Source organism: Mustelus asterias, chromosome 12, assembly GCF_964213995.1.
Source record: "Mustelus asterias chromosome 12, sMusAst1.hap1.1, whole genome shotgun sequence".
Taxonomy (NCBI): domain Eukaryota; kingdom Metazoa; phylum Chordata; class Chondrichthyes; order Carcharhiniformes; family Triakidae; genus Mustelus; species Mustelus asterias.
This window is the reverse complement of record NC_135812.1, coordinates 75,516,717-75,620,360: the sequence shown is the minus strand read 5'-3', so window position 1 is coordinate 75,620,360 and position 103,644 is coordinate 75,516,717. Positions and strand designations below refer to the sequence as shown.

At 41.7% G+C, this 103,644-nt stretch overlaps 3 protein-coding genes across 6 annotated transcripts in view; 2 read left to right on the top strand and 1 right to left on the bottom strand.

Annotated features, from left to right (window-relative positions):
- Positions 1–32,626, top strand: part of LOC144502041 (myosin-10) — a 167,488-nt gene extending 134,862 nt beyond the window's left edge. Inside the window, exons 27-43 of the mRNA XM_078226052.1 lie at positions 1,414–1,442; positions 5,542–5,754; positions 7,073–7,217; positions 7,682–7,888; positions 8,927–9,031; positions 9,713–9,865; positions 11,449–11,697; positions 12,150–12,362; positions 15,935–16,147; positions 17,477–17,638; positions 18,625–18,753; positions 20,726–20,814; positions 23,825–23,948; positions 26,049–26,257; positions 28,034–28,142; positions 28,681–28,853; positions 30,721–32,626. Coding sequence (XP_078082178.1) covers positions 1,414–1,442; positions 5,542–5,754; positions 7,073–7,217; positions 7,682–7,888; positions 8,927–9,031; positions 9,713–9,865; positions 11,449–11,697; positions 12,150–12,362; positions 15,935–16,147; positions 17,477–17,638; positions 18,625–18,753; positions 20,726–20,814; positions 23,825–23,948; positions 26,049–26,257; positions 28,034–28,142; positions 28,681–28,853; positions 30,721–30,868 — 2,670 coding nt within the window. The 3' untranslated portion in view covers positions 30,869–32,626. The remainder of the gene's footprint in view (positions 1–1,413; positions 1,443–5,541; positions 5,755–7,072; positions 7,218–7,681; positions 7,889–8,926; positions 9,032–9,712; positions 9,866–11,448; positions 11,698–12,149; positions 12,363–15,934; positions 16,148–17,476; positions 17,639–18,624; positions 18,754–20,725; positions 20,815–23,824; positions 23,949–26,048; positions 26,258–28,033; positions 28,143–28,680; positions 28,854–30,720) is intronic.
- Positions 32,627–44,612: 11,986 nt separating this feature from the next.
- On the top strand, positions 44,613–45,602 carry LOC144502039 (armadillo repeat-containing protein 12-like). Its single transcript, XM_078226051.1, has one exon. It carries the CDS (start codon positions 44,613–44,615, stop codon positions 45,600–45,602), a length of 990 nt encoding a protein of 329 aa, XP_078082177.1.
- Positions 45,603–56,035: 10,433 nt separating this feature from the next.
- LOC144501581 (nuclear distribution protein nudE-like 1) lies at positions 56,036–102,361 on the bottom strand. Of its 4 annotated transcripts, none has more exons than XM_078225444.1 (10): positions 102,163–102,361; positions 87,066–87,163; positions 76,708–76,861; positions 72,489–72,637; positions 71,237–71,373; positions 69,679–69,849; positions 66,677–66,768; positions 62,697–62,848; positions 59,069–59,103; positions 56,036–57,008 (listed from the first exon to the last, which is right to left on the bottom strand). In XM_078225444.1, exons 2-10 carry the CDS (start codon positions 87,149–87,151, stop codon positions 57,004–57,006), a joined length of 981 nt encoding a protein of 326 aa, XP_078081570.1. In that variant the 5' UTR covers positions 87,152–87,163; positions 102,163–102,361; the 3' UTR covers positions 56,036–57,003. The 4 variants fall into 4 exon arrangements, with proteins under 4 accessions (XP_078081570.1, XP_078081571.1, XP_078081568.1 ...); XM_078225445.1 differs by having other exon boundaries at positions 102,167–102,311; XM_078225442.1 differs by lacking the exon at positions 59,069–59,103 and having other exon boundaries at positions 102,163–102,358.
- Positions 102,362–103,644: the final 1,283 nt, after the last annotated feature.

Here is a 103,644-nt window from a genome sequence, read left to right as displayed (position 1 = left end):
TTTCTGTTTTTGTTTGGAAGTGTGTGTTAGCCATGGGAGAAATAGTGTAGATTTACCAGAATGAAACCTAGACCCCCAAGCATTAAATAAAGTGCAAAGATACACAAACTGGCTTCATATTTCCTGGAATTTAGAAGGCTGAGGGATAACCTTTTAAGATATTAAATGAAACTGATCGAGTAGATTTTTAAAAAACGTTTTTTTGCTGGTTGGAAAATCTCAGAAGGGGACATAGCTTAAAAGTTTGGTCTTTCAAGAGTGAAGTTCAGAAACACTTCTAACCACAAAGTGGTAGATGTTTGGAACTCTTTCACAAACAGTAGGTAAAACGATCTAAACTGTTATCTTAAGATTGGTGTGGGATTTTTGTTAACCAGATATGTTACAGGATATGGTCACAAGTTCTGTATGGGTACAGTGTGAAGAGGCTCAATGGCCTTCTCTAGTTTTCACGGTCCTATCTAAGCATCATTGGGTTTCTTTTCTTTTTTCCATTGCAGTGTTTTTAATATTTATTTTAAACTGCAAATGAGGATATAATCCATAGATTGAAAATGTCCTGTGAACTCTGCTTCAAATGACTGACTTCGAATGATAGCCTGGCTTGGATTTGAACTCAGCCAATTTGTGTGTCTTTGTGTGGACCATTCGTGATTGGAGGACTTGATGTTTTTGAGGGCATGAAGGAAAAAGGGAAGGTCCAGCGGACAACAGAAACTGCCACAAATGTTTACCATTTGGCCAATTTATTTTCCCGAACCTGTGAAGTTTGTTTATAGCATCTTGGAGTCATAAGAGTTTTACAGCACAAAAAGAGGCCCTTTGGCCCATTGTGTCCACTGGCTATCTATCCTAATCCATTTTTCAACATTTGGTTCGTAGCCTTGTATGCTATGGCATTTCAAGTGCTCATTTAAATACTACAATGTTGAGGGTTCCCACCTCTAACTTTCAGGCAGTGAGTTCCAGATTCCCACCACCCTCTAGGTGAAAATGTTTTCCCTGAAATCCCTGTCCTTTACCCTAAATCTATACCTGCCTAGTTATTGACCCCTCCCCATCTACCATATCTACGTCACTCGTAATTTAATATACCTCAATCAAGTCCCCCTCCAGCCTTCTCTGCTCTAAGGAAAACAACCCCAGCCTAACCAGCCTCCCTTCGTAGCTGAAATGCTCCAGTCCAGGCAACATCCTGGTGGATCTGTTCTCAACCCTTTCTAAATCAATCGCAGCTTTCCTACAGTGTGGTGACCAGAACTGCGCACACTACTCTAGCTGTGGCCTAATGAGTGTTTTATACAGGTCCGTCGTAACCTCCCTGCTCTTTTTTTTTCCTATGCCACGGCTAATAAAGGCAAGTATCCCATATGCATTTTTAACCACCTTATATCTATCATCTTGATCATTCAGCTGAAAGAGGGGCAACATCCTAGAAGGAGGTAACAATCAAAGAATTCAAAGGGTCTTTTTAAATCATGTTTTCCCATTCCAATAGTGCAGCAAAATTACTTTCCATTTCTAGTAAGGTGCACTGGCTACAGACCATTATCCAGGCAATGCATGGATTTAGTTGATGTGCAGCCGTGCTCGGTAGTTTTAGTAATTGGAAACCGTGCTCCAATGCGCACATCTCTCATCTCAATGGGGGCAATAAGTTCTCTTGTCAAGAGAGGACATGTATATTCTTTTATTTTAAAAAAAAAAGGCTGTGAAGCCAAATGGAAGCAGTGCCAGTCCAGTGGTTACTTGAGGAAAAGAAGTGATGAGCACAAAATTTATATATTGTGCCAAAAAAAATAAATTTGAGAAGCTTGGATGTAGTTCCATTTTCTTGAAAATGTTTACAGCTGATCTATATATAAATATTCAACCTGGCTATGATAGTTGAGCGGGTGAAAAGGTATTGTTGTGGCAAGGTGTGTGTTAGTTTATATCAATTTCAGGGAGTCCATGAAAAGGAAACTGCAGAAAGTAATGTTTTGCTAAGATTTTTTTCCAATCTGGCTTTCTTGCTAAATACATAGAGGTAGAGATAGATACATCTGCCAGTGTTTCATATCTTTTGCCGTTGATATGCTGCGCATGTTTTTAAATAGTTGAATGTAAATCTATAATTTTGTATAAGATTGTACAACGTTGAATATATAACTTCAAAGTTGATGGGTTTGTGTGGAGCAGTATTGCACAAGTTCTCTAAGCAATAGTTGTACTTGTCGCTTTAGAGAATTACAATTCTATTCATTTCAGCATTTTAGAGCAGCAGCAGTATTGCTCAATGTCTGTTCGTATTATGTTAGCATTTATGTTGTTCACTCAACCATTTTCATATTAAACATAGAACAGTACAGCACAGAACAGGCCCTTCGGCCCACGATGTTGTGCCGAGCTTTATCCGAAACCAAGATCAAGCTATTCCACTCCCTATCATCCTGGTGTGCTCCATGTGCCTATCCAATAACCGCTTAAATGTTCCTAAAGTGTCTGACTCCACTATCACTGCAGGCAGTCCATTCCACACCCCAACCACTCTCTGCGTAAAGAACCTACCTCTGATAGCCTTCCTATATTTCCCACCACGAACCCTATAGTTATGCCCCCTTGTAATAGCTCCATCCACCCGAGGAAATAGTCTTTGAACGTTCACTCTATCTATCCCCTTCATCATTTTATAAACCTCTATTAAGTCTCCCCTCAGCCTCCTCCGCTCCAGAGAGAACAGCCCTAGCTCCCTCAACCTTTCCTCATAAGACCTACCCTCCAAACCAGGCAGCATCCTGGTAAATCTCCTCTGCACTCTTTCCAGCGCTTCCACATCCTCCTCATAGTGAGGTGACCAGAACTGCACACAATATTCCAAATGTGGTCTCACCAAGGTCCTGTACAGTTGCAGCATAACCCCCTGTTAATAAAAGCTAACACACTATAGGCCTTCTTCACAGCTCTATCCACTTGAGTGGCAACCTTTAGAGATCTGTGGATATGGACCCCAAGATCTCTCTGTTCCTCCACAGTCTTCAGAACCCTACCTTTGACCGTGTAATCCACATTTAAATTAGTCCTACCAAAATGAATCGACTCACATTTATCAGGGTTAAACTCCATTTGCCATTTTTCAGCCTAGCTTTGCATCCTATCTGTCTCTTTGCAGCCTACAACAGCCCTCCACCTCATCCACTACTCCACCAATCTTGGTGTCATCAGCAAATTTACTGATCCAACCTTCAGCCCCCTCCTCGAAGTCATTTATAAAAATCACGAAGAGCAGAGGACCAAGCACTGATCCCTGTGGCACTCCGCTAGCAACCTGCCTCCAATCTGAAAATTTTCCATCCACTACCACCCTCTGTCTTCGATCAGACAGCCAGTTACCTATCCAATCGGCCAACTTTCCCTCTATCCCACACCTCCTCACTTTCATCATAAGCCGACCATGGGGGACCTTATCAAACGCCTTACTAAAATCCATGTATATGACATCAACTGCCCTACCTTCATTAACACACTTAGTTACCTCCTCAAAAAATTCAATCAAATTTGTGAGGTACAACTTGCCCTTCATGAATCCATGCTGACTATCCCGGATTAATCCGCATCTTTCTAAATGGTCGTAAATCCCATCCCTAAGGACCTTTTCCATCAATTTACCAACCATCGAAGTAAGACTAACCGGTCTATAATTACCAGGGTCATTTCTATTCCCTTTCTTAAACCGAGGAACAACATTCACCACTCTCCAGTCCTCTGGCACCATCCCAGTGGACAGTGAGGACCCAAAGATCAAAGCCAAAGGCTCTGCAATCTCATCCCTCGCCTCCCAAAGAATCCTAGGATATATTTCATCAGGCCCAGGGGACTTATCGACCTTCAGTTTATTCAAAACTGCCAGTTACATCCTCCCTCTGAACATCTATTTCCTCCAGCCTATTCGCCTGTAACACCACCTTCTCTTCCTCAAAAACATGGCCCTCTCCTTGGTGAACACTGAAGAAAAGTATTCATTCATCACCTCGCCTATCTCTACTGACTCCATACACAAGTTCCCACTACTGTCCTTGACCGGCCCTAACCTCACCCTGGTCATTCTTTTATTCCTCTCAAGAGTAAAAAGCCTTGGGGGTTTTCCTTGTTCCGACCTGCCAAGGACTTCTCATGTCCCCTCCTAGCTCTCCTAAGCCCCTTTTTCAGCTCGTTCCTTGCTAACTTGTAACCCTCAATCGAGCCACCTGAACCTTGTTTCCTCATCCCCACATAAGCTTCCCTCTTCCTTTTCACAAGACATTCCACCTCTTTCGTGAACCATGGTTCCCTCACTCGGCCATTTCCTCCCTGCCTGACGGGGACATACCTATCAAGGACATCCAGTATTTGTTCCTTGAAAAAGTTCCACTTTTCATTAGTTCCTTTCTCTGACAGTTTCTGTTCCCAACTTATGCCCCCTAATTCTTGCCTAATCGCATCATAATTACCTCCCCCCCCCCCCAATTGTAAACCTTGCCCTGCCGTACGGCCCTATCCCTCTCCATTGCAATAACAAAAGACACCGAATTGTGGTCACTATCTCCAAAGTGCTCTCTCACAACCAAATCTAGCACTTGGCCCAGTTCATTTCCCAGTACCAAATCCAATGTGGCCTCACCTCTTGTCGGCCTATCCACATATTCTGTCAGGAAACCCTCCTGCACACACTGCCCAAAAACTGCCCCATCCGAACTATTTGACCTACAAAGGTTCCAATCAATATTTGGGAAAGTTAAAGTCCCCCATGACAAAACTACCCTGTGACCCCCACACACACCCATAATCTGCTTAGCAATTTCTTCCTCCACATCTCTATTACTATTTGGGGGCCTATAGTTAACTCCTAACAATGTGAGCGCTCCTTTACTATTTCTAACCTCAGCCATATTACCTCAGTGTGCAGATCCCCCTCGAAGTGCCTTTCCGCAGCCGTTAAACTATCCTTGATTAACAATGCTGCTACTCCACCTCTTTTACCAGCTTCCCTACACTTACTGAAACATCTATACCCCGGAACGTCCAACAACCATTCCTGTCCTTGTTCTACCCACGTCTCCGTAATGGCCACAACATCGTAGTCCCAAGTACCAATCCACGCCCCAAGTTCATCTACCTTGTTCCGGATGCTCCTTGCATTGAAGTAGACACACTTCAACCCACCTTCCTGTCTACCGGTACCCACCCTTAACCCTGATACCTTCCCCAATACCTCACCACCCTCAACACTGACTTCTGGACTACAACTCCTTTTCCCACTCCCCTGACAAATTAGTTTAAACCAATTCATGAATTTTGCCAGAATCAATTTTGTGCTATGAATCATTGCCTTTAAGCTGTGTGAGATCGTCCACTGCATGACTATCAAACTTTCAATACACTCTCTTCAATTCTGGAATTGGTGGCTCTCAAAATGATAGTGCTTGACTTGAAATATTTACACGCTAATATTTACTTGTTAGTGATATTTACATGGCTAATCTCAAATCTGTGCTGTATTCTTGAATCTGTTTGTTTACTTAGAGGGGATGAAGAAGGTGTTCAGAAGAATAATGCTCTAAAACTAATACGTGAGCTGCAGGTCCAGATTTCGGAGTTGCAGGAAGATCTGGAATCGGAGAAGGGTGCCCGCAACAAAGCTGACAAGCAGAAGAGAGATCTGAGTGAAGAACTGGAGGCTTTGAAAACTGAGCTGGAGGATACTTTGGACACCACAGCAGCTCAACAGGAACTGAGGTGAAGACTGCTATTTAACTGGGGAAAAGTAGCTAACTTGAAACTTGCTTGGGGTTGTACAAAATTTGATTTTGTCAAGTTTTGTAGCATTGCTTATTTTTGCTATCTGACTTGTTCCAGTCTCATCGGTTCAAAGATGTGTGGGTTAGGTTGATTGGCCATGCTAAATTGACCCTCGGGTCAGGGGGATTAGCAGGGTAAATGTGTGGGGTTACAAGAATACGGCCTCGGTGGGATTGTGTTTTTTTGCAGACTCGATGGGCCAAATGGTCTCCTTCTGCACTGTAGGGATTCTATGATCAGCTATTTAAAACTAAACAGTAAGCTTTGATCTGACTGTTTTACAGATGGCCCTGATCAGGTTGCATCTTTAAAACAATAGTTCACACTTGCATTCCATTCGTGTAAGATATAAAGAATTCAATTGAATTTAGCAAAATATAACTTGTGAAGTACATAAGAAAAGATTTCCACTTGGAAGGCACCATCAGCGGTTCAATGATTTACACATTACAAAAAAAAATGAAATTTAAACAAAAATATCTAACACCAGTGTCAGTATGGTGCAATAATGGGAAAGTTACAGAAGTAATAGGTAAGTACGTCAATTCTAATAACTGTTACTTGTATTTTACGTGAATCATAGAATCCCTACATTGCAGAAGGTCATTTGGCCCATTGAATCTGTACCAACTTTCTGACAGTATCTTACCCAGGCCCCCTCCCTGTGCTATCCCCATAACCCCATACGTTTACCATGGCTAATCCATCTAATCTGCATATCTTTGGACTGTGGGAGGAAACTGGGGCAATTCAAGGAAACCCACATGAACACAGGTAGAATGTACAAACTCCACAGTCACTCAAGGTCAAGATCGTACCTTGTTGACTAAATTGGAGTAGATTGTTAGCAGAGTACTACATAAACACTGTTATGCCCTAACATTTTGTAGCTTGTGATGTGGTCAAGCAAGTTTCTCTTTGCACCCTATCCTTTCTTCCTCTTGAATATGAAGGCTTGCACTGGAATATAATTTTGTGGATACTGGCAGTTTCCTAGAATCTCATGCAAGTGGCTAATTGCCCTATTTTAACTCTGGACAAATGGAAAATGGCATATGTGATGACATGGGGATTATCACTGCTAATCTTGATAACATACACCTTCAAAGCTGGAACCATCACTTCTGTGCTCAGTTTAACGTTAGATTTTCAACTAGGTTAACATATGTGCTTTGAAATTGATAACTTTGAGTAAAACGACTCAACATTTTTGGAATAATTGAATCACTGAAGTGCACTCTCGGGTTAATTACAGGAACAAACGTGAGCAGGAGGTAGCTGAGCTGAAGAAGGCTATTGAAGAGGAGACCAAGGCTCATGAGGTTCAAATCCAGGACATCCGCCAGCGACATGGCACTGCCCTTGAGGAAGTCTCCGAGCAACTTGAACAAGCCAAGAGAGTCAGTAGCAGGAGACATTTTCTTTTTTTAAAAAAAAGTTTGCTTTTTGGATTTGAATCTCAGTATACCACAGCACTGAAAAAAGCCATTTGGCCCAATTAGACAAAGATGATCTTTGCACAATCTCTGCATTTGATTTGGATTTAAATTTGCAGAAGCGGGAAGATGGAGAAAATAGCAATGGTTAAATTTGCAATGTTTCCACATCAGCTACTGTTTGTGTCAGAGCGAAAGTGCCAATAAAAGCAACATTAAGCTGAGGAAAAGTATGTCATAAAATGGTTTTGGGAGGTGTCCATTATTATTTTTGTATAAACCTTTTGTTCTTTCCTGCAGCGAGTTGCATTATTTTAATCCTAGCTGTTAATCGTTCCTGTAGCACTTAAAAACCTGGATGCATGTTTGTACTAGTAGTCCAGTGTGACCTTTTTATATCAACTCTTCTGTTTCCATTTTATAAACAGCACAAAGCCAACTTGGAGAAGAGCAAACAGTGTTTGGAAAATGATAACAAAGAGCTGGCCAGTGAGGTGAAGAGCTTGCAGCATACAAAGGCTGAGTCTGAACATAAAAGGAAGAAGCTTGAATCCCATCTACAGGAATTTCAGGTCAAGTTTGCAGAAAGTGAGAAGGCCAAATCTGAACTTGCTGATAAAACTCACAAGCTTCAGGTAAGAGAAAATGTAATTTTATTCATAAAAGTAGTGTTTTTAAAAAAAGGTTTGTCCTAGTTCGACCACAGTAAAGGGTAGAACTTTTTCTTAGCTTCGGAATGTGTGGGGTTCATGTCATTATCTCAAACATATGTAGTTTTGTTAACGTTCCCTAGAAGCACTTGTGAATGGGTTTGCTTGTCAATGTTAATTTTGACTATCTTTGGTACACGAATAGCAATGTTTTGGAAGGTGGGTGGTGTAGTGACATTGTCACTGAACTGACTAGTAATCCAGAGACTTGGTGTAATGACCTGGGTTCAAATCCCACCTTGGCAGATGGTGAAATTTCAATTTAATAAAAACCTGGAATTAAAAATCTAATGATTACCATGAAATCATTGTCAATTGTTGTTTTTTTAAAAAAAATCTTGTTCACTAATGTCCTTACCTGCTCTGGCCTACATGTGACTCCAGATAAACAGTTCTGTGGATGACTCTTAAATGCCCTCTGAAATGACCTAGCAAGTCACTTAGTTCAAGGGCTAATAGGAACAGGCAATAAAAGCTGGCCTAGCCAGTGACACCCATGTATCATGAATCTGATTTTTCAGTTAGCTATTCTGCATCAGATTGAGAACTTTTTGTTATTGGTGCTGTGGCATTTAACTTCACTCTTAAAACACCAACCTACCCAAAAATGATGGGCATATTTGACCGATAGAAGGTAATTTAACAAAGGAAAGCAGCCTAAGACTGGATAGCTTGGCTATTTGAGGAATGAAGCTGTGTTTGTATTTTTATTTGGTGAGAATGAATCCAGTCATTTACTGATTTTTGGTTAACCTCGGATAATCTTGATTACTTATAGAAGATACTAAAATCGCAATGCTGTTAGAAGTTTTCTAAAATTTCATCTGTTTTACTGATTATGGAGGGGGAGCTCATTGAAATATAGAATTAAGTTTGGGATCGTAGTTACTTGTTAAAAAAAATCTGAAATTTATTTTATTTTGTGAAGAGGTGTAGTGTGAATTTAACCCTCTCCATTCTTAGAACGAATTGGACAATATCTCTGGGCTTTTAGAAGAAGCAGAGAAGAAAGCAATTAAACTAACCAAAGATACTGCTAGTTTGGAATCTGCACTCCAAGATACGCAGGTATGTGAACTATCACCATTGAATGTAAAGTCTTTTAGGAAAGCTCAATGTTGCTACTCTACATTCAATTGATACACTTTGGGAGGGGACTAAATGGATCAATTAATATTGGGGATTGATGTGCGAGGGAAGGGGTGCTTGAACTAAATGTTAAAATGGTCCCCTTTTCCTTTGCAAAAGAGTGGGTGAGTTTTGCCTGATCAAAAACATGGCAGCCCAATTCTAAATGTCATATCCTGTATAAAATAAAACATTGAATCTTATTGGTGCCTGATTGTGTCTTGGCCAATTTCGGTTGAGATAAAATTGCACATTTGCCCACTGTTGGAATATACTTCATTTGTTTTCCTATTAAAATTGGTTCTTGCAGCCTGGGGGAGGGCTGCATGATAACCTAGAAAATGATACAAAGTGGGGTTGGGGGGGGGGGGAAGGTGATTGGGACTTTGAAGAGATGAGGAGGGAGATGCTATGAAATAGTATTGGAATTTCACTGATGTTTTGACGTGTTGATTGAACTAGCTCACTCAAGGCCACTTAACAATTTGAAGGGTTTGTTTGCAGCAATTGACTTGCAACATTTCACCTTCAATGTGTTTTATTAGTCACTAAATAGAGATCATTCCTTAGTTTAGCGATGTGAGGGCCCAAGTATACTTAAATATGTACATCTGTTGATAGGAGCTGCTTCAGGAGGAGACACGGCAGAAATTGAATCTCAGCAGTCGCATTCGACAGCTGGAAGAAGAGAAGAACAATCTCCAAGAGCAACAGGAGGAAGAGGAAGAAGCAAAGAAGAATCTTGAGAAACAGCTTGCTACACTCCATATGCAGGTCTGTTGTTGGTCAATGCAGAACTTGCGTGGTTGTAGTTATTGGGCCTGAATATTACTTTCTATATCGATGACCAAATGTGTTCCTGACAAGTACTAGGAGTAGGCCATTCAGCCCCATGAGTCTGCTCCACCATTCAATAAGATCATGGCTGATCTGATTAAAAAATATATATATATACATTTGTAGGAACATGGGCATTGCTGGCTGGCCAGCATTCATTGCCCATTCCTAGTTGCCCTTGAGACTGTACTTTCCTGTCTGTCCCCCATAAACCCTGGACTCCCTTGACTTTTGTAGCCAATTACAATGCAAGTTCAAAACATATTCAAAATGCTTTCGTACTGAATTAGAGTAAATTGCCATAAAAAGCATGGTCTTTAAATGGTATTGGCCAACTTTCTCTTGCCATTTCACTGACTGCTCTACATAGTAACAGACTGGTGTCCACTAAACAAATTCATCCAAAATAGATTTTTTACCTATGCTTCACATTAGGAAAATAGGTTCACCAAAAAGTAGCAAAAATGTAATGTGTTATGACGACAGATGTTTATTACAAACCAAATGCTGGAGGGAAATGGGAATTATGAGCCATATTTTTTTTGTATACTGAAAAGAGAAGAAAAGTACTTATCTCAACAATAAGTCTAGTAACACTTTTGGGATTTTAAGAATTAAAAGTACAAGGTTTATTAACAAGAGGAGAAGACTACTTAAGCACAGTTTAAAATTAGTCTGACCAAACATACTCCCCAAAAGACTCCCTATTTGATCAGATCCAGTAATACCCAAGGTCAAAACTGCTGTCGCTTTAATAAAATATACTACATGATCTCTCAAGCTCACTTCACTCTGCTGGGGAAACCCAAGAACTTCAAAACAAGATTACTTTAAGCAGCCCAAGACTTTACAGGCTTAACTGGATGGCTGATTCAAACGTCATCTCGGGTTCCATTGTTCTCGCACCTAAATTGCCCATTAGTGTCAGGGGGATTAGCAGGGTAAATGCATGAGGTTATGGGGAATAGGGCCATGGGTGGGATTGTGGTCAGTGCAGATTTGATGGGCCAAATGGCCGCCTCCTGCACAGTAGGGATTCTACTCTACCTCTTTGAAACTCAAATCCTTCCAAACATCAATTTTGTTTCTTGTTCCTATTTTTCTGCTTTTGGGCCAATAAAATGTCACATCCTGTTCTGTTCACCCATGGAACTCTTAAGACGCAAAACGCCTCTTGTCACCCCTGACTTCCCATTTCCCATTTGATATTTAAACTCTCAACTTGCCTAAAAATGCAACTGTTGGATCCAACCTATTTACTTACAGCTGTATCCGTTCGTGACTTAACTCTTCCAGACAAATGGTCTCCATTAACATTTTTCCCAACTTAATTAAATCCATTACACACACGTGCACGTGTCACAATATTCCCCCAAAATATCTCACCTGTTTAAGTATTTCATTTTTAGAATTTTATTCATACCCTGGTGTACGTTTTTTAAGTCCATGGCATGAGAATTTTGTGTTGAATTCTGAAATAAAAGTGAAGCATAAAACGTGATCTGACTTTTGTAACTCAGTTGGTTGATGCAAAGAAGAAAGTGGATGAGGATGTGGGGACCATCGACGGCCTGGAAGAGACTAAAAGAAAACTTCAGAAGGATGTGGAGGCCCTCAATCAGCGCCTTGAGGAGAAGGGAGTGGCTTACGATAAAATGGAGAAAACCAAGAACCGTCTTCAGCAAGAGCTGGATGACCTCCTGGTGGATCTGGACCATCAGCGGCAAATAGTTTCCAACCTCGAGAAAAAACAGAAGAAATTTGATCAGGTATGTGCCTCTTTTTTTTATTTTTGCTTTGCTTACTCAAGCGCATTGCTGACAAATGGGTGCTAACTGCAAAATTATTGCAGATATCCAATGGCTCAAAAATCCTGCATAATGCTTTAAGATTTGTTTGTGTTGAATGGACTTTTCCATTGGTACTGGAGGGGGGACTAGGTCATTTAGTGGCTTTCCGTACTTTAAACACTTCTCAAAGAACCACTTTTAATCAATTGGAATATTCTGATGCTCTTTTGATTGTCAAATTAAAATATTACTCATGGGATTCTGAATTGGGTTTTAACGGGCTTTCATATATTGAAGTGAATATGTTGTAGATGGATATCTTCAATTTGGGAATTTGTGCGGTGGTTACAACACAGGAGACGGCCACTGGGCCCGTCGTCTCTCTGCCAGCTTGTTCTCCACTAGAAAGTAACTTTGCTCTGTTTTGTTAGATGCTGGCTGAGGAAAAGAACATTTCTGCTCGATATGCCGAGGAAAGGGACCGGGCCGAGGCTGAAGCCAGGGAGAAGGAGACAAAGACTCTGTCGTTAACCCGAGCTCTGGATGAAGCTCTTGAAGGTAAAGAAGAGCTGGAAAGACTAAACAAGCAACTCCGTGCTGAGATGGAGGACCTAATGAGCTCCAAGGATGATGTGGGCAAGAACGTAAGTTGATTTTTAAAATACTTTATTCAATAATGTGTGATCCTGGGCTTACCTTTTACATGATGTGGAGATGCCGGCGTTGGACTGGGGTAAACACAGTAAGAAGTTTAACAACACCAGGTTAAAGTCCAACAGGTTTATTTGGTAGCAAAAGCCACACAAGCTTTCGGAGCTCTAAGCCCCTTCAGGTGAGTGGGAATTCTGTTCACAAACAGAGCTTATAAAGACACAGACTCAATTTACATGAATAATGGTTGGAATGCGAATACTTAAAACTAATCAAGTCTTTAAGAAACGAAACAATGTGAGTGGAGAGAGCATCAAGACAGGCTAAACCTTCTTTTACCTTTTACACCCTTTGCAATTCTCCAGCCCTCTGGCACCACCCCCGAATTGAGCGAAGACTGAAAAATTCTGGCCAGTCCTCCAAAGCTTCCACACACCCCCGTCATCCAGCCACGGTACAGTCAGGCTATCCAATTCTTATCCTCATCAATATTAAGCCCATCTAGTGTCTGAATTACCTTATTTTTCCACCACCTTCCTTCATGAAAACAGATGCAAAGTATGAATTTAATACCCCAGCCATGTCCCCTGCCTCCATATACAAATCCTCTTTGTTTCTAATGGGCCCTACTCCTCCTTTTACCATGGCACAGTGGTTAGCACTGCTGCTTCACAGCACCAGGGACCCGGGTTCAATTCCGGCCTCAGGTCACTGTCTGTGTGGAGTTTGCACATTCTCCATGTGTCCGCATGGGTTTCCTCCGGGTGCTCTGGTTTCCTCCCACAGTCCAAAGATGTGCGGGTTATGTGGATTGGCCAGGCTAAATTGTCCCTTAATCATCAGGGTAAATACATGGGGTTACGGGAAGAGGGTCTGGGTGGGATTGTTGTCTGTGCAGCCTCAGTGGGTTTATTGGCCTCCTTCTGCACTGTAGGGATTCTATGAACCTTTTACTGTCTTCTATAGACTTTGGAATTCCCTTTCATGTTTGCTGCCAGTCTCGTTTCATACTTCCTCTTTGCTTCTCATCTGCTTTCTCCCCTCCCCTCTGAACCTTCTATATCCAGCCTGGTTCTCAGTTCTATTTTCTACCTGACATCCGTCACAAGCACATTTTGTTCTTCATAATTTCTATTTCTTTGTCATCCAGGGAGCTCTGTATTTGTTTCCCCTCACTTTTTCGCTTTTGAAGAAATGTACCTTGGCTGAACTACCCCTTCTTTAAAGGTAGCTGATTGTTCAGCTACCGTTTTTCTTGCCAGCCATCAATTTATTCAGTCCAGATCTACTCTCACCCCTTTTTGAAGTTGGTTTTCCCAGTTAATTATTCTTGCTGCGGACTGTTCATTGTCCATTTCCATAGTTGGCCTAAACCTTGTGATACAATGATCACCGCCCGCTAACGGTCTCCTGTTGATACTGAATCTGCTTGGCCCACCTCATTTCCAAGAACCAAGTCTAGCAATGCCTCCTTCCTCATTGGACTGGGAACATACTGCTGTAGGAATGTATGAACACTCGAGGAACTCTTGCCCCTCTCTGCCCTTTACAGAACTACTGCCCTAGTCTATATTGCGGTAATTGAAGTCCTCCATTATAGCTAGTTCATAATTGTTGCATCTCTCTAACTTCCTTGCAAAATTGCCCCTTTGCATCCTTCCCACTATTGGTTGCCTATAGACTACACTGAGCAATGTAATCGCACATTTTTTCTCCTTGGCTGTAGCTAAGTAGGTTCTGTCTTTAGCCTCTCTGGGACATCCTCTTTCGTGTGGAGATGCCGGCGTTGGACTGGGGTAAACACAGTAAGAAGTTTAACAACACCAGGTTAAAGTCCAACAGGTTTATTTGGTAGCAAAAGCCACACCTTTTGCTTTTGCTACCAAATAAACCTGTTGGACTTTAACCTGGTGTTGTTAAACTTCTTACTGTAACATCCTCTCTCTCCAGCACTGTCGTGCTCTCCTTTATCAATACTGTCACCCCTCCCCCTTTTTTCCTTTCCTCACTTCCCTGAACATCTATAGCCAGGAATATTTAATTCTCAGTCCTGCCCTCCTTTGAGCCAGGTCTCTGTTATAGCCACAGCATTGTAATTCCGCATGACTATGGGGATTAATCTGGTGAATCTCCTTTGCACTCCTATGATCAAAACTGTGCACCATACTCCAGGTGAAGTATCATCAAGGCTCTATGTAACTGCAGCAAGACATCCTTACCCCGGACTGAAATTCCATTTGCTTACCTAATTGCTTGCTGCACCTGCATGCCAGCTTTCAATGACTCGTGAACAAGGACACCCACACTTCCCCAACCCCTCACCATTTAAAAAATATTCTGCCTTTGTTTTTTTCTACTAAAGTGAATAACTCCACACTTATTCATATTGTATTTTATCTGCCATGTTCTAGCCCATTCACTTAGTCAAGACCCCCTCACTGTCCAAGGCCCCTTGCATCCTCCTCAATTTGCATTCCTACCCAGTTTGGTGTCATCAGCAAATTTGCAAATATTACAATTGGTCCCCACATCCAAATCATTTATGTAGATTGTGAACAGCTGTGGAATTAGCACTGATCCTTGCGGTGCCCCACTAGGAACAGCCTGCCATCCTGGGAATGATCTATTTTTTTTCTACTCTGCTTTCTGCCTGGTAACGAGTTGTTAATCCATACTGATGTATTATTCCTTTCCCCTCCCCACCCCAAAATCCCTTGTGCTCTAATTTTAATTACTAACCTAGTATTTCTCTCTCTCTCGCCTGATTCCCATAATCCTGCCAAGTTGTTTAAACTCTCCCTGACAGCACCAGCATATCCTCCCAATAGGAACTCAACCCTGGTTCTGTTTTGGTGCAACCCATCCTTTCTGTACGTATCCCATCTCTCCCAGAACCCAAGATTCTGAAGTCCTCCCTTCTGCGTCATCTGCTTTATTTTCTTTATGTTGTACTCGTTGCTCTTTAATCCGGTGATTATTTTAGCAGCCCTCCTTGCTAATTCCTTACCTGGCTTCCTAATTCCTAACAGCAGGGGCCACATCCTCTTTCCTCCCATGTCGCTTGTTCCAAAGTGGTCCACGACTGCTGGATGTTTATGCCCCTCAGCACTCTACTATCACTCAGTGACAAAAACATATAGGTGTTTGCTGTGATATGCCAGAGAACTGACCTGGAGATCTAACTTTTGATGGGCAAGACTTGCCTCCGTTTTGGTAAAAGGGACTCTGAGCTATCCAGTTATTGCAGCATCAGCCTGGGACACTGCCTCTTGTGGCAGTGAAGTAGATTAGCATCTCATCCATCAATGAGGAAGAATTTCTTCAGCCAGGGAGTGGTGAATCTGTGGAACTCTTTGCTGCAGAAAGCTGTGGAGGCCATGTAATTGAGTGTCTTTAAGACAGGGATAGATAGGTTCTTGATAAGGGGATCAGGGGTTATGGGGATGAGAAAAATATCAGCCGTGATTGAATGGCAGGCTGACTTGACGGGCCGAGTGACCTAATTCTGCTCCTGTGTCTTGTGGTATTAATAGAAGTATCTGATTGCTGTTGTCTCTAATGGTAGGTGCACGAACTGGAGAAGTCCAAACGAGCCCTGGAGCAGCAAGTGGAGGAGATGCGGACTCAGCTGGAAGAACTGGAGGATGAGCTGCAGGCCACTGAAGATGCCAAACTTCGTTTGGAAGTCAACATGCAGGCCATGAAGGCCCAGTTTGAGCGAGACCTACAGGCCAGAGATGAGCAGAATGAAGAAAAGAAGAGAATGTTGGTTAAACAGGTAAATCGCTACACACTTCCACCTTCACCTTCCAAAACCTGGAAGGACCAGGGTAGTAGTGGGAACACTCCATGGGTTGTCCTCCAAGTCACCCACCATCCTGACTCTGAAATACATTACCATTCCTTCACTGTCGCTGGGTCAAAATCCTGGAACTCATTCCCTAACAGCACTGTGGGTGTACCTACACCTCGGACTGTAGCCGTTCAAGAAAGCAGCTCCCCATGTTCTCAAGGGCAGTTAAGGATGTGCAATAGATGTTGGTCTAGTCAGTGACTCCCACATTCCATAATTGAATTTTGAAAAAACTCCAACTTCTAGCTTGACACTTCTAATATTATTACAAGGTTAATTGGGTAGCAGCTGTCCATATCCACTTGTGTCCAAAATACAAGGCAAGAGGTGTAGACCATCTGCAGCCTTTCAGGTGAATTCCTGTCACAAATTCAACGAGAGTTAACGAGAACGGTTGCAAACTTGCTTGTGGATCATACACCAGGTGCCAGGCTTGCCCTCCTGTTTCCTGAACTGGCCTGGGTCCACAAAGCTACTGTGCAAAGGCAAAATCCTTGTTGGTCCCAGGATGGTGCAGATTGGTAAATGTGGGACCTGCCTTTGAACCTGGGCCTCCACTGGCCCATGGATAGAGTCAACTTACTTTATGCAAGGGGCACCTAAGGATGCCCCTGATTTCTTTCTGCAGCACTGGGGGCATGGGGAAGCAGTGAAGAAGCCAGCGTGTCCTTTCCATTAACTTTGCACACTCTCAACTCACCCAAGGCCTCTGCTTTCCACGTTGATCCTCAAAATATTGGAAGGTGAGCAGCAGAAGCTATGGGTGGGCAATTTTTAGATGCAGTGTTGGGATCTGCTGTCCTTCCTCTACCCCACCTCCCAATAGATTTTTCCTGACTATCTTTGCAGCTCTTAATCAAGTCAATTAGAGCTTTATAATCAAACTGATTTGAGATTCAGACTTGGGAATTCAGCCCAATTACTTCACGTGAACTCAAAAGTTTTCGGCGCAATTGATATAGGGCAAGGTTCTCCGGCCTCCCAGCCACATGATTCCCGCTAAAGGTGGGATTCTCTGGTCCCTCTGCTGTCGATGGGGATTCCCATTGATGTCACCCCCATGCTGGTGGGAAACCCGTGGGCAGGGGTACGCTGTCGGTGGGACTGGAGAATCCCGCCAGCGTGAACGGCCGGAGAATTCCAGCCATAATGTCTCTCCTGACCTTGATGTCCCAAAACACTCGACCACCAGGGAGTACTTTTGAAGTGTGGTCACTGTTGTAATATAGGGAACTCGGTTTGTTCACCCCATAGGTTCGTGAACTCGAGGCTGAACTCGAAGATGAACGAAAGCAGCGAGCACAAGCAGTTGCTGCAAGGAAGAAACTAGAGATGGACCTGAAAGATTTGGAGGCCCAGATTGAAGCAGCTAACAAGAGTCGGGATGAGGCAATTAAGCAGCTCCGCAGACTTCAGGTAACTCGTTGGTTTTAAAAGATTTTTACTTTTATTTAATTTGCCTCTACGAACAAATATCTTTGCTTCTAACAAAGGTAACCATTTCGTTACTATATTAATAAATGCAGCATTTATTACTTTTCAAAGCAGTCACCATTGTGTAGCTGGAAGCAACGACCAATTGAGCATTGTAAGAGCCTGCATAAGAAAATTAGTCATAGTTTTACAGCACGAAATGAGGCCCTTTGGCCCATTGTATCTGCACTGGCCATCAAGCACCTATCTATTCCAATCCCACTTTCCAACACTTGATCTGTAGCCCTTGTGAGCTATGGTCCTTCGAGTGCTCATCTAATGCTGCTTGAATGTTGAGGGTTCCTGCCTCTGCCTCTGGTGAAAAAGCTTTCCCTCAAATCCTCTCTCCTGCCCCTGACCTTAAATCTATGCCCCCTGGTTATTGGCCCATTTACTAAGGGGAAAAGTTCCTTCTTATCTACCCTCTCTATGTTCCTCATAGTGAACAGGTAAGCTTATTTGTTTGTGGTGCTGAAGAGGAATGTTACACAGGACACCGGGGAAACCTCTTGCCCCCCTCCAAGGCTTTCTTAATGTCCACTGCAAGTAAACAAAAAATATTTTAGTGCTTCATCTGAAAGGTGGCATCTTAATGTAGCAGCCCCTCAAAACTGCACAGAAATATCAGCCCAGATTACATGCCCCAAATCCATAATGACTCCTTCTGCACTTGCACTACCTTGTAGCTGAGTAGAATGGAGCTTTTGTCATTCATTGTGCTTTTGTGACTCTCAAAGCCCAGGTGGATTTGGTAGAATCATTATTTTCTATCTAAACAAAACCAGAGAAGTATTTATGGGGAAGATACAAGGCATGTTTTGAAGGATAGCTCTGAGAAATGTTGGTCATTGATAGCTATTCTTTTCAGCTATAATGGCTGTTCACAATATACACTCTGGGGATAAACTCTTTGCTTTAAACCTTTTCAGGCACAGATGAAAGATTACCAACGTGAGCTGGAGGAGGCTCGAGTTTCCAGAGATGAAATCTTCACTCAGTCAAAGGAAAATGAGAAGAAACTGAAAAGTCTGGAGGCAGAAATTCTCCAGCTTCACGAGGTTTGTTCTGTTGGAGGTAGCCTGCTGGGACTGGGGAGTTATCCAAGCAGATGGTGTTTCTGGAAGTATTAATGCAGATGTAAATCTCTAATGTTCACAATTCCAATTTAATAATGAGCATTATATTGTGCATAGAAATTAGCTATACAAAGAGATGAGCTGAGGTCCTGATAACTTGGCTTACAAACCAACTTTTAATTCACCCGAATCAGAAATCTTTGGGCCTGACTTTCAAACAGGCCAGTTGTTTGGGCAGCTTCCCCCTCAGTCTGAAAGACGTGCTGGTTAGGTGCATTGACCATGCTAAATTTTCCCTCAGTGTATCCGAACGGACGCAGGAGTGTGCGAACTAGGGGATTTTCACAGTAACTTCATTGCAGTGTTAACGTAAGCCTACTTGTGACACTAATAGATAAACTTTAAATAATTTGCTGCTAAATGAGCAATGTATCCAAGCTTACCGAAAAATCAAAGATTGGCAGAGTGAGCATTGTAGATGGGACCATAACAGTACAAAGATGTTGAGTAAATGAAACTCTAGTAGATGGATTTCAAGGCAGGTAAGTGTGAGGTCATCTATTTTGGACTTGTAGTCAAGAATTAATGGATGGAAAATCTGAGAATAATAGAAGGTCCAGGGATTTGGAGTTCGGTGTACATGTAACAGTCAAGTACAAAAAATAATCAGGCTAATGCAATGTCAGTCTTTATAACTAGAGGCTAAAATATAATGATGTTTTGCCACACTTATGTAAAGTGCTGTGTAGGCTCTGATGCTGAACCTTGAAGAGGTTCCCTGACAACTCAACATATTGGCAGAATCTGAGGTTACATTACAGGAAGAGGTTACATTAAAACCCGGCTTGTATTCATCCCACATCTAGAATATATAGTTTAAAGAGTGAGTTGTTTGAGGTTTTTAGGACTTTGAGGTATTAATAAGGTAGGTAGAGAGGTATTTGTGCTATAGGCATAACCTTAAAATCAGAGCCAGGCCATTCAGGGGAGATGTTATGAAGCACTTTGACACATTAAGGATCCTATGGGAACTCTCTTCCACAAAGCAATAAATACTAGCTCAATTCATTTTAAATCTGGGATGGATAAAATCTGCTTGGTAAGCTATTTAGGAATATAGAGCCAGGGTGGGTGGATTTTGTATCGAGATCATTAATCTTATTGAATGGTGGAATAGCCTCAAGAGGTTGAATGGTTGTCTCCTATTCCTATGTTCCTATATTTATTAAACTAATGTTAAGAAAGAGAAAACTTTGAGCGCTGCTTTTCACATGTAGTGCATCTTATGGATTGACCACAACATTGTATTGCTCTCAGCAAGAAGAATCGTTGGCTGTGCTTTTCGGAACATAGGACAAAGGAGTAGAAGGTTGTTGGGCCCTTCGAGCTTGCTCTGCTTTTTGATGAGATCATGACTGATCTGGTTGTGGTTTCAATGTCACTTACTGCCTGCCCCCTCCCCAATAACCCCCAACTGTCTTGCCTATCAAAAATCTATCCAACTGTGACTTGAATAAATTCAGTGGCCTAGCCTCCACTGCTTCCTGAGGAAGAGAATTCAACAGACTCGCAACCCTTTAGAGAGGAGAAAAATTCTCCTCTTCACCATCTTGGAATTCTTTTATTTTTAAACGGTGTCCCCTGGTTTGAATCTTCCCCACAAGAGGCAACACCCTCCCAATAAGGTCTTCTGTGTTTCAATAAGGTCACTGCTCACTCTTAACTCCGGTGGGTAAAGGCTTAACCTGTTCAACCTTTTGCTGAGAATGTAAACCCCTCATCCCAGGAATAAGTTTGTGAACCTTTTCTGAACAGCTTTAACCGGGTTGCAGCATGATCATGCGAGTGAACTTGGGAGGGAGGAAGGAATAGCTGTTGTATTTTTTTCATTCTGTTTAGTGACTGGTTTGCACAAACAGGCTCTGCGATGTACTGACCCTATTTAATTTTGAAGGAACTAGCTGCCTCGGAGCGAGCACGTCGGCATGCGGAGCAGGAGCGTGACGAGCTGGCAGATGAAATCGCAAACAGCACATCTGGAAAGTAAGGAAGCATGGCGCAGGCTCATAGCTCCACTACCTAATACTGAGATGTTTATTTAAAGCCCTTATCAAATTAAACCCCAAGTTCAAATCTAAATGAAATTTGTGTTTTGCCAAAAGCAATACAGACTGGATTTGATTCCATCTTGGGAGTTTATAATTGGCTGAAATTAATACCCAGATGTAAGATGTTTATAAGGAACTAAGTTCGAAGTTTTGTAATTTTCGTAAGGATTTTTATGTTTTAATGCCCAAAATCTAGTTTCCAGTTTATTTTTCTTTTTAAAATTCGCTTGATTTGATTTTTGCTTAACCAGTTGAATGACATGGTGGCACAGTGGTTAGCACTGCTACCTCACAGCACCAGGGACCTGCGTTCAATTCCGTCACTGTCGCTTGGGTCACCGTCTGTGTGGAGTTTGCACATTCTCCCCGTGTCAGCGTGGGTTTCCCTAGGCGCTCTGGTTTCCTCCCACGGTCCAAAGATGTGCGGGTTAGATTGATTGGCCAATTGGCTAAATTGCCCCTTAGTGTCAGGGGGACTAGCTAGGGTAAAAGCATGGGGTTATGGGGATGGGGCCTGGGTGGGTTTGCGGTTGATGCAGACTCAATGGGCTGAATGGCCTCCTCCTGCACTGTAGGATTCTGTGATTCTATCTGAAATGGTTTGACCTTTCCTGTGTGGACTGCCCTCTCTATGGCTAACAGTACCTTCCAATTGGCTTTCAGTTTCTGCCTCCAAGATCAATCTTTCCCCTCCAGATTTTCCCCCCTCCTCCTATGCTTTTCCCCACAGGTACCAGTACTGCTCCTTCCCCAATTTCTTTGTCCTCGCTAGTGTGGGTAATGTCTGCGAGTCCCAAGCAGCCTATTTGACTTGGCATTGCTGCAAAGTTTGATTTGCTCCTTGATCCGTGTTTATACACAAACACTTTCCAATCAAGGTCATGAAACTTTTAATCAGCAGTAAAAGTCCTGCACACCGAATCTACTGTATAAATCTCACGCAAATATAACTCTTGGGAGAGGGGGGAAAACATTCTGCACACAACATTGGCATGTGTCCTAGTTTAATAGTGCTGGCAAGACATTGTGCTTGGAAATGACATGGGCAGCGGTGCAGAGAGTTTCCTATCCTCTAGCTGTATAAGCTTCACACCCTGCATTACTGTCATTTCCTCCTTTTGGAGATGTTGCAAGCTATAATAGGGCAGCACAGTGGTTAGCACTGCTGCCTCACAGCGCCAGGGACCCAGGTTCAATTCCCGGCTTTGGGTCACTATCTGTGTGGAGCCTACACATTCTCCCCGTGTCTGCATGGGTTTCCTCCGGGTGCTCCGGTTTCCTCCCACCGTCTGAAGATGTGCGGGTTGGCCATCCTAAATTGCCCATTTAGTGTCAGGGAGACTAGCTAGGGTAGACACATGAGGTAATGGGGCTAGGCCTAGTGGGATTGTGGTCAGTGCAAACTCGATGGGCTGAATGGCTTCCTTCTGCAGTGTAGAGTTCTATAATAACAGCACCAGCAACCAATTATATACTCCGACACCTTTTATATAAACCAGTAAAACCAGCCAGGCAGGTGCCTACTGGAAGTGGAATGACTTGCTACATGGGGCGGTTCGTTTGAAGATTGGCAGCAGAGAAAGTGGGTGAAAGGAGTTTTCCATCTATTCTGAAGTTTACTCTTCTGTGCGTTTCTCAATCAGACTTCACAATGGCTAATGCAGGGCTCCCACAAGAGGGAGTGCTTATTTATGAAACATTCCTGTCAGGGTTTAGCTGCAGCATGTACACCAGTTACATTTCACTCCTGTGATTTGGTGGTGAGGTTTTTATCTGTACTAAAAGCGGTAGACAAATACAAGTTGTTAGGTTGCGCTTTGTGGAGGGTTGCCCCATCTAATTATTTGATTTGGTAAACTCTGTTTGAAATTGAAATAAATAAAATCAAGTACCTTGCTTTGAGTTTTCATTCATGTTCCATATATCACTCGTCTAGTGGGGAACTGGAGCAGTGATGTCCAAATATTGCTGTAAATGCATTGGGCAGGTGAAGGATCAATGTACTATGGATAACTAACTTTGCCGCAGAAGGCTGTGGAGGCCAGGTCACTGAGTGTCTTTAAGACCGAGGTAGATAGGTTCTTGATTGATAAGGGGATCAGGGATTATGGGGAAAAGGCAGGAGCATGGAGATGAGAAAAATATCAGCCATGATTGAATGGCAGAGCAGACTCGATGGGTCGAGTGGCCTAATTCTGCACCTATGTCTTGTGAGTGACCTGGGTAAGCCATTAAATAGCCGATTGGCATCAAATCCAAATAAACTGGCTCCTGCTGCTGTGGTTTTGATTTCAGTAGAATATCACAGAATCCCTACAGTGCAGAAGGAGGCCATTCGGCCCATCGAGTCTGCACCAACCACAATCCCACCTAGGTGCTATCTCCATAATCCCAGTTACTTACCCTGCTAACTCCCTGACACCAAGGGGCAATTTAACCTAACCCCCACATCTTTGGAGTGTGGGAGGAAACCAGTGCACCCATAGGAAACCTACGCAGACACGAGGAGTACATGCAAACTCCACAAGGCTGGAATTAAACCTGGGTCCTTGACGCTGTGAGACAGCAGTGCTAATCACTTTGCCACCGTGTACCAACTATTTTTAAGTATGGTGTTTGGAACCTATGCTAATACATTGTGGTATAAATAAATAGCTCATCTTACAAACAAATATCCCCTCTAATTTGTTTTCTCTTGTGCATGGCCTGTCATTCCAATGCTCAGTCCCTATTATTTCATGCACGCGTGATATCTTAAAAGGACAACTTGAAAGTGGCTTGTAATGTACCACCTTGGTTACAGCAGAGCCCCACACAGGTTAGAAGGAACATTAAGTCGAGACTAAAATTTGAGGTCTGTAAGCAATCGGATCTATTTAGTTTCAGTAAAGGTTTGGAGCTTGTAGTTAATCTGAATTCCTCCTTTAACACCCTGATTTCCCCAGATCTGCTTTATTGGATGAGAAACGGCGTCTAGAAGCTCGTATCGCCCAATTGGAGGAAGAACTTGAAGAAGAACAGAGCAACATGGAGCTTCTCAACGACAGATTCCGAAAAACCAACATGCAGGTTTGACGTCTCTCTGTTTTAACTTGCTCTCACTGCTCATCTTCCCATTGGACATGAGAGTAATGCGATTTCTCTCCTAGCTTTGTGTATGTTGACACTTGGCATTTTATTGTTCATTATTTCTTGTGGTGAGTCTGTAGAATATTTAAGAAACTTGCATGTAATGTCAGTTATAAATCAGCAATTACTTAAAGTGGCAAATGAAGTAGCTGTAATTTCTCAGACTAGTCTTTTCTAACATTGAACCCTGAAGATGTTTTTTCTCGCATCTTGCTGCTGCTGTGGTCCTGGATACGATTACCTGCAGTGCAGCCATCAATGAACACAACTCTTCAGTAGCTGCGTTTATATCCAGTTTAGTGGGATTCTGTGGCTGCTGACTTCTGCCGCTTGGAACAGGTTTAAACGCCTAACTTCAATATTGTTCACTTTTTTTTATACCAGCCTGGGGGCGCGTCGAATTTTCTTTTTCAAATCTCCGCTAAAGCAATAATCTTGTGTCAGAATTTGCAAGGTCAGACATGCAGATGCAGCCCTGACTTTTTGTTAATGCCTTGCAGGAGTCTAGCTGATATAATCTCACACATCACCCCCCCCCCCCCCCCCAAAGATCTTCAATGTACTAATCAATTGCACAATTCCCTATTCAGGGCCCCATCCCAACCATCAAACTTTCACGCACTCTATGGGTGGGATTCTTATTCCATATACTAAAAGGAACGCCATAGTTAAAAGCTTGGAAACTAGAATCTCAGCCGTCAAGACCAAACTCCCAGTGGATTTGATGTCGTAGTGTAAAGTTGAATAGATGGCATGCTGGAGTCTGTCTAGTTTTTCTTGAGGTCAAGATAAGTCTTTCCAAAATTTTTCCTCAGTTAATCAATCGGGAAGATGGTGTTTTTTTTTGTGATCGAGTGGAGTGTTGGGTCCAAGCATTAGGTTCATTGGGTTACGTTTGTTTGCCTTCACTCATTCCAAGTTATTCACTGATTTCAGCTTTGCAGAGAGCCCGGAGCTGGGCTAATGCTTCACTTTGGTGCTTATAGTTGCACACCAAAAAACTGAAATTAGAAATGAAAGGATAAGTTGTATATAGACACTTGGTTTTCAGAATGTTGCTGAACATGATGACGTTTCTGAAATCCTTTACAGCAGTTGGCATTCTGAAGTGTTTCATTTGGATTGTGATATCCATGTCGTCGATCATTAATCATAGATGTTAAACAGATGTAATACTGCTTTGTTTCATAAGCTGCTTTTTAAAACTTGCTTGCTTGAAAATTTCAGAACAACATGTAAAATGTCAGTAAAAAATGTGTAGTCCTCCTCCAAGGATTGCCTCAATACAAGGCACTTTGTCAGTTCAGCAGTCTAATATTAAACCTGATGTTGCAAAATTACAAACTTGTATGAAAAAGGAGAAGAATTAGGCCATTAAGTCCCTCGAGCCTGCAGTGCCATTTAATATGGTCATGGCTGATCGGTTTGTGTTTCAACTTCTTTATTTTCGTCTACCCCTGATAAGAGAGTCTCGTTAGGCAAGGGAATCAATCTACCACCACCTCAAAAATATTCAGTGCCTCCACTTCCACTGCCTTCTGAGGCAGAGAGAATTCCAAAGTGTCTCAACCCTCAGAAAAAAAATATTTCCACATCCCGGTCCTAAAGGGGCAACAACTGATGTTAAAACAGTACCCCCTTAGTTCTAGACTCGCCCACCAAAGGAAAGACCCTTTCCACATCCAACTTGTGAAGACCACTCACTCTTTTATATACTTAAATCAAGCCTCTCCTTACTCTTCTAAACTCCAGTGGAAGCAAGTCCAGCCCCTCCCACCCATCCTCATAAAACGACTCATTTCAGGTATCAATCCAATAAATACCGTGCACTATAATTCTTTAGCTTCATTAGCTTCAATGCCTGGCATCATATTTTTTTTAATACATACTAGAGTTAATAAATCAACATTAGCCAAGGAAGTAGTATCTAATTATACTGGAGGTCATTAGTTAAAGCCAAAATATTAGAGGAGCATTTGGCAGAGTGCTAGATTTCTGATTCCTAACCTATTTATTCCGCTTCAACTTTCTTCTTGCCAGGTGGAAACTTTGAACTCCGAGCTTGCTAGCGAGCGCAGTGCAGGACAGAAGAGTGAAAACGCACGGCAGCAGCTCGAACGACAGAATAAGGAGCTCAAAGCCAAGCTCCAGGAGCTGGAGGGTTCAGTCAAGTCCAAATTCAAGTCAACAATTTCTGCACTGGAGGCCAAGATAGCGCAGCTGGAGGAACAACTTGAACAGGAAGCAAAGTAAAACCATTTGTGTATTAAATGTATATGAAGCAATTTATGCTTGGTCCCTGCCAGTTTCATTTTAATTATCGTTTTAGTAACGTAAGGAACTTGGCCCACCCAGCTCCAGAAAATTGTTTTGAATCTTGTAACAGAAATCAAGTTGCAAAGATCCATCCAGGGGCTTTTCCCCCCAAAGGCCTGTGTTTATTTTATAAGATGCCCTCTAATTGCTTCAGTCACTTTTATATTCTGATCTATTCTCTGGTTGCCTTGTTAAAGGCGCCTCAATTCATTTTTGAAAAGGGAAAATTGTCTCCTTTATCCGTGGGGAAAATAACTTTAATTTTGTCTTTTCAGTAATAAATGCTAGTTGGAGGAGACATCAGGACTTCCCTAATGTTAGCAGCGCTCATTAGTTAAAGCAGTGCGACAGGCATCGCAAAAAAACCTTCAATCGATAACTTGTGTATAGGATTATAATGCAGAATGATCTCGCACCTTTTCGATCTCGCACCTTTTCAATCTTACTGCTTAATTTCGATGCATCTTTTCAATCCTAACTGCTAACAAAATGTGACAAGTGAATATTGTCTTTTTTGAATGCAGCTTCATGTGCAATTAGTCAGTGCCAGAGTTGCCACTTTGATTTTAATCCCTTGGTTTCAGTATTAAGAAAATAATATCACGTCAGTGCATTTTTCCATGCATCGTAATTTTGGAGAGTGTTTATATGCAACTGTAAAATACAATGTGACAGATGGATGATTTGTCAGTCAATCCTATTCCTGCTTCTTGCACTGTATTTCACATTTCTGTTCATTTTAGTGCAGTAAATATGTTGATATTCAGAAAATTGAAAGTATTTTGGAAGTTTATTTTTCTGGGCCACATTTATACTATTTAGTATAATGTCTATTCAAATTGTGGTATTGCCATTGTTAAAAGTATTAGCGTTTGACATTTGCTTTCAAATTATTAATTAGTAATCTTTCAAATTAAATTGAAGTGTTATCTTGAAAGGATTTTTTAAAACTTTACAATTGTAAATCCATCCCCTTGACCAGGCCCGATTTGCTGATAATAATTATCCTCCTGCCCCCTAGTGGAGATATGACTATGCAGCAAAAAGTTAAATATTTACTTCATCCCTAATCTTTGTTCTGACCAAATGGTATAAGCAGTGTGCTCTGGTATGAAGCTGCAATATGTGCCACTGAACATGTTGTACAAATTTGCTAGTATTGTTGAATATCTTTAATTGTATTTGAGTTATCCATTTCATGTTAGCACCAGATCTGACTAAAATCATAGAATCCCTACAGTGCAGGAGGAGGGCATTTGGCCCATCGAACCTGCACCCAGAACAATCCTACTCAGCCCCTATCCCCACAATGCCCATGTATTTACCCTGCTGATCCCCCTGATGCTAAATGGCAATTTGGCATGACCAATCAACCTAACCCGCACATCTCTTGTACTGTGGGAGGAAACTGGAGTGCCCGGAGGAAACCCACACAAACACTGGGAGAATGTGCAAATTCCACACAGACAGTGACACAAGGTTGGAATTGAACCTGGGTACCTGGTGCTGTGAGGCAGCAGTGCTAACCGCTGCCACTGTGCTCCATATGATGTGGCATGTCTGATAATGTAAATAGGTACCAGCACTTAAATCAGACACTGCTTATTGCACATATTTGCGCAAATAGAGTAGTTCTTTGGATAAATGTCTAGATCTCAGTTCATCTTCTCGCTTTCATTGCTAATCGAGTGATTACTTTGTTCTTACAGGGAACGAGCAGCTGCCAACAAGCTGGTGCGTCGCACAGAGAAGAAACTAAAGGAGGTCTACATGCAGGTTGAAGATGAACGCAGGCATGCAGATCAGTACAAAGAACAGGTAGCTTCTCATTACACCCATCAACAATTTAAAATGACCCTCATTTAGCCCTGTGAGAAAGTGGACAAAGCAGCCCAGCCCAATCTGATGCTGTGACATTGGGGGCAGGGGTGGGGGCAAACCTGGGGAGAAAAGTCTTGGGGTAGCCTGCAGTGGTCTCCATTAATGGCTGTATGACAGCAGGGTACAGGCAAACAGCACACAACTCCCAATAATAATATCCAAACTCTGTTACCAAAAATATGATTTGTAAACAGTGTCTTGCAGACAGACACCCCTAGGAGAGCTTTTGGCTGGAGGAGTGGTAAGCTTGCAAACTCTGTTTTGGGTCTGTTACTGTCCATTAATGTTGGGTTCAGCTTAAGAGTGCCACTATCAAGTTCACATCCTTTTGCTTTTCACACATGGAACCATGAAGAGTAATTGGACTGCGCAAGCTTAAGGAGGATTGTTAAACGACCTCTGCAACAGAACAGTGTCACGGCAATGTTTATTTTAAAGAAAAAAGACATTAGTTGATACCAAATAATTTCCCCAGGTCGAGAAGTCGAACTCGCGCATGAAACAACTCAAACGACAGTTGGAGGAGGCGGAGGAGGAGGCAACCAGAGCTAATGCAGCCCGTCGGAAGCTACAGCGGGAATTGGATGATACCACCGAGACTGCAGAGGCCATGAATCGTGAGGTCAACACTTTGAAGAGCAGGCTGAGGTAGTGTGGGTTTTATTCAGAGTTTGATATTCGGAAAGAAAACATTGCTAGTGTTTTAAAAAGGACTTTAGTTTCATAGTAAGTTAGGGTCACGCTGCTTTAACCACATTGTTCATGTTGAGCTTGGGGCCTGTGGTTTTGGGCCATATCGGGCAGTTAATATATTGTTGACTTGCTAAATATCTTTTTTAGCTTGTATACCAGTCCTGGATCCTCAAATTGTCATTGTTTATATAAATGCAAGCTAGATTTCAACTTTGATTTGAACTTTATTTCAAATCAATCTGGAGTGATTCACTTGGTAAGTAGGGCGAGGTACTGTCAACACTACTACCATAGTATCACTGCCTGACAGGGGATAAGTCTACATGCAGTGTAAGGTCCATTCATTCCTTTGAATAGGTGAGGACAGCATTAGTAGAGTTTAAATGAATTTCTTTTATTGAATAGAACTTAAAGAAAATTAAATCATTACAGAAACGAAGAGAAAAACTCAAGACTGGCGGCATGGTAGCACAGTGGTTAGCACTGCTGCTTCACAGCTCCATGGACCTGGGTTTGATTCCCAGCTTGGGTCACTGTCTGTGTGGAGTTTGCACATTCTCTCCTCGTGTCTGCATGGGTTTTCTCCGGGTGCTCCGGTTTCCTCCCACGGTCCAAAGATGTGCGGGTTAGGTTGATTGGTCATGCTAAAAATTGCCCCTTAGAGTCCTGAGATGTGTAGGTTTGAGGGATTAGTGGGTAAATATGCAGGGACATGGGGGTAGGGTCTGGGTGGGATTGTGGTAGGTGCAGACTCAGTGGGCCAAATGGCCTCCTTCTGCACTGTAGGGTTTCTATGATTCTAAACCAGTCCCCGTACGGTACCGGACAGGATCTCAAACAGCCAGCTGAACACACAGTTCCAAACTATGTTTTAACTGTTATCTCATTATTGTGAATGTTTTCCGCAAGCTGTCTCTGTCTAGAGAAACACTGGTCTTGCAGCTATGTTATCAAAGCTCGTCTTGCTTGCTATGTACTTTTCAGGAATGCGGTCAATTTTTAGCTAACCCAGCATGCCTTCTGAGTTCTAAAATGTAGTCGTGTTAATTTTTTAAGCTTAGTTAGATACAGCAGCAGAAATATCTTAAGTCTTTGCATACATGAAGCAAACTGAGCCAAGTATAGGATCCCTCATGCAGCATAATTTTATGTATTTGGTTTCCTTTCTGCCATCCTTCTCCAACATTTGATGCCTTGGGTCAAATTGACACATTGCACTATTTTATTGTGGTATTTGTGGTCAAGGTGTAAAATAATCAACGGACCAAAAAAAATAGAAGTTTCCTTAACTTGAACCTATTGTGGGCAAATGAAGCACTTCCATTTCCCACAGCAGCCGTTCTGTTATATTAGGATGAGGTTGTCGATTCGGTGTTAGATATTTTAGCAATCTTGTGCTGCGAATCCGTGGCCACTGGAATTGGCCAAACTCTCTTCAGAAGATACTTATTGCAATCAGTGGGAAGAAGTCTCTACCCTGTTAGTGGAGAATGGTGTCTTGCCCAGCTTCCACTGATAAATCTGTTGAATCCCTGTACCAACTCCGCCCTCTGCTGTGTTTTAACACAGAACAAACCTATTATTTAACTTGCTTAGAAAGCCAAATTTCTCAGCCAGGTTTTATTTCATTTTTGCTGGACTCTGATATTGCACATAATGGCTGAATATAGAACTTTGATGATGTCTACCATTGTCAGTCTCTTGGTACCAGTACATTTAGCTGGTTTGCGATTTAGTCCAGCAGAAAAAGGATGCTGTCGTGGTGCACTGTTGACTTGCGATATTTAGCACCGTATTTACAACTTCTGTTGCGTTCCTCTAGGAGGGGTGGTAGCGGCCTGACCTTTACAACTAGTCGAACAGGAAGGCGAGCGCTGCAACTGGAGGGCACTGCACTTGAACTCTCAGATGATGACGTTGACAATAAAGGGGGTGACCTCAATGAAACGCAGACAAGCCAGGGGGACTAGAGCCATTTCACAGTCAGCACAGCTCTTCTGATTTCAGATAGCCTCTGGGCAAAAGAAGTGCTTTCGGAACTGCTGACTTTGGATTCTCTTGTCTTTTTTTATTTTTTAAACTGGCAAGTTATAAATCGTATAAGCCGTTGTCCTCTTGTGTCTTAATTTTCTGTTGTCTCAACCTACTGCACCTTGCATATTGTATTCACAAAATTGCTTTCCCTAAATTGTCTTTGATAATCAAATACTAATTTGAGCACATATTGACTGTTGAGACAGCATCTGAATTTGGTTTTCTTTGGGAACCGGATTTGAATTCCAGACGACATTAAGATGGGATTGGAAGGAGTCTAGTGTATTACTATGCATGCTACATGTACAAATCAACATGTATTTCCATATATAATTCTGAGGGAAGTTAATCAACTTATTAGTCTGCAGCTGATTGCTGCATGAAGACCAAACTGTGACCATTGCTGGAACTGTGTAAGCAAGTTTTTAATCATGTGGAAGGAAACTGAAGTGAGTCTGTTAAAATTGCAAAATCTGGTTAGCTTGAGTATGTTAATGCAAGGACTGACCCAGACTGTTAGTGCCAACATATTTTGAGTAATCTGATTACAGATCATGTATAGGGTAGTAAATAACACAAATTTAGCTGCACTTAAGTACCCTTGAGATACAATCTGTCACAAGATGCAATTTCAAGTCACTTGCGTGCAAGATGATTTATAATATACATTCACTCGTGTCACCCATTAAACTTGTTAGGAACTTCAAACCATTTTTTTCTTCAGATTGCTAGAGGGGATTTAAAGGTAGGAATGGCCATTGGTGTTCAGATAATTTGCACAAATCATTTTTGAAGTAAGTACAACTTTTTAATTGTTCAATAGTTATACTGGAAATGAAATTGTTGTAGCAAGTGTGTTATGGTGTTTGAAGCATTTCTGTGTCTCTTGTTTTTCTCTTGGCTCCTTTCATTGCCATACACAGTGGAAATCAGTATTTCAGACACTTGGGTGATATTAAATCCCTTTAGTAATTTTCTATCCTTTATATGTGGATGAAGACTGACTTCTATAGGACAGACCCAGCTGTAGAATGATCAATGTTGTCCTTTTTTTAAAAAAAAAATTGTATTACTGCACACTAATGAACAGTATTCTGCAATGTTCTGGTTAACCCCCCCCCCCCTCCATACGAGGTGACACACTTGGTCTTTGGAAATCCATAAAATAAATCTTTGCAACAGTCTGCACGAGCTACCAGATGCTGTGTGATTCAAAATTGGGCAAATAAATTCACACCGATCTTTGTTCTAACCAGAGTTACATCTGGAATCGTACAAACAGATTTCAGAAAGTGCCTTAGACGTGGCGTATAATTTGATTACAAGAGCAAGTGTCACAGTTGAAACCGATATAGTACATTATGCTGAATATGTAACCATTGAAATGGTTTTATATTTTACATGCTTCATGCCTTTGTGCAACCCTTGTGATCAGAATATTGTCCAGGGGTTTAACTCCGTGTTATTGAATATGTACCCTTGAGCCTTCTGTACCAAGCAGGAATTTCTCAATTTCTTCTGGTTTAAAGCTTTAACATCCATTTGAAGTATTTTTACTGTACTGGCTGTTGACCACCAGGCCCTATTGTTCTCATACCTTTGTATACCTGTGTTTCTAGACAGTTACACCGTTCAATAAAAAAAATCCTTTGGAAACAATTTTTTTAATAAAACCAATAAACTTATTAAATGCACATGTTGTTCTGTGTTCTACTTTTAGATCTGATTCATTTTTAATTTTACATTCTTTAATCATGCATTTAAATATTTTAATGAATTGAGAATTCTCTCTGCTCCAAAATGTTTGCAATAGTTGGCAGCCTGTAGAAAAGATGGCTTCGATTCTTGTGCAGGATAGAAATGGAAAAGGGGGAAAAATAGTTTCCATATGTAAAATCATAAGATATAGGAGCAGAATTAGGCCATTTGGCCCATCGAATCTGTTCTGCCATTCAATCATGGCTGATAAATTTCTAAATCCTATTCTGCTTTTTCCCTGTAACCTTCGATCCCTTTCCCAGTTAAGAACCTATCAATTTCTGTCATAAATACACTTAATGGCCTGGCCTCCTCCATGTTCTGTGGCAATGAATTTCATAGATTCACACCCTCTGGCTAAAGAAATTCCTCCTCATCTTGGTTCTAAAGGGTTGTCCCTTTTTACTCTGAGGCTATGTCCTCGCATCCTAGTCTCTCTTACTAATGGCAATATCTTCGCCATGTCCAATCTACACAGGCAATTCAGTATTTGAAGTTTCAATGAGATCCTGATTTCCCCCCCGCCCTTCTGAGGTATAAAGCGAGAGTCTTCAAATGCACCAACTACGTCAAGCTTTTCATTCCCGGGATCATTCACATGCACCTCTTGGACCCACTTAGATAAAGGGGCCCAAAATTGCTCGCCAATATTCCAAGTGCATACCTGCTTTTGTATTCTCGTCCTCTAAATCAATGCTAACATTGCAATTGCCTTCCTAACTACCAACTCAACCTGCAAGTTAACCATGAAAATCCTGAACTAGGAGTCCCAAGTCCATTTTGCGCCTCCGATTTCTGAATCCTCTCCCCATTTTAAAAAGTAGTCCAGACCTATTGCATGCATGCACAATCCTGGCTTGGTGTGAAGTTACCTGATCTTAACAAGAATGGTGGGGGTGGGGAAAATATTCATGTTCTGTGTTCCCATGCCCTGCACCGTTCTCTACTGCTATATGTAGGAGTGTGGGTGTTGGCAAAGCCTGACTCTTGTCATGCCCCCCACCCCTCCCTGAGTTTATGTATGAATAGCCTGCCACCGTGCAAGCTGGTGCATGAAGAATGGTTGCTTGTGAGATTAAATGGCAGCTGCCTTTGTTGTTGCAATAGTATCCTTGCCTGTGGCTGCCTTCAGGAAATAAATTAGTATAATCTCAACAAAATATTTCAGGGAGCCTCTCTACACATTGGTTTGGAAGGGAAACTAGCTGGAGGTTGAAGGTTCTGTGCTGCATACAAATACAAGGCAATTCTCCCTTGAGGAAAGAGTTCTCAAGCTGTGTGAAATAGAAATTTACTAAAATGTTGAGTTTTGCAGGCGGAGACCATTCAGCCTATTGAGTCTGATTCAGCATCTTTCTTAAGCCCACACTAAGGGGCAATTTGCCTATCCACCTACCCTGCAAATCTTTGGCGTGTGGGAGGAAACCCACACAGACACTGGGAGAACGTGCAAACTCCACATAGTCACCCAAGGTTGTAATTGAACCCTGGCCCTGAGGCAGCAGTGCTAACCACTGTGCAGCTTAGGTATTTATATTCTCTGGACCTCCAGTTATGCAGTTAATCTCTCAGTTGGTCACATTCTGCAACCCAAATATTCTCTACAATTCTAGGTTTTATTTGCAAGGGTTTATGGTTTGAATATTGTGGAGTCAAGCATGAGAAAAGATTATTCCCAAAATTGTTTAGTCTACTAGATAATTCTGAATCTAGATAATAGGATCAATCTCAAGTCATGAATATGGACTTTAAACATGAGCCCAAGGTTAGTGAGACACTGCTACTCGATATACATTTGTACAGGCAGTCAGTCCTTGGACTTGCAACACTATTGGTTCCTGAAAAATGCGTCTCAAGCCACAACCGATTTTCCGATGATAGCCATGTTATAAATCGGGATTTATTCCTGAAGCAAGGCCTGTTCCTTCCTTCCACCAAAATAACTCAGGATTTTGTACTCATCAATTATAAAGGCAATATAGCAAATTATAAAATAGGGATTTATATGTTTGCAAACGCAAAGATTGAAGTTTGAGTACTGTCTCTACTTTCTAAGAGTGTTCGAATATTCCTCCCACCTCAAAATGTAAAGCTTGAGCTTGCCTATTGCTTTAGCCATGCAGGCATTTACTTGTCAGCTATGTGAGTATTTTCACCATCAGAGCAATGAGGAATGCGAGGAGTAGGGGAGCATGGGAATAGGAGTAGATCATTCAGCCTGTCGCCACTGCTCTGCAATGCACTTACATCATGGCTCGTTGTCTACCCCTCATTTTCCTGCTCTGTCTCCATAACCTGTATTCATCGGAGTTCTCAGGGGCTCGACGAGGAAAAATGCTGAGAGGTTATTTCGCCTTGTGGGAGAGTCTAGGACCAGAGGACATAATCTCCAAGTAAGGGGTCACCTATTTAAGACAAATGAGGAGGAATTTCTTCTCGGAGGGTAGTGAATCTGTGGAATTCTTTACTGTAAGAAGTCTAACAACACCAGGTTAAAGTCCAACAGGTTTATTAGGTAGCAAAAGCCACTAGCTTTTGGAACAGGCTGTTCCTACTGCACAGAGCTGTAGAAGCTAAATAAGTGTTCAAGCCTGAGATGGACATTAATCAGTAAGGGCATCAAGGGTTATAAAGTGGGAGAGTGGAGTTGAGGATTATGACATCAGGCATGATTTTGTTGATTGGCAGAGCAGACTCGATGACTGAATGGTGTGCAGAACTGTTTGCAGTTCTGGTCGCCGCACTGTAGATGAAATGTGATTGCACTGGAGAAGGTGCAGAGAAGATTCACCAGGATATTGCCTGGGATGGAGCATTTGAGCTATGAAGAGAGGCAGGATAGTCTAGGGTTGTTTTTCTTTAGAGCAGGGAAGGCTGAGGGGGATCTGATTGAGGTATATAAAATTGAGGGGTATGGACAGGCTGGATAGGAAGGTGCTATTCCCCTTTGCTGAAGGGTCAATAGCGAGGGGGCACAGTCTAAAGTTGATGGGCAGGAGGTTTAGCAGGATTTGAGTATTCTTTTTCCACCCAGGGGTTGGTGGGAGCCTGGAATGCACTGCCTGGGAGGGTAGCAGAGGCAGGAAGCTTCACAACCTTTAAAAAGTTTGTGGATGATCACTCGAAATGTAATAACATTCAAGACAATGGGCCGAGTGCTGGAAAGTGTGATTAGTGTAGTTTTGTTGGTGCAGACTCGATGGGCTGAAGGGCCTCTTGTGTACTGCATGACTTTGTGCCTATTTCTGCTTCTATGTCTAATGGTCTTATCCCTTGATGTAAATAGTCGCAACAGCTGTAGACTTGGCACTGATCCTTGTGCTACCCCACTAGTGACAGCCTGCTATTCTGAGAATGACCCATGTTCCTTAATGTTTACTATCTATTCATCAATTCCCAATCCATACAAGTATGCTTCCCCTCTGCCCTCCCCAATTCCATGCACACTCCTTTCAACTAATCTATGTGGGATCTTATAGAAGGCCTTCTGCAAATCCAAATACACCACATCCACTGGTTCACCATTATCAATGCTACAAATAGAAACCTCAAAAAATACTCCAAATTTATTAAACATAATTTCCTTTTCATAAATCCATGTTGACTCTGCCCAATTTTACTAGTCAATAGTTCCTGACGTTTTCCCTGATACTGACATCAAACTAACAGGTCTGTAGTTTTTTATTCTCCACCTCCCTCCCTCCTCAAATAGTTTGATTACATTTGCTACTTTCCAGTCCTCCGGAACCTTCCCAGAATCTAAAGAAAGACTCCCATCAATGCATTCGCTATCAATCTAGCCGCCTCCTTCAACACTCTTGGATGAAGCTCATCTGGTCCAGGGGATTTATCAACCTTCAATCTAGTTAACTTTTAAAGTACTACCTCTTTACCAGTACTAATATCTTTTAGTTCCTCAGTGTTACAAAATATAGGTAGTTTTAAGGAAGTTATATTTGCATTGCGAGTGTTAGAATGAGCTATAGCTTTAAGTTTAATTTATATTTTATATTTGTGTATTAAAAAAAGGGAAATGACTCCTCAGATACTGAAACAGTTCACGTCCAAATACAGCAAGATCTGAACAGTGTCCAGGCTGTTTGTAAATAACATTCAGGCCACACAAGTGCCAGGCAATGACCATCTCCCACAAGAGAGAATCTAACCATCCCCCCTTAATATTCAATAGCATTGCCATTGCTGATTCCCCCACTATCAACATCCTAGGGGTTACCATTGACCAGAAGCTGAACTGGACTCGCCCATATAGGAAAGTGGATTAGGGAGGTTGAAAGATAGTAGAAAGCAACTGGGTTGTTGCTTAGCAACAGAGCATCCACCGGGAAATAAAAAGCAGTTTTAGTTCAGTTAGAAACAGGAGGAACTGGACTGTAGAAAGCAGATTTCTCAAAGGAACAGAAGGGTCACTTAAACCAGGGTGTGGGACAAGATGAAAGACCCAGGAAGACACTTAAGGAACAAGAACAGGAATCTGAATAAGAGAGAATCTCTTATTCAGATTAAGAGAGAATCTCTTATTCAGTGAAGTTATAGTAAGGAACTGAGGAAAAGGCTTCAAATTAATGAGAGAAAGCAATGGGGAGCAGAATCAAGGCAAATTGGGCTTGCACGAGGCCAGCCAATCAGAGCAGACAGCAAAGGCTGGTAACTCCTTAGTTACTACAGGCCTGTGAAGCAGTGGTGTTCTATGGGTACGGCTGAGGATCTGAGAGAGCGCCCAGAAGGCGAAACTTAAATGCATGTGGCGATCCAAGGGAGAGGAACATCAGAAGAAGAGATTAAAAACCCTGGAGCTGGATCCTTGTTGAAGACGTCTGAGAGAAAGTGTTGTTTGGGGGAAGATTCCAAAGTGAGTTCTTCGAGAGTTGAGATAGAGATTAGTGAGATCAGTTAGCTTACAGTTTGCCAAACCTCTGGAATGGGGGTTGGGAGCAGGAGAGAGCTGATGAGGGATCCACAGTCTGTTTCAGGTGGCATTTGTCATGTGGTTTTGGAGTGGGGTGTGTCTGACCATAGATCACCTCTTGGTTTACATGAACTGTGTATTTGCTGTGAGCATTAGAGTGTAAGATAGATTTTGTACTTTGTTATCCTTATAGATCTGTATATGTCTGCATAGATATAGTTGGGATGAAAGAGTATTATAATATAGTTAATCTTTTTAAATAAATTGTTCCTTTTTGTTAAAGGCTCATCAGCTGACTCTTGTGACTCTGTTCACTTGCCACTCTCCACATTTCTAAACAAAATGTAAAAGTTAGGTTCCATCCTGGGATCTGACCTGCCCAGTTGGAACATCAGCTGGAATCACAATACTCAGTTTCACAAGTCCATTGGTCGCCTTGTATTACTGGGACTTTACAGATGAATTCATCTGCTTAACCAAATGGCTTAAATGAACGAAAAATGGGAGAAGGATAAATGGCGAAGTTTACAACAGTAAACAGGAAGAAGGCTGTGGAGGCCAGGTCATTGAGTGCAATTAAGACAGAGATAGATCGGTTCTTGATTGGTAAAGGAATCAAGGGTTACGGGGAAAAGGCGGGAGAATGGGGTTGAGAAACTTAGCAGCCATGATTCAATGGCGGAGCAGATTCAACAGGCCAAATGGCCTAATTCTCCTAATTAGGGGATTAGCAGTGTAGGTGCGTGGGGTTGCAGGAGTGGGGCCTGGGTGGGATTGTGGCCGGCGCAGGCTCAATGGGCAGAATGGCCTCCTTCTGCACTGTCGGGATTCTCTGATTCTATTCTAAGTCAAAGAATATCTTATGGTCTAAGTCACTCAAAACCTAAAAAGTAGAGAAAGGAAGGATATATAAGTCGCTTAGGCAATGGAATGAAATCTGAGTAAGTAGGAAATAAATCTGTAAGTTGTAAGTAGTTTCTGATTTGGGTGCAATCTGCAATGTGGCTCCAAGTCGTTAAGTTTGTTCAAGGCTGAGGTAGATAGATTTTTAATCAGTAAGGGACTCGAGAGTTATGTGGTTCAGGCAGGAAAGTGGAGTTGAGGATTATCATATCCGATCAGTTGTGATCTCATTGAATGACAGAGCAGACTCGATGGGCCAAATGGCCTACTTCTGCTCCTATGTCTTATTGTCTTACAAATCTTGCTTCAAGCAGCACGACTTTTCAGAGTTGATTTAATGGATTGAAACTCAACGGTATTATTGCAAACATAAAATCTTCCATGAGCCAGTGCAATCTGACAAAGTGCTTAGATAGCAATTGTTTGTTTACCCACATACATTAAGAATAGCCCTTTTTTCATTTGCCTGGTAACCTGGTGTTGTTTTATTAATATCGCTGAAATTGGGTTTATCACAAACAATAAACATTCTTAATAAGAATGTCTAATCCACCATTTGTGAGTAACCTCATTTTGAATCACCACAAAGGATTTAAACCCAATGCAAAAATTTGCAACCTTTATTAATATAGTCAGTTTCTTAAATTGAATATTTTTTGAATGTTTAAAAACTATTAACTCTGCTTCTAGTGCCTTTGTGCCTCAAGCACTTTGCATTTGTTAGTTTTTAATTGAATTTGATATTTGATCTGTTCCTTTCTCCAAATTATGAACTCGCTGTTCCTCTCATGATTTTGTCGTCTGCTTGGAGTTGCTTACTGCATCCATGTCTTTTATGCTTGGCCCCTCAAGCACTAGCCCCTGCAGTAGAAACAGAAAATTGCTGGAAAAACCCAGCAGGTCAGGTAGAACCCGTGGAGAGAGAAACAGAGTTAATTGGTTCGAGTCCGCATGACTCTTCTTCAGAGCTCTGAAGTAACTCTGATTTTTGTTGGGGCTCCATCATTAGAATCAGATTACAAATCAAGAATACTATGATCAGAATTGATAAGCTCCAATAATTCTTTGTAGATATTTATTTGCTAAAGTTAAATGCGTGCAATCTCCAAGTTTGCATGTGTGTGTGCGCGCGCGCATGTGTGGAGCTCATTAGTGGTTACCACATATGTGGCCACACCAAAAAGACTAATTGTACATGGTTCATTGTTCAGTTCAATCTAATGCCTGAAGCTACTGTGCTTTGTTCATTGCGGCCGGCTCTGGGGAAATGGAGCCTGTACAGGATGGATGGTAACTCATCTTCAACAGTCTGGTAGCCTTTTCAATGTGAACCTTTGTAGCCCAAAGACTTAAGCTGCATGGCCTCTTGGGCTCCATTGCATAGGTATCATGAGTCACCTCTTCATCCTTACCCCCAGCAGCCATTCATGTATTCTTGTTGGTACCATAAAGAGGTGTGGCACTTGCAAGTGCTGGAGGATAAGGGGTGTCACGATAGCTTCCAGGAAAAGTGTGAACACACGATGTGCTTGTTGTCGCCGCAAACTAGTTGAATATTTAGGGAATGAAATTCCTTCCTATTGAGCTCTGAAATAAAGCTAGGACCAAGTTCCTTGTGGAACATTTTTGTAGAAACGAGGAGATAATATCAATGAGGAATACCAAGGTGCACAGGATACTGGGAGTGATAGATAGGACTAGAATAGGGAATAGTAAGGGAATAGGTGGGGTCAAAGTAAAGGAAAAACTAATAAAATCTGAATCAGTGTTACTGTTCCTGTCTGTGAATGCACAGAGTGTGTTTATTAAGATTGGGGTCGTACCAGGTGCAGATTGCCATGTGGAATACGATGTTGTGACTACAACAGAGACCTGGCTCAAAGAAGGGCAGGACTGGATATTAAATATTCATGGATACAAAGAAAGGGAAAAAAAAGGGGCGTGGTGGTGGTATTGATAAAGGGAAGCACTGCAGTGCTGGAGAAACGGGATGTCCCAGAGGAGTCAAGGACAGAATCAATCTGGCTGGAGTTCAGGAACAAAAGGTGTGACTATGTTGCTCGGTGTGGTCTGTGGTCTGCCAACCAGTGGGAAGGATGTTGAGGAACAAAACTGCAGGGAAAATAGAGAGAGATGCAAACTCGCGACCCACGGAGAAAAAACATTCTTATCATCTCTGTCTTAAATGGGGGATCCCCCATATCTTTAAATTATGTTGCTGAATTCTGATCTCCCCCTCACAAGGGGAAACCTCTTTTCAGCATTCCCCCTATCAAGTCCCCCCACCCCGGATTTTATATGTTTCAATAAGATCACCTCTCATCATTCTTTTAAACTCCAAGGAATATAGGCCCAACCTGTCAATCCATTCCTTTAGGATAACCTCTGCATCCCAGGTATCCGTTGAGTGAACCTTCTCCACTGTCTCTAGTGCTCTTATATCTGTTAGGTAAGGAGACACAAACTGTGCAGAGTACATTAAATGTGGCCTCACTGATGCTTTATGCAACTGCAGCAAAAGTTGGTGAGACACCAGGACTGGATGGGATTCATCCAAGGATACCGAGGGAAGTGAGAGTGGAAATTGTGCATTGCACTGGCCATAATTTTCCAGTCTTCTATAGACTCCGGGGGTGGTGCCAGAGGACTGGAGATTTGTAAATGTTACACCCTTGTTTTGAAAAGGGTCTAAAAATAAGCTCAGCAACTCCAAGCCAGTCAGTTTAGTTTCAGTGGTAAGGAGACTTCTAGAAACAATAATTCCAGATAAAATAATAGTCACCTGGCAAAATGTGGGTTAGTAAGGGAATCCAGCATGCATTTCTTATGGGAAAATAGTGTTTAATTAAATGGCTGGAGTTTTTTGATGAGGTAGCGGAGAGGGTTGATGAGGGCAGTGCTATTAATGTGGTGTACATGGACATTTGATACAGTGCCACACAACACTTGTGAGCAAAGTTATAGCTCATGGAATAAAAGGGAAAGTAGCAACATGGAAACAAAATGGTCTGAGTAACAGGGAGTAATGGTCAATGGATATTTTTCAGTCTCAGGGAGGCTTTGTGGTGGAGTTTCCATGGGTTGTGACCCTTATGCTTCTTGATATATCTTAATACCCTAGTCCTTGGTGTACAAGGCACAATTTTAAAGTTTGCAGATGATACAAAACTTGGAAACATTGTAAACTGGCAGGAGGATGGTGTAGAACTTCAAAAGGACATGGACGAATTGGCAGAGCGGGAGGGCAGGTGGCAGATAAAGTTCAACGCAGAGAAATGTGAAGTGATTCAGGAAGGACATGGAGATATAATATGAAATAGAGGGTACAAAGGGGGTTCAGGAGCAGAGCGACCTGGGTGTATATGTGAAGAAGTCATTGAAGTTGGAAGGACGGAATGTGGTTAATAAAGCATCCAGTATCCTCGGCTTTATTCATAGGAAAAGAGAGTACAAGACCAAGGAGATTATGTTGATTTTGTATAAAACACTAGTTCAGCCTCAATTGGAGTATTGCATCCAGTCCTGGCTGCCACAATTTAGGGGGGATGTAAAGACATTGGAGAGGCAGAGAAGATTCATGAGAATGGTTCTACAGATGAGGAACTTCAGTTATGAAGATGGATTGGAGAAGTTGGGACTGTTCTCCTTGGATAAAAGGCCAAGAGGAGATAGAGAGAAATTGTTCCCACCCATGGAAGGATCGAGAATGAGATGACACAGATTGGTAAAAAAAGCAAAAATGATATGAGAACATTATTTTTCATGCAGCAAGTGGTTAGGGTCTGGAATGCACTGCCTGAGAGTGTGATGGAGGCAGATTCAATTGAAGGATTCAAAGGAGAATTAGACTGTTACCTGAATAAGAAGAATTTCACTAAGTGAATAGTTCATTTAGAGAGTCAGTGCAGACAGGATGGGCTGAATGGCCTCCTTCAGCACAGTAACACATCTGTTATTCTGTGATTCCAGTTCCCACGCCTGAAATGGCCTTTGTGATTGGTTTCTAACCACGCCATTTTTCAATCCTCAAAGAGATATTGCATCATAAATTGAACTGACCCTCTGATAGCACGAACAGTCTCTGTATAAAGCTAGCCTGATATAAATAGAAAAAAGGATTGTGACCATGCATTTCATGTAGAAGGATTTTCCTTTCTCTATCGTTTGACACTCAAAAGTCTGTCTTACACCAACACCCATCACGTCTCTAACATTTTTTTAAGCTCATGATGTAAGTTGACCAAAACCCATTTCAGTTTTCGAGTTGCTTTCTCTCCCCCACTCCCACCCCCTTCTCTAATCCAATCTGTTTGCTGAGTGGCCAGGAATGGCCTCTTGCAAGTTATTATGTATTAACCCACAGCAGGTCGCCCCTAAGCTCCCTGACCTACATTGGATCCCAGTTAATCCCAGTCTTGATTTTAAAATTCTCATCCTTCTTTTCAAATCCCTCCATGTTTGTCCTTCCCTAACTTTATCTCCCCATCTCCACCCCCCCGCCCCCCATCTCTCTCTCTCTCTCTCTCTCCATCCTGCACACACACCCTCCACCCTCTCTCCCCATCTCCCTCCCTCGCGCCCCCATCTCACCCCTGCCTACCATGAGATCTCTGCATTCTTCTAATTCTGGCCTCTTCTGTATCGTAAGATGTTTAACAACACCAGGTTAAAGTCCAACAGGTTTTATTTGGCAGCAAAAGCCACACAAGCTTTCGGAGCCCCAAGCCCCTTCTTCAAGTTTGTGTGGCTTTTGCTACCAAATAAACCTGTTGGACTTTAACCTGGTGTTGTTAAACTTCTTACTGTGTTTACCCCAGTCCAACGCCGGCATCTCCACATCTCTTCTGCATCAGCAGTTTTCATAGTGCCAACGTGGCCACACTATCAGTTGGCTGCACCCCCAAACTCCAGAATTCCTCCCTATCTCCACCTCGCTTACCTCTTTTAAGAGAGTGCTGAAGACCTACCTCTTTTGACTAAGCTTTGATCATCTGACCTAATATCTCCTTACCTGTCTTGGTGTCATCCTTTGTCTTTCTTTGTCCTGGGAAGAGCTTTGGGACATTTCATTGTGTGAAAGCTGCTTATAAATTTAAGATACTTTTTTTATTTGTCACAAGTAGGTTTACATTAACACTGCAATTAAGTTACTGTGAAAATCCCCTAGTCGCCACACTCCGGCGCCTGTTCGGGTACACTGAGGGAGAATTTAACGTGGCCAATGCACCTAACCAGCACATCTTTCGGACTGTGGGAGGAAAACGGGGCATCTGGAGGAAACCCATGCAGACACGGGGAAAGCATGCAGACTCGGCACAGACAGTGACCCAAGCTGGGAATTGAACCCTGGCACTGTGAGGCAGCAGTGTTAACCACTGTGCTGCCATATCTGTTGTTGTTTACATAGTTAACCACAAATATGTGTGATAAAACAAGACAAGCTGCCAGGCAGGGTAATAGAGACGGCTGGAGAACAAGGTGATGAGAGAACTGAGTTTCATTTAAAGGCTTTTCTTGAATTTTCATAGAACCATAGAATCTACAGTGCAGAAGGAGGCCATTCAGCCCATCGAGCCTGCACCGACAACAATCCCACCCAGGTCCTGTCCTATCCCTGCAACCCTATATATTTACCTCCTAATCCCCCTGACACAAAGGGGCAATTTAGCACGACCAATCAACCTAACCCACACATATTTGTACTGTGGGAGGAAACTAGAGCACCCGGAGGAAATCCACGCAGACATGGGGAGAATGTGCAAACTCCATACAGACGGTCACCCGAGGCTGGAATTGAACCCAGGCCCCTGGCGCTGTGAGGCAGCAGTGCTAACCGCTGTGCCACCGTGCCTGCCTCAAATTTTACTTTGCTCAGGGTTTTAACTTGTTGTTAAAAGAATGTCCAATGTTTGTATGCTGCAGTTATACACTGTGACATCAGCAAACATGCATCCATTCAAACTCGATGTGCTGTGGATACCAGAATCTCCAGTTATGAAGTCATTCTTATCAGTTAATGGTTTAGTTTAGTTTGTTTAGTTTCAAATGTACTGAGCTTAGGAAATCGGTTACGAGTTAGAAGCAACTGACAAATGGAAGCCAACTTGGGAATCTATCAGAAGAACATGTTGGGGCCTTTGCCTGGAGTGGGAGCTGCTTATTTATTGTACAAACCAATCGACAGAAGCACTGATCCTGATAAGCAGGATCAAAGGAGGTCTGGCAGTGAATATGGCTTATGTGTTGAAGCAGTCCCTGGAAACTCTCTCACCCTTCCGGCTGATGCATCGAGGTTCAGCATCACCAACAGCTGCGATGACATGGACACACAACACTTGCATCGGCTTTTGGCTATTCTTAAGCAAAACCCCAGTTCCGCTCTGAAAGCCCTCATTGGAACGAGAATCTGTAGATTGGCTGCAGTTTCCGGTAATCACGCATTAATTTGGTTAGAAGGTGGGATCAGCATCATTATAGAATCATTGAGCGACCCTCAAACTGAGATAAAAGTAGATGCTTTGAATGCGCTTAACTTCCTTTCTAACAATGTCACAAATCGAGAAATAATCCAGGAGGATGTTCATCAGGTCTGTGAACTGGTCAGCACAGCCACTACAGATTCAGAATTACAGTTAGCTGCTTTAAGGCTGCTCAGTAACTTGCTACATTACCGCGAGAACCAACTGGAGATGAGAAGGTCTATCCCCAAATTTGTTGAACTGTTGCAAAAAGGGTCAACCCAAACCAAGGCCCAAGTGTTAAAAATTCTCATCAATTTATCCACAAACCTAGAGCTCACCTTTGATATTCTGAACACTCGAGTTGTACCTTGCTTCCTTTCATTGTTTAATATGTGCACACCGCCAGATATTCTAAAGGCTCAACTAACGTTGGTGGCTAATTTAAATGAAAGCAGAAGAAGTCCTCATTATGAATCTGCCCACCATGAATATAATGAAGAGTCCCTTTCTGCAGTGTTATTTGGGGGGTCACAATTTTCAAATAAACTCTTTTCACTCATGACACACCCAGACAAGGGGGTGTTCTTCCTGACTACACAGATCTTAACGATCTTACGGTGAACTGCTTGCAAGCAAGAGTTAAATAAATAACTGTTAATAAAATTAATTGAAACTTCACGATTTCAAGAGCTGTTTAAGTTGCAGTAACTGGTTCAAAGATTTGTGCATAGGGATGAAGTACTTTAATTTTATGGACATTATTCCTTACAATGTTAATTCTTAGTGAAAGAATGTGAAAACGTAAGCAGAAGCACATATTGTGAGCTTGTGTAAGGATGTAACGCCCCTCATAATGTGACTGATAGAATCTTGACTATTTATTGTGCATCTGGAGGATGTCACAACAAGCGGACTGTTTAAGCGATGACTCCAGATAGTTTAAAGTAGATAATTCCACAAATAAAGAATGATTGCTCCATGATGGTTTTTATTATTCGAGCTACTCAACACTTCAAACGACATCATGAATTGTAAAACATGAGAGAATGTCGTTCACTATTGTAGAGAACTTCGCTTTGTAAATAATAGCACAGCCGATGCACTATTTAAACAAATATTTGGGTTGGAAGAGAATTTCTGTGACAGCATTTTCCAATTTTATAATGTGCCTTACAGCACATAAATCCCATGCACAAACTTTTGTTGTTCTTTCCAATCTCGGCATTCCCTCGTGTAAAGCACATACCAGTGGCTGCATTAAAAAAACGTTAAAACACTTCATCACAATTAGAAACAGTGGGATTGGAATTTAGGGGGAAAGACTACGATGCATGAACCATGCTAACATCATAGAATCCTGCAGTGCAGAAGGAGGCCATTCGGCCCATTGAGTCTGCACCGACCACAATCCTGCCCAGGCCCTATCCCCATAACCCCATGCATTCACCCCAGCTAGTCCCCCTGATACTAAGGGGCAATTTATCATGGCCAATCCACCTAACCCGCATATCTCTGGACGGTGAGAGGAAACTGGAGGAAACCCACGCAGGCACGGGGAGAACGTGCAAACTCCGCACAGACGGTGACCCGAGCTGGGAATTGAACCGGGGTCCCTGGCGCTGTGAGGCAGCAGTGCTGACCACTGTGCTACCGTACTGCTCCTAAAATTCGGCCGTCGTATTCACAATCCTTCAGCTGATTCTTTCACTAATAGCGGAATGCAGCAAAATCAGTTTTAGAAGCTGATTCATCGACACCTAAAAATGTTGTTTCTTTCTCTTCTCGTTAAAGAGGCTGATAGACCAGCTGTGTGGTTCCAGCACTTTCTATTTTATTGAGCTTTTATAATCTAACGCAGCCCTCTGTCTGACTGTACAGACTAACAGAATGAGTGCCTTCTAAGGACAGTGAGCCTCCTGATAAACAAAGCATGTTTTTTCCTTTGAACCAAGGTTATAAATTTACTTTGTCCAAAATTTGACAAAAATCTTTGTTTCAGAAAGTGCTGATTCTAGTCCTCTGGAAGACTGAAAAGAAGCTGAATTAAAGCAGGGGATCCAGGAGGGCCCAGCTGCTTCTTGTTACTTTGTTCATTTCCTGTTCTTCAGTTCGGGAAGGTAACTGTGCACATATATCGCCTTTCTATTTTTATATCCAAGGAAAAGCAATTGGAGATGCTGTCTACTGGTATTGACCTTGTGATGTCCTTTTGTTTTCAGCACACAGTATTGCCCTGCGAGCTCCGCCTTCCATGTACTCTGGAACTCAAGTTGCAATGTTAGTACATAACAATGCTGGTGAGCATGTTAAACACGTCCAACCAAACCAGCTAGGCCACAGAATCATAGAATCCCTACAGTGCAGAAGAGGCCATTTGGCCCATCAGTGGTTAGCACTGCTGCTTCACAACGCCAGGGACCCGGGTTCGATTCTTGGGTCACTATCTATGTGGAGTTTGCACATTCTCCCCGTGTCTGCTTGGGTTTCTTCCGGGTGCTCCGGTTTCCTTCCACAGTCCAAGAATGTGCGTGTTAGGTGGATTGGCTATGCTAAATTGCCCCTTCATGTCAGAGGGATTAGCAGGGTAAATACATGGAGTTACGGGGATAGGGCTTGGGTGGAATTGTCGTCGGTGCAGGCTCGATGGGCCGAACAGCCTCCTTCTGCACTGTAGGCTTTCCGTGATTCTGCACCGACTCTCTGACAGATGATCTTACCTAGGCCCTCTCCCCCGGCCTATCCCCGTAACCCCAAACACATTAACCATTGATAATCCATTCAACCTACACAGCTTGAGACACTGAGGTACAATTTAGCACTCACCTAACCAGCATACCTTTCGGACTGTGGGAGGAAACCGGAGCACCCGGAGGAAACCCTCGCAGACACGGGGAGAATGTGCAAACTCCACACAGACAGTGACCCAAGCCGGGAATCGAACCTGGGTCCCTGGTGCTGTGAGCATTGCTATCATGACAATGGTCCTTCTTGTGATGCCCAATGTTTGATCGCACACTCACCATTCAGAAATGTGTTTTAAAAAATCCAAAAATGGTTCATAATCTTTTTCCAAACAGGTACAGATTCATCTTTGCAATATCAACGTTCAGCGTGGGCAGAGATTTTTCTTAGAATCTTAGAATCCCTACAATGCAGAAGGAGACCATTCAGCCCATCGAGTCTACACCGACCACGATCCCACCCAGAACCTATTCCCGTAACCCCACATATTTACCCTGCTAATCCCCCTGACACTAGGGTCAATTTAGCATGGTCAATCAACCTAACCCGCACATCTTTGGACTGTGGGAGGAAACCGGAGCGCCCGGAGGAAACCCATGCAGACACAGGGAGATCGTGCAAACATGTTTTACTTGCCAACGTTCTCCTCGTGTTTGCGTGGGTTTCCTCCGGGTGCTCCAGTTTCCTCCCACAGTCCAAAGATATGCGGGTTAGGCTGATTGGTCTAACAGCATTATGTTGGTGGGTCCATATTAGTGCAAATTTAATTGTATAATTTCTTAAGAATGTCAATTATGTTCAACAACTACCTCCAGATGATAGCTGTGGTTTTCCAAATGTTAAGCCAGATGAAGCTCATCCAAGGCTGGCTATGAGAAAAGCATCGGACAGCACAGAGACAATCAGGGGATTGGAAAGTGGTGATGAAGTAGGTGTTAGTGTATGTGTGCTAGTTGGCACAACTTGGATGCATGAAGTCACTTTGGACAACTTGTAGATGAGAAGAGGAAGAGCCCAAGGTGCCATTCCTGGAGGTCTCGCTAGGTGACAATGGGTGAGTGAAGTTGCTCTGGCCACCCATGGGAAGGTATGAGTAACCAGGGAAAGATTAGTTTCACAATTCTGCTGCTGTACCTATCCCATGGGACAAAGCTTAAACCAATAGTGATATTCAGGAGAAAATCCCTTCCAAAACAGCAATTCCCAAAAGGAGTAATCAGCCCACATTCCCAATAAAGGATAGTGGATGTAGGTGGTTTGAGGAAAGTTTGGAGCTTCCAGAACAAACATTATATGAAGAACAACACCTTCTCATTTGGGACATGCTCACATCACACCTTGGCAATGATATTGTAAGAGATAGATCATAAAACGGAGATACTTCAGGGGCGATTCCCAGGGGCCTAACGAGCTTTGTCCAAGCACTGGATGTCTCTCTGAAGAAGCCCTTCAAGGATAGCAGGAAAAGAAAATTGGAATGACTGGATGATTGGAGGAGAGATGCAATCCTGCGTGAATAGGTTGTAAAATCCTAGGGGCAGCATGGTGGCACAGTGGTTAGTGCTGCTGCCTCACAACGCCAGGGACCCGGGTTCGATTCCCAGCTTAGCTCACTGTCTGTGCGGAGTTTACACGTTCTCCCCATGTCTGTGTTGGATTCCTTCGGGTGCTCCAGTTTCCTCGCACAGTCCAAAGATGTGCGGGTTAGGTGGATTGGCCATGCTAAATTGCCTCTTAGTGTCAGTGAGACTAGCTAGGGTTATTCATGGGGTTAAGGGGATTGAGCCTGAGCGGGATTGCGGTCGGTGCAGACTCGATGGGCCAAATGGCCTCCTTCTGCACTGTAGGGATTCTCTGATTCTATGAAATCAGAAGAGATTGCCGGCAAATCATTCCAGAAATGTGGAATATCCCATGCACTTGATAGCACTGAAGATGATTGTTTGTGGAAGGATTTGGCCACTGATGATGTGGTTGCTGATGAAGGTGACGTTGCTGATCCATACGATGACACCCGTTCGAGAAGCAGGTTGGGACACAGTTTGGTTTTGAAGACCAGGCTCTGCTGTTAGTAACAGTCTGTTCCATGGTGTGAAATAAGCTGCCTGAAATTGTATACATCTGAGGCTGGATTCTGTTTTTGATGAATTTGCGGACACTAAATTCATCAAATTTATGTCCATCATCATGTAAGTTATTTTATAACTAAAAATTCAATAATAAAAATCCGTTGACTCCTTTTGGGGATATGGTTGGCTGGAACAGTCTCCAACCTGGTAACTGATAGCGAGGTAATGGGAGAGGGTGAATTTCAACCCCTCAAAAATATTTCTTGTGTAAAAGTCACCGTCTTATGTTTTGGCTAAAACGCTTAGTCTCAGAAACTCAATATTTACACAAGTATATATGGCATTGCCACCTGGACCCTAGATTCACAAACCAACAGTAAATTTATCCTAACAAGTGATCTAAAAATCACACAAATTGTAACAGTAAAATTACTGCACACGCATATAAGACAACATGGTACATCTTTGGGTAAGGAATAAAAATCTTGGTTACGAAACTTATTCAAGGAAGGACATAATTGCCCTAGAGGACGTGAAAGAAAGGCTCAGTAGACTGGTTTCTGGGATGAGGAGAGACGGGTCTTATGAGGAGAGATTGAGTAGACTAGGCCTAAGTACCCTTGAGTCCAGGAAAATGAGAGGTGATCTCATTGAGATGTATGCATTTCTTAATGGGATTGGCTGGGTAGATGGTGAGAAAATGCTTTCCCTGGCTCGGGAAGAGGTCAGCTAGTTAGGCCCAAGGTGAAGAGAAATTTCTTCACTTAAAGAATTGTGAATCTTTTGAATTGTCGGCTCCCAAGGATCGTTAATCACATTCAAGGTGAAGGTTGGTAGGTTTTTGGGTATTCAAGGAAAGGGGAGTGGGAGAGTGGCAGCAGGTGGAGGTGAGGTAGGGAATTAGCCATGATCTTGTTGAACAGTGGACTATGCTCAAAGGGCCGAATGGCCTTCTCCTACTCCAATTTCTTGCATTCCAACATGGTAAATACATATGACTTAAAACATTTTGTGAATCAATAATTTGTATTTAGTGCATCTTCAAACATGGATGAAATAGTGTCTTTTAGCTGACCAGCAGAAAGTGCATTTTAAAATAAAGTGCTCGGTTTGATACAAGATTTGTGGTGTTTTGGAATATCTTTCTCTCAGGGTGGCACGGCGGCACAGTGATTAGTGCTGCTGCCTCATGTCCGTATGGAGTTTGCACGTTTTCCCCGTGTCAGCGCGGGTTTCCTCCGGGTGCTCCGGTTTCCTCCCACAGCCCAAAGATGAGCAGGTTAGGTGCATTGGACGTGGCAAATTGACCTTTTGTGTCAGGGAGATTAGCAGGGTAAATACGTGGGGTTATGGGGATAGGGCCTGCGTGGGATTGTTGTCAGTGCAGACTTGATGGGCCAAATGGCCTCCTTCTCCACTGTAGGGATTCTATGATTTACTATAGTAATGAATCCCCAACAGTATTGCTCAGAGTTAGTGGCAATATCATGAATTATAGGCTGAGAGATTACAACATCAATTTGGAGCAAAGCAAATGCTTTGATTCCCAAGTAGTAACAGCACCATCCTCTGGATGAAATAGGAATGATGTGCAGATGCCGGTGTTGGACTGGGGTAAACACCGTAAGAAGTCTCACAACATCAGGTTAAAGTCCAACAGGTTTATTTGGTAGCACAAGCCACCAAATAAACCTGTGCTACCAAATAAACCTGTTGGACTTTAACCTGGTATTGTGAGACTTCTTACTGAAATAGGAATAGCAGGGATTTACCATTACTGTATTACTCATTTCAGTGAACTGGCCACATTGTGACAAACCAAAAATAAAGAATGTTTTTACAATGATAGGAATAGATGTCCCTCACATTGTCTAGAGCAAGTTGGGGGAGAAGCTGGACAGGAAGTGGATTTGAAAGAAAAACACCAGGGTTTATGCAGAAAGGAAAAGGAACAGTATTACAACAATCTTAATAGATACATAAATTTATATAGCACTGAGAAATATACAAAAGATCCAAAAGGGTTAAATTGTGTTTGAGTTGGGAGACAAAGTGTGGTGGGGATGAAGCAATGGGGCAACAATAGCAGCATGGTGCACAGCGCTGGGGACCCAGGCTCGATTTCGGCCTTGGGTGACTGTGTGGAGTTTGTACATTCTCCCCGTGTCTGCGTGGGTTTCCTCTGGGTACTCCGGTTTCCTCCCACAGTCTGAATAATGTGCAGGTTAGGTGGATTGGCTATGCTAAATTGCCCCTTAGTTTCCCAAGATGTGTAGAGAAACTGTGTAGGGATTTCTCAAGATGTTCAGGGATTAACCAAGGTAAATGCATGGGGTGCCGGGGATAGGGTGGGGTGATGGGCCTGGGTAAGATACCCTGTCCAAAGATGTGTAGGTTAGGTGGATTAGCATGGTAAATGTGTGGAGTTATGGGGACAGCACAGAGGGGAGAGCCTGGGTGGGATGCTCTTTAGGAGAGTCAGTGCAGACTGGATGGGCAGGCTAGCCTCTTTCCGCACAGTAGGGATTCTATGAATTTATGAAATGAGGAATAAAGAATAAAGAGCTGAAAAGGGAGAGAGGAATCAGTTGGGACAGCAGATGGAAAAGACAAACTAACTAAGAGCAGCTATAGCGTAAACATATAGACAAAATAAAAACAAAAGGTTAAAATAACAGAAGAATAAAGAGAGATGGATTAAGAGCTAGTAATCTCAAGTTTGGCACTGTTTCATAGCTGTACGTATAACATGTTTTATATCCATCCAATATAGATAATAATTGAAACTTCTGCTCTATTTTAAATGGAAGTAATTTGTTTTTAGACAGTATTTAAATATGAGGCAAACTTTCACTCTCACCTAGTGAAATCACAAAGTCATTAACAATCCCAATAATCGACTGTTCTTCAACAATGGTATTTCCATGTCATATTTTTGACATGTCAGTGTCACCACTGGGTTCATATACAGATATCACATCTCCAAAGATCTGCAGTGTACTTTTAACTGTCCAATATCTAGGTAAATGATAGTGAGACCAAGAGATCGCACCAGAGACCTCATACTTCTGTTATATCACCTACTGGAATAGATCAGATATTTCTGAGTTATTCTTCTCTGTGGAAATCTGACAATGTAAATGCCACCAACAACTTGCACCTCAATAGTGCCCTTAATATGGAAATCAAAATGTCTCACATCACTTCAGAGACATAAGAAAAAAGTGGATGTCAAGTGAAAGGAGATAATATTGGGAGCACTAACCAAAGCTTGGTTGAACAGGTGGATTGAAAGGAGATTAAAGGAGAGCAGATTGAGTATGGCTGGGAGAGGTTACACAGATGGAAAGGATTGAGGCCATGAACATATTAAAACACTGGGATGAGAAGGTTCAATCTGTTACATTGGAATACTGGGAATGGGCCTAGGTCAGGGCGGATGGATGACTGGAAAAGGACACATGTGGCCCCATAGGGCAGTTTATCACTTTAAAGACACTATAAATGCAAGTAATGTTGTCAAGCAGTGAGAAATCTGGTCATTTAACCTTTATGCTTTCTATTATGCTATCAATTCAGTCTGTGTGGTAACCCAATCTGCCTGCAATCAGAGCTTGCGATTTCTCCCTTTAGGAACTTTGTGCCATTCCCTTTCATATTGTTGGTAGCAGCAAGTTAAATATTCATGAGACAAACATTCATTTTTCAGTGCAGTCCATGATTAGAGTGTTAGTCAGTAGTGTGGCAGATTTAATGTTGACAATTCATCATTAAAATTCTCATTAAAAATGCCAAAATCCTCATTCAGCGATTAATTATCCTAAACCCAACATGGGAAGTAAGTCATTGAAGAAATGAACAAGATTTCTCCATTTGCTTTTTGATATTTTTTCTTCATACAAACTGGCAAACATCATGTGATCAGTGCCATATTAACACAAGCTCAGTAAGCTCAGGTCACCCTATTATAGAAAGGATATGATTAAACTAGAAAGAGTGCAGAAAAGATTTACTAGGATGCTACCGGGACTTGATGGTTTGAGCTATAAGGAGGGGCTGGATAGACTGGGACTTTTTCCCTGGAGCGTAGGAGACTTAGGGGTGATCTTAGAGGTCTACAAAATAATGAGGGGCACAGATCCACTAAATAGTCAACATCTTTTCCCAAAGGTAGAGCAGTCTAAAACTAGAGGTTTAAGGTGAGATACACAAAAGGGTCCAGAGGGGCAATTTTTCACACAGAGGATGGTGAGTGTCTGGAACAAGCTGATGTGGAGATGCCGGCGTTGGACTGGGGTGAACACAGTAAGAGTTTTAACAACACCAGATTAAAGTCCAACAGGTTTATTTGGTAGCAAATGCCATTAGTTTTCGGAGCGCTGCTCCTTCGTCAGATGGAGTGGAAATCTGCTCACAAACAAGGCATACAGAGACACAAAATCAATTTACAGAATACTGATTAGAATGCGAATCTTTACGGCTAATCAAGTCTTAAAGATACAGACAATGTGAGTGGAGAGAGCATTAAGCACAGGTTAAAGAAATGTGTATCGTCTCCAGACGGGACAGCCAGTGAGATTCTGCAAGTCCAGACAAGTTGTGGGGGTTACCAATAGTGTGACATGAACCCAAGATCATGGTTGAGGCCGTCCTCATGTGTGCGGAACTTGGCTATCAGTTTCTGCTCAGCAATTCTGCGCTGTCGTGTGTCGTGAAGGCCGCCTTGGAGAACACTTACCCGAAGATCAGAGGCTGAATGCCCGTGACCGCTGAAGTGGTCCCCCACAGAAAGAGAACAGTCTTGCCTGGTGATTGTTGAGCGGTGTTCATTCATCCATTGCCATAGCGTCTGCATGGTTTCCCCAATGTACCATGCCTCGGGACATCCTTTCCTGCAGTGCATCAGGTAGATAACGTTGGCCGAGTTGCAAGAGTAGGTACCGTGTACCTGGTGGATGGTGTTCTCACGTGAGATGATGGCATCCGTGTCGATGATCCAGCACGTCTTGCAGAGGTTGCTGTGGCAGGGTTGTGTGGTGTCGTGGTCACTGTTCTCCTGAAGGCTGGGTAGTTTGCTGCGGACAGTTTGAGGTTGTGCGGTTGTTTGAAGGCAAGAAGTGGGGGTGTGGGGATGGCCTTGGCGAGATGTTCGTCTTCATCAATGACATGTTGAATGCTCCGGAGGAGATGCCGTAGCTTCTCCGCTCTGGGGAAGTACTGGACGACGAAGGGTACTCTGTCCACCATGTCCCGTGTTTGTCTTCTGAGGAGGTCGGTGTGGTTTTTCGCTGTGGCATGTCGGAACTGTCGACTTGCAGAATCTCACTGGCTGTCCTGTCTGGAGACAATACACATCTCTTTAACCTGTGCTTAATGCTCTCTCCACTCACATTTTCTGTATCTTTAAGACTTGATTAGCTGTAAAGATTCGCATTCTAATCAGTATTCTGTAACTTGAGTTTGTGTCTCTGTATGCCTTGTTTGTGAGCAGATATCCACTCCATCTGACGAAGGGCAGCGGCTCCGAAAGCTAATGGCATTTGCTACCAAATAAACCTGTTGGACTTTAACCTGGCATTGTTAAAACTCTTACTGGAAAAAGCTGCCAGAGGGGGTAGTAGAGGCAGGTACAATTTTGTCTTTTAAAAAGCATCGAGACAGTTACATAGGTAAGATTGGTATAGAGGGATATGAGCCAACTGCAGGCAATTGGGACTTGCTTAGTGGTTAAGAAAAAGGAGGGCATGGCTGGTTGGGCCGAAGGGCTTGCATCCATGCTGTGAACCTCTATGACTATAAGATGTACTTATTAAAATATAATGAAAGATTATACGCTGATACACTTTCCACAAAGGCTTATCCAAGACTTAGGGCGGCATGGTGGCACAGTGGTTAGCACTGCTGCCTCACAGTGCCAAGGACCCAGGTTCAATTCCGGCCTCGGGTCACTGTCGGTGTGGAGTTTGCACATTCTCCCGGTGTCTGCATGGGTTTCCTCTGGGTGCTCCGGTTTCCTCCCACACTCCAAAGATATGCAGGTTAGGTGGATTGGCCATGATAAATTGCCTCTTAGTGTCAGAGGATTTAGCAGGGTAAATGCATGGGGTTACGGGCATAGAGCCTGGGTGGGATTGTCGTCGGTGCAGACTCAATGGGCCAAATGGCCTCCTTCTGTACTGTAAGGATTCTAAGAGTTACTCCAGCCCACATCTGATCTTGCTACAATGGACTCTGCACACAGACTGTTTAAAGAACAATTTTATTTCTGGAAGATTAGACAGCAAGTTCTACATAATGATATCATATGATTTGTTACAACTGTGTATGGTAAACTTCCTCATTTATTAAACATGCCATATAGAATCTGAATAAATAATGCTACAAAGCCCAAGCTATGTACAAATATCTTGGGCAAAGTTATGTTTACAAACTTATATACAGTAACAAGAAACAAACAGCCAACGCAATGATCTGAATTATGCAACAAAATGTAAAAGTGATTGAACTGATGCATAGAAACAAAAATTGTTGTAAATAGTCCAAAAATTAAAGTGTGTAAGTTTGTTATACAACTTGTTTTTTTTTAAAAAAACAAACCAATTTACACTTAAACAATGTTTAAATATATCTTAATAAATCTGACATTAGAAACCAAGCAAAAATTGTACAGTACAACATAAAAATTACAGGAATTGGTGTTTTAAAATATCACCAAGTCCAGGCACATAACCGAGAAACCCAGACCAACTATCTGGAGAGTCACACATTGTACAAGTGGCTTGAACAAATACCATTTACACCATCGTTAGCTTTAAATATGTAGACTTTTCCAACACTGCTTAGGATTTCAATTTTTAAAATTCCCCAAGTACAAATCTGCTGTTGCTGTAATGTATAACCAGAAAAGCATCAAGTCCCCCATGAATGGTTAAGTAACGGGACATTAACTCCACTACCGTGACAGCATAGCAGAGATTAAAGGGAGACTGTTTAATAATCTGAAAATCTTATGCAGAACGAGCAAGATAAAAATTCAGAAATTCCGACACGCCGCAGTGCAGTCAGGGTAGAATGGTTATTCTGTTGTTTGAAGTAGTTGGGTTAAAATAAAAGATGCAGTATGGCTATTCAGACACTGAGCGGCAGCAAGCCTGGTGGTGAAGCAGGCGGCGCTGATCCGATTCCAGCAGGTCCTTGGTCTAGACCATTTACTACCCTAAATTCAACACAAAAACAAGGTTACATTCAAATATTGGATGCAAGGTTGCTACAGCAGCTGGTCATTCATAGATATGGCACAAGTTTGATCACATTCATAATAGAAACAGTAATTATTAGGTTGAGAAACACTTCAAGAGAATTATCAAGTCCATTCTTAGCTCTGGGTTCGGGATAAAATTTAAGTTATACAGACTAATCAATTCACTTGCTTGGATTTCTTGCTGGATCTATTTCTGGAGAGTTAGCTTCATTCAAAACTGTTTTTGCATCCTGCAGCATTACCTGGCCTTGAAACTTATAAGATCTGCATTAGCTACTCTACCACAATAATAGACTATAGGTAAAAGATTAAGACACCATAGTCCCAGATGGTCATGGACTGCTCTCCTCTTTGAAGGGGAGAGCCGACTGCTGGTGATTTAACCTGACTAGCCTATATGGCACAATTGAGAACACTGTCTTGGGTAATCTTATATAGTTATCAATTGCGATCAAGGGGATTTTCACAGTAACTCCATTACAGTATGGATGTAAGCCTACTTGTGACTAATAAATAAACTTTAAATTTTACTTTTACTTAATTACAATGGAGAGCAACATTTAGTTGTATGTAATTACTGTGCGAGACATATTGGATAGGTGATTTTTCAACCTTGGCAGTTTTACTACAATATTATGATTTGTGTCAATGTCATAAAGTACAAGCTGAAAATATTTCTAAAAGGAAAGCCAATCCAAGGCGGCTGGAATTCCTTAACGTTGCCTGCAGTTTAAGGGTTCATAAAGAGTTTGGTTTTGGTGCAAAATAAATAACTTAAACCATTGATTTTAATTTTAGCATTACAATGAATCATGAATGAAATTTTTCCAAATGCAGCTGATCCCACGGACAATTAGAAAATCTACTCAGCATTAGTTACTTCTCGGCATAATGGTATACAGTGCTTTTATTTTCAAAAAATTGAAGATGTGCAGCACAGAAAACTTTAGCAAATGCATATCTTAAACGTATTTTTCATGTGCAGTTGTTAGTATTGGTTTCTCATTCAGCCATGCCCCAGCTTTTAATGTACAGGAGACAAAATGCAATCAGTTAATATTTTTATTCTTAAAACATTGTGCCTTGGTAAGAATCATTTTTAAGTTTACTGTTGTATCTGATTTAAATTGTCTTTATTTAAAAATTGCTCAGTCTTATTCAGATTTAATATAAAATTTCCTTTTAGTGAAACCAGTTGTTCAACTGTTTCAGACTTGAGCCCAAAGCACAAGGTTTTGGTTGAGTATTTTCACATACATCTTCGGAATAATGCTATTTTGATTTAATTATTCGGTACAAGATTTGGCCATACAGGCTGTGTGTCAGAATACAGCATGCCACTGCATCGCTAGCCCCATGCAGATTTGAGAGAAAGGTTTAGGATTTGCAAAGAAAACCTACTCAATCTAAATACGTTTCAGCACATTTGTCACTGCATTCCTTGCAAAGAAACTCATCGGCAGAGTAAATGTGAACATTGTCATGTGAAAATGCTGTCACCTGTCTGGTACTTATGGTTGAAACAGAATTGAACGATCATAATGGAGTCAGAATTTTGGCAATAAAGATGGACCTCCAGCATTCTGAATCCTAAATGGCATAACTATTTTTCACATTCTATGGTGCCTCATTCAGCTCCTGAAAAGGTGTTATACTTAATGCAGTTTTTTTACGACACAAACTGCATTTTAAATGTTTTATCTGCAATGGTAAAGATGACGCTTTGTCGACCAAGGGAGATTTTTCATCTGAGCTGAGAGTGATCTTTCCACAGGTAATGGGATACACCGATTATAAAATTGTAGGGTAACATTTTTCAAAGAGCCACTAAGAACTGTACCATGAGCAACAATACTACACAAGTAGGTTCTTACAATTTGGCATAGAACACCAAAATCCCCGTGCAGTTAGTAAATATTCAGCCTAAATCTAGTTGTTAATCCTGCTTTGATTTATGTCACCGCTGTGCTTGCATGCAGGTGTTTACTTCAAAGTAATACAATAAAATTAATTACCCATGATATACTCGGTGAAAAAGACTCTCTCTTTTCTGATAAAAGAAAACACATACTGAATCAAACTTAAACACTCAGGTTGGCCACATGTTGAAATCTACACCAGTTTAAGATGGTTGAAATACTTAAATCACAATTTATAATGAAAATTAAAATTCTTTTGGTTCAATTGACTCCACCTAACAGTTTTTATGATCAGTTTTGGGACATGTTGTCATTGAGGAACTCAAATCTGTGGATCAATCCAAAATGCTGCATTACTTGTATTCCAACATTAATGGAAACAGCAGTAATATTGTGTCAGAAACTCACAAATAAACAAAGAATGCTAGGTTATATCAAAATTATGGCATGATGGGATTTAATACTAACTTTGCCTTCAAAACCTAAGGGTTTAATTTAATCTTCGAATTGGGCTGTTGATTTACTGTGCTGCCAGTTTTCTCCCTCTAAAAGACTTTGGTTGAAATTAAGTTTCATGCGTTGACAGCTCGCCAACACCTCTCTGAAAGATTGATTATGTCTGAGCCCAAATGCCAAGTATGGACTGGATATTTGCTCATGCAGCGTACACACTAAACTAAGTCGCTTCTCATCAAGTCTACACATTGAATTCAGGCATGAATCATTAGATAGGAATCTGGAGAGAAATGCTAGGAGCCTTTTCACTTCCTAACTCAGGAAAGTTACTGACAATTTTAACAGCCCCACTCAGATCAACTCACATCACACAAGCCAAGAACCAAACCCCGGACTTTCCTGTCCAAATGGCAAAGACCCATAGGAGGAGGAGGCTATTTGGTCCATCAAGCCTGGCCTACTAATCAAACAGGTCACGGTTGATAATCTACCTTTACTCCATTTTTCCCCACCAATCTCATTTCCCATCATAGCATTACAGCTGGACATACCATATCTACTGAGTCATTAGTTACAGGTGGCACAGTGGTTAGCACTGCTCCCTCACAGTGCCAGAGACCCAGGTTCAATTCTGGCCTTGGGTCACTGTGTGGAGTTTGCATGTCCTCCCCATGTCTGCGTGGGTTTCCTCCAAGTGCTCCGGTTTCCTCCCACACTCTAAAGATGTACGGGTTAGGTGGATTGGCCATGCTAAATTGCCCTGTGTCAGGGGGACTAGCTAGGGGAAATGCATGGGCGTTATGGGGATGATACCTGGGTGGGATTGTGGTCGGTGCAGACTTGATGGGCCGAATGGCCTCCTTCTGCACTGTAGGATTCTATGATTAGGAGTGCTAAATAAACTTTAACAGAACTTAATAAAATATTTTTTACGAAGTGGCGATGCTACATGAATATGGCAACTTAGAAATTAGCTAAGGATAAATTAATTTTAAACAAACCATACGATTGATATTAAAGTCAACCGGTATGGAGTTAATATACAGCTGGTTATTCAACTATACTTCTAAAATAAATTCTCAATTTGAAATAGTTTTTCATCCGATTTGCTTAATTATTAAACTTTTTGCTTAGCCGATCAAAAACCCACTGCCCACCGATTAGTTAAATTTGCTTGTGGAAATGTGCTAAAGTTAAATTGGCCACCAGAAGCGACACAAAGCAAAGTGGGTGGTCTTCATATGTCCGGACATCTTCCCAAAAGTGGGATGGCACCCAGTGCCATCGGAGACAAAGATAACTGGAAAAAGCAGGGGCTCTGGCAGGTTGAGCAAAATAGTGGTAATTTATAACCTTAAAATAACTACAGTTTAAAGTAGATTTGCTGCTAAACAAACCATTCTGCAATATATATGGGCTGATTTTCAGTATTGGGGGTACCAGTAAATATTGGAGAACCACTTCAAAAATAAATTCTCCAATGCAAGTTATACTCTAAAACAAATTGGTAAAGATGTAGCATAGTATTCCACACAACAACATTTTAGCGATGTTTCATTATTTCATCTCTGGAGAAATTGTAGCCCCCTGTTCAATTCAACTTCGCAAATAAAATAGCACTTGGAGTTTTCCCCAAATCTTGTCATGTGGAAGCATTCTTCAAACTCTTCACAAGGTTTAAGTATTTCCTTTGACACCCATTAACGTTTAGTAAAGAAATCCTGCATCTTGACAACCAACCCTTATGGTTCTGTTCAGTCTTAGAAGTCAAAGGAGTTTCAGATAGTATTAATTAACTTTGACTCTGGAAAGCCAGAAAGATTGGTATGGGAATGGGAAAGTAGCAGAGAGTTCCTGAATAACACAATGAATTAGTGGACTGTCTTTCAACCCATACCAGGGAAGGAAAAGTTCCCATTTCAAATTGGAAGCGGGGGAATGAACACTGACTGGTTTAACCAAAGAGATTGAGAGCTTTTCTCTGCTATTATTGTCCCATACAATATTTGGAAGTACACATTCCATTACTTGACACTAACATCCTCAAAACAATTCCTCAACATTTACTCAAGAAATAGAAAAGGAAAATACATTCTGATTTGAACTTAAGCCCAGTATACTTGGAGCTCAGATTTGTTGTGGATATTATGAAGAAAGATCAAAGTTGGCACCGAGGCAAATCTTTTCTTGGAGGGAAGTGGGGTGAATAAGAAAGCAATCATGAAATGCACTCACTGGCCTAATTTGAAGTGTGTGCTATTTTAACTCCAGGGTGTTATCGACATGCTAATCAGCTGCCTGCCTGAAAACAACAGTTTGGGAGGTAGGTGGGAGAGGAGGTTTGGGTTAGCAAATACCATGGGCTGGCAGTAAAGGAAGGCTTGTTGGTGAACAGATTAAGTTCAAAGTTTATTCATTAGTGTCACAGGTAGGCTTACATTAACACTGCAATGAAGTTACTGTGAAAGATTAGTCACATGAAAGAAGTTTCAGGAAGGGCAAGGGAGTAGGAGCTCGCAACCTTAAACATTCACTCACTCCCCCACGACTCGCAGTGGCAGCAGTGTGTACCTTTACAAGATTCACTGCAGCAACTCACCAAGGCTCCTTTAACCCGCGATCTCTACCACCCAGAAGGACAAGGGCAGCAGATGCATAGTAACACCACTACCTACAGGTTCCCCTCCAAGTCACACACCATCCTGATTTGGAACTGTGTTTCCATTCCTTCACTGTCACTGGGTCAAAATACAAAATCCTGGAACTCCATCTCTAACAGCACTGGGTCACTGTATTGCAGATCTACATGAATATACTTCAGAAAGGAGTGGGAAAGGAGTTAAAAGGGAAAGGACAAGGGATTGGGGAAAGATCCAAATCCAGAAGAGAGAAGTTCATTAAGATATACAGCACCCAAGAGGCTTTTCAGCCCAATGACTCACAGTCGGTTCTTTGAGCGAGCTACGTTACTAATTCCACTCCCTGCTCTTTCCCCACAGCCTACACGGTTTTTCCTTCATGAACATACTGAATCTATGTTTGAAAGTTACAAATGAATCTGTTTCCACCACCCTTTCAGGCAGCGCCTTCCAGATTCTAGTAACTTTCTGCAGAAGAAAATGTCTTCTCATTTTATCTCCAATTCTTTTTGACAATACTCCATAAAAGCAAATATATTTAAGGGCGTCCCAGTACAAGAAAAGTTTAAACAACAGCTGACTTTTCCAACGAGAATGGTTAGCTTTATTTGTTAATATGTATTACTTACCCTTTGTCAAAATATGTTGCAAGACCTGAATTAGAAAACTTTGCATTGTTGACCATAGCAGAGGTGCCATTGCCATTCCCTGAACTGTAACTTTTTCGTGATGCTTGATCCTTTGCAAAATTTCTGCATGCTGCTAACTTTGATTCTAAGGCCTGAAAAGATGCAAGTGTTAGCAGGCAATAACTAATTTCTACACAATGGTTTGAAACACTGTATGAAGGAATTCTTATTTTTCATTATACAGTTCAAACAAAGAACTTGTAACCTTTTCCCTCCCACCCCACCAAAAAAATAGCACCATTGATTCTTTTTGAATGAACAAATCATTTCAAAAACTTACAAACAGAACAGAAACTAGGAAAGGATACAATGCCTGATCTGTCAGGATTTAGTCTTCAAACAAAAGCAGATGCTGCAAATCTCAACGGTAAAAGAACATACAATTTTGTCCTCAGATTCTGTTCTGCCATTCGATGAGATTAAGGGTAATCTACGACCCACCTCCATATACCTGCCTTTGCCCCTTATCCCTTAACACCTTTCACTTAAAGGAATCTATCAACCCCAAATTTAAAATTAACAATTGACTCAGCCTCAATTGCCATTTCGGAATATATATGGAATGTATATACATATATATTTGAGGAAGAGTTTTCAAACTTTTTGCTTCAATCCTGAAAAACCTGGCTCTAAATTTTTGACTATGAACAGGTTCTCTGGCTGTTCCCTGGTGACGGGATTCTCTCTCCCACAGGCAGCGCACCTCCACCTGCAGGTTTCCTGGTGGCGTGGGGTGGCTTCAATGGGAAATCTTACTGACGGCAGTGGGACCAGAGAATCCTGTGCCAACGAACGGCCTGCCACCTCCCATCACCGAGAAACACACGCCTGGGAGGCCGGAGAATCCCGCCTTGTGTCCCTGAACTTGGAGTTCAGGGTGTGGTCTAATCACAACTCCTAATCTCATGTATTCTAGATTATTTCCTACATTGCAACAGTGATTATACTTCAGAACTACTTCACTGGCCGTAAAGCACTTTGAGACGATGGCCATGTAAAGTACTATATAAAGGTAACTGTTTCTTCCCAAGCTTCTAGGTATAAAATCCATAATTTCATTAGTTTTTGAGATTAATCGCATTTTAGTTATCTATGTACATGAGTTTGGATCCCTGCTGCTTCTAGCATTTCAATTTTAAAAAAGGCATCTGATCTAACCTTTTCCAATCCAAAGTGGATGTCTATATGCCAGTTTTGTCTACTCAATTTATCCAATTTGTAATGTTATGTTTCCCTCTAAGTGGGGGAGGATCCTGGAGATCCCAAAGTTGATTTTAAGATGTTCTGAATGTGCACATGCTCCTTCCTTGCCCACAAATTATAAAGTGCCTTATCTTCCCCATATCCCCTTTTCCTAATGATGACCCATTTTGCAGTGTGGTTCTGTGGGTTGTAGCATCCCTGGACAATTTTATACAAGTCATCCTTAATCACTGAGCTTTGAATGATGACCGGCTGTTTAACTTGGAGGTCATCACATCCCTTACATCCACAGGTACGCAGAGGCTGATGAGCTGGAACCCTTTCACTTTCTCTTCCCCCTATCCAGGTTATTGTAGTGCTCTCTCCCTTATCAAAACATATACACTCCTAAATACTGAAACCGTTGCATACTTTTAATGAGAAATGCATATAATCTTTCATGAAGTTGGTTAGTCCATGGTTTCAAGAAGCAAAAATACTTACATTGATACAGCACTTTAGTAAGTAGCTGAAAATCTTAAAATTAACTATCTAGAGCTCCTTGCAAGCAAACTCCTATATAACATATATATTAATCAGAGAACAGTTTGTTTTACAGGCAATGGATTTTAAATTTAATCACTGCTGCAATGCAGACAAACACACTAGCTAATTTGGGAACAGCAATATAATGAAAGCAGCAATAGAATGAATGACCAATCTGCTTTTAATGTTGATTGAGGGATAAATATTGGTCATGTGATAGGGTAGTCTCTGGAATAAGGACTCAAGTCCAAGGCAAGAGGCTATGAACAAGGCATGATCAACACTTTATAGCATAGGGAATGTCGTGTAAGTAAATGTAAGAGTGATATTTTTAAAATTCATTAATAAGATGTGAGCATCACTGGCTGGCCAGCATTTATTGCCCATTCCTAATTGCCCTCGAGAATGTGGTGGTGAGCTGCCTCTTGAGCTATTGCATCGGAGATGTAGGTACACCCTCAGTGCTGTTGGGGGAGCTCCAGGATTTTGGCCCAGCGACAGTGAAGGAACAGTAATATATTTCCAAGTCAGGATGGGGAGTAACTTGAAGGGGAACCCCCAGGTGGTGGTCCAGGTATCCACTGTTCTTGTCCTTCTAGATGGGAGTGTTTGTGGGTTTGGAAGGTGATGTCTAAGGAACCTTCGTGAGTTCCTGCAGTGTATCTTGTAGATAGTACACACAGCTGTCATTACTCATTGGTGGTGGAGGGATTGAATGTTTGTGGAAGGGGTAGCAATCAAATTGGCTGTATTGTCCTAGATGGTGTTGAGTTTCTTGAGTGTTGATGGAGCTGTACTCATCCAAGCAAGTGGAGAATATCCCATTAGACTCCTGACTAGTGACTGGTAAATGGTGGACAGATTTTGCAGAGTCAGGCGGCTGGTTACACAACATGAAAGAGTGCATCTTCAATGTGAAGATGGGACTTTGTCTCCACAAGGATTGTGTGGTGGTCACTTCTACTGATACTGTCATAGACAGGTGCATCTGCGGCAGGCAGCTTGGTGATGATGAGGTCAAGTATGTTTGTCCCTTTTGTTGGTTCCCTCATAACCTGTCACAGTCCCAGGCTAGCAGCTTAGGACCTTTAGGGCCCGGCCAGCTTGGTATGTGGTGGTGCTATTGAGCCACACTTGGTGGTGGCCATTGAAATCTCCCACCCAGAGTACATTTTGTGGAATTCAACATGGAGGCATACTGATTCATTAGCTGGGGGGGTAATCAACAGGAGATCTCCTTGCCCATGTTTGACCATGAGACTTCATGGGGTCCAGAGTCAACGTTCAGGACTCGCAGGGGAACTCTCTCCCAAATGTGCCGCCACCTCTGTTGGGTCTGTTATGCCAGACGCAGGACATGTCCAGGAATGATGGAGGTGGAATCTGGCATGTCATCTGTAAGGCATGATTTTGAGAGTACGACTACGTAAGGCTGTGAGACAGCTCTCCCAATTTAGGCACAAGCCCCAGATGTTGGTGAGGACGACTTTGCAGCATTGACAGGGCTGGATATGCCATTGTCGTTTCCAGTGCCTAGGTCAATGCCAGATGGTCTGTCGGGTTTCTTTCCTTTTGTTCCATTTGTAGCGGCTGAATACAACTGAGTGGTTTGCTAGGCCATTTCAGAACGCATTTAAGAGTCAAATTGCTGTGGGTCTGGAGTCACAGATTTTCTTTCCTTAAGGACATTAGTGAACCAGATGGGTTTTTATGACAAACAACAATGGTTTCATGGTCATCTTTAGATTTTTAATTCCAGATATTTTGAGTTTTTAAAATTCCACCATCTGCCGTGGTGGGATTTGAACCCGGATCCCCAGAGCATGATCCGGGTCTCTGGGTTACTAGTCAAGAGACAGTTTCATTGTGCTGCTGGCTCCCCCCTGGACGATACACCGATATCATCCCAAAACAAATGATGATCTATCCAGTTTGGGGATTGGTTGAGGAAGGGATGTTTTCTGGGACATCTTCTTTAAATACTGGTATGGAATTAAATGTTTCTTGAACAGGCAGTTTATCCAAATAATAACTTATCGAAAGGATGAAATTCAGTAAAGATGTACTACCCGAGAAAGGTTAAGTGGAATTTACAGAAATAAAGGTTGTACATCACATTGCAAGCATTGCATCCTCTGGCCGATAGACAAGTTACCAATATTAAAAGAATGTTAATTAGAGCTGGTACTTACCCCTACTTTTCGTAAAAGATCACCAACAATATTTAGTGCAGATATTCTTGCTGATGGAGTTAATGGAGTAGTGCCATAGCCATTTGGTATAGCTGAAAAACAGTAAACATTACAGTTTTCACACACTTATACATAATAGGTATATAATAGTCACATACAAATACACAAATTGCACAAATGGCTAAATTTAATAGCTCACAAACTGTACATGTGATTAGCCTGCATTAGTTGACTACAATGCAGAAGCTATGTGAACTTTGAGTTGCCTGCTTTTTCAAACATTTTCATTTACCAGTCAGTGCCAACCATGATGCTGAGCATGGAGCAAATATCATGAGCAGCTGGCATCATTTAAAGGCAGCATGAACCTCTTAAAGGGCATTGAGGCTGGAGCTGGCATTGGCAGGCATATGGGAGCTAAATCTGACCGAGGAAACACAAACGCAAGGCAAAATGCGAGAGAGTGGTCTCCAAGTTTTTTAGACCCCCACGTTCCTTGTTGGATCAGGCACAAAGGAGGAGAGATGTTCTCTGTCCGCAGTGAACTAAATCAAGGGGTTTTCCCCTCATTTTGGGCATCAAAAAGGCACCACTGCCATCAAATCAGCTTTGCCCTCACCAACATGGCACCCAAAAGCTATGTGCGTGTACCACAGACGCCATCTTGGACACACATTAATGTCCAAATAAATATTGCATTAACACACTCCAATACAAGCTGTATTACCAAGTCAATTTTCAAAAGCAAAGTAATGAAGAAATAAAGCCGACATGAAAATACTGCACACTTTACAGGACTATAGAGACATATCTGTTCTTGTGAGGGATGGTTCGGAACCTAATTCTGAACTTAGGTTATAACTCAAGCCCAAGTTCAATCAGGCTGAAATGAAATGTCCGTACCATTGCTTCTCAGTGATCTCACAGAATACTAAAAAGTGTGTCAGTACAAAACATTTGGGTGTTGATACGAATATATGCACCATACAATCTATTTGGGTACAAGGTTTGAATCCTGGTTGCCAAAGTTATTTGAGCCACGGATTGCTAGAATGGTCAGTGCTGGCAGGCACTTTGAACAGCTGAACAAATGCTTTCCTCCTTATTACTCAAGTTCCAGAATAAAACAGAGCAAAAGGCTACTCAGCACCAATAGGAAATGTCATCACCTGAGCAGTATTTTTGCACAATAACTAACATTTGAGATGCACTTTTATCGGAGGATCGTGGGATTATATTCATTGGAGTTTAGGAGGTTGAGGGGAGATCTGATAGAAACTTACAAGATAATGAACGGCTTAGATAGGATGGACGTAGGGAAGTTGTTTCCATTAACAGGGGAGACTAGGACGCGGGGGCACAGCCTTAGAATAAAAGGGAGTCACTTTAGAACAGAGATGAGGAGAAATTTCTTCAGCCAGAGAGTGGTGGGTCTGTGGAATTCATTGCCACAGAGGGCTGTGGAGGCCGAGACGTTGAGCGTCTTCAAGACAGAAATTGATAAATTCTTGATTTCTCGAGGAATTAAGGGCTATGGGGAGAGAGCGGGTAAATGGAGTTGAAATCAACCATGATTGAATGGTGGAGTGGACTCGATGGGCCGAATGGCCTTACTTCCGCTCCTATGTCTTATGGTCTTATGGAGCTTTTCCCCTCGGTGTATACTGAAATCAACCAGCTCCATTTTCATTCTTTGCTTTTCTGAGCACCCACTTTCATCTTTCCGCTAACTCAGTCTGCTGTTCATTCAAATCTTATAACCTCTGCTCCCAGTTTTCGTTCTCGGCCATGTAATGGACTGACAAGGTCTTAGAAACAGAAATGCAAAAGGTATCCACAATTATGATTCTTGGTGAGCTAATTACCCCAGTTATTCAGCTTTGAATGCTTAAACTTTGTTTCAATGCGATAATGGCATTTTGTAACTGCTTTGCTTTCATACCTTTTACTTTCGAGGGAGAGATGATTATATATTAAAATACTGTATATTCCAGTATAAACCATGCCCACATGCATATTGAAGGAACTTGATACACTGTAAGCACACACTCCCACCAACAGTGATGGTGAGAGGCCTCAGTTTCACATCCCCTAGATCCTCAATTCATAATGCAGAAAAGAAATCCCAGGTTCCAAACAACTCTTGCTCAGGCTTTAAAATTGTTCCACGTTTTGCTATTTAACAATAATACGTCAAAGCTTTATCTAAAATAATGATAAGGTCCAGACTTTCCACTTGGTTTGAGTTTTCTCAAAGCAATTTTAATATCTCGAGTAAATGTTAAATGCTTATCTAACCATCACTACACTTTGCTGCTGATTACTAAGCACAGGGTACACATTTTGGACTATGATGTTAACGTTACGGATTTGCACTGAACATGTTGGTATTTGAACACATTTAAGGCACTAAATTTGTACTTTAACACTGCCAAATCCAAGAGATCCATTTAAAATCTGGTGCTGAAGTTCACTTGAACATTAGCATGGTACGCCTGTGAAACGACTCAATTGTATCAACCTCTCTGTCAGAAGGATTAAAATGTGTTTGGCCAAGTGAAGTAAGATGCATGTAATAAGCACTCTGGTTTGTTAGAATATTCTGATTAGCATGGAGAATGGCTCTATACACAGGAACCTCACTGCATTTATATACTTACGTATGCACAATGGCAACTTCAAGATGAAAGTGAAATGAAAGTACAAGCGCTTGGTTTGTGGAAGCATGCCGAATTATTTAACACATCTTATTAATGCACACATCCCATCTCTAACATAGCTGTCTGACTTTAACAGTCAAACTTGGGAGGATCTTAGATTCTGTACCAACTTGATGGCTGGCTGAAAAATGTTGATTTTTCCCAAACTCTGACTGAATCAAGGTGGTAGCCACCTGGGTTGATATGCCAGCTTACTGGAAACATAACAAGCAGGCCATACTTTTACATGTACAAAATCAGAATCAATGTCCTGGCAATGCTTGGAAAACTTATGCCACATACCTTTGGGTGAAGCAAACCCATTGCCTGCAGTCCGTCCTACAGGTGTAGCTGGTAGAGAAAGGGATGCTTGCACAGCTGTATCCATCTTCTCACACTCCAGCGTTGGTGAACTAGGGGCAGATTTTCTTGTTACTTCCTGCCTTTCCCTTACTGCTAACTCTTGGCGGAGATCTGCAAAAATATTCACAAGATTGCGGTTCAACAAGAATTTAGTGTTGTGGTACAGAGTAAAGGTTATGAACTTGAATTTTATATAATCAATTTAATAGCTAAGCACAACGCTGATAGTAATATCATGAGGCTCCAAGAACACAATCAACTCATCTACACTACTGCCAACCAAACACCCAATGGTCCGTACATAATGAGACCTCAAATCTCAAAATGCTGAACTTCTAAACATTCCCATATAATGTAAGAAATGTACTGTTCAGGGATTGGGTGCAGGTATTGATGCCTTATGTGCACTATCGCCAAGGATGGATATGCAGATGGAGAAAGCACATTTATTTTCTTTGGGCTTGGTCCCACTAACATGTCTTTTCTGGACTCTTGAACAATATCTTTGGTTCCTGACTTTGCACTGACTCAATGTGTTGGTGTTTCACAATGTTAGTGCAGAGACCTCAAATTTACTCCAAGTCACTGCAGCTCCTAGAGTGAGAAATTTGATTTTAACATGGGTACTCATTAACTGGGTTGGCAAGTAACTCGAACAATGCAGCAGCCAGGCAACAGACAGCAGGAAATAAAAGTACATTTGCTTTTATACTGTACCTCATCACATTAATGATGGAAGTAATTGTGCAGAATGTTTTAAAAAATTATTCGTGGGACATGGGTGTCGCTGGCTTGCCAGCATTTATTGCCCATCCCTAGTTTCCCAAGGGCAAGTGAGAGCCAACCACATTGCTGTGGCTCTGGAGTCACATGTAGGCCAGACCAGGTAAGGATGGCAGATTTCCTTCCCTAAAGGACATCAGTGGACCAGATGGGTTTTTTCTAACAATTAACAATGGTTTTATGGTCATTAGTAGATTCTTATTTGCATTTTTAAAAATTGAATTCAAATTCCACCATCTGCAGTGGCGGGATTTGAACCCAGGTCCCCAGAACGTTAGCTGAGTATCTGGATTAATAGTCTACTGATAATACCACAAGGCCATCGACACCCCTGAAATCACTAATTCAGCATTTTGATTTTTCACTTAATATAAAGAAAAAGGCTGGAATTTATATAGAGCTTTTCATGACCAGCAGACACCTTGAAGTACCTTTGAAGTATTTTCAAAAATACTTTTGAAGTGTAGTCATTGTAGGACATTCGTGACAAAAAACAAATTTTGTATTGGCGGTATGAAAAAGTAGAGAAACTGCAACATCGGAATAGCAATGCAATTCAGATAATGTATTTAACCTCACCCCTTTGCAAGAACATCAAGAGTAGGAAAGCCTTCTTAATCATGAGTATATCAGTTCTATTATTTAAAGTTTGTATGCATCCAGTTCGCACTACAGCAATGCTGTCCTTAAAAAGAAACTCTCAAATTCAACGCACCTCGGGCTTCATCTTTTAACCTCTGAACAGAAACAAGAAGTGATTCCTTCTCATCAAGTTCACTTTCTAAAAATGCATTTCTTTCAATTGCTTGATTCAGCCGCTGTTCAAAGTCTTCTAGTGATACTATGGTAGCCCTAAACGTACATATAAAAAAGACTTATTAATATTTATGAGGCTAATACATGACAAGACTGTGATAATATGAGCGATTATTTCCTTCAAAAATACTGCAATGGAAGGTAGAAGTTACTAGAACCAATCTCTTGTCTATGACTTAAAACTAAAAACATTTTTGGATCATGTTAACCTTGCATTAACAATTTTGATCACCATTCATAATTTAATCAATTTTGCTTCAATATATATAAGTGATCAAACTATAGCTAATATTAATACTTCAATTTTCAACTAGTTTTAACAAGAGAGAAGTTTTGTTTAACACAGATTGCATCAAAGCAGCATCTTTAAATGTAGGAAACTGTTCCAAAGCACTTAACAGGAGCATAATAAGACAAAACAATTGACATCGAGATAATGGAGAGACATTAGGACAGGTTCAAGAGGCAGCTTTTAAAGGCATGGAGGGAGATAAAGAAGTAGAGATGCTTAGAGAGAGAATTCCAGAGGTTATGGCTGAGGTGACCAAGCCATGATCGCAAATGATGGAGAAAATGCACAAGACCCAGGTTGTAAGGCTGGATGAAATTAAAGAGATAGAGAGAAGTTAGGTGACAGAGGGCTTTGAATAGAAGGTTGAAAATGTTAAAATCAAGGCAGTGGGAAATTGGGAACCACTGGTCAATGAATAGAGCAATGATGTGAGAGTTTGTCTTGGTTTGGGTTAAGATACAGGCAGCAGAGTTTTGGATGAATCCAAGTTTATGAAGTGTGCAAGATGGGAGGCTGGCTAAGAAAGCACTGGAATAGTCAAGCCTGCAATTTGCATGCAATCTGAATGACAAAGACAATGTCCAATTAACATCGCTTGCTGCAACACGCAACAATGCAGCAATTTCCGGTCAATATCTTTTCACGTAATCAAATAAAAGGCAACGTTTGGCATTATTTCTAGAACATAACACAACAATGCTCCTCTAATCCTCAAAATAGGTTCCCCTGATGCAGATCCAGAATCATAGACTTAAGTGGACATCCATGGAGTTTCAACAGTGCAATAACCAAATGATCTAAACTAAACAAATAAAGGTTTCTTTGCCTAAAATAATACCATACAAAACTAAATTCTTACCTTTTGGCTCTTTCTAAATCATCATTTGCCTGCTCCAATTCTCTTACATATTTATGCAGTTGATCTTTGATACCTCTCGTTTGACCCAAGTCATCTTCTAGCATAGATATCTGTTTATAACTCTGTGCATACTGTTGTTCAAGTTTTTCCTGGAAGTAAATAGGAAAAAAGAAAAAAATCCCAAGTTTTGATTTATCGTCATTTTACATTTTTAAAATCCGGGCCCCAATTTTTAAACCCACAAAGTATGATTTCGATAAAAATGTTGCATTATCTCCCCACAGCTCTTAACAATTTAAATTAAGTCCTGTTTGTGTATCATTAATTGAATTTCATTAAGTTGCAGTATTCATAATTAAATAATCAACCAGGTCCTAGGCCTTTCTAAACCATGTGATTTTGATTCCAAAACATTGATTAATTCCCGGGAATATCTCCAAGATAATTATTTTAGTCAGCACACAAGCAAGTTCAAACTCGAAATGATCAAATTACTTCATTGCAATAATCAGTTAATTGCATAATTGAATATGCAGATCTACTACTGTACATTACCACCATTCACTTAACAGAAGACTGGGTTAGAACATAGGCTTTTTTGACTTCTGGGACAAGAATTTAGATCCAGCCAGACTGTTTGCTATCTTTTCCAGCTGCAAGAATTCAAAATGAAATGAGTTTGGTTTCAACTCCTTTTCTTAGTAGCACACATGACAATATACAGCATTGGCAGTCTCAAGGCACGTTGTGGGGATGTCTGGAGGAAGTTTTAATGAAATGTTGCAGAACAAAATGCTACATTCTCTTTTAATGTCATTCCGCAACTTTGAAAGTAAAATTTGCCCAAATTGAAATAAATTGTTAGCAAAGTTAAAACCCTTGAAAGTGAATGCAAGATTGGCTAAGAAAGTGGAGGGTAGTGATGAATGCTAGATACACAGTGCTATTCCCCAGGGGTCAGTGCAAGGACCACTTCTCTTTTTATCTGTGCTTGAATATACCGCACATCATTTCAAAGTTTGAAGATGACACAAGCAATTGGAAATGTACTAAACAATGAGACAGATAAACATTCAGGAGTGCTGAAATGGACAAACACGTGGCAGATAAAATTTGAATTAGATAAACTTAAGACTTTGTTCAGTATTTCATTGTGAATATTGCAACTTTATAAAATTCAATTAATGATGCATAGTCAGGACTTAATTTAGATTGCCTTGCACAGAATAGATGTAGGGAGATAAAGCAACATTCTTACGAAAGTGTTGAGATCCAGCTGAAGTATTTTGTTCAATTCTGGGACACCACACTTTAGCAAGGAGATCAAGGCCTTGGAGATGACAGAACAGGTTTACTGAACTGACAGCATGAATGAGGGACCCCAGTTATGTGGAGAGACTGGGAAATCTGGGGTTGTTCGCCTGGTAGCAGAGGAAGTTAAAAGGAGATTTCTCTGAGGTGTTCAAAATCATGACGAGCTCTGATAGAGAAAATAAAGAGAGACTGTTTTCCAACAGCAGTTGGATCAGTAACAGGAGGAGAAATTTAAGGTGATTGGCAATATAACTCGAGGTGACATTGGGGGCAGGCAGAATGTGGAGCTGAGGCCACGATCAGATCAGCCGAGATCTTATTGAATGACGGAGCAGGCTCTTGGGGCCAAATGACGTACTCCTGCCCACATTTCAGATGTTTATTTAACATGAGGAAACTTATTCTTCTCGGTTATACAGTGAGCTGTTGTGGAACACAGAGTGATGGAAGCAGATTCAGGATTATCATTCAAAAATGAATTCAATAAATACTTAAAGTGGGAAAACAAACATTTAACAAAAGCTTAACAGCAGCAGACAGGGCGGTGGGATGAATCAGATAGCTCTAGAAAGGGCCAGTGCAAGCACAAAGAGCTGAACATTCTCCTTTTCTGTTGAGTCATTCTATGATTCCAATTACATTTGCTGAATAAAACAGAGTTTTGTAATTACTGAGAGCAATTGTTTCTTTAGTGCAGTCGGTGTATAAAACTAGACCACTCGCAAAACAAGTTGGGGCAAATTTACACAACGAGCAGGAAGAACACTCGTCACTGACTACATAGTAAGTTTTGCCCAGAGGTCTAAAGCTCCCTATAGCACCATACAGTGGTATAATAACTGATTGCAGCATTCTTTACTGGGGAATTCCCGGCACAGAGCTGCAGTGATGTTATTGTGTTGTTCAAGCAGCCAATCTTATTAAAGGATTCCACCACCCAAACAGGAAAAAAAAACCAGTAAAATAAAATCACTTCCTTTTCCAAAGAACAAATTATAGATTAGAACATGCAGATGAGGTGAATTAGAAGTTAAAATATTCTGAAGAACATTTAAGAAAATTAAAAAGAATTAGATTCAAAAATCTACTAATTAATAATTTAACAATAGCACCGTGTGATTAGTACTTCTTAGGCCCACACGCGATTTTCCCGGCCTAACTCACTAAAAAATTAGCGCATCGGGATGAGAGAATCGCCCCCCCCAGTATTGTCCACTTAGTAAGTTGCTTTATGAGGTTGCAGAATCACATACCTATATGAACAACCTTAATATAAAACATTTAATTAGAATAGACATATACAAATCTATCTGCACATTTTAGCACAAACTTAAATCAAGCAAACTACAATGTCAAAACATCATAATGTAGATTTGTTTTGTTATTTTCAGTAGTTGGAGTATAATCCTCAGTTTGCATTGAAGATTTCACAGGAAAGCTTCCAGGTTGTCCATGTCAATATAGTGAGATGTAAAGTGGAACCTGGATAACTGTCTGTATGGAGGGACTCTACTCGCACACCCTTGTGCACCTCCTGGCAGGCAATTCAAAACAGAGCAATAGGGATCCACAAACAGTTTGGACAAGGATAGTGCAAAGTATGGTGAGAGGACAATGTTTGTGGGTAGTCAGCAAGCATACATGTGGAACAAGTTACTCTTTCCTTTATCAGATTATCTATCTGTGGCGTAGCTCTCTCTTTCATCACCTCCACCATTGGAAAAGCTGTCACTAGCCTGGCCTGCAGTGGGGTTTGCTGATTCCACAGCATCAACAACTTCACAAAGGAATGGCGTGGGAAGTGATATCCAGTAAGGAGCGTGATCAAGCAAAGCAGCATGACTGCACAAGAAACAGAGAGCAATCGCAGCTCAAGTACTATCAACCACCGCCATACGCTTAGGTGAAGCTTGGTAGAACCATACAACACAGGAGAAAAAGGTCAACAAAAAGGTGAAAGGAAATCTCTCAAAAAAGTATTTTGGTGAGGAGAGGATCAGTGCAACTGATGGTGTCAAGGGCAAAAAACAATAAAAGGAGAGTGAAAAACAGGAAAGCAATTTTGTGCATCACCTGCAATAACAAAAAAGTACCACAGGGAGATTAAGGGCAGCACAGTGGCAAGCACTGCTGCCTCAGTGCCAGTGACCCCGGTTCAATTCTGGCCTTGGATGACTGCCTGTGTGGAGTTTGCACGTTCTCCCGTGTCTGCGTGGGTTTCCTCAAGGTGCTCCGATTTCTTCCCACAGTCCAAAGATGGGCAGATTAGGTGGATTGGCCTTGGTAAATGCGTGCGATTAGAGGTAGGGTTGGAGGGTGTCGGGACTGGGTAAGATGTTCTTTCGGAGAGTCAGTGCAGACTCAATGGGCTGAATGACCTCCTGCACTGTAGAGGTTTGGACAGCATGGTGGCTTTGTTGTTACCTCATAGCATCAATTTTGGCCTCGGATCACTGTCTGTGTGGAGTTTACACGTTCTCCCTGTGTCTGTGTGGGTTTTCTCCGGGTGCTCCGGTTTCCTCCCACCCTCCAAAAGGTGAGAGATTTAGGTGCACTGCCATGCTAAACTGCCACTTAACGTCAGGGGGATTAGCAGGGTAAATACGTGGGGTTACAAGCATAGGGCCGGGGTGGGATTGCTGTCGGTACAGACTCAATGGACTGAATGACCTCCTTCTGCACTGTAGGGATTCTCTGATTCTAAGTACAATGCTTCGAACTGTGCTGACTGGGGCCACTTATGCCATTAGTGGTCCTCCTATTCTCAAACGCAGACCTGAAAAACTATTAATGTTTTACAATCATTCTACATGCAATGCTCGGTTATTATGTTTGTACGAGTGATAATATAGAGACCATCCTTATATTAAATTGTTGACAAAAAAAAGATTTTCAGTCATCTTACCTTTAATAACTCCAAATCCAGTTTTAGTCTTTGGTTGTCAGATACTAAATCTCTATTTCTGTGTTCTGCCTGCTCCAATTGTGCTTCTAGCTCGGCTTCAAGCTCCCTGCTTCCCTCCTGGAATTCTTCCAGCTCTTCACGGGTTTCCTGAAAACTGAATAAGAGGATCAACCGGGTCACAAAAATGTTTCTGCTGTCTCATTTTTAGCAGTAAAAATAAAACTAAAAAAAAATTTTGAATGCAACACAAAATATATTGTGGCAAATAATTAATGATACAAATGGCAGCTCAATGGACAAATAAACTTCTGATGGGCACCTAGAGCCTGGTGTGGACCAAGCCATCAAACTGACATCTTAGATGTAATTCCCAGTCTGTGTCCAAGGCAAGTGACATCAGCAAGGATAGCAGATAGGCACCACTTGTTCTACAAGATGCACTGCAGCAACATGACAGGACTCCTTCAAACTTGCAGCTTCCACTGCCCAGAAGAACAAAGACAGCAGGCAAACACCAAAACCATCAATTCACAGACATTTCTGACTTCGAATTATATCGCCGTTCCTTCACCGTCACGGGGCCAAAATCCTGACATTTCCTAACAGGACCGTGGGTGTGCCACAGATTGACCCCGGTGTAAACACATTGGGGGTGTCAGCACGTTCTGACAGCCCTGATGACATAGACAGCTGGAATAACAATTCGGTGACCTATAAACAGTATGCAACAAATACCAGAACTGTCTATTTTGCAGTCTCATGTGGCAAAGCTTTTTGACAACATTTAATGATCTAATTATGCCTGCTGGTTCACATGGATATTTTGAGGGTAATGGAAGCCAGTAGCCTGGGTTAATCTGCTATGGCAGGTTAAGCAGAGGTATCTTTTGCCCCAACCTCCACCTTGCTACTTTAGCTCTAGGTCACCTCATCATGCAGTGAAATCATCCTTCCAAGCATAAATTGAAGTCTGGCAAGCTTTTATTATCCACATGATCCACTTGAAGTATCAAGGAGTATGGGGAGTGTGCTGGAGTATGGTGTTGAGACAGAGGATCATGTTGAATGGCAGAGCAGGCTTGAAGGGCCGAATGGCCTACTCCTGCTCCTATTTTCAATGGCTCCCACAAAATCAGTTCATTTTGAAAATGAAAGAAGGTTTTGCTAGCCAATAACGCCCGAATCACTCAAACAAAAACATTAAATGGAATGGCAAACTCATCACCATTTTTTACATTATTCTGGCAGTAAATGATATCATTGGTCTGAACGCAGTCTTGAGTTAGTTCATAATGCATACTGAGAAAAATTGCATCTCATGATGACATTCTAACAAGCATTGATTTGAAAATGTTACCTACATGGGAAAAAAAATCTGGCATCTATTAATTAACATTTCAAACTTATGCAGCACAAGCTGGAAAGTGAATTCTGAACTACGTTCTCTTGATTGGCACTCTCCTCATTTCCATCCTATGTACCATTCTGAAGAAGTCATCACTATCTTCACTTAGGCAAAACATCCCAAGGAGCATAACAAGAGCAAAATCAAGGAAAATATATTTGACGCTAAGCCACAGGAGGAGAGCTGGTCAAGGAGGCAGATCTGAAGGGTGGAGAGTAGGTGGAGACCAGAAGAGTTGTATAGCAGCAAGATGATTTCAGGAAGGAATCCCACAGGCGGTGCCAATGCAGCTACAAAAGGGCAGCTGCCAATTCCGGGGTGATTAAAATCCAGGATGCACAAGAGACCAGATTTGGAGGAAAGCAGAGAGCTTGAAGGATTGCAAGGCTAGGAGAGTTTAGATACTGGGTCAGATAAGACCATGGAGAGATTCGAAAACAAGGATGAGGATTTTGAAAAGGAGGCCTCAGCGGATCATAAATCAGTGTAGGACAGCAAGAACAGACAGGGGTGATGTATCAACGGGACTTGGAGTGAATCAAGGTACAAGCAGCAGAGTTATAGATGATTACAAGTTAAAGAAGGATGGAAGGTTGGCCAGGAAATGATTGGAATATTAAGTCTAGAGGTAACAGTGACAAAGATGAGGGTTTTAGCAGGTGAGTGAGAGCAGAGCCAGAATCATGTGATGCTGCTGAGCTGAATCAGGTGGTCTTGGTGAAATGGACATGGAGTTGTAAGCTCATCTAATAGCACTGAGGTTGCAAACAGTCTGAGTCAGCTTCAGACAATTTCCAGTGACAGAAATGGTGGTCAGGACACAGTTTGTGGTGAGGAGCAACAACAATGGCTTCAGTTTTCCCAATACGTACATTGGAGGAAATTTCTGCTCATCCAGAATTGGATTTTAGATAGTGTGACAATCAGAACAGTAAATAATGGCTCCTAACAAATGTGATATTATAGCCTGCCCTCACCACACTGTTACATTATCTAGCAGACAAGTGAACAATTTAAACTGACTATTGCAATTTTGTTCTTTTAATACATTGCATATTTTACATCTGACGAAAACTGAGTCTTTAAAACCCCTTCTCACAGGTCTCATGATCATCATGGAGATAAATCAGAAAGTAGATGCATCCAATACTTTATTCAGTAATGTTCCACATCAGAAACTAAGCAATTCAGAGCAGAAATATTTTCGCTGCAGGCTTACAGTTGTACTTAGAGCTGAGTAATCATCATCTGTAGTTTGCTGAAATCATGGAATTGGTAGTACAAAAGCTCATTATACACAGTAGAAGTGGAAAAACTCGAGTCACGAATGTTTAACTGAACTGTGCTGTGTTAGCTTGTTGAACTCGGTTAAACAAAACATTGCCAAATTTGATTGCACAAATCATGTCTGTTATCGCATGATTCAAGTGACTGCCTGACAGCTAAAGCCACAGAAATGTGTAACGTCAAGTGACTTGGACAAAAAGGATAGAAAATAAGGAATTGTGACTAATGCTAAAATTTAAAAAAATTTCAAATGAAAAGGACAGCAGACTAAGTTATGAATTATAGTAATCCAGATAATGGTAATTATTGAAAGTAAAAAGTAGTGTGCTTTGAAAATGACCCATAATATTTTCCAATTGAAACCTGATTAATGGTAATTTGCAGTGAAAACATAGCCCTCAGCTGAAGCATTGTACAACTTTGCTCGAACGGATTTAAACTATTAAAACAAGGAGGCATCATTCTCTGGACAAATCCAAGATGCAAATTCTTGGACCAATTTCATTCATAGAATCCCTACAGTGCAGAAGGAGGCCATTTGGCCCATTAAGTCTGCACCAACTTTCTGACAGAGCATCTTACCCAGGCCCTCTTCCCCCGCCCTATCCCTGTAATCCTTTTTTAAAAACATTTACCAGGGCTAACCTACACGTCTTGGGACACTAAGGGGCAATTTACCATGTCCAATCCACCTAACCTGCACATCTTTGGACTGTGGGAGGAAACCGGAGCACCCGGAAGACACCCACGCAGACACGGGAGAACGTGCAAATTCCACACAGACAGTCGCCCAAGACTGGGATTGAACCCGGCTCTCTGTGCTGTGAGGCAGCAGTGCTAACCACTTTGCTACCCATGGTGGTTGAATTATTGATTGAATAATTATTATAAATTGGCACAAAATTTTCTTGAATTACCTTTAAATGTTTAAAACATTCCACGCATCACAGGGGACACAGTTTAATAGGAGGTCTGCTATTTAAGGCAGAGAACAGGAGAATTTTCTTCTCTCAAAGGAGCATAAATACATGAAATTCTCTTCCCCAGAAAGCAGTGGAGGCTGGATCATTGAATTCATTCAAGGCAAAGTTGGACATAGACAAGGGAGCCATGGGATATGGGCTGGTGGGCAGACACAAAGTGGGGCTGTGACACAACCAGATAAGCCATGATCTTACTAAATGGCAAATCTTACTGTGTTTAAAAAAATCTTACTGTGTTTACCCCAGTCCAACGCCGGCATCTCCACATCTTACTAAATGGTGCAGAAAGCTCGAAGGGCTGAGTGACTTACTCCTTTGTTCCTAAAAGAGTATGATGTCAAGTAGTAACAGAGGCTACATGAAAAACAACTGCAAGCAAGGTTAAAAAGATTTTGAATAAGTTTTTAAAAATCAGGATGGATGGTAAGGCATTTAAGAAAAAAGTTTTGTAAATTATAGCTGAAAGGTCTTCCATCGATCCAGCAGCTGCAGTAGGCCAGAGCATAGAGGGGGCATAAGGAGCTTGGATTCAGACACTGCAGAGGTAGAGTCAGAGCAGAGCCATTAGACAAACTGCTTAATTAGACTATAAAGTTAACTGTTAATTTTTAGAAAACAAACCATCTTTTTTGACAATGCTGTGATAACTTCACATGCAGAACCAGGAAGGATACATCATACAATTCTGAAGTAGAATATTTTGACTAGATAGTGTGTGTCCTATAACTATTTCTCACACATGCACACCCACCCCTATTTGCATCAATTAATTACATGGATCACTTACAGCCACTAATAAAGTTGCCTGCGTTCAGATCTATAAGCAAAGAGTAAGACCTGCAAAGAAAGATTTTAATATTTTTTGAACTGTTTACCTCATAGCTTCTTACATTAAGTTCTTGAGGGCACATTATGCTATCTTTCAATTTGTGCTGACTTTAAGGGAACACACAGTAGAATCCACTTATGGCCCAGGTCTACTGTATTATATATTTTCTCAAAATATGCTTCAGCGTCACCTGATGAATCAATGGATCTATAGTGTTATTGTAGACTCGATGGACTGCTCCTGTACAGAGCATGGGCTCGAGGGATCATATGGCTCTTTCATTTCTGTAACCATTTTTGTGATTTCATGATAGTCTGTGAACTTCTGGGGGAATCATTTTGAGGTTGTCGGTCTATTGTGTCTGAAGAAACACTTGTAATCGTCTAAAAATAGATCTTCTGGCACCTGATCTTAAAGAGTGCAGTAACTTTACATTTTGCTTGCAGCTGGCGAAGAGCTCCAAGGTTCAGATTTTAGAGGTATTAACTCAATGTACAATTAGCTTGATATCAATTACAATGGTGGTGAGATCATTGCCACCATTTCAACAGTAAATTAATTGAGTTTTTTTAAAGTAAGCAGCAAAATGGGTCAAAGCAGTCAGGAAATAGTCACAAAGAAAGAAACAAGAATGGCCCAACTATATGTGGCAGCACCAAAGCTTCTGGCACTAACTAAAAATAGGACACTAAAGCAAATGATTTGTATCATAATTTTGTCAGTTCAATAGCAAACATCTTGCATTCAGGAAAAGCAGCGTTAGAATTTTGAACATTTTTTGCCCAAATGCACTTTGGTTCAACACTGACAAAATATAGCATTTCCACATAATGTGCAGTAAAACAACATCTGATATTGTTCCAATCCAAATCATGTGATTTGATCACAAGGGGTTCCATGCACCAGTAAGCAGAAAAAAAACAAGTCACCTTTCCAGAAATAGAATCAAAAGCTAAACTCCACCAGTACATTTTCTATGGAACACTGCAGATTGGAATGTGGTTCACAGACAAAATAGAGATAAAGATCATATTAGGGAAACCATTCAAAGTTATCTCCACGTTTTTGTCTTGCAGATATACTCAAACAGGTCAACCTAGAAAATGCCTTAAAAAAACCCTGGCAATTCAAAACAAAAGTACAGTAGAGTATTGCTGAAAAAGAGAGGCATGTTTTGTTGAAGCTTTTGGTCTTGAACTCATCAGGACAATCGCAAGAATGCCAAATTTCAAACTATCACGACAATTTATACTGCAAGAGAAAAGTGTGCTGGTTGATTGGCTGAGACATTGTCATGGAGAAGCAACGGAAAACTATAGGCTCTCTAAGCTCAATTCAAACTGTAATTCAAACAAAGGCAAGGATTTGAACATATAGCTATTGTTTGCAGAGAACAGGTCCCTGTGTATGAATGTCACTTCTTGTGAGTGTAATGATCCACATTATAAGCTTGACTGATAATGAATTGGTTGTTAGTGTAAATATTATCACACTCAGGATTATCCAGCAAGTGGTGCCCAATTTTGGAATCACATCTAACACTGGATGTTTTGGTTTGGGTTTTGCAAGCACGAACTAGTTGTGTACAGTCCTATTTTGAACAACCAAAGGGACATGCTGTTTGATTCAATCAACCAATCACTGGGATTTAAGCACCTGGCATCATACCAGCACTGAAATTCATGAACGATATTGCTCAATTGTGTGATATGCAGAACATTATTTTGGGCTGAAGCATCATCCTGTTAGTGGAACATACCACTTAAGTAAGCACTGCTCAGTCAGTAGCAGCACGAAACTGCTTCTTTAACATGTTTGAGATATTTTGCCATACCGGGGTGAAATAAGGTAGACTGGGCACTTACCAGGTTCAAAATTGGCAGGCTTTGGCCCATTCGGGAGTTTGTGCGATACACTGTGAAGAATGATCTGGTTGGTGTCACCTTATCCTGCAGGGTAGCTTTGTTGTGCTGTATTTCTGGGCCTAGCTTGCACAGTGAGCAAATGGCTGAGGTGCAGTTTTAATGCATGTCCAGATGGGTGGTGTAACCACAGGATTCCCTCAAGGTCCAGTGTTCACTAACATTTGTGTCAGTGTCCGTGAGATTGTTCCGTTTTTGATGGAATGAGCCCTAACCTTCTGCCCCATGCATATTTCAAATTCACTTTTGAAATGGAGCAGACTTATGCATTCCCTGAGAAATCCGCTAATGTGTCTTCATTACTGTCTCCTGTATATCTGCCTAAACTGGTAAACATACACCTTGGGATTCATACAGTTTCATGCACTATATATGAACATATGAATTAGGAGCAGGAGTTGGCCACTCAGCCCATGAGTTTGCTCCGCGATTCAACAAGATCATGGCCGATCTAATTTTAACCTCAACTTCGCATTCCTGCCGAGTGATAACATTTCACCTCCTTGCTATCTACTTTGCCTTAAAGATATTGAAAGACTGCCTCAATCCCCTTTTGAAGAAAATAATTCTAAAATGTCTCAACACTCAATTTTTTTTCCTTCATTTGTCTTAAATCAAGGGCGATCCTTTATTTTTCCAACTGTAGATCTAAGTTCTAGATTCTCCCACAAAAGGAAATATTCACTCCACATTCTCAATGTCAGGACCCCTCAGGATCTTGTATGTTTCAATCAAGCCACCTCTTCCCTGTTCTAAACTCCAGCGGATACAAGCCCAGCCTGTTCAATCTTTTCTCATAAGACAACCCACTCAATCCAGATACTAATCTAGTAAATCTTCTCTGAACTGCTTACAATGCGTTTATATCTTCCCTTACACAAGGAGACAAATACTATACATGGTATTCCAGATGTGGCCTCACCAATGCCTTGTATATCTGGAGCATAATCTCACTACATTTGTATTCAATTCTCCTCGCAATAAATGATGACATTCTATTAGCTTTGCTGCACCCATATACTAATTTTTTGTGAATCATGCACTAAGACACCCAGGTCCCTCTGCACCTCAGAACTCTGCAATCTCTCACCATTAAGATAATGTGCTTCTTTATTTGTCCAGCCAAAATGGACAACCTCACATTTTCCTCACATTATACGCCATTTGCTGGATCTATTCCCACTTAGCTAACCTATCTATATCCTTTTGTAGCCTCCTTAGGCCCCCTTCACAGCTTACTCTCCTACCTACCTGTGTCATATCAGAAAGCTTGTAAATTGATCCTAGCTATTTGTTCACCTTGCAAGCTTGATGCAGAAAGAGAGCCCAAAGCCAAGCTGTGGGACAGTGACTACCCTGATCAGATCACCAACTGCTGTGTATCATACAAACTCATAAATGGGTCAACGGTCGACCTCAAATTACACTAGAAGGGAAAAGTATCTTAAAAATTTGAAGAACAAGTTAATCAAGTCATTGCATGCTGATACTATGCAGTGGCTACTTAAGTGATGTTTTCCACAAACAGGATGCTGCTGTCAGTCCAAAAGGATGCTCTGCTTACCACACATTTGAGCAAATTCATGCTATGAATTTCAATGTCAATGTGATGCCAGGTAAGTAGACCATAAATCCCAGCGATTGATTGTTTCTTCAGCTATTTGTAATAAACAGAGTATAGAGGTATTCAACCAGCCCGCACTTGCAAAAGCCAAAACAAAACATCCACTGTTAGATGTGATTTTGCAATTGTGCGGCATTTGTTGAACAATCCTGAGTGTGCTAATAGCTACAGTTTAAGATAATCAGTCTGGCTTGTGACATCGTTCATTTAGGCTTGCTGAAGTGACATATGCAGGGACCTGTTCTCTGCAAACAAAAGGATTATGGTCAAGTCTTGCATCTTTATGAATTACCATGGAGTCCCTGCTGTTTTCCCCATGGCATCCATCGGCCAGAGTTAGCACTCCAATCAATCATCATCCTTTTCCTCTGTACCATAAATTGTGATCGTTTGAAACTTGACATTCTTGCATTTGTTCTGACGAGTGCAAGATGAAAAGTTTCGACAACATGTCTCACTTTTCAGCAATACGCAGGTTCTGTACTACTAAACAATTGACTACAGAACCCACTTAACTGTAACCACTTGGGGCAAATTCATAAATTGTGATCAATTGGGAATTTCTATAAAGTTGGAAGGAGCAAGAGTCAAAGTAAGTTTGTTTCACAACCTTCATTTGCCTACCTTTCATAGCACACCTTACACAAGAGGGAAAAAAAACAGCCTTAACCTCCTCTCTCACCAACACAATGCTATCAGGTGAAAAACAAATCAAACTGGTCCTGATGACATATTGGCTATTGAACACAATTCGAATGATAGCCTCAGGCTCAACAGTGACTATTCTGATTAAAGTGCGATTTCTCCAAGCCACACAAGCAGGGATTTCAATAAAATTATTTTTTTCACAATTAAATTGGGAAAACAGAACTTTGGTATTGGTTACTTAAAAAAAACGAATCGCAATTAAATGAATTGCAACGAAACAGGCAAATATGTACAACTGAAAAATCAGCCTTGACAAATAGCCTATGGAAAAGACTGCGCCATCAAGTCAATCGAGTAAGTTACAGTTCTTTATTGACTTTCAGAATCTGTTTTAAAAATTACTGTTGAGCAATCACAATTCAGTTTATCTTTTTTTAAATAAAATTGAAATCATTACACTCGCTAACTGAAGTTTTAAAACTCAGGATGACAGAATTTTGGATGTGGTACAGTTCCAAGTATTCACAAAAGTCCATTCAAATTCAGCAGCAGACATGCAACAGAAACCGATAACGCAGATATAGCAAAAATGCATTGAACATGCCATATCCACTTAACATGGCCCTCAGGCCGTGTAAACATCGATCCTCCAAGTGACCAGTCCCAGGTGAATCTCGCCATGAAATCTCACCATGAAGGCAACAAGGAATGTTTCCCTGCATATTTAAACTCCACAGATATCACCACTTCCACCACAAATCATACAGCAGTATCAGGACGACCATGCAATTTGTATACCTACTCCATAAAGGGACACAATATACCGAGTAACCCAGATTCAAAACATTCAACTTTCGCCTTCAGATGTCGCAGGCAGCTATACACCTGCTGATGAAACATGCTAGCAAATGAGCACGTACCATTAGCTTAAACCTAAACACCAAGTAAAGATTGCACTTCAGTCTTTGCTGCTCATTCTACAGGACTCCAGTCTCAGAAGTCAGCAATTTCAGCACAGATCCTACAGCCAAACACCTTTCCGCCATTTTTCTTGTGAGTGTACTAACTTCAAACACATGCCTGCTCTTCACTTAAAAGTGCAACTCCGAGTCTGCCGATAGTTTTCCCAATTCTTTTCCTTCAACCCAGATCTCTATCTAGTTTTCACTCCTAGGCCAAACATTCATTCCATGCTTCGTAAATCAGCCAACCAGATTTTAACCATCCCCAAATCTGTTGTTTTGCACCTACCCAAGCAAACTGCACAGACGCGACTCAAAACTGATGCCTGCTGCAAATGAGGTTTAAATCGGAAAATTAGAAACCTATTATTAGATTTTGATCTTTGCTTTCCCTGAGATAATGGAGACTTTAGGAATATCATAAAACAGATACATATATAGGTTTACAAATGCACACCTAAGTATGTAAACACCCAATTAAGCCTCAAGTATCTCCACACACACATACACTAAACCATACACATATACCTGAACAAACATTTACACTCAAATAGGCACACACACACAGACAATGCACCACAGCTTACCTATTGCACACTTAAGATACAAGCCAGCAAAGAATAATCATTTCACTGTACAATGCAACAATCAAGATGAGTAAAATTTGATGAAAGTTAATACATGCAAGCAATACCAACCTTTTCTTATACTTTAGAGCCAGTTCTTTCCAATACACAACTTTTTCTTCTGCAGTTGCTGGTTCTGGGCTTTCCTCACTATCCATGATGAAATGGACCTAGAAGGGGCAAGAATACATTATCAATATCCGTTTGTAGTAGTTGCCAGGGCAAAGATTAAGAACACAACGGCTCAGATGGCATTAACCAGCAGAAGCTAACAATAAAATCAAACTCAAAATCAAATCAATTCTCATGATTCTGGAAGTAAAACCTATACACCAGTTGTTTAACGTAAATAGACAAGACAATTACATTCTGCAGGTAGTATAGAGCAATGCTGTATCCACTGTTAGAGGGCTAAAACTTGGCTCTTGCTAAAACACTTCAAAATTAGAAACAACAATTTCAACTGCCTTTGTGGTATTAACTCATATCTTCCCAAGTCACTTATGCTCCTGCAACAATACATTTTTAAAAATCTATATTTGTTCTTCATTTTAACGCCACACCTTCATGAACAAATCCATGCCTCCCCCAAAGTCTATATACTAACTCCAGTGCGAGTTGCCAGATATTGGGAGAACATTGTTTGATTTTTTTTCCACCACCTTAATCAAAGGGCATGCTGGCTAATTGTAGCTCTTTTACCAGTGACTACACTAATAACTCAACTTAGATGATGGCTCTAATTAGGGTCTTTCTGGTATACACGGCTCACTTAATCACTGAATAAACTTTCAGAACTGTCACAGGGAACTTGTCTAATACAGTATTAATATAAAATGGTACTCAATCAGCATGGTTCTTAGAAACGGTGTTAGATATTAAACATTTCTCTGCAAACCCATTGCCAGTATTCAAAATAGTAGCTCTAATTAAACTTGAAACCAACACTCAGTGTGACGCGGGTTGGATTCTGCTGGCAGATTTAAAAATATATGTTTTTCTATTTTTAAAAGTGGAACGAAAACGACATTTTTTGAGAATAGTCACATTTGCACTCCACTCCATCCACTGCAAAAAAGTTCTACTTACTAAGATGTTTGAACTTAGGCCGCCACACAAGATCCTAGCATCAAATTGGATCAAGCCGGCTTTGAAGGAATATTGTTTTGCAAATGCACAAGTTAACTGGCAAATTACACAAAGTGAAATCCTATATTATCAACTGGTTTCAAACCAGTAGCATTATGAAACATCATTTATGCAGCAACACATTTCAAATAGAATGGCTAAAAAAAAGCGCCAATGCTTTACATTGGATCATGAAACAAAGACAAAGCAGTTTGTGTTTGCTGTAACAAGATATGGAAGTAAACGAACGTTCAGGTTACTACACAACAGCAAATGGAAAAGCTTAGACTCTCAAAATGGAGCAAGACATTCAACTGCTCTTAAAAAAATCAAGTCACCAAGCTCGGATAAGTCTGTTAATGTGGCATACTGGGGTTTTAGATACAGGAGGAGCTTTTTCATAGTAGTACAAATTAAGTACTAAGTAACTAAGCACAGAAGGATGGAAGAGTGATCCTCTGCAGTCCTTTTGGGAATGTGAAGGTTCTTCATTTTTGACTGGAGTAACATAATTACTGTTTAATATTCCTACTTTGTATCTTGGTGTCCCAGCTTTAATGTCAAATTCTGACCAAATCTCAGTGCCTTTATTAACTTAATTCCCCAAATACCTATCAACATAGATGACACATGTTGCTGCAAGTTGCTAATATAGGACCTCATTCACAAAGTGAGATAGATTAGAAAGACTTGCAATTAAAGACTCACACTTATATGGCATCTTTCGTGATCAAAGTACCTTACAGCCAAAGTACTTTGGAAATGTAGTCAATTTGTGCACAGTAAGCTTCTCGAAACATCAATGTGGTAGCGCACGTAAAATCCATTTTTGTAATGTCAGAGAATGCCAAGTATAACAGATTGAAGACTTCTTATAACTGTGCCAAAGTTCTGGAGCAGTGCTTAAAACTACAAATATTCCATCGGGGTGAGAATATTACCAAGCCGATGCTAGTGGATTACCAAATGGAAACTCAAATGCCTTAAATTATCTCAATCGAAAAACCTGACATTAGGTACATCGTGTAGACCAAGATCACAAGAAAGTGGAGTTCAATTCAATCACGGCTGATCTTATGGCTGATCTTCGACTTCAACTCCACTTTCCCGTACTCCATAACACTTTGCCATTAGTCTTCAGAAATCGATTGATTTAGGTTTTGAACATGAATAATAGTTGAGCTACCACAGCCCTCTGGGGTAAAGAATTCAAAGATTTACCACCTGCTGAGTGAAGAAATTTCTCCTCAGCTCAGTCTTAAATGGCTTACCCCTTATCCTGAGATTATACTTCCTGGTTCTAAACTCACTAGTCAAGGGAAACATTTTATTGACATCCACCCTGTCATGCCCTGTTAGAATTTCACAAGTATCAATGAGGTCACCCCTTAGACCTCAAAAGTCTAAGGCCCAATTATTAACAGGCCCGATCTCCTCAATCTCTCCTTCTAAGTCCATCCCAGAGGTTAACCTGGTGAACATCTGTCACACTACTTCTCTGACAAATATATCCTTCCTTTGATAAGGGGACCAGAACTGTGCATATTACTCCACAGCTGAGGTCTTACCAAGGTTCTATATAACTGCAGCAAGACATCCTTAACCCTGGACTCAAATTCCTTCACCATGAATGTCAACATACCATTTGCTTACCCAATTGCTTGCTGCATCTGCATGCCAGCTTTGAGTTTCTCATGAACAAGGACGCTCAGATTCCTTTGGACACCCACACTTCCCAACCTCTAACCATTTAAAAAATATTCTGCCTTGCTTTTTTTGACCAAAGTGAATAACTTCACACTTATTCACATTATATTCCATCATCCAGCCCATTTACTTCACCTGTCCAAGTCACCTTGAAGCCACCTTGTACTCTCCTCACAACTTGTACTCCCACTCACTTTGGTGACGTCAGCAAATCTGGAAATATTATAAATGGCTCCCACATCCAAATCATTACAGATTGTGACCAGCTGTGGATCTAGCACTGATCCTTGTGGTACTCCACTAGTAACAGCCTGCCAGCCCAAGATTTTTTTAAAAATTAATTCATGGGATGTGGGTGTTTCTGCCTAAGTCAGTATTTATTGCCCTTAAGGTGGTGGTGAAATGCCTTCTTGAACTGTTGCTGTCCAATCCATGTGGTGCAGGCACACCCACAGCGTTGTTAGGGAGGGAGTCCCAGGATTTTGACTCAGTGACAGTGAAGGAATGACAATATATTCCCAAGTCAGGTTAGTGAGTGGCTTGGAGGGGAACTTCCAGGTGGTGGCGTTCCCACATGTCTGCTGCCCTTCTCCTTCTGGATGGTAGTGTAATGAGTTTGGAAAGAGATGTCTAATGATCCATTTATTTCTACTCTCTACTTTGTTTGATAACGAATTCTCAATCCATACAAGTATATTTCCCCCAATCCCCTGTGCTCTAATTTTATTTGCTAAGCTCCTGTCTAAGAATTTTTAAAAGCCTTCTGAAAACCCAAATACACCACATCCAAGTCTTCTTGTATATTGTTCCAGTCCATCTCTGGATTAACCAAACCTCTCACTTTGGTGTCGAGCTCAAATTTTGAAATTATACTTCAGATTACCAAGTTCAAACCAATACCCAAATGGTGAAAAGTACTGGACATGCCTGCTCTGGCAATATCCCAACTTCATTAAAAGTTCAACTTGATCAAGGCTCAACTATTCATAAGTTGTCCCGAAGAAAGCCCAGTCACACATCAAACCAATCCGATTAACATACTTTATTTTTGCAGGACCACAGTTTAATGCAAATTCAGTGGTGAATGCCACACTTTAAAGTTGTTACGGTAAATTGTTCAGGAGAGACTGCACTATCCTGTTTAATTTTACAAACTGCATGCCATGTAAATTAAATGACAGAAGGGCAACTGGTTTTACAATGACAGTTCCAAACACAGCAGCAGCATTTCCAGGCACTGGTATTGTATTTGAAATCTCACTACACCAGTTTTTACAACTCCACAAAATCTTATAATACCCGTCTAATATAGCATAATTCTTAATCATTTACCATGCAATGCAGAAACATCTCTTTTAAATTAGGTATTCTATGTTGCATCTAGTTGAATGAACTAAAGACTTTTGCATAATTTAAGCTTTTGCATGCATATACTTCTGCAAAGAAAAACAAACAGCAGCTCAGCTAAAACTTACTACTACATGGCAATGACAGTATAACACCAATTTATTTCAGTCTAATTAAAGCCACACACACACTCCTTCCTCCTCCTCTCCCCACCCCACCCCCCCACCCCAAGTGACCAAATGCTTCACAATTTGTTAAAGTTACAAACAGAAGCAACTGCTTAAACTAAGAATATGCCAGGTCATAAAGACAGATTGCATCATAAACTGAAAGATGTAACAAGACTGCACTGAAGGACACCGGCCATGGTTATTGCTTCTGTGCTCACCGGCCAGTAAGTAATGTGGCTTTCATTAAAGTGGATAGGCTGAAAACTAGAGTCAGAGAAGGGGAACGCCCATGTCATTATTTCTAGTTTTTAAATAACTTTTAGCATGAGTTAGAAGTTAAAGAGTAATGTCATATGTTCCATAGCTGTGCCACCACAAACTCTCATTCTCCACTGAAGGAAAAAAATAAAAAATGAGGGAAAATGGAGCTCATGGGAAACTGCACTCAGAATTATATACTAACGAGGGTTTTAGAGTTTTCAAGCTTCATATGTTTCAACATCTGTACATAATTTTGTTGATATATTTACTTGAAGACTTCAGTGCTGTGGATGATAAATAAGTAGTCAAGTGATGTGATCCCCTGGATCTTGGCCATTGATACTTTCTGTCATAGAATCTATAGTGCAGAAGGAGACCACTCGGCCCATCGAGAATGTATTGACCACAATCCTACCCAGGCCCTATCCCCATTCTGTGCCAGGTAGAGAGAAGTGCACATCATCTGACCACCTGGATTCACATCAAAGGTGGGAGGAGGAGGAGGAGGGGGGGGGGGGGGGGGGGGGCGGCTGTGATGCTGCACCTTTTGTGTTCACCATCACCTTGTCAAATAAATCCACAGCATCAATTTTCCAAGCTGTGCAACGTTCTTCCCAGCTTTCACCAGGCTGCAGCATATCAATGTCACTGTTTGCTCAGATGTAATGCAACCTCAGGTTTGCTCACACAAAAACTGTTTGGTTTCACAGAACACAACAAACTCCTTTTAATCAGTTTAACTGAAGTTGTAATGAGAATATGCTTGATTGCTATGCATATGCCCTATCCTGCAGCTCTAAGCCTCAACTGCAATAAATTGAACAATTCAAGTGACTTGCTCAATTCACAGTGTGTTTAACGTAAATATAATCAACCAATTTGAAACAGCGTACCTTCATCCTACTCAAGCCAATTTAACGGTTATGTCAAAAACCTTGATAAGAAACTGTAATTAAATTGATTACAACAGGTTAAAACTTATTGCCCTAATTCACATTTAGTACATCCATTTTAATAAAGATTAAATGTCTAGTCACATATTAGACTATAAAGATGATTTCTTGTTGCTGGATCCAAAAGAGCCACAGCTTTCATTCCAAGCAAATAATAAAGGTTAAGGCTCCAAGTCAATGACTTTTCATCAAAACTGGGGGGGAAGTTAGAGATGTGCTGCAGTCTACTAGTCGCTTGGATTTGGGTTAAACCATTTAGGACGGAGGTGAGGAGACATTTCTTAACCCGAAGAGTGGTGAGCCCGTGGAATTCATTCTCACAGGAAGTAGTTGATGCCAAAACATTGAATGTATTCAAGAGGCGGCTAGATATAGCACTTGGGGCGAATGGGATCAAAGGTTATGGGGAGAAAACAGGATTAGGCTATTGAGTTGGACGATCAACCATGATCGTGATGAATGGCGGAGCAGATTTGAAGGGCCAAATGGCCTCCTCCTATCTTCTATGTTTCCACGTTTACTACATTTCTAACTTTACCAGTTCTGATGAAAGGTCGTTGACCCAAAACCTTAACTCTGTTTCTCTCTCCTCAGCTCCCGTACGGTCTGCTGAGTGCTTCCAGCATTTCTGTTTTTAGTTCAGATTGCAGCATCTACAGTATTTTATTTTTCTGCTAGAAACTGTTTGCATTAGTTCTTTTCATGATCCTGGGGTCACCATTGGCAGAAACTTAACAGGACGAGTCACATAAATATTGTGGCAACAAAAGCAGGTCAGAGGTCGATCAGCAACTCGCATCAGAACTCCTCAAAACCTTTTCACTATCTACAAGTCAGGAGAGTGATGGAACACTCTTCACTTGCCTGGAGAAATACTTGCGAAGCTCGACACCAATTTGGATAAAGTTTTCCACTTGATCAACACTCCATCCACCATCTTAAATATTTCTCTCTGGTGCACCGTAAAGCAGGCATGTGGAAATACCACCAGCTCAAACCTCCTTCCAAGTCATTCAACATCCTAACTTGGATGTACATTGAATAGCTCCACAAAGGGTTGGCAGGCTCGATGGGCTAAATGCTCTCCTTCTGTTCTATATCATTTGAGATTCTATAAAAAGTACAATACTGAGAGTTACATTATAAACGTTCACTAATAGTAAAATTAAGTCTTGATATGTATACTAAAGCTTTAACACTAAACACCTTTGAAGTCTTACCTTCAGTAAAACAGGCCAGTGTGTTTTAGGCAATTTCTCACTAAGAATCAAAGCAATGCCAATTGTAAGTACCACTGCAAATGAAATGACTGTCATGAGAACATAAATAGGTCAACCCCGTAAGTGTCTAACACTATTCAGCAAGATTATAGTTGATCTGTAATCCAACTCCATAGATCTGACTTTGCCCCATATCCCTTAATATCTTTGGTTAACAAAAATCTATGCATCTTGGACTTAAAATTAGCAAGTGATCAAGTAGCAATTGCCATTTGCAGCAGAGTTCCGAACTTCTACCTGTGTGTTCGTACATGCACATGTGCATGCATTTTCTAACGTTCCTCCTGAAAAATCTGGCTCTAATTTTAATGCTGCGCCTCCGAGTACTAGATTCCCCATTGCAGCAAGTTTCTATCGATCCTACCTCTGTCCTTTGCTACCTTAAACTTTTATCAAACCATCCCTTACTTTTCTAGATCCCAGGGAACACAACCTTATGTAATCTCTCCTTGGTACCCAGGTTTCATTCTGCTAAATTGGTTAACTTTAATCGGTTCATTCTGCTAAAATTGAAAATACTATGTAGGCAAATCAAGAATGATCAGTTTGCCATCCTTAGATAAGTCAACAAAATATATATTTATACCATCATCCATTAATCCAATTGATCAGAAATGAGGCAAAAGTGAAGTGCTAGTCTTGGCTCTGTGATAGCCTTCTCGTCTGAGTCAGAAAGTCAAAGCCCATTTGAGAAACATTTTCACGTAGTCTGATACTTCAGTGGGGCAGTAATGGAGTAATACATTTTTCCTTTTTGAAAAAATGTCAAACCGAGGTCTCACCTGCTCTCCCAGGTGGATATGAAAGATCACATGGCACTAACTGAAGATGAGCAGGGATCTCTTCAAGTGTCTTGGCCAATATTTATCTTTCAACTAACTACCGTTTGAGAGACTTTAAGCAAATTAGTTGCTGTATTTCCTTTTATTAGTGTATACATTTCAAATGTACTATGTTGTCTAGAAAACGACAATGTGCCGAGGCCATGAAAAGCATTACATAAATACAAACTCTTGCGTCATTAGACTACTTCCAATTATAGTCTCTTTAATAGTACTGACCTGTTCTGCTAACAGTATTGTGAACAGCTAAAAGAAACGGCCAAATATAATATAACTATGGGAGAAATATTCTACAATAATAGGTCCTTTTGCTCCGAATCTTTACATTTAAATGAGTCTTAGCTTGTCATGCTTTATTTAAGAAAGATTTAGGAACTATCATAAATAAATCACTTCTCAAATACCTTGGTTCATTTACCACCACAGGTAGAATGTCTCAAACCGACAATCTCTGGACTGTGTCTGTCGGAAAAGCAGCCAGCATAATCAAGGACCCCACGCACCCTGAACATACTTGCTTCCACCTTCTTTGTGGGAATAAGATACAAGGTCTGAGATCATGTACCAATCAACTCAAGAACTTCTTCCCTGCTGCCAATTGGGCATTTTGGGTTGGGTGTGATCTGCTGGTAGCTTTACCCTATCTTCTTGTGCTACTAGATCACCGAGACTGCCCGGGTTTGCTATGGGTTCTTGTTGCTGATTTTATTATAACATACCTTTGGTAGGATAGCAAGAAAGCCCCAGTGGTATCTTGGTTTGATGGAAGACATCTGAAGGCATTTTGTTTTTCAGCATGCCCCTTTGTTCGACTTGAAGCAGGTTCCGAGTAAACTAATGTCAGAACCTTCTATACCTAGACTGGTATTACCTCAATATAGTCACCCTTTTAGCATGGAGTGGAGAGTTTATGAATTGCAGACACAGTTAAAACAAGTCCACTTTCTCTTGTTTGTAGGTCGAGCAATCCTGGAGACCAGTCCTTCATTTTTTTTTGCAGTAGTTAGGTTTATTGATGGGTTTAGAAATCATGCTGCCGGGATGGGTTGGGTCAGGCTGAACTGGGTGGGGTCAAGGGTCATTGGGGCCACCCAGAGCATGAGAAAAGACTGACAGTGAGGCTGATAACAACAAGGCACCTAGCCAAACAAGCTGGTATGTTACTCATTTAATAATTAAAATTTATGCATTACAGCTTATAAGTGTCTGGTTTTCTGATAGCTGCATTTGAAATACTGCATCTGTATCAAAATACTGTAAAAGAAAATATTTAACTCAACTACATCATTGATGAAGGTTTTCAGTCTACAACCTATATTAATCTTCACAATGTCATTCACTCAACTTCAATATTTTCAGTTGTCTATTCAATATAAACAACTGAAATCCTCTTGAGCAGCTGTGCTCCTTTCGTCTATACCCTGCAGCAGTGACAGATAAGACACTAAAGTAGATAGGAAATAGCGATCAATTGTTCTCACGTGCTTCAATAAAACATACATTACAATGAAACATAAGTACCTTATCAGCAATGTAATATAAGGTGGTCTCTGATCACTTTCTTGTATCAATTGTCACGCCCCCAACATCACCTCCTTCTGTGTTGACCCCAGTAAAGATAATCCCCTAATTTGCTTACAACTACACTTTCCAAATGCCCACTATCCGGCCTCCGTCCCTCCGTTTGCCACGTCATTTTTGCAGCTGCTGATTTGCTCTCCTCCACCTTTGATGCTCTAATCCCCCAATAAAACCATTGCTCTCCCTCACCCTGGCCTTTTCCCCAGTCCTGCCCTCCGCTTCCTTAAGTACAAAGGACACAGATGTGAAAGGATGTGGTGGACAACTGGTTTATCCACTTGCTGCCAGATCAAGCAAGGCAACAGAAAGCACTATCAGATGTCTGTTAAATGTTTTTTTCCTCTATTACACACTGTCTTTAAACCCACCTCCCTCACCTACAACAAGTTCAAGTGGGCTTTTTACTAAGATTAAGACAATCCGACCAGCTCTCCCTGCTGCTTTCTTCCTTTCCATTAGCTCACTGGGCCAAACTTCCTCTAAAGATCTCACTTGCCCAGCCCTTAACTTGCATCTTTAGTTTCACTGTTAGCTCTTCTCATGCTTATCTTGTCTACAAGATCAACCGGTTTCTACTAAACTGCGGACCACACTATTTCCCTTCCAGTCTCCTATGTTAGCTTATATTGTTAACAGTTTTCCTGCTTCAGGTACTGTCATTCTTTCTTTTAAATCTGCAATCATCACCCCCTCCTCAAAAATAACACAATCCATGACCTCATCATTCATACAAGCTACCATCCCATCTCTAACCTCTCTTTCCTCTCCAGACTCCTCGAATCTTTTGTCATCTCCCAGATCCGTTCCAATCTTTCCCGGAACTCTCATATTTGGCACACTTCTGACTTCTGTCCCTGTCACATTACTGATTGGTAAACTTTGCCTCCTCATCCCATGGCCTTTTGATCTAGTTGCCCGCACTACCTTCCTCCAACACCTCTCCACTATCGTCCAGCTGGTGGTAATGCACCCACCTGGTTCCATCCTTATATATCTAATCACAGCCAAAGTATAATTTGCAAAGACTTCCCTTCTGCTTTCTCACCGTTACCTCTGATGTCCCCAAGAATCTACCCTTGGCCCCTTCATAGTTTTCATCTCAGTGCCTCTAATGCCGCCTGGAAACACAGCACTTTTTTCACATGTACACTGACACCCAGCTCTACCTCACCACTGCCTCTCTCAATTCCTCCACTGTTGCTAAATTGTCAAGACTATTTATCCAACATCAAGCACTAGATAAGCAGAAACGTTCTCCACTTGGAATACTGGGAAGATTGAAACTGTTGTCTTTGATCCCTGCTCCCATTCCCTAACCATTGACTTCATCCCCTTTCCTGCCAACTGCCTGAGACTAAACCAGACCATACAAAACTTTGCTGTATCATTTGGCCTTGAGATGAGCTTCTGGCCATATATCCATGCCATCACTAAACTAATCCCACCTCTGTAACATCACCTGACCATTCCTGGTCTCAGTTTGTCTCATTCACCCACACCTTTTGTTACCTCCAGACTTGACTACCTGCAACACACGTCTGGCCAGCCAACCTTGCAATTCTACCCGTCTTAAACTTGAGATCATCAAAAACTCTCCTGCTCGTACCCTTCCTCACACCAAGTGCTGTTCACCGACCACCCATGTGCTCACTGACCTACGTTGGCATAATTTTAAAATTCTCTCCCGTGTTTTCAAATCTCTCCCCAACCTCCCTAACTCTGTAATCTCAGGCCCCAGATATCTGTGCTCACCTCATTCTGATCTCATCCCCAATTTTCACTGCTGCATCACTGATGGCTGTGCCTTTAGCTGACAACGTCCTAAGCTCCAGAATTCCTTTTCCTCTCTACCTCCTTTCCCCATTTAAGATGTGCCTTAAACCAACCTCTTTGCCATGAGCTCAAATATCACCTTATGCGGCTTGGTGTCAAATTTTGTTGTATAATGCTTCTGTGAATTGCCTTGGATGTTTTAGTACAATAAGAGTGCTATATAACTCTAGACCATTGTTAATAAACTGAAAAATGAAACCTACCGAAAACAAAACTATCCCCACAGCTGATAAGTTAAGCACGATTTACGGAAAATATATTCAGAGCCTTTCCAATTCTCAGCACTCTTATTTACTTAACATTACTTTTAGTGAGATCAGATAGTGGCAAGACTTAAAATTCAGGACAAATTCTGGATTCAGTTTGCTCTCCTGACAAGCTGCAAGGATTTTCACAAGTTTGGTTATTAGTTCCTTGTGGGTACAGACACACAGAATAAAACTATACACGTGCTAGCATAAAACAATAGCTGATAACAATACCAAGTGTAAGAGATGGAAATATTCTTAGAATCTTAGAAACCCTACAGTACAGAAAGAGGCCATTCGGCCCATCGAGTCTGCACCGACCACAATCCCATTCAGGCCCTACCCCCATATCCCGACATATTTACCCACTAATCCCTCTAACCTATGCATCCCAGGACACTAAGGGCAATTTTAGCATGGCCAATCAACCTAACCCGCACATCTTTGGACTGTGGAAGGAAACCGGAGCACCCGGAGGAAACCCACGCAGACAGGAGGAGAATGTGCAAACTCCACACAGACAGTGACCCAAGCCGGGAATCGAACCCAGGTCCCTGGAGCTGTGAAGCAGCAGTGCTAACCACTGTGCTACCGTGCTGCTGACCTGACTGAAAGATCAGCTGACTGTAAGATTCAGCTCACCTGACTGTAAGGTACACTCTGATATGATTACATAATGTTGGAATACAGCTTTTTCCTTACACTTGCCAATATTACCCCCATAGAAACATCCAAACCTAGGACTTGAGGTCCAAAATTGGAAAAATGATCGGTTCTTTACCGTCATAATATAAATTTAAAAAGCAAAGTTATTCAAACAGCTCTAGAGGGTGGTGACTCCTGTACTCAACTCCCAATCTTCAAAAAAGGTACAGATTGGATGGAAGATGTATTAATTAGGTGAAGTGTTCTTTCTGGATCACAAATGAACTGACTAAGAGAATCTACATGCTGCTGACTCAGTACTGCTGTCAACAACAGAAGGATGGAAAATATAAATATACCTTAGTAATAGAGAAAAAACACTCACTTTCTTCAATAGGAGGCATTTTGCTTTCCTGAAACAAAATTGATACTTCTACTCAAAATACCAATGATGTCACAACATGTTTCATATGAGTTATCATTTTATAAGTATAACCTTGCAAAAGTATGGCACGAAACAAGTATGGCAAATATCTCAATGTCAAGTCCAGTTTCACTGCATTTCGACAAAGGTATGTTTAGGACAGCTACTGTCAACAATCCAATTCCAACTTCAAGTGGGGTGACAAATGAAACAGTGCAGCTTCCATTATTCACACTTCATTTCTTTGCCTTTCTAACAGCCATCAGAACTTTTACAGAACACAGTCTGGTTTGAGGAGTCATCCTGACACACGCCCAACAGTTGCTTTTCTTACTTGTGCTGCATTTTGCTTCAACGAATGCAGCAGGTTTATTAGTGTATACAAATCAGTTGCTACAGGAACAGATTTAGAAAATCTGCTGCATTCAAATCAGACAATACTCCAGCTGAGGCCGCACCAGTGTTTTGTACAGATTTACTGTAACCTCCATATATGTTATTTATAAAGCCCAGGATCCAATATGCTTTAAACCACTTTCTCAACCTGTCCTGCCATCCTCAATGATTTATGCAAATATACCCCCAAAACATTCAGTTTCTGCACTCCTACTTTTTGATGCCTCTCTTTATTCTTTGAACAAACTGTTTCACTTCAGACTACTCTGCATTAAAGTTCATCTGTCAGGCATCTGCCCATTCCACAAGCCTGTCTGTATTCTCTTGAAGTCAACCACTATCACATTTACAATTCACAATATTTCCAAGTCTTCAGCTTTTGTGCCCTGTACACCAAAGTCCAGGTTATTAATATACATCAAGAAAAGCTGTGCTCCTGACAGCAGCCCCTGGAGAACTCCCACTATATACCTTCCTGCAATAAACGTGCTTCAGTTTATTTATTCATGTACACTAAAGAAGGTTAAAGAACAAACTATGAAAAACATCTGACAGAAACTGGCCACAAAAGATGGGAGTGAACGGGAAATGATTTTGTACATTGGAATTTCTATTCCAATTTTATTTTTTGTTCACCAACAAACTGAAGCTATAACATGACAAACATTTGTGGCTTTATGGTGGTTTCCAATGGAATCACGTAGTGCTTGAGAACCAGCTCCCACAGCCAACTTCAGGAAGTTCATGACAACTCAACGCTATCAAATATCAATATAACTTTTCATACTGTTACTGCTCTATAATCAGACCAAACGGCCAGGGAAAGAGAATACTCCAACTGGAAATAGATCAACTCACGAGTGCCTTCACCAAAAATAAGCCAGCAATAGCAGTGTTTACACCTTTATCTGCAGAGTTCAAACTGTATCTAATGCTTTGATGACAAGCATTAGTGCGACTGACACTTGGAGAGGGGAAACAAAATTTCCCCCACCCTGGGGCAGGCTGACTGACGGACGCAATCTCCCTGGGTTTGTCACCACCCAGGGGCTGAGTGTCTGTCCCATTTCAAAAATGTTTACAGTACAGGCCACCATTCAGCCCATCAAGTCTGCACCGGCTCTCCGAAAGAGCATTCTACCTAGTCCTACTCCCCTGCCTTATCACTGTAAACTTGCACATTCTTTTCGATAAAAATCCAATTCCCTGTTGAATACCTCGATCGAACCTGGCTCCAATATCCTCTTGGGAAGTGTGTTTTAGACTCCAGACATCCTCTGGGTGATTTTGTTTCTCATTACTTTTACTCCTTTTGCCCTTTAATTCTTGATGCTCTCTTTAGTGGAAACAGTTTTTCACTATTTCCCATGCTCATGCCCCTCAGGATCTTGAATATTGCTTTCAAGTCTCGTCTCAGCTTTCTTTTCTCCATGGAAAATTGTCCCAATGTATTATAACTACAGTTCTTTATTCCCAGAATTACTCTTGTAAATCTCATCTGGACTTTCTCCAATGCCTTCACATTCTGCGAGCATGGCACCCATAATCGAATGCAGTACTCCAGATGAGGCCAAAGACGGGAGTCACTGCCTGTGATTCAAATTCAACATGATCTCCTTACTCTTGCATGCCCCTAATAACAAAGTCCAAGATACCATATACTTTAGTAATTGCCCTCTCTCAACATGCCCTGCCTTCTTCAATGGCTTATGTACATATATTCCTAGGTCCTTCTGTTCCTACTCATCTTTCAGAGTTTCTCCCTTTATTTTATACCATCTCTCCACAATCTGCCTGCCAAAATGAATCACTTCACACTTCCTGGCTCCATCTCTAAGGGGTTGATTGTCCTATTCCCCTGGGTCTGTCCCCACCCAGAGGCTATCTGTCCCATTCCCCTGGGTCTGTCCCCCACCCAGGGGCTGTCTGTCTGTCCCATTCCCCTGGGTCTGTCCCCCACCCAGGGGCTGTCTGTCTGTCCCATTCCCCTGGGTCTGTCCCCCACCCAGGGGGCTGTCTCATTCTGTCCCCGGGTCTGTGACTATCCCCTCGCTGACAGCCAATCAGGAGGTAGAATGGAGCCGGCAGCCAATCAGCAGTTGCCGAAGGGCCGATTCCAGCCCCAGGACCGGCAGTTTCAGGCTGGACTTTTACCCCAGGGACAATGGGTGCCCCCCGGGGTCGGCTGGAATGGGCCAGGCCGGAGCTCTATCCGCTCCAGAGCCCCCCTCCGGGTGAAGGCCGGCAGTCAGGGACAAGGCGCCGGCCGCTGACAGAGGACGTGGCAGCTCCGGGCAGCGGGAGTCACTGCGGGTTCACCCAGGGGCGGGGAGAGTAAGTGATCCGGCTCCTACCTACACATTGCCGACACGAAACCGCTGCTGTTCCCGCCGTTAGCCGCTCCGCACCGTCACCGTCATCCTCACCGCCCCTCACGGCCACTCAGCCTCGCGAACAGCACCACTTCCGGCCCGCGCCTCACTTCCGCTCCGTGCTTCATTGGCCTGCAAAGCGGTGCGCGCAGGCGCAGAGGCGAGCCACACCCTCACTGACATCACCACTCATCAACGTCATCCGCCCCGCCCCCTCACTGTGCCAACGGACCACCCCCTCTGACGTCACCCTTTATCTGAGTCGCCCACCCCGCCCCCTCACTGGACCTCTCCCTCTGACGTCACCACCCATCTGAGTCAGTCGCCACGCCCCCTTACGCCAGCGGAGCGGTGCGCGCAGGTGCAGTGGCGGGCCACGTCCTCTGACGTCACCACCCCGGCATCTTCCGCCCCGCCCCCTCATTGTGCCAAAGGACCTCTGACGTCTCCGTTCCTTCTGCGTCACCAGTTCCTTCCCGGATCAGTGGCCCCGCCCCTGTGTGTTTGCCCCGCCTTCAATGTTTAATAATAAATCATTAATCATGAAAAATTAATCACTCTGAACAGGCTGACCAATCTTTTCCATTGAATAACTGGCCAAAGCACCCTGCTTCCTGTCACCCCATCCTCTTGCAACTCGGCCAACGTTGTCTACCTGATACGCTGCAAGAAAGGATGTCCCGAGGCATGGTACATTGGGGAAACTATGCAGACGCTGCGACAACGGATGAATGAACACCGCTCGACAATCACCAGGCAAGACTGTTCTCTTCCTGTTGGGGAGCACTTCAGCGGTCACGGGCATTCGGCCTCTGATATTCGGGTAAGCGTTCTCCAAGGCGGCCTTCGCGACACACGACAGCGCAGAGTCGCGGAGCAGAAACTGATAGCCAGGTTCCGCACACACAAGGACGGCCTCAACCGGGATATTGGGTTTATGTCACACTATTTCACATAAATATTTCTGCTTTTTTCCTCCTGAGTCTTTATCATGCGATCCTAGAATCAGAATTTATGTCACACTATTTGTAACTCCCACAGTTGCGTGGACCTGCAGAGTTTCACTGGCTGTCTTGTCTGGAGACAATACACATCTTTTTAGCCTGTCTTGATGCTCTCTCCACTCCCATTGTTTTGTTTCTTAAAGACTGGATTAGTTGTAAGTATTCGCATTCCAACCATTATTCATGTAAATTGAGTCTGTGTCTTATAAGTTCTGTTTGTGAACAGAATTCCCACTCACCTGAAGAAGGGGCTCAGAGCCTCGAAAGCTTGTGTGGCTTTTGCTACCAAATAAACCTGTTGGACTTTAACCTGGTGTTGTTAAACTTCTTACTGTGTTTACCCCAGTCCAACGCCGGCATCTCCACATCATGACCCCATCCTGATACAGCCCTTCCAGGAAAGAGAGAATTGCATTTATATATCGCCCTCCACAACCTCAGGGGTTCCAAAGTGCTTCAC

Excerpts from the sequence above, each read along its gene's own strand:
- LOC144502039 (XM_078226051.1), top strand. The coding sequence starts at position 44,613 with ATGGAAGCCAACTTGGGAATCTATCAGAAGAACATGTTGGGGCCTTTG.
- LOC144501581 (XM_078225442.1), bottom strand. The coding sequence starts at position 87,151 with ATGGATAGTGAGGAAAGCCCAGAACCAGCAACTGCAGAAGAAAAAGTT. Across the intron at positions 76,862-87,065 it reads GCTCTAAAGTATAAGAAAAG|TTTTCAGGAAACCCGTGAAG; the intron begins GTTGGTATTGCT and ends CCTCTTATTCAG. Across the intron at positions 57,009-62,696 it reads GCAACATATTTTGACAAAGG|GGTAGTAAATGGTCTAGACC; the intron begins GTAAGTAATACA and ends TGTTGAATTTAG.